This window comes from Cibotium barometz, chromosome 5 (genome assembly GCF_041138505.1).
Source record: "Cibotium barometz isolate CiBa-2024 chromosome 5, ASM4113850v1, whole genome shotgun sequence".
Taxonomy (NCBI): domain Eukaryota; kingdom Viridiplantae; phylum Streptophyta; class Polypodiopsida; order Cyatheales; family Cibotiaceae; genus Cibotium; species Cibotium barometz.
In genome coordinates, this window is record NC_141050.1 from 19,557,695 (window position 1) to 19,701,873 (window position 144,179).

General features: G+C 42.8%; 3 protein-coding genes and 1 long non-coding RNA gene across 6 annotated transcripts; 2 read left to right on the plus strand and 2 right to left on the minus strand.

The window, feature by feature from the left end:
• Positions 1–8,425: 8,425 nt before the first annotated feature.
• Positions 8,426–65,859, minus strand: LOC147638172 (uncharacterized). Its single transcript, XM_086798100.1, has 5 exons — positions 64,871–65,859; positions 33,418–33,621; positions 10,637–10,997; positions 9,051–9,358; positions 8,426–8,977 (listed from the first exon to the last, which is right to left on the minus strand). The coding sequence occupies exons 1-5, from the start codon at positions 65,057–65,059 to the stop codon at positions 8,696–8,698; spliced, it is 1,344 nt and encodes a 447-aa protein (XP_086654226.1). The 5' UTR covers positions 65,060–65,859; the 3' UTR covers positions 8,426–8,695.
• A 30,657-nt stretch (positions 65,860–96,516) lies between these two features.
• LOC147638173 (uncharacterized) lies at positions 96,517–114,885 on the plus strand. 3 transcript variants are annotated; one of them, XM_086798101.1, is made up of 5 exons: positions 96,556–96,722; positions 98,241–99,825; positions 101,752–101,802; positions 102,292–102,441; positions 114,299–114,885. In XM_086798101.1, the coding sequence occupies exons 2-5, from the start codon at positions 98,623–98,625 to the stop codon at positions 114,458–114,460; spliced, it is 1,566 nt and encodes a 521-aa protein (XP_086654227.1). In that variant the 5' UTR covers positions 96,556–96,722; positions 98,241–98,622; the 3' UTR covers positions 114,461–114,885. The 3 variants fall into 3 exon arrangements, with proteins under 3 accessions (XP_086654228.1, XP_086654227.1, XP_086654229.1); XM_086798103.1 differs by having other exon boundaries at positions 114,261–114,391; XM_086798102.1 differs by lacking the exon at positions 101,752–101,802 and having other exon boundaries at positions 96,517–96,722.
• Positions 105,109–109,956, plus strand: LOC147638174 (uncharacterized). The gene is made up of 2 exons (XR_015265818.1): positions 105,109–109,751; positions 109,843–109,956. It is a non-coding gene; the product is annotated as an uncharacterized LOC147638174 (long non-coding RNA).
• Positions 114,886–130,551: 15,666 nt separating the features above from the next.
• LOC147638175 (uncharacterized) lies at positions 130,552–132,286 on the minus strand. The gene is made up of 2 exons (XM_086798104.1): positions 132,161–132,286; positions 130,552–132,066 (listed from the first exon to the last, which is right to left on the minus strand). The coding sequence occupies exon 2, from the start codon at positions 132,030–132,032 to the stop codon at positions 130,695–130,697; it is 1,338 nt and encodes a 445-aa protein (XP_086654230.1). The 5' UTR covers positions 132,033–132,066; positions 132,161–132,286; the 3' UTR covers positions 130,552–130,694.
• Positions 132,287–144,179: the final 11,893 nt, after the last annotated feature.

Here is a 144,179-nt window from a genome sequence, read left to right on the forward strand (position 1 = left end):
AACATTAGAAAAACATAAAATCAATAAAGAAAAATACAAGAATCTCTACTTACATGATTTCTTTGAGCTTTCCTTTGGCTTGATGGTTTAAGGGTTCAACTTTTGTTTGTAACAAGAGTGGCCACCAATCTTTGGAAGAGGGAAATGTCAAAAACTAGTGAATTATTAATAAATGCATAGTTCTTGGCTTGGGAGGAGCAGAGTAACAGTGCATAAAACACTATTAAGTTTCAACAAAGGGGAGGGCTTCTATTTATAGGAAAAAGTGAGCCTCTAACCAAGCCAACTGATTCTAGAATTTTCCAGATCATTTTGGTCAATTTTTGACCATTTTTTGGTCAGTTTTGGTCACTTTTTGGATCTAGTTGAAACAGGAGAGAGGAGAGATGAAAATATCTCATTATTTGGGAATTTAAAACTCATTCAAGCATGTGAAATAGGTGCCCTCTTCATGAGGGGAATTCCCCTATGCAGAGGTCAAAAATGCATCATTTCACCTAAATATCTCTCTTTTTTAACTATTAACCTTGTCCTTAGTCAACTCTTCATCTTATGGGAGTATTTACTCATTTTTGGAGGATTTTCCTTTTGTTCTTCTATTTATCTCCTCACTAAATTTGGATGAATCTTATTGGTCCATAGGAACCTTAATTTAAAATTTTAAAAAAATCTTCACTCCCCTAGGATAATGCCTCTTGAACAGATTATACTTAATTTCTAATGCACCTTCTAAAAATCTTTTTCAACTTTTGTTTCAGGGGAACTTATTTTAATAAGATGAGGTATTTTTCTATCTAAAAATATTTAAAATCTGAATATTATCTCTCTAGAATATTTTCTCTCTCTAGGCCAAAACAGGTAGAAACAAGATCTTTTATATTTTTGAAGAGGGGAATGAATTACAGGGGAAGATACTGGACATCATGAGGGTTGGGTGGAGGAATCTTACATTCTACCCCACTTAAAAAACGCGAGATGTCCTCATCTCGCAAGTGGAGTAAAATCTTTTTCATCTTCTTCTTCTTCTTCAATTACTTCCAGCGTTACTGCTTTGGAAGTGGACGGCCGATTTGGGAACAACTCTCTTTGACTTCCCCTATTCTGAGGTGGAGGTCTTGCATTACTTTGGGTTTAAACTGTAGGTTGGATAGAGGGTCTACCTCTGGGACTTCCCTGATTTTTGGCGGATAGAACCGTGATTACTCTGGACGGAAGGGGCTGGAGTCTGGAATCTTGATCCCTGATATTCTTGCCCTGAAAACCTTGATCCAAAAGGAGTTAGGCAATCCATGCTGCAATGTCCAAATCCTTGACAGTTATAGCATTTCACTCTCTTGCTCAAGGGTGGAACTTCTGAAGTTGAATTCCAAGGGATTGAGTTTCGAAAAAAGGACATTTCTTCTATTTTGGAACTTCCCATATCCTGGGTTTGACCCTGATATCTCTTTAGGTTGAGGAAGGTTGGAATCATCTTCTGGAAATAAAAATCTTTTGAAAGGCGATGGTGCTGGCTTTGGCAAGACTTTGACATCAAAGGCTTTGGCGAAATCCTTCGCCATCTGAACTACTTCGGCCATAGAAATAGGTTTGGCATTCTTGACTAAAGTATCTAATGGCTCGTTCATTCCCCGAATGAACGTGGCCATCAGCTGCACTTCATCCAATTGAGGAGAATATTTAAGGAGAAGGGCAAAAGCCTGATGGTACTCTTCAATTTTTCGGGTTTCCTGTTTTAGTTCCAAGAACTCATTCATCTTGATTTCAAGAAAGCCTGGGGGACAAAACCTCTTTCTGAGGTAAGCCTTGAGATCGATCCAAGTTTGGGTATTTCGGTCGAGATGGGTTGTCTCGCAATGGTTTCTCCACGCCACTCTAGCTGTCTCCACTATCTTTAGCCTTGCAAGACCCATTTTGCTCTTCTCATTGTACCCGATGACATCGAAGTATTCTTCCATTGATTCGATCCACTTCTCCATAGTCTTGCCCAAGTTTTTCCCTTCACCCTCCAAGCTGCGAACTATGAAGAGTTTTATGAACATCCAGGTCGAGCTCTTCTTTATCGAGTTGGGGGTTAACATTTCTACCACGACGACCTCGGTCCATGTTCCTATCAATACGAAAATTCTTGTTAAGTCTCTTTATTTATGATTCAATCCGAATTTTGATTCAACTAATTCTAGGGTTCTCTAAATAGGTCGGCTCCCCACAGAATCAAGGGATAAAGATACTCATATAGAACACATTATCAGATAACAAATCATTTAGAATATCTCATTAATATCTTTATCACAATAATGATCCATTAGACTAAATTTTTCCATCTGAACAGTCCTCCATGGGGATTTCAATTTTTCAGATTTTTAATTTATCATCTCTTAACTTGATCCACTGATCAAAAGTTAACAGTAGCAATCTGCCACACAGCACAATCCACTAATCTCATAGTGATTGGCTGAAGTCATTAACGTCATTCTAGCTATGAACATTATCAGAGGGACTCGTCCCATTCATCCTCATTGCGGTTTTGCTCAGCTTATTACATTTCAACCAATTTTCAGGGATCATCATTTTTCAATCAGAATCCAAATCAACTCATCAGTTCTTAACCACATTTGAATTCATCAACTGGATAGCATTAATGCTTATAATTTCAAGTCTTAGATTTACTCGTATATACAGCCAGTAAAGAGCTGCAGTTATACCCTCGGTATATACAGGTAGTCATGGTTCTTGGAACTTTAAGGTAAATACCATCATGTCTAGGCCTCAAGCAAGTCAGGGATTCCATACAATTGCGGTACTTCCGTCTGAAGACCCAATTACCAATTTACGAATTTCAGTTTGAATATCAAATTGTATGAATTTTATCACACAATTACGACCTTTTAGTACCTCTTGATAAATTTTTGACATAATTGGCTTCTCGGTTGATCCTCATTAGCCAAATAGCTCTGATACCAACTGTGAGATCCCTGTCCCCACCGTGCAACGGATTCGGGGTTGCTAGCAGCGGAAGTAGCACTTCTTGCACGGGGTAGGGTCCCACACTCGGGGCCTCGCCGCCCACGGATATCCGGACTAGAGACTAATCCATCGGTTTTTCCAAAACCGAACCCGAAAAACTTCCTTTGCCCGGAAAGCACAGGCGATTCCACCAGGATAACTTTTTCCTAACGTAGTCAAAAGACTTAACTAACTGAACTGATCTGACCGAACTTGTAAGTTCCATAGTCAAATCAAGGGACAGATTGCACTTAGATCATAGAGACCAACGCTTTTTTCCTCATCGTCGAGAGGCACAACCGTTGATCCTTTTTCCATAGAACAATTTTTGTCCGGGATTTACTTCATCTATCGAACTAAACAGAAAATTGAGTCTCGATTTAAGGATCCATTAGTCCAGCCTAACCCCATCCAGTCCCATGGGTTAGCCAACCGCCCAACCACTGTAGTAATGGGATCCAATTCGAAATTTGGTTATGTTTTGTCCCGGGTACCAAGGAAAAGAGTTCCCGGAAGTTCATGCAAACATAAAACTAGTCACACCACTTACACACCCAATATGAAATTGCCTTTTTCTCAGCATCAGCTAACTTTAAAACAATCCTTTAATGAAACCATTATGTCACTGATGACAATCCTGAAAATCTCTGGTTGAATCCATATTTCCAATCATACATTCATCGGTGCACTTATGGCATCATTGGCAACCAGAACGCTCACCACCTGTTCACTCAGGGGCCTTTTCAATAGTTCCTATTTCATAGTACCCGACAATATTTCACATATAAAAATCAAGATGGAATCCTCCTTGAAGATCAGCAAGATCAATCAACAGATCCATATAAGAGAACCATGGACTCATCCGTTGAGGACCAGCAAGATCAATCAACCAGATCCATGCCCGGTTTCAGAAAACAACTCTTACTCCTTGATCCAATATCTCCCACGACGCACGTGTGGGTATCTTCGGCGACCTAGAGCCCGAGCACCATATGGTCAGCACCCTCTAGGATGCTTCGTAGGTCACCTAGCGCTTCACTCTCATAGGCCGCTTCCTTGGTCTCTCATCCATCGTACTAGAAGCTCTAAATCGAACCGAGGCTGATCAAGACCTCGGCTAACCTTGCTACGCGAGACGTCTGCCATTGACTCTCCGTTCAGCAGTTGCAAATTTATCAGTTAGGTCTCCACGATCTTAATCACAAGATGGTCAAAATGCTTCCCCAGCATTCTTGACATAAAACAGTCATTTACAAACAGGTCACAAATACAGTTTCTATATTGAACTCTTGTCTTTTCACATTATTCCACATTATTCCATATTATTTAATCCAATTTCAATTCATATGAGTATCCATTCTTGACCAGATACATCATTTTCTATTCCATCACATAGGATTCATTCACTTCACGTAACATCCATTCCTATCTTTCTTAATTTACATTACGTCTCCTCACATCCATTTCTCATTATATCTCATTCGTTCAGATCTTATATTATTCATTCACATTCTGATTCACATGACATCTCATCTCATCCATTCGCTCATATCGACTTCATATCCATTCACATTCATATTTGCATTCATTATTCCACACACACATCCACATTCGTACATCCACATTCACATCTACATTTATACATCCATTTTCACATCCACATTCGTACATCCACATCCATTTTCACATCCACATTCATACATCCACATCCAAATCCACATTCATATATCCACATCCATATCTACATTCATACATCCACATTCACATTCACATCCACATTCCACATCCTTATTCACATTTACATACATCCACATCCACATTCCATTCATATGTAGACATCCATATCCACTTTTCCTATCCTTATTCACATTTTTATACATCCACATCCACGTTCCATTCACATCCAGACATCCATATCCACATCCTCATATCTATTTATAGAATACAAGAGAATTCTTATTTTTGATATAAGATTTCTTTATGCATTTATTTATGCATAAATTCCAATTTAAGGAGACTAACACTTTTGAAATAAAAAATCAATCTTTTATGCATCTTCTTATACATAAATTCATTTTAAATGAGAATGGCACTTTTGAATAGAAAATCAAATCTTTAATGCATCTTCCTATGCATAAAATCAAAATTGACAAAAATAACTCTTTTGAACTATAAATAGATTTCTTTATGCATCTTTCCATGCATAAATCCAATTTAGTAAAAATTACACTTTTAGAATAAAAGAATTTTTCTTATGCATCCTATCTATGCATAAAATTATTCATGATGAAAATCACTCTTTTACTATAAAAAAATATCTTTTATGCATATAATTATGCATACAATCATTTATGATGAAAATCACTCTTTTAATATAAAAGAATTTCTTTTATGCATCTAATTTATGCATAAAATCATTTATCATGAAAGTAATACTTTTATAAAAAAATAATCTTTTATGCATACTTCTATGCATGAAAATCAATTATGATAAAAGTAACACTTTTAGAATGAAATACTAATCTTTTATGCATACCTCTATGCATGAAAATCAAATATGATAAAAGTAACACTTTTACAATAAAATAATAATCTTTTATGCATACCTCTATGCATGAAAATCAATTATGATAAAAGTAACACTTTTACAATAAAATAATAATCTTTTATGCATACCTCTATGCATGAAAATCAAATATGATAAAAGTAACACTTTTACAATAAAAGAAAATTATTCCTTTATGCATAATAATAATCAATATGCATCTTCTATGCATGAAAATGACACTTTTAGAGTATAGAATTGATAGGAATTACTCTTTTAGCATAATAAAAGATAATTCTAATTTCTAAAAATTTTGCCATAATCTCCTTTGTATGGCTAACCATTTTTTAATTTTTTCAAATTAATTTTATCTTAAAAATTAACTCTAATTGATTTAAAGTAATCTATACTAATCAAAATTCACTTATATAAAAGAGAAAATATTATAAAAAGTTTAATTCTAATAATTTTTACTTAACTAGGATAAAGAAGGGTTGATTCTAAGAAGAGAGAGGCGAAAAGCCTTTCGATCAAGGCATAACATCCTTTTATCACTTCAAACAATCATAAACATTAGAAAAACATAAAATCAATAAAGAAAAATATAAGAATCTCTACTTACATAATTTCTTGGAGCTTTCCTTTGGCTTGATGGTTTGAGGGTTCAACTCTTGTTTGTAACAAGAGTGGCTACCAATCTTTGGAAGAGGAAAATGTCAAAAACTAGTGTATCATTAATAAATGCACAGTTCTTGGCTTGGGAGGAGTACAGTAACAGTGCATAAAACACTATTAAGTTTCAACAAAGAGGAGGGCTTCTATTTATAGCAAAAAGTGAGCCTCTAACCAAGCCAACTGATTCTAGAATTTTTCAGATCAGTTTGGTCAATTTTTGACCATTTTTTGGTCAGTTTTGGTCACTTTTTGGATCTAGTTGAAACAGGAGAGAGGAGAGATGAAAATATCTCATTATTTGGGAGTTTAAAACTCATTCAAGCATGTGAAATAGGCGCCTTCTTCATGAGGAAAATTTTTCCATGCAGAGGTGTCAAAAATGCATCATTTCACCTAAATATCTCTTTTTTAACTATTAACCTTGTCCTTAGTCAACTCTTCATCTTATGTGAGTATTTACTCATTTTTGAAGGATTTTTCTTTTATTCTTTTATTTATCTCCTCGTTACATTTGGATGAATCTTATTGGTCCATAGAAACCTTAATTTGAAATTTCAAAAAAATCTTCACCTCCAGGCTAATGCCCCTTGAATAGATTATACTAAATTTCTAATGCACCTTCTGAAAATCTTTTTTTTGAACTTCTGTTTTAGGAGAACTTATTTTAATAAGATGAGATATTTTTCTATCCAAAAATATTTCAAATCTGAATATTATCTCTCTAGAATATTTTCTCTCTCTAGACCAAAACAAATAAAAACAAGATCTTTTATATTTCTGAAGTGGAATGAATTACAAGGGAAGATACTGGACATCATGAGGACTGAGGAGAACCCATCCTCATGTCCATCTACTTTGCACTAGTTATCTATCCTCACATGCAATTGTCCCACCATCCTCTCCTGCTGTAAGACTCCGAGAACAGCACAAGCATGCCACCTATGCGATTATATGCCAATGAACTTTTGTGGAGACAAACTCATCACTAGCTTGCACTATGTAGGTTCTATATAGGTAGCCCATTGTAACATTTGGATAGTGTCAACATTGTGTTAGCATTAACCGTGTATGATTTTTTACCTGTATAAGCTCTATTATGTTCTTGCATACAAACTGTAACGGTGGTTGTTGGATTCTTTGATAACTTCCAACCATAACACTCTTGTTTATCAAGAGAGAAATTCCTTATATTACTTCATAATATGTTGACATGTTTGGAATAAATTGTAGTATGGATGGTTTACAATGCCATTACTTATAATAATCTATTCACTAGGTTGCTCAATATGACTTTATGATATACAAAGACTTTATGCTCGTCATACTTAGTTTAAATTGTTTGAGGACAAACATTCATTATATTGACTTACAAAGACTTCCCATCTTAAAATATCTTCACATTATAATGTACATAGGTAAAACTGTGTAATGATAATAAGAGATGAACAATAGAATAGTTGTGCTATCAATGTGTCTTTGTGTGTGTGTGTGTGTGTGTGTGTGTGTGTGTGAGAGAGAGAGAGAGAGAGAGAGAGAGAGAGAGAGAACAAATTAATTTTAGTGAAAAAGAGGCTCTCTTGCCAAAGTGTAGAAAAGCATGGCAAGTGTGCGGACAAAATAATGTTAAATGCCTCTCTCTCTCTCTCTAAGAGAACACAATTTTTTGCTCTTTGACATCACACAATAAAGAGGCCCTTTGGATCTTTTGCAAGACGTTGATTTTTTTTCTGAAACCACATAGACCCTTTGTGTGTGTGTGTGTGTGTGTGTGTGAGAGAGAGAGAGAGAGAGAGAGAGAGAGAGAGAGAGAAGAGAGAAGATGAGAGAATGTGTGTAAAGATTTTGCAGAATCTTCAAAATTTGATGTGTCGTAACATTTTCTATTTTGATACTGCTAAGGTTTTTAGGTTCTTTTTTAACTTTTAAAAAAAAAACATATACTCAACTCTCTCTCGCGCCTTTAGAAAAATTCCTCTGTTCTTTTTTTAGAAGCCCCTTTGGGGGGGATGCAATGCAAGCACTGCACCACTCACAACACCATGGATGTCAGGGTTTGAACGCGGGTCCATTCATTTGGGTACGGTAGAATGGCCCGGGCTAGACCACTCGCGCTAGAGCCCGCTGACAGATTCTCCTCTTTTTTGGTATTCCATCATCCACACTCAGTTTTTGGTCATTTAAACAGAAATATGCATGCAAACAAACATCAAATGATACCAAATCTTGTGCTACTAACTTGGCTTAAAACGTTCTCTTACCAGTGTGCCATTACTAAAAATGCCACTGTAAAGCTGGCTTTTCCCACCCAAGTTTGCAAGATATGTTCTTATCGAGATCGGTTGCATAACAAACTTATCACACAAACTTATATGACAAAACACAATTCTTTATGCTCCTATAACCAAGTCCCTTGTTTTTTTTTTGAATTGGAAACGATTTCGAATAAAATCAGCTGTGGATGCATGAAAGTAGCTACATGTTTTTATATGAGACACGAGTGCGTGGCATTTTTCCACTCAGCTGGTACCTGGGACCTTGGATGCCCCATGTCCATGTCTTGGAACCCGACCGTACAGAGACCTTTTCAGATTCAATAGACAAATCCTCCTCCCCATCTACACGGACACTAGCTTCCCCTGTTTCTCTATACATGTCATGTTCCAGCACCGCTTGTTTAGCAGGAATCATTACACCTGGTACCATGCTCTGCCCACATGCTTCTTCACCTCCCACATCTTTGAAGGATGGAACTACCTGATACATATGCCAAGTCCAGAGTGTCAGTAGGTGTATATGAGAACATTACTCCTAAAACCAATCAAATTACCTGATCCGACTTCTTTGGAGATAACTCTTTGGAAAGTATGGTGGTGGGTGACCCCATCTCAACGCCCATCACCAATGCTTGCTTCTCCTTGACCAAGCTGATTTCTACTGCTGCCACCTTATCACTTGACTTCATCGCCTCATCCGGTTCAGAATGACTGGTCTGATGCATCTTCAGCTCTTCCTCTCCATTCCCAATGTCTATCTCTGCTCCAACTTTGCTCTGTTGCTCTAAATTGTACTGCTCCTCCATCAACATGTCCATGTGAGAAAGTGATCGCTGACATTTGAGTTTCTTGAACCCACCAGCTTAGGTTCCAGAAGAACGGCACCCACCAATCAAGAAAAGAGGAAAGAAGTTAAGCATTGATAAGACAGCCACAATCTACATCAAATGAAAGCCAGAAAACAACACCCGATTGAAACCAAAATCAAGGCATTCATCATGCTCAAGGACACCATGTTGGTTCCACGTGAATATTTAGGTTCCTCCCTTCAGTCCCCTGCCTCAACTCCCACCAGACTGAGCTCGTGTCTTGCCTCCAGCTACCCAAGCCCTATGGAGTCTTGGAGCCTTCTGCCTCCACCCTTAAGGAGGTGACGCTGACAGCAGGATCAATGTCACCAATGTACACGATAAACATGTGAGATGTTCACCACGAAATGCCTCCTCAAAGACTAGAAGGATAGAGAAACTCTGCCCCCACTTACCTTGCCTGGTTAAGCTTAGGTACTTGGATTAATCATGGTCTCAGGTCTAGGGTTGAATCCCTTGAAAGCTAAAGAGCACAACACCCAAGTAGAATCACGATTGACGAAACCAAACCATGCGAGTGTGGCAGCCCTGACATGAGATAAAACTCATATGACAGCACACGCCTGTCACACCTATCCACAAGAAAAGGCCTGTTTTTAATGTGATTGATGCTATTCTCGGACTGTACGCATGCTTGGGAGTAATTCAAAATGCTTGCAAATTAGTTTCTTCATTGTATTAACACCACCATCCAACCACAGCTCGGTCCAGGGAAACCCTGACCGTGCACATCCCCCAAACCCTGACGTCCCAACTACCAAATGTTTGGCTACAGCTTGGTCATGGCCTGATCTGGGTCGTGATCTCCTGGAAATCCTCCCAATCAGAGCAAATATGAGCAGTGCACTCACTTATATAGAGGCTTGAAGTCGGTAATAACAGCTAGTAAACGCAGTCTTAAATCACAGTACACTGGGCCCAATTATTTAGATGCCAGGATTCAAACCCTGGACCTGTGTGTCAGCAGGCCATGGTGTAGTAGGAGATGTGAAAGTCCAGGGAGTTTCCACTCAAGACTCTAGCCTGCTTCCTCGAGCCCAATAATTGTAAGCTTAACCTTATATTATTAAAGCCAGGATATAACTGATGGTAAGTCACATCAGTCACTGCACTTACATGAAAAGCAGCGCATTCTACACCTAGATTTCCAACAGGCACATCCTTTGTACTACCCTAAGCGAAACTATATTGCAAAGAATTTCAAAACACAACCAAATAATAAAAAGACAAGAAAATGCATTACTGCAATTCACAAAAGAGTGAGAACCCACCAACATTGCCATGTGAGGTCATGTGATATCCCCTGGCAATTGTAGTTGATTGTTTGCTATCTGGTAGGTTAAATACGACTCCACGCTTCTTGGGAACCGATTCATGGCTTTGAAGGCTAACTGCATTCAAGGTAGAAGCATGCATGGTTGATGTTGGTTTGAGTGGTTCCTCTACAGATCCAGGCAAAGGTAAAGTTTGGGCCTTGGTTGCCTCCTCTTGGGCTTCTAGTTTCTTCACAGGAACTACTTGCTTTGATTTGAAATGCTGTATCCAAGGACTTGCCAACACCGAAGGTGCAAGTAACCATGGTGTTTTAGGGGCTCTGAAACGGAAATCTCCTGGTATCTCTTGTTCATATGGCTGGAAAATAGTGAAAACAGAACCAAGGATTACTCATGCATTTTCCAAGGAAACTCTCTCTCTCTCTCTCTCTCTCTCAGCATTAGCACTTACATGGATGTTTTTTCATTCAACTCTAGTTGGTTTTTTTTAGTGATTTTCCATGATTCAATCACTTCATGGACATATTGTAACTTTTGGTCTCATAGACCCTTTGGTCTTTTGTAGACATTAATAGAACTTTCTTCCTGCTCTCGAGTCTCTAATGAGTGCTCTCGAGTCTCTACTGGGTGCCTAGGTCAGAAGTGCCAAATTCAGGCCTGAGCAACCTCGTTTAGCAACTTGTGCCAGATTGGGGGTGTCCAGATGCTATTCATGTCAAGTTCTAGGCACCTAGTGTAATTCCATAGGTCAGTGTGGAATGCTTGGTTGAACACGATGCTAATCAATACACTTAAATACACCAAGATTTAATGGACAACAAGCTCGATATAAGATGTAATTTGCTGAATTGACAAGATACGCACAATGAGCCGGGATGGCCAGCCCCTCCCTCAAATAGAGTATATTAATCTTGGGAGAATCAAGTACATAGTGTCATGGGCATTTCTGACTAGATTTCCATACCAATGGATTACAGTATTGCAAACAATATGGCTGTCACTGAAGATCTGCAACTCACACTACCCTCTAAAGCGCCCATGTTCCCTACCATCTTCTCTCTATTGTTCCACCAACACATAGTAGTAACAATCTGCCAGAGAGCACGTAGGACAAGAGAACACTACACAGGGTATGTGAACATGGAGACCTGCTACTTGCTTCCATAATTAAGTATTAAAGATTATCAATTTGCAAGCAAAGCCGATGACAACGGAAGTCTTCGCGATGGAAGCGTCTAAGAGTGTTGAAATCTTCAACCTGTCGCGATTCTTCACCGCAAAAGTATTCAAGAGGATGAAGGGAACCCTGGGAAAGCTTCCCCAATTGTTCAACTTGAGAAGGAAAGGCTGAAATTAGCGTTTTCAGCCAAAAGACCCAAAATTATAGTAAATATAAGAGCTGTTTTGCTGAATTTCAGACATTGGGCATGTATCAAGAAGTAAATACAACCTTGAAACACTCTTGGAAGCTTGGAAAACACAGTAGCAAGCTTGGATATAGAGTTGGGAAGGAGAAAGTGTAGAAATTACACCAAAAATTCCTCATGAAGGAGAGCGCCAACTTCTAGAGAGAGAAGGAAGAGAGGGATGATGAGATGTCCACCCTGGGTGTCAGGCAGAGAGAGCAAGTGACTTGTGGTGCAAGCTGGGATGGACACATGGCTCGTTGCTCTCTTTGAGCAAAGGGAATAAGGTCCGGGCGGTGGGCATTGAGCTTTGTCCAATTCAAGACATCAATGTGTGCAAACACAAGGCTGGTCATAATTTATAAGTGAGTTTTGGTAGCCCAAAACTTAACAAAGTGCGTACACACTCACTTATAAATTAATACCATATTCTAAGGTTGTGTTTTGACCAATACTTACCACCTGTCACATGCCACATAACCATGTCGGCAAACACTTATCACATGCAGGGTTCACAGGCGGACGTCCCCTTAACCTAAACTACACATTTTTCAAGCAAGCATGAAAACAGCATGCAAATTCAATTTGCAAGCAAGCACATAAAGATGATATGCAATGCAGCATTGGTATGAACAATCCCCGTTCATGATACTATACTAAAATAGACACGTTCCAAGTAAGTACACGAGGTACCGTACCCATTGGAATACCAATCTTCCACATGTTTCCGGGCATGTACTCACAGGCACAAGTCCCAACAGAAAGTGAAGTCCACAGTATCACATGAGTGGCATCAATCCTCGGCATTTGCAACAACTGCCATGGACGCCAGTCTAGTGTATATACATAATGAGAAAGCACAGGTGGACCAATTGAGTGGCCAAATGGTGACACCCAGACCATAAACTATCCACATGCTTTAAAATCTAATCCCGGCCGTTAATAAATTCTTAGCCAACTTTATAGTATCACATGAGTGGCATCAATCCTCGACATATGCAACTACCATGGACGCCAGTCCAATGTATATACATAATGAGAAAGCATGGGTGGACCAATTGGGTGGCCAAATGGTGACACCCATACCATAAACTATCCACGTGCTTTAAAATCTAATCCTGGTGTTTCTCACTGATTTCCCTCTCAATGGAATGGCAATGATAGACCAATAGGCAATGCCATGGGAGACGTGCAATCACCCACCAGAGTTTCCGGGTACAAACACCAACTCTCAAATGGTCACGGGGACACACAGAACACCACTCTACCGAGTAAACCTTCACTCTCACTCTCTCACTTCTCACTTTGCACCTATCCACTATCTCACTCACTCTCTCATACATAGGCAGCATGTTCAGTAGAACACAGATACTACAGACTTAATTCACATAATGTAGAGAACAACTCAGAACAACGATGAAATGGCAAGCTTGCTCTTAGTTATATTCCAAAAGCATTTCAAACTAATACAAAGCAATTGCCCAACACAGACTGACATGTCCTGAGTACTATCACTATAACAATTGCCCAACACAGACTGACATGTCCTGAGTACTATCACAGACTGACATGTCCTGAGTACTATCACTATAACAAGCTTCATGACACAAGTGTCAACTATCAGTTGAAAGCATACAACGACTGCACCCTTCATGCATTCCTTCTATCTGAGCATCTATCTCTATTCCTGCCTAACTCTGCATTAGGTACCCTTTTACGGTGAGTCTTCTTGTTCTTGACAATGGCTCTCTAGTGGTTACAGTTCCCCACCTCCACATGTGTGATACCGAGGTGGTGATCACGACATGGGAATCATGTTGCTGGCACCTTCTGCCACCATTGAGCTACTGGGCGCAACACCTGGCACACCCAGTGCTTGAGCTTCTGCTCCTAAACCAGTTTCCTTGACAAATTTCTCTTTGAATCTTATGAGCATTTCCGAGGGAATATGGTCCGAGATGTATATGTCATCCGAGTAGGTGGCGTGCTTCTGTTTCCTCTTTAGTTTTTCTGCCTGTTCTTCTGAGCAACCCAGACCCTTCTTGTCGGTTTGTGGTGTCTTCTGATCAAAGACTTTTGTTACCGTTTTGCCCTAGAATTTTCTTTTCCACCATTGGTATCGGTCTCCACTCAACCTCTACAGCTTCTTCATACTCTGTTGGATCATCTGTAGGTGAGCTTTACACCTTTTCCGCTTCCAAGTCTCTGGTACCTCACTTCCAGACATTGACACTTGTGGGTGGTTGCATTCTAGGTGGGAGCATCCTCCTTCCCTCCGAGCGTCTATGAGAATAAGAATTGTGAGCATGGGTGTGCCAAGAGAAGAGGTTTCCTGGTAAGAATTGACCTTATTCTGTCTGCATTCTGAAAATATGGTGGTAGCTCTTTGTTAGCCCTCATCAGCAGCTCAGAGAACATCACATGTGAAGCTTCAAAGAATGGATTGTCCAGGCTGGCCCACAGAGCTGCTAAGCTATTGACCAATCGATCTCTTTGAGGTGCTCATGCTCTTTGTGCATGGCTTGGTTGGCGTCATTCAATTTCCAGACCTCAACCAATAGCTCTCCTCTTTCATTTCTAGGTACTCCGAGTGACAGCATTGTTGTGCTCTCAATGGCTAACTGGCCTTTACCTTTGTGAGTTCTGCTCGAAGTCTGGCCACTTCTTCCTTTGCTTCCCTTAGCTCTATCTTCCATTGTAGCCTTGTCTTCTAGGTCTATTGCACCCTTTCTGCCATCTGCTTTGCCTCCTCTATTTGCATTTGGAGGGCGGCTCTGTAATTTTCCCAATCTCCGGACCCTTCTTCTCTAAGATGATTCTCATTTTCCATTCAGTGCTGCATTTCTAATTCCAATGCGTTCAGCTCATTAATGGTGTGTCTATTTCAAATTTAGTACTCCTTTCAAGCATTTGTTTGTACTCCTCAGCTTGATCTTTAGTCTTATCTCTATCTTGGAGGGCTTCTCTCAATATATCTGCATATTGTCTAGAGGGTGTGGCATCCTGCAACTCCTGCTACAACACCTTGTTTCTTTCAGCTAACTTCTTCGCCTCCGTTTCCCAGTGCTCCGCTTTCCAAGTGATGGTCTTCAGTGCTTGTGCCAAATTACTTGCTTTCCTTTTCTTGAAGTACTTGTTTTGGGGGACTCTTGGCCTAATGGCTGTTGCTGGTGCTGGCTGTTGTTGCGGCCCCCTGTCTCCATCATCATCTTTATCTAAGTCATGAATGACCTGTTGCAGTTTGCAAGACATCTGTTCCTAAATTTCTATCAGGGCTTGCAGCGCCTAATCCCAGACCTCTTTTATGGGGAATTACTGCATATAAGTAGGATGAGTGGATCTATTATGTATGGTATTGTCTTGAGGACAAGATTGGTCTGTACTTAGACCAAGGGATTGATCCACTCATGGATCTACCCATCCTAGATGCAGAGAGCTTGTCAAGGGCCTTGGCTAGGCAAACCTTGGTGGTATGGGACACAGGGTTGACATGCATGGATCTATGATGGACAGGAGCCTTACCCCTACGCTCGGAGGCAATCCTATTGGTGGGATCTATGGTTGGGTGGTGAGTCTAAGCTTGCAACCTGAATTTGGACTATTAAATTGTGTGTCTCATCTTTAGAAGATCTTGGGAGAATTCTACCGCGAGAAACTCGATTTCTGTCATGTGAATCCTTTACAATGGCCTACAGGCAGGGTTCTCTATGTGCCTAACGAGGGAGGAGAGAAGTTCACTAATGCAAGATTTTTCAACCGAAAAAAAAAATAAGATACAAATATGTAGCATTCCGCCATCACGTTTGCATGTCCAAGAGGTCAGGAGCACTCACAAACACTTGACCACCAGCCACACTGCACGCATGCTCACAGTTATGAAGGCTTCCAGCCTTATTTCTCCCAATGCTTTCAATGTCTTCACAGGCTATCTAACCTTGCTTCATTCAAGTCAGGTGACAAGGATGTGACTACCAATCACACAAGGCTTAGAATAGCAACCTCCACAAGTTCAATGCTCGCAGCGCACAAAATGTCCATGAACCTTGGTCATAAGTTCGTGATAGCATCTGCTATCTACCATTCTATGGCTAAGCCATAAAGTACACACAGCCAATTGCCGTATCTCATGGTAACATATTCATGATACATATCCAATTCCAGTCACAAACGAGTTCCAAGAATTGCTTTACCAAGCCATCATCATGGAAAGTTCTCCAGAACCGATAGAGAACCCACATGATATATATGGTAGCTCCATGCATATCCTATGCCTTTCTGAGATGCTATTCATAGCACTCTGATTTTAAGATGTTCATGGCTGTCCGCCGCATTCATACACACAAAAAAAACATTGTTGCAAGTACTTTGACGTGGACATTCCTGCAAACCTACATGCAGTCCATGCTGTGTTTTGCAGCCTTACATGCTTTAAGCATCGAATGCTTTTGACCATAAAGCATTCCTTGCCCACAATAAGGATAGGCTGCTACAGAACTTTCGACCAAAAATGATGCTCTAAACATCACTTGTTTCATGGCTGCAACAAAATGATAACTTCATGACGGTATTGTCAAATACATATCATCTGACATGTATAATATCATAAAAGTCTTAAGTACCAGATGGAGTCCACCCCATCTGCCTTTCCGAATGTGCCACCTGTGAGCTGCCCTTTGTGTACACACCAGGCCGAGCAGATGCATTTCCATATATCTGATCCCTCTCTGCCAGTTTGGAACTGCCCGCACATAAGAGAAACTTCAAGGAGGCCCTTCTGGGACTTGCATTAGGCAGAAAAGACCTAAGAAGATTAACAAAAAGAAGCTCTGCCCAAGCCTATTCCCGATTGTGCACTACCTGCATCGGCCACGTCCATGGCACGAATGTTATCCAATCCTCCCGCATCTTTGGGAAGGTAGCAAGTCTTCCAGCTAATCTTAGCATAACCATTGTTCCAAAGCTCTGTTCTGAGGAGCTTCTCCAAGTGATCTAGTTGTCTGTTGGACTGCCGCCAACAGCATAAAAAATAAAAAGCGCTGGCCCAAAGGACTTTGTTAATGAGGATGAATTTTCCGGACAAGCTAAGGAAAAACGTTACATATCTTGTATTGACGGGATTTCTCTAGGGACATGTGCGTAATTGGGAATTTGCGAGTCTAGAAGACTTAACCGGCATTTGAGGTGGTCAATGTGAAGATGGGAGGCTTAAAGAATGCTCCAAGGCATCAATTGAACATTTATTTATGAAAGGCCCAAAAAGGGGGTTTTGGTAAGCACCATAACTTTAGGCTGTCTACACAGCATTTTGAGGATTACAAACACAATGAGAAAAGCTTTAAATGTGGCAGTAAAGATCGTGTGCTTGCCAAATGCCTAGAGAACCCCAAGGATGCAGAGGCTAATGTGGCAAAGCCTCATGTTACTGTGGCGCCTTGCAAAAACAAATTAATCATGGCTTTCAAGTGGCACGGTACTCCCTGTAGTATCTACAGCAATAGAGTGCTCACGGCCTTCATGTACAAAGCTGAATTCCTTCTCCTTGTAAGCCTTCTTTGGTTCCAGACGTTGATGCCAACAACACATCACATCCCGTGAAGGGAGCCATAAAAAAGTTTATATTATGATCAAGATAATCTTGTATTTGTATGCTTAGTTTACCGACTATGGGTTTCAAATGCACCCCTTTGCCCTCAAAGGCTACATCTGTCGGAATGCATAGCGGAAATGAGACAAACTGTTGTGAGAGAGTAAACGCAGAAGTGTAGAGAGAGAGAAGTTGTATAAACTCTGCTATATACACTGAAGATCTGGTACATAATGATACAATGAAGTGTGGTGTAATATGCAGCAAAAGTCTTCGTATTGGAGGATCCTGTCACACAAATGCTCACACCGTCTTCTGTATCCTGAGTTTCGCGAGTTTAGCAATCCATGAGAGAAAGAGATGAGAACTGTACACCAGATTGGGTCCCAAATTACCCACTGAAGGGCCCCCTATCCCGTTACCGAGATAGTATTTGCTTTATTACTTTAGAGAGAATGACTGTGGACTATAGATAAGCCAAACGCAAGATCTCAGAGGATCGGAAGCCAGGCTGAACTGAACACAGCTATAGAAACACCACAATGAACTGATCTCCAGCCTATGCACTCTTCCCAAAGGCATGAGGAAGGGCTGCACACCTGAGGCTGAGAAAGGACTGTAGTGGACTGTTCTAAGCTATGAAAGAATACTGAAAATGCTTATGAATGCTGTGTTACCTTCACCAAATGGTTGGGGCAGATGTGGATGATGAACGGAAGGCTGAGAACTACTGTAGGACTGAAACGCAAGACTGTAGGGGGTACTGTGCACAGGCCGGCTGCTGGATATGCAGAAAACGCAGGTGTACTTGCTGGGAACTGGCCTGTGGATGGCTGTATGGCTGCGTTGAAGACTGTGGATGGCTGTACTGCTGTGCTGAAGACTGTGGACTGCTGTAGGCAAAACACAGATGCTCAGAGGTGCTGAAGAGGCAAACGCAAGCCTGATGTGAAGAGGGGACTACTGCTGCAGGCGGGTATGCTCCTAGGGCTGAGGAAGAAGGCGCCAGGATACTAAGCACAAAGCTTGCCTATTTATACTAGTTGGGAGTTGATCAAAGTTGGTTGTCTTGACATAAAGTTATTAAACTTTATGTTATAAAATGGCATTAAATGCTAATAAAATACTATAAAATATTGAAAAAATACCAGATAAATCATAGTTAATTTCCTAAGGCTTCTGTGATGTTCTAAGTGATGCACAGGCATATGAATGCATGTTATGCAAAATGCAAAGTGCTTTTGATGCAAACACTAAGGCTTCTACTCACCCTACATACATGAATGATTCTCTCCAAGTGGGTTAAGGGACTTGACCGACTGACTGACCCGCTAAGGCTGAGAAATGACGTAGCTCGTGTATAACTTATCATGGACTGAGGATATACAATGGGGTCACGGCATACGACAAACATCATCCTATTGGGTTCTAATAATGTAAAGATGTTGCACTGCTAATGATGAGCCATCTTGTCACCATGCACTGAGTGCAAAGTGCATGTGACATTCCCTCCTGCTTAGCTTGGCGGTAGGTTCATGGCTTCCAAGTAGTCCGCCAATAACTAGGGGTACTCTTGAAAGAACTGCTCGTCTAGCCATACGGCTTCGTGGGTACCTCGATCTCGGAATTTCGTATAGAACTGACGTATCCGTCGACCGGAACCATGCTTCCAACGATGAAGAAGGATCTCCTCAAGCTCGATGACTTCTGCTTCGTCTACCACGTCTGGCTGCTGTTCATCTGAAACATCAAACACTTCTTGACCAACACATGGTTTTTGCTAAGAAACATGGAAAACATCATGCATTGTCCAACTAATAGGCAACTTTAACTTCATGGAGTTATCACTTAACTTCTTAACTATTGGGAAAGGTCCAAAACTACAGAATGAAAGCTTGGGACAATGTTTGCCCACTTGTTTCAATCTTTGTTTCATGATACGCAAATAGACCATATCCCCTTCCTTGAAGTGGACATCTCGTCTAGACTTATTTGCCTGTCTGTGAACTGAATAATGGCCAGGCTCAAAATTGAGGGCCAAACTGGGTTGGGTACCAAACTCTGCGGAATCAACATACTGATCTTCTATGCTAATTAAGTCTTTTCCAAAGATGGTGAGAATGGTAGACTCATGACTTGTCTGGATGCTGGTCTTTCTACTAAGAACATCTACTCTACTGGATTATGCTGACCACGGATGTACTTGATCATTCCTCCAACCTGGTGGAAGAGCTGACCCTGTCTAGTGTACTGAGCACTCCACTGGGACTTGGCATCGTCGAGAGCCACTGAAGTGCTTACCGAGATAGTATTTGCTTTATTACTTTAGAGAGAATGACTGTGGGCTGTAGATAAGCCAAACGCAAGATCTCAGAGGATCGGAAGCCTAGCTGAACTGAACACGGCTATAGAAACACCACAATGAACTGATCTCCAGCCTATGCACTCTTCCCAAAGGCATGAGGAAGGGCTGCACACCTGAGGCTGAGAAAGGATTGTAGTGGACTGTTCTAAGCTATGAAAGTATGCTGAAAATGCTTATGAATGCTTTGTTACCTTCGCAAAATGGCTGGGGCAGATGTGGATGATGAACGGAAGGCTGAGAACTGCCGTAGGACTGAAACGCAGGACTGTAGGGGGTACTGTGCACAGGCCGGCTGCTGGATATGCAGAAAACGCAGGTGTACTTGCTGGAACTGGCCTGTGGATGGCTGTACGGCTGCGTTGAAGACTGTGGATGGCTGTACTGCTGTGCTGAAGACTGTGGACTGCTGTAGGCAAAACGCAGATGCTCAGAGGTGCTGAAGAGGCAAACGCAAGCCTGATGTGAAGAGGGGACTACTGGCTGAAGGCGTGTATGCTCCTAGGGCTGAGGAAGAAGGCGCCAGGATACTAAGCACAAGGCTTGCCTATTTATACTAGTTGGGAGTTGATCGAAGTTGGCTGACTTGACATAAAGTTATTAAACTATATGTTATAAAAATGGCATTAAATGCTAATAAAATACTATAAAATATTGGGAAAATACCAAATAAATCCTAGTTAATTTCCTAAGGCTACTGTGATGTTCTAAGTGATGCACAGGCATATGAATGCATGTTATGCAAAATGCAGAGTGCTTTCTGATGCAAACACTAAGGCTTCCACTGACTCTACATGCATGAATGATTCTCTCCAAGTGGGTTAAGGGACTGACTGACTGACTGACTCACCCGCTAAGGCTGAGAAATGACCTACCTAGCTCGTGGCTGACTTATCCTGGACTGAGGATATACAATGGGGTCACGGCATACGACAAACATCATCCTACTGGGTTCTAATAATGTACAGATGTTGCGCTGCTGATCATGAGCCATCTTGTCACCGTGCACTCAGTGCAGAGTGCATGTGACATGTGGGGGGCAAGGGTACCCTAGGCTGCTCGTCGGCCAGCCTAAAACAGGCCGACAGCCCTATGAGAGCCCACAACTGAGAAAACCTCCAGTCGGCCAGCAGATGTCTAGTCGGCCAAGACCAAGCGTACACATCAAGTTGGCCTGGAGAAAAACAGTAGGCCCGCGACTAGCAAAACTAGGAAAAAATGTCGACAATGAGGAAAAATGGAGACTACTCCTAACTGGGAGGACACACCCACAATAGAGGCCCTCACTCCCTATGGAACAATATGGTACAGACAAGAGATGACTGCTAACACCCCCTCTCAACTCCTAGATGTGGAACCAACCACAGTGAGCTGGAGTGCTGACGGAACATTGCGTAAGGTAGAGACTTCGTGAAGAGGTCCGCTGCATTGTCTTCCGTCGAACAAAACTCTAGCAAGATGTCATCAGCCAAAATCTTCTCACGAACAAAGTGACTGTGAGGTTCCGTCTGTAGAAACCCAATCTCGCCAAGTAACCTCAGCAACGCACCACCTCGCAAGCAACACCACAAGCAGCTCAGTAGAAGACAAAGACAATAGTTGGCTGCCTCTTGCTACTCCAAGAAATAGCTCCTGAGCCAAGGGTAAATCCGTAGCTTGATATAGATCTCCACGTATTTGGATCTCCTCCCCAATCTGAGTCACTCCAACCTCGGAGTCTGACTCGGTCCTGCGTTCTCCCTCCAGTAACATAGAAGAGTCCATGATCCTTCATACCCTGCAAATACCGCAAGATCTGCAATAGTGCATCCCAATGACTCTTCAAAGGTGTCTGCATAAATGAGCTCAAGAGCCCCACTGGAAGACTCAAGTCCAATCTGGTGTTTAGCAACCAAATCAATGAACCGACAAGCTTCTGATACAAGGAGGCATCAACCTGCTCACAAGGATCATTAACTGTAAGTTTAGTATTTGGGTCCATTAACTGTAAGTTTAGTATTTGGGTCCATCGGTGAAGAAATAGGCTTGCAGTTCTCCATCCCAAAGGCCTCTAGCAACTCATGAACATATCGTTGCTAAGAAAGAAAGAAGTCCCTCTAGATCTGCCAAATCTCCAATCCCAAAAAGAAATGGAGTAAGCCTAAATCCGTCATCTCAAATTCCTTTGACACGGCAACCTTCGTCACAGCTATGTGCTCCACATGACCTCTAGTGAGAATAAAATCATCCACATAAAGGATAATCAAGGTGACCATACCGCATTCCTGAAATAGATACAAGTTGTGATCTGCAACTGATCTCTAGAAACATTTTCTAAGAAAGAAAGAATCAATCTTCTGATTCCAAGCCTGTTTAGGACCATACAAGGCCTTCTGTAACCTGTAAACCATCCCCTTCGATCTTGGAATCTCAAAGCCTGGAGGTTTCTCAACATACACCTCCTCCTGCAAGTCACCATTAAGGAACGCAGATTTTACATCCATCTAATACATCAGCCACGGCTGAGAAGAGGCAAGGGCAAGAACTATCCAAATCGTGGTCCTCCTCGCTATCGATGCAAAGGTTTCCTCATAGTCGATGCCAGGCCGTTGAGCATAGCCCTTAGCCACAAGTCTGTCTTTGTGCTTGTCCACCGACCCATCAAATGTATACTTGGTCTTATAGACCCACTTGACACCAATGACCGACCGTTTTGACGGCCTCGGAACCAACTCCCAAGTGTTTTTCTTCTCTATGGCTTCAAGTTTCACTTGCATTGCTTTTCTCCAAGTCTCCTGGGAAAGAGCTTCCTTAACGGAAGTGCGCTCTTTGTCCTGAATGATACGAGACATCAAAGCATAGTTCACCTGTAAAAGGTTCTCTGACTGACGAACGCAAGAACTGGAATGTCCCTGCCTACTGCCAACATCTGGTAAGCCATCCACCATCTTGTCCAAGAAAGCCCGCTGCAACGTATCCACATTCAAGTGGCCATGACGAAACTTCCACAAATCACCTAGCTGAGGACATGTAAGAGAGAGTGCTAAGAGTCTATAAATCCCATTCTCCACTCCGCCTTCCCAAACAACCTGGCCTGTTGCTTTGTCTCGGAGAGCAACAAAAAGCTCATCAAACTCTACCCATATGCCAATCTTGCAAAGAACGTGTGAGGAACGCTTCCCCCCTTTGCCATCCGGAACAATCTCCAACCTGCCCTCATTATGAATCGAGATAGTGGATGCATCACCAATAAGGATGTGACTTGTTTGCCTGCAAAGATCCTATAACAACTCTCGGGAAGGTTTCATGTGCCTGGAAGCACTACTGTCTAGAATCCACCCCCAAGTATCCCCAACGTCCAACCGCCTCCTTGCTCGAAGAAGATGAAACTCCGATGTCCATTGTCACGACCCTGTGTTCTTTGGACAGTATGCAGGTGTGAACGGGGACATGGTGGACAGTGTGAATGGCATCAGATTTGAGTTAAAAAGGAAGCCCATGTGTGGACAACCCCAAGTGTGAAGGGGGCAAAGATACTTTAATTTAAAAAGGTTTTATAACCTTCGATGGGCAAAAATTAAAGTTTTAAAGGTTTTAAAACCTTGGGAGGCCCCTAAGCAATTTATAGAGGCTACTCCACTTTTGGAGGCCCACGTTTCTCTCCTCTCTCTCTCTCTCTTGCTTTTGGGGAGGCGTGCAAGGAAGCTGTGTGGAAGAGAAGGAAAACATGCTCGTCAGACTGCATATATGGGCTGGTGGTTTTTGGCTGCGCACAGATGAGCCCGTGTGGATCTGTACGACTATAGTACAGTGTACGGCTGTTGCAGGTACAGTGTACGGCTGTTTTCCGCTCGCTGAAGCTCCCGCTCCCCCCCCTTGCTCGCACTGCCTCCACGCCCTTCCTCCTTCCCACCCACGCGTCCCTTTCCGCCCCCCGCCTACCCTCGCTTATGCGGCCCCCCTCCGCCCGGCTCTCTTGCGCTGAAGCGCCCGCCCCCCACCTTCTCGCCTTTGCGCCCCCCTCCCCTCTTCAGCGCCCAGTCCCCCCCTCCGCCAGCCCTTTCTTTCCCACCACCCCTCCTTTCGCGCTGCTTCCGCCTCCCCCCCTAGGGTTTTTTTCTTCGCCGTCTTAACCCCCCCTCCCCTTCTTTCTGGTTTTTTCCGCCCCCTGGGGGTTCTTTCTTTTTTTTACCTTCCGCCTTTCCCCTCCGCCCCTTTGTGTGCAGCTCGGTTCTTGCATGTCTCTCCGCACTGAGGAAAAATGTCGACAATGAGGAAAAATGGAGACTACTCCTAACTGGGCGGACACACCCACAATAGAGGCCCTCACTCCCTATGGAACAATATGGTACAGACAAGAGATGACTGCTAACACCCCCTCTCAACTCCTGGATGTGGAACCAACCACAGTGAGCTGGAGTGCTGACGGAACATTGCGTAAGGTAGAGACTTCGTGAAGAGGTCCGCTGCATTGTCTTCCGTCGAACAAAACTCTAGCAAGATGTCATCAGCCAAAATCTTCTCACGAACAAAGTGACTGTGAGGTTCCGTCTGTAGAAACCCAATCTCGCCAAGTAACCTCAGCAACGCACCACCTCGCAAGCAACACCACAAGCAGCTCGGTAGAAGACAAAGACAATAGTTGGCTGCCTCTTGCTACTCCAAGAAATAGCTCATGAGCCAAGGGTAAATCCGTAGCTTGATATAGATCTCCTCGTATTTGGATCTCCTCCCCAATCTGAGTCACTCCAACCTCGGAGTTTGACTCGGTCCTGCGTTCTCCCTCCAGTAACATAGAAGAGTCCATGATCCTTCATACCCTGCAAATACCGCAAGATCTGCAATACTGCGTCCCAATGACTCTTCAAAGGTGTCTGCATAAATGAGCTCAAGAGCCCCACTGGAAGACTCAAGTCCAATCTGGTGTTTAGCAACCAAATCAATGAACCAACAAGCTTCTGATACAAGGAGGCATCAACCTGCTCACAAGGATCATTAACTGTAAGTTTAGTATTTGGGTCCATTAACTGTAAGTTTAGTATTTGGGTCCATCGGTGAAGAAATAGGCTTGCAGTTCTCCATCCCAAAGGCCTCTAGCAACTCATGAACATACCGTTGCTAAGAAAGAAAGAAGTCCCTCTAGATCTGCCAAATCTCCAATCCCAAAAAGAAATGGAGTAAGCCTAAATCCGTCATCTCAAATTCCTTTGACACGGCAACCTTCGTCACAGCTATGTGCTCCACATGACCTCTAGTGAGAATAAAATCATCCACATAAAGGATAATCAAGGTGACCATACTGCATTCCTGAAATAGATACAAGTTGTGATCTGCAACTGATCTCTAGAAACATTTTCTAAGAAAGAAAGAATCAATCTTCTGATTCCAAGCCTGTTTAGGACCATACAAGGCCTTCTGTAACCTGTAAACCATCCCCTTCGATCTTGGAATCTCAAAGCCTGGAGGTTTCTCAACATACACCTCCTCCTGCAAGTCACCATTAAGGAACGCAAATTTTACATCCATCTAATACATCGGCCACCGCTGAGAAGAGGCAAGGGCAAGAACTATCCAAATCGTGGTCATCCTCGCTGTCGATGCAAAGGTTTCCTCATAGTCGATGCCAGGCCGTTGAGCATAGCCCTTAGCCACAAGTCTGTCTTTGTGCTTGTCCACCGACCCATCAAACGTATACTTGGTCTTATAGACCCACTTGACACCAATGACTGACCGTTTTGACGGCCTCGGAACCAACTCCCAAGTGTTTTTCTTCTCTATGGCTTCAAGTTTCACTTGCATTGCTTTTCTCCAAGTCTCCTGGGAAAGAGCTTCCTTAACAGAAGTGCGCTCTTTGTCCTGAATGATACGAGACATCAAAGCATAGTTCACCTGTAAAAGCTTCTCTGACTGACGAACGCAAGAACTGGAATGTCCCTGCCTACTGCCAACATCTGGTAAGCCATCCACCATCTTGTCCTGGAAAGCCCGCCGCAACGTATCCACATTCAAGTGGCCATGACGAAACTTCCACAAATCACCTAGCTGGGGACCTATAAGAGAAAGTGCTAAGAGTCTATAAATCCCATTCTCCACTCCGCCTTCCCAAACAACCTAGCCTGTTGCTTTGTCCCGGAGAGCAACAAAAAGCTCATCAAACTCTACCCATATGCCAATCTTGCAAAGAACCTGTGAGGAACGCTTCCCCCCTTTGCCATCGGGAACAATCTCCAACCTGCCCTCATTATGAATCGAGATAGTGGATGCATCACCAATAAGGATGTGACTTGTTTGCCTGCAAAGATCCTATAACAACTCTCGGGAAGATTTCATGTGCCTGGAAGCACTACTGTCTAGAATCCATCCCCAAGTATCCCCAACGTCCAACCGCCTCCTTGCTCGAAGAAGATGAAACTCCGGTGTCCATTGTCACGACCCTGTGTTTTTCTTTGGACAATATGCAGGTGTGCACGGGGACATGGTGGACAATGTGAATGGCATCAGATTTGAGTTAAAAAGGAAGCCCATGTGTGGACAACCAAGTGTGAAGGGGGGAAAGATACTTTAATTTAAAAAGGTTTTATAACCTTTGGTGGGCAAAAATTAAAGTTTTAAAGGTTTTAAAACCTTGGGAGGCCCCTAAGCAATTTATAGAGGCTACTCCACTTTTGGAGGCCCACGTTTCTCTCTTCTCTCTCTCTCTCTCTTGCTTTTGGAGAGGCGTGCAAGGAAGCTGCGTGGAAGAGAAGGAAAACATGCTCGTCAGACTGCATATATGGGCTGCTGGTTTTTGGCTGCGCACAGAAGAGCCCGTGTGGAACTGTATGACTGCAGTACAGTGTACGGCTGCTGCAAGTTTAGGCGATGGTTGTGGTGCAGGTGCAGACCAGAACAAACTGATGCAGGCGCAGATCTGTCCAGCAGGTACACACGTGTGCAGCGTGTAGTACTGCAGTCCTGTCCAACAGGTACAGGTAGGGCTACAACTGCAGAGGTGGCGCCTCATCTGGTACAGTCGGCACATCACCAGGGTACTTTGGTACGGCTGCCGCCGCAGGTGTTGACCTGTACGGACAGGTGCAAGCGCATCGTAGAGGCAGCAGTGTATCTCATAGGCGGCCAGGCGTGTGCTTTTAGGAGGACGGCGTGTTTTTGCAGAAAGGAGGGGCTGTTTTCCCGGATTCTCAGGTGGCCAGGACTACAGAGGTGCACATGGTGCTGATCCTCCTTGCAACAGGGACTGTTTTGAGACTGTTTATGGGCTGTTTTTGTTTGGCTGCAAATTCAGCTATGTACTTGGGTTTCCACCTGCAAGTACAAGGTCATTTGGTTATGTTTCTTGGCATGGGAGTGATGCAAGCTCGCATGGCTGCGTGCTCATGGAGCAGATTATTTTCTTCCTGCTAGAAAGGCATAGAGGGACCTACAGTTATGGGCATCTCTATGTTGCCAGATGTTTCATGAGGGAACAAGTAACTTGATGTGTGCCGTTGTTGGCACTGTTGTTGAATGGTGCCATGAATGGTTCTGTATGGAAACAGGACAGAAGTTTCAAAGGGAAACAGGCCTAAGGGTTTCGTGTGGAAACATGTCGTAGGTTTCCCGAGGAAACATGTATTTGGGTTTCTCCAGGAGATAGGTCACATGCAGGCAGAAGGTACAGGACTGGACACATGTATGGTACAGCCTTGCTACTCATTGGACATGGGACAGGGAATCCATGACAGAGATGGATAGTACCCTTGGAAGGTAGAGAAGGTTGGTACAGGTGTGTCGACTTTATGGTATGCTGTGCTGTGATGCGAGTTCTCTTTTGAGAGACAGTTTGGGAGTCTATGTTGTGATGCAGGAGCACTGGATGTGTCAGGGTGTAATGCTGTTCATAGTGTGAGAGGCTATGGATGGTTGTGGCAGCCTTGATCATGGGAGAAAGCTTCTGTATGCAGACTTAATGTGTGAGAGTCTTTCGATGTGAACAATGGCTGGACTTGTTTGTGGATGCCGAGTGGATATGAAGCCATGATGCAAGGTCTTTGCAGGCTTCAGGAGTTCTACTGTGACGGCTGAGTTCCCAGCCTTATTGTAATCAAAAGCTCTTATAATCAATTAAAGAAATACCGCAAGGGACGCCACTGCGTTTTGGGGCCAATCGGTGTCCGTGTACTGTTTGCAGGAGCACTCTAGCTCCCTCTAGGTCCTCCATAGTGTTGAAGTGTTTTATGTGCGAGTGTTTGTTTCACCGCCCGTCAGGCCGGTTTACATCCATTATCTCCAAGTGCACAAAAGCTAGAGTCTTCACGGTTACAACTGAGGAATCTGCACCTTTCTCAGTGCTCCACTGAGGACATTTCCTCCAATAGTGACCCTTCTCACCACAATGGTGACACGTCTGCTCTACCTTCAAGGCATCACGATCCGAGTCGGATTCCTGCTCAGAAGACTTCGCCTGTGAAGACTATCTTTTTACCTTGTTGTTGTTGTGGTGGCCTTTCGACTGCTGGCCAGTCAGAGCCTCAGATCCTCCGCCATGTGGAGGGTTCGTAAACCGCTCTCCCTAATCCAAAACCATGGGCACAACTCCTCTCATGTGATGGTGCTGAGCCTCCCACTTGTGATCAAAGAACAATAGAAAGCTGAATACTGAGGGGTGAGATAAGACAACAAAGTGATGTCCATATCCTCTGAAGATATCTCCTTCCCAGCCTGAAGAACCTCCTATTGGAGAGCCTGGAGTTTGTTGATGTGCTCCCGCAATGTCGAAGACTTTGCAAGATTCATCACTCGCATCTGCACTTCCAACGAAATCCACTTCATGGGTGATACCCTATTATATAAAGAAGCCAAGTGCTGCCAAATTCCTCCGGCCAGCGTCATGTGTTTGATGTGATTGATCACTTGGGATGTGCAATTAAGGAAGATGAAAGAACGCACACAGGCATTGACACGATCCCACAACTGTGCCTGAGCCTCCCACTCTTTCCTAGTAGAAGGTAAAAGCTCACCCTCCTCCAACTCTGGCCGTGGAACTCCAACCACAATGAAATCAGCCAAGTCATAATCTAGGACAGACTCCATCCTTACCTTCCACATGCCATAATTGGTCCCATTCAACTGCCGGTCCACCGGGACTGTCGGGAGGGTGGGAATCTTCACATGCTTCTCAGCCATCTCAAGAAAATCTACCATCTCAAGGGTTCACAAGGTCTTGTGAAGGGAGGTTGGGTGGGAAAAAAATGAAGAAGAGACTGCAAACACTATGCAAGGTGGCTGTCGAGCAATGATGGCCGCCTTCTACTTGTTTCTCCAAGTCCCGAACAGCCTAGAAACTCTCCAATCAAGCACCAAAAAACAACAAACCCTCAAGCTCTCACTGTCTGCAAGCTTCAAGTGTAACACGCAGAAGCTCTGGGGGTCTTCTTTCAGCCCTAAACACTCCTGGAAACAATCTAATGCAAATCACAGACATGAAGAGAGAGAGAGAGAGAGAGAGAGAGAGAGAGAGAGATGCTGAAAATTGAGTATATTAATATAGTACAAAAAGGTACTCAATCCACAGCCCTAGGCTGCCTTGAAAAAAAGGTGATAAACACCCAAAAGTCTAGTCCCTACTTGGACCCTAATGATCAACCCCATAAAGGAATAAATGACTAAATCAATGAGAAAACTTGCCTTTTATAGGCTGGAGAATATCCCATGAACTGGCCAATTGCTGGTCGGCCAGCTCCAAGACAAATAATTCACATACTGATGCAGTCGACAGGGAATACTCCACAAAAAATGCTCCTAAAATCTGGTTCTATTCTGATCATCCCTTCTTTATCTTGTTGCCTCCGTAGGGTTAGCCCCTGTGTGCACATGACATCCCCCTCTGCTAAACTTGATGACAGGATTCCAATCTGATTCTTGGATGACTGTCATCATCCCATACTATTCCCGGAGTCCCTCTGTCATCCTTCCTACTCTGGCAACCTTTTCACTGAATGCCTGGCCCAGTCTCCAAAACCACTCTCACTCTGAATAAAATCTATACATCTGTTCCATCCAGTCCCCAATCCATTCCTGCCCCGACTCTGAACACCGTCTTGGTCTTCATTCCTGAGAAATGAGTCTGGCACTCTCACATCACCCCTTGGAGGATAATCCTCCCTTGGGACCCTTGCTCGAGAACCTATCTGGCTCATAGGACTGCCATCCCCTCTGGCTTTGTGGAACACCACCAACAAACCTCCTGGGAGCTCTTCCCGATCTTGTGTTCCTTGCCTTGAGCTTCGTATCCGTGCACTTTCCTGTACCTTGGACCTGTACACCATCATATGGGACTGAAACAGCGTTTACCCTTGCTGAGCTTGATGCTCTGATACCAATGTAACACGCCGAAGCTCTGGGGGTCTTCTTTCAGCCCTAAACACTCCTGGAAACAATATGATGCAAATCGCAAACATGAAGAGAGAGTAGAGAGAGAGATATGCTGGAAATTCAGTATATTAATATAGTACAAAAAGGTACTCAGTCCACAGCCCTAGGCTGCCTTGAAAAAAAGGTGATAAACACCCAAAAGTCTAGTCCCTACTTGGACCCTAATGATCCACCCCATAAAGGAATGAATGACTAAATCAATGAGCAAACTTGCCTTTTATAGGCTGGAGAATATTCCATGAACTAGCCGATTGCTGGTCGGCCAGCTCCAAGACAAATAATTCACACACTGATGCAGCCGACAGGGAATACTCCACAGAAAATGCTCCTAAAACCTGGTTCTATTCTGATCATCCCTTCTTTATCTTGTTGCCTCCTTAGGGTTAGCCCCTGTGAGAAGCATGTACGTGTGTGCACATGACATCAAGCCACCTGGGGCTCTAATATATCGGAATGCACATTGGAAATGAGACAAACTGCTGTGAGAGAGTAGACGCAGAAGTGTAGAGAGAGAGAGAGAGAAGCTGTATAAACTCTGCTATATACACTGAAGATCCAGTACAGAATATTACAATGAAGTGTGGGGAGCAAGGGTGGTATGAATACCACCCTGGGTTGCTGGTCAGCCAGCCTAAAACAGGCAGACAGCCGTATGAGAGCCCACAACTGCGAAAACCTCCAGTTGGCCAAGACCAAATCAGGTCGGGCTGCATACAGATCATGTCAGCCTGGAGAAAAACAGTCCGCCAGCTCTGAAGGTCCCCCCCCATGACTAGCAAAACTGGGCAAAAATGTGGACAATGAGGAAAAATGGAGACTACTCCTAACTGGGCGGGCACACCCACAATAGAGGCCCTCACTCCCTATGGTACAACATAGTACAGACAGGAGATGACTGCTAACAACATCTGCATTGATTTGTATGCCCATATCTTCCACATCAAGGCCTATGGCAGCAGCCATCTAGACATATTTATCTATCTATGGACGCATCATCAAACAGAAGCAAAGCAGACTGATCCTTCAAGTTCCCCCACACTTTGCATATCACCTTGCTTTTGGGTGGCTGCCCAAAAGCAATCTGTGATATTACTAGAATTGTATTGCCTTGTACATCTATTTACTAGAATTGCTTCATGGAGGCAATCGGTGATATTATTATCAGAATATATTTCAAAATTACTAACTCTTTTTTTTTCAGTTTCATGCTTATTTTACTCAAAAAGAAGCTCCCAACCGTATACAGCCTCAAGAATTAGTTTCAAAACTACTAACTCTTTGCCATACATTGCTAAGGCTTACCTCTTATTGTACACTACTAAAGCTTAAATTACAAAGAATTTCTTTCCGTAGAGGACACTTCTAACACTCACACTGATCCACATTACGACAAATGGGGGAGAAGCCACAACATAAAAGGCATCCGCTGCTGGAAAGACCTATGGGACAAACAGAAAGGGACTTGGAAGGCCTGGGAGATTCAATTCCGGCTGCAGCAAGTGGAAGAGAAAATCATCTGAGACAAGATGTGGTCTTGGCCATTAGATAGAGCCAGTTGCCTGCAAAACCAAGGCATTATCTGGCCTACCATGTGGAGGTGGAGTGAGGCCTGGTTAAGGAACGGGACAAAGCTTTTGAAAAACAGAATGCCTGAGCAGTGAGTTGACTTGTTGCCCAGTTCAACTCCAAGTGAAGGTCCATTGGAGCCTCTCCTGCTGGAGTCTCATCTTTGAGAGCATCTGGTCTTCGACGCCAGAGTTAAGATCTTGATATGGTTACTACTTCTTAAAGCGCTCTTACGTGCAGGCACGCATCAAGGCTTGGACGAAATCCTCCATCATGTGTCCATTGTGTGGTCTAAAGGGAGAAACCATTTGCCATTTGTTTTGGGACTGCAAGCTTACAATACATTGGCTTTGATGGGTGTGGAAAGTCAGTTGCCAGAGAGGCAGTCCAGAGTGGAAATGGCCTGCTTTCTTTTTTGGAAGAAATGCACGAACAAACAAGGAAGAGGTATGAAATCTGGTCTGCAGTCAAGCCCTCCGAACGATTTGGTTATCGCGTAACCAAACTGTGTTTCAGGAGGACAGACATCTCAACTCAGCGGCTTTTTCTTTGGTCAATGTTTTACAACAGGACAGTTTTGTGTTTCAGGAGCAATCCCGCGCTGGGTTAACACTGCTAATAAGAAACATAAGGACTGTAGCACTACCTAAACTGTGATGTGCAGATTTACTGCATTGCAGTGACCAACCATCTCCATGTCGGGCCCGGAAGCTTTTCATGGGTTACAGACCCTGATTGGGTTATGTCTTGGGGTCAATGGAACAGTATCAGAAGAGATTTGTATGAAGGCATCATACGGAAATTGGGCCAACTTACCGCCACTTGTGAACAGATTTGGGAATCCGCAGGACAAGACCAGAGTGCCAGGCAGATCTATGAAATAATCCAAGGGATGGTGGTGAAAGTTAGGAATGAAACTGGTACCTGGTATCTGGGTCACATCTTTCGAGTTTTTGATGAAATAATATAGTCATGTTTTTAATTTACAAAAAAGGATTGAAAGTACTAAGGTGGATGAAAAAGTATAGTAGCTTTATTGGCACCAACACAAAGACAGGCTCTCCAAGCTACAAAACTTCACTAGAGTAAGCATTTTTTAAAGTGTGTATGTATGTGTGCATTTGGGTGCGAGTGCCAGACATGTGTATGGTCACTGGTGTATTCATAAGTGATCTGAGTCTAAACAAGAAAATACCTAGTGTGTTATTATTGAAAAACACTTCAAAGAGATCTGTAGTCTTAGTTTGCTAACTTGTAAAAAGGAAAGGATTATTCAGACACCCTTGCAGGGGACTGCCCATACAACTTTGAAAATGCTACTTGTGCATGTATTTCCATTTAATAAGGTAAAAAGGTTAAAATTAGTGTTTATAAAGTGATAAGGCACATGTTTTGAAGCTTCAGAGTCCACATAATAACACTCCTCTTGAAGTTCTTCCCAAAAAAAAGGTTAGAATGTGGCAAGAACCTTTCTCATGTTGAGGCAGAAAGGGCGAGACTCGACGCAGTCTAGCTCCAAATTGACAGAAGATTGAGAATGGCCACACACATCCAAAGAACAGTATTCCTTGTCATACATCTTCTGGACAAAGGTTGCCTCAATTGAATCCAAATATGAGGAGTGCTTGTCGTCAGTCCACGTTGTGTCTTCAGACTCATCTGCTTGTGAGATCTGTCAAACGTACACCAACATTGAGAAAGGCAAGGATCAAAGGAAAACTCCTAAGTTAAACAGCTCACCTAATTTTAAATACATAAGCACAAGACATTATCTATCCTACAAGCTTGATACACATGGGTAATGATCAGTTATATTGAGAAACATTCTGAACTTGGTTCATCTTTTCTATTTGGTGTATGCATGTGCACAACCATGTAATTTGAATCGTGGAGGATGGATGGATGTCATGTCCGGAACCCACCATAGCAAGGATTGTTTCTAAACCTACAGCGTTGAAAAGCTGTTGTTTCTAAACCTACAGCCTAGAAGAGCTAAAAATAGCAAATGCTGCAACAAGCATATAACTAGGAGATAAGCCAATTGGCAGTTGCTAAAAATAGCAAGGTGATGATATCGCGTGCCTAAGTTCGCAAGACAATTGGCCGAGTCTCATGAAGTGAAAATGTTCCATCAGAATTGAAGTTAATGATAGAGCAACAAAGCCAGTCCAAAGACCATTAGAAGCCCCTAAACAAAAGCAATTAACATCCATCAAGATGTCCACAGGTTTCTACTGTAGGAGCTGAGAAAGGACTGAATAAGGTTTCTCGCTCTGCTCACAGCACTATACTTTTAGAGCACAAGAGCCAAGTAAGAAATTCAGTTCTTAGGAGATCTAGCAGCATTCTTTGTAAATTTGTAAGCTTTATCCAGTTCAGAAACAACAGTAGATAAGGCTCTTCCGCTGTTTTTTCCTCTTCCTCATGTTTCTCTATTCTCGAACTTGTGCTTGCAGCAGTTTAAAGTTCCACATTTAACATTAGTACTAGCACAAGTTTCTTGCTACCTGACATGTGTACTAGGGCAGGTCTATGTATGAACAATGCAACTTAACATTAGTAGTAGCACAAGTTTCTTGCTACCTGACACATGTACTAGAGCAGGTCTATGTAGACAATGTCAGCCGCAGGTTACTGTTGTGGGAATAATTCAGTTGCAGATTAAATTTGGCGGTTGTTTCAGCCTTCATTGAGAAAATCAGAGGGTTTGATGTATCAACAGTTTGTAAATGTGTGTTCTACCAAAAGTTCTTTCTATTGATGTATAGAGACCCAGTGGTTCCAAATGCCATCAATGCTTATCATGTCTCAAAAGTGCAGGGCATGATGCAGCACATGGAGCTGCAACATCAATGCACAAGCAATTGATGGAGAGGCGCCTAGAAGAACAAAAAGCCCCAGCTAGTAATAAAAGAAACATAGACAAAACTCAGAAAAGAGAGTTTTCTACGTACAGGGAGGATCCATGGATTTCCCAAAAGTTTAGACCAGAAATTGAACAACAGAAAATGCTGCTTTAGATAGGAACCATTCACAGCTTGGAGTTGATTGTAACAGCGTGTTGTGAGTCCTAACGTATTAAGGGACCAACATAGTCAGAAGTAAAAAAAACGTGTTTCAAAAACGTTTCAAGAGAGAAGAGGGAAGGGGGGTAGAGGGGGTATTGTTAACAGTCATCTCCTATCTGTACATTTGCACCAGGGCCTCTGTTGTGGGTGTGCCCGCCCGGATTAGGTGTTTTCTCATTTTTCCCCTCTCCATATTTTTCCCTATTTTTTCTACAATCCTGTGCATGTCGGCTACCTCTGTATGCTTGCCGACTGCAAGACTGTGTATTCAGACACTGGCCGACTGCTCTCTGCTGTGCTGGCCGACTTCACACGTGTGAAGGCCGACTGTTTGATGCTGGCCGACTTGAGATGCAATAGTCGGGTGTCTATATGGGTGCTGTCGGCTGTCCTACTACTGGGCGACTGCACATGTGGGGCCATATAAAATGGCCCCATGGCCCCCCACTTGTTGTATTGGGTATTCCGGGTTTTTTCTTGTGTATATAGAGCAGAGTTACACGCCTCTCTCTCTCCTTCTCCATTGCTGTATTTTTCTGCATTGCACTTGCTCTTGTGTTCTCAGATTTTGTCATCATCTCCGCTGCATATTCTGACATGATATCAGAGCTTTAGGCTCTTGATAAATCTTGGGAACTCTGTGAGCAAGAGGGGGGCTGTTTTGTTGCTGATTGGTGGACTGCTTTGGACTGTTCAGGAAGAGGAGAAGCAAGAGGAAGGCGGGCTGATTTGCTGGACAGCCATTTGCAGGTTTAAGTTCTTTTTTTTCCCACCCACCAACCCTTTTCAGTTACATCCCCGCAATGGCAGATTTACTTGAGATGGCTGAAAAGCATGTGAAGATCCCGACACTCCCCACGTTCCCAGTGGACCGTCAGTTGGACGGGAATAACTACAACATCTGGAAGGTAATGATGGAATTTGTTTTGGAGTCTTATGACCTTGCTGATTTCATTGTTGTTGGGGTTCCACGGCCGGAGGTAGAGGAAGGGGAGTTACCCTCGATTCGGAAATGAATATAGGAGCATGCCCAAATTCACCTTATAAGAAAGTGCAATTTATAACCTCATGATAGTCACCCACAAGACAACAAACCATCAATTCCATCATGCATAGTATGGACTAGATACTACGATATCCCCACTAACGTCATCAGTGCCCAATAGTGGGTGTAGAACTTGGTATCAAAATATGCTCCCCCACACACACCGCCCATGCACGCACACACACTGTCACGAGCCTGGACATTTCCCAGTATGAAAGGGATCTGGTGGACTCCAGGATGTCTGAATATTCGGAAAGTACAAGCTTTGGGAATGGGGGATTATCCTAGAATACAAAGGACCACACTCCTAAAATTTAGCAGAGATGCTATTTTTGGCCCGACTCCGATGGAAATTCTGTTCGCGTCATTACATTTGGAATTGAGCAGATACCAAGAGTTGGCAAAGTGCCTATGACAGAATGTCTACCAGTTGGGATATTTTTAGAGATAAGGTTTATGGAAGGACCCATCTCTTAGATTGGGACATGTGGCAAGAAAGTGGACCAAAGTGAGACAAGTTGCCTGACACTTGTTAGAAAGTGGATCAAAGTGAGACAAGTGGCCGTTCTCCACTTGTCAATGCAGCCTTCTCTTGCCATTTTAGCTCATGGGAGGCCCAAATCTATAAATTGGAGCCCTCTCTCTTCATTAATAGAGGCTCTCTTGCTGCACACTAGCCTCTACCACCGTTACACGCTGCCCTAATGATGGCTACTCTCTTTCTCTCTCTCTTGAAGGCTGCCCATGAAGAATACCGGTTGTTGGGGACTATTTTGGAGGCTTCCATCGCAAAGAAATACTGAAGGCAAGGGTATTTAATCATTTATTATGATTTCTAGCCATTGTACTTGTTGTACCAGCATTTGTACTTGCTGTATCTGCTGTACCAACCACCGTTCCGGCTATACCAACCACTGTACCGACTGTACCAACTTTTGTACTTTGCTGTACCAGCCACTGTACGTGCTGTACTAGTCACTGTACATACTGTATCAACATTTGTACTTGATGTACCTACTGTACCAGCCATCGTACCAACTGTACCAGCCATTGTAGCCACTGTACCGACTGTACCAGCCATTGTACCTGCTATACCAACTGAATGGAGAGTTGTACTTGCTGTACCAGCTCTATTGCATGGGGCCCACACGGAGGTATATGGATTATGTTGTTGGCCTGGCATTTCTACAGCCTATATTCCGGCTTGGTTGCCTCGTGTTGGGCTGTGTTATGGCATTTGTATATGGATAATCCGGCATCTCCGGTGGGGAGAGTAAGGCCCTCAAAGCTTGTATATGATATTATTCTCCTTGGGTAATAAAATACTCCAAGGGGGGGTCGGCCCATTCCGGCCTCTATGTGGTGTCACACGTGCAAGCTCCATTTTCAACATTTGTGGATGTTTTGTCCAGTTTTTATGCAAAGTGATGATGGATATGTGTTAAGGCTGTGGCCATGTTTAAGTGTTTTAATATGCATTGATGGTATCAACAAGTGTGTCAAAGGCCCTAGTCCCCCGGGCACCGCCGCGAGTTACATTGGTATCAAAGCATAGGCTTTCTTGGAAGCGAAGGCTTCCTTCTATCAATAAGGAAGAGAAAAGATCTCAAGTGGGGACCACACTTACCATCATTGCTGTTAAGCAAGGCCAGCCACTTCATAGCTTATGAAGCATGAGCATGAGTAGTAGACAGCTTGTTGATTTAAGGATTTATGAATTCACAAAATTTTATCTTGGAAGTGTGCACACGTTTAGCACTCTTTCCATATGGATATTGTGGATTATATTATCAAGCTTACAAGCAAGCTATATGGAGATATATCGGGATATCTTAAGGATATGGTGACGAGATATTTCTTTTGGCTTCATGACCAACCTGGCAAAGAAAAGCTAAGCATACTTTGAGTTTACAGAGTTGGTGCTTTGGCTATTTACTATGAAGTGTTTTTGATGTTCACTAACCCTTATATAGCCATGCAAGGAGAAAGGTGGTGTTGTTTGCCTTAAGATGGTTTCAGGGAAACATTGTTTATGGCTCCCTTAATTGGGATGGATTATATCTATGGAGATTTCTTTCTTGGACGAGATTTATATAGATATTGGGCTTCACAAGCAATTTCTATGGACGAATCTGTCCGAGTTTATAGAGAAGAAATCTCTGGATATCTCATGGATATGATGCTTTTATGGATAAAGTCCACCTCTACTCCAAGGTGTGTGGTTAGCACAGAGTATATGGTAAGAGTTATGGTATACAAGGATTATGGTATACAGGTCTATGGAATCATGGACTTCTTTTCTTGGATTTGGATCAATCCTCAGGATTATGGATTATGTTTATGACTCCCTATTACTGGGATGGATTATTCTTTTTGGCTCCCTTTATTTGGGATGCATTGGACTTATGAAACTCATGGTTCACATACCCTGTGTAGTGTTCTCTTATCCTACGTGCTCTCTTGAAGATTGTTTCTACCATGTGTGGGTGGAACAATAGAGAGTAGATGGAAGGGAACATGGGCACTTCAGAGGGTAGTGTAGAGCACAACATGCCGTGTGTAGTGTTCTCTTGTCCTACGTGCTCTCTTAAAGATTGTTTCTACCATATCTGGGTGGAACAATAGAGAGCAGATGGAAGGGAACATGGGCACTTCAGAGGGTAGTGTTGAGCACAACATGCCATGTGTAGTGTTCTCTTGTCCTACGTGCTCTCTTGAAGATTGTTTCTACCATATCTGGGTGGAATAATAGAGAGCAGATGGAAGGTATGTGTCGCAGAAATGCTTATGGAACACCAGGTTATCTATGCCTGCAAGTGATTGTTTTATCTTGTTACTTAAGCCGACCTTTCATCCAAAGGTGTGTGGTCAGGGTACCAACACAGAGTGCAAGTGGTAAAGTGGACATGACGCCTGGTTGGCACGGGACTTATGTCTATGCCAAGGGTCATGTGGACCAATGCCTTGTTGGCAGGAGACTTATTTCGTCTCGCCCATTTACTTGGGACATGGATTATGATATCTGGACTTATGGGACTGATTTGTCTCGCCCATTTACTTGGGACATGATTATGATATCTGGACTTATGAGACTGTTTTGTCTCGCCCATTTATTTGAGACATGGATTTATTTATTTATCTTTATGCCATATTAGAATCACTATCTCCCCATACAGAGGCCAAGAGGTTCATTGTTCATCTCACCATGCATGTGGATTCAAGTTGGGATTGTGAGAGGGCAATTCAATGAACACTCCACCATACATGTGGATTCGTGTTGCGATTGTGGAGTGAGTGTTTCATTGTTTCCACACCATGCTTGTTGATGAGAAAGCATTGCCAGAACTATGGAGAACCAGCTTTTCTGTCACCATGGTTTGTGCTCTTGAATGGCACCAGTTTGTGTGCATAGCACATGTTTCTGTGCGAGGCACTAGTTTCTTGTGCATGGGATGAAAGGGGTCTGGTGGACTCCAGGATGTCTGAATATTTGAAAAGTACAAGCTTTGGGAATGGGGGATTATCCTAGAATACAAAGGACCACACTCCTAAAATTTAGGAAAGTTGCTATTTTTGGCCCGACTCCGATGAAAATTCTGTTCGCGTCATTACATCTGGAATTGAACAGATACCAAGAGTTGGCAAAGTGCCTATGACAGAATGTCTACCAGTTGGAATATTTTTAGAGACAAAGTTTATGGAAGGACCCATCTCTTAGATTGGGACAAGTGGACCAAAGTGAGACAAGTGGCCTGACACTTGTTAGAAAGTGGACCAAAGTGAGACAAGTGGCCTCACACTTGTCACTTCAGCTATTGTGTGGCTCTCCACTTGTCATTGCAGCCTTCTCTTGCCATTTTAGCTCATGGGAGGCCCAAATCTATAAATTGGAGCCCCCTCTCTTCATTAATAGAGGCTCTCTTGCTGCACACTAGCCTCTAGCACCGTTACAGGCTGCCCTAATGATGGCTACTCTCTTTCTCTCTCTCTTGAAGGCTGCCCATGAAGAATACCGGCTGTTGGGGACTGTTTTGGAGGCTTCCATCGTGAAGAAATACTGAAGGCAAGGGTATTAATCATTTATTATGATTTCTAGCCATTGTACTTGTTGTACCAACATTTGTACTTGCTGTACCTACTGTACCAACCATCGTACCTGCTGTACCAGCCATTGTACTTGCTGTACCAGCCACCGTACCGACTGTACCAACCACTATACCGGCTGTACCAGCTTTTGTACTTGCTTACCAGCCGCACTGTACCTACTGTACTAGTCACTGTACATGCTGTACCAACATTTGTACTTGCTGTACCTGCTGTACCAACCATCGTACCGGCTGTACCAGCCACTGTACCTGTTGTACCAACCATTGTACTGTCAGAATATGCAGCGGAAATGATAACCAAACTTGGGTAGACAAGAGCAAGTAGACTGCAGAAAATAAACAGCACAAGAAACACAGAGAGATAGGTGTGTAAACTCTTCTCTATACACAAGATCCCGAGAAAACTGAATGAATGAGTGGTGGGGGCAAGGGGCCTATATATATGCCCCTGGGAAAGCAGTCGGCCAGCATAAGAAGTGCCCACGGCTGCTGAAAAGGTGCCCACGACTGCATAAATGCAGTCGGCCAGCAGAGAAGTGCCCACGACTGAGAAAATGCAGTTGGCCAGCAGTGCAGTAGCCCACGACTCAACTGTATGCAGTCGGCCAGCACTGGAGTGCTCCTGCCACCCTCTGACAACCCTCCCCACCACTGGAAAAGATGGGAAAAAATAGGAAAAAATACGAGGAGTGTGGAAAAATGATAAAACACCTTATACAGGGCAGGCACACCCACAACAGAGGCCCTGGTGTATAAATATAGACAGGAAATGACTTCTAACACCCCCTCTCAGCTCCTGGCTATGTAACCAACCCAAGGGAGCTGGAGTGCCACCTAAGCGTAGCCTGAGGTAGAGACTTCCTAAAGAGGTCCGCTGCATTGTCCTCCGTCGAACAATAAAGTAGCAAGATGTCACCAGCCAAGATCTTCTCACGTACAAAGTGATACTGTATCTCTATATGCTTGGTCCGGGCATGGAAAACCGGGTTCCGAGCAATGGCTACACAACTCTGGTTATCGCACTGGATGACTGTGGGCTCCCTCTGTGGAAACCCAATCTCGCCTAGCAGCACCACAAGCAGCCCAATACTCTGCCTCTGTCGAAGAAAGGGCAATAGTTGGCTGCCTCTTGCTGCTCCATAAAATTGCTCCTGAGCCGAGGGTAAAACTGTATCCTGAAGTAGATCTCCTCGTGTCTGGATCTCCTCCCCAATCTGAGTCACTCCAACCTTGGAGCTTGACTCCATTCCCTCCTGTGTAAAAGAGTCCCAGATCCTTCGTACTCTGTAGATACCGCAAGATCCGCAATCCTGCGTCCCAATGAGACTTCAATGGCGTCTTCATAAAAGAGCTCAACAGCCTCACGGAGAAGCTCAAGTCCAATCTAGTGTTCAGCAACCAAATCAATGAACCAACCAACTTTCGGTACTGCGAGGCATCAACTGGCTCACAAGGATCTGTAACGGTTAACTTTGTGTTCGGGTCCATCGGCGAAGTAATAGACTTGCAGTTCTCCATCCCAAAGGCCTCAAGCAACTCATGAACATACCATTGCTGAGAGACGAAAAACCCCCTCTAGGTCTGCCAGATCTCCAATCCCAAGAAGAAGTGGAGTAAGCCTAAGTCGGTCATCTTAAACTCCTTTGACAAGGCAGCCTTCGTCACTCCAATGTGCTCCACATGACCGCCGGTGAGAATGAGATCATCCACATAAAGGATGATAAGCGTGACCATGCCGCGTTCCCGAAAGAGATACAGGTTTGGATCTGCAACCGATCTCTGAAATCCAATCCGAATAGAGAAGGAATCAATCTTCTGATTCCAAGCCCTGGGAGCCTGCTTAAGACCATACAAGGCCTTACGTAACCTGTAAACCATCCCTTCCGATCCTGGAACAATAAAGCCTGGAGGCTGCTCAACGTACACCTCCTCCTGCAGGTCACCATTAAGGAACGCAGATTTTACATCCATTTGATACACGGGCCACCTCTGAGAAGAAGCAAGGGCAAGAACGGTCCGAATCGTGGACATCCGCGCTTTCAGTGCAAAGGTATCCTCGTAGTCGATGCCTGGCCGCCGCTGAGCATAACCTTTAGCCACAAGCTTGGCTTTGTGTTTGTCCACCGACCCATCAGACGCGTATTTGGTCTTAAAGACCCATTTGACACCAATGACAGACCGCTTCGACGTCCTCGGTACCAACTCCCAAGTGTTGTTCTTCTCGATGGCATCAAGTTCCACCTGCATGGCTTTCCTCCAAGTATCCTGTGAAAGGGCTTCCTTTACGGAAGTGGGCTCTTTATCCCGCATGATACGAGACATCAAAGCATAGTTCACCTGAAGAAGCTCCGCCGTGTTGCTTTTATCTCGGACTCGATGTGATCTTCGAGGGCCATCCTCTGTGGCCTACTCGGATGGGAAGCTCCGTGACACCTGACTCCCGAAGGGTGTCTAACAACTACCTAGGTACTCGAACAGATCGTGGAGCCTCCTGTGGGGTCGCGGGGGCTCTACTCCAGCTGCGGGCTCAACCTCCTATGATGACTGAGGTGGATCAACTGGAATGATAGACTGGGAATCATCATCAGACTCCTCTGGATCTCCAAGAAGTGGCGGCTCCTCGACAATGGATGCTGGAACATGCTCGTCAAAGACCACATCCCGGCTGACAACAATCTCATTCCTATCTGGATCATACAACCTGTATCCCTTGGAAAGAGAGTTATACCCCACAAATACCAGCTTGCGGTTTGGAGTCAAGCTTCCCCCTCTGCTTCTTCGGAATATGTACATATGCATCACTCCCAAAGACACGGAAGTGCGAGACATCGGGTTTCCTGCCAAGGTATGCCTCAAATGGAGTCACATGGGGTACTGAAGTCGTTGGAGAGCGGTTAATGGTATGGACAACCGTTGCCACAGCCTCACCCCAAAGTGGACGAGGAAGATCACGATGCTCCAACATGGTCCTCGCCATCTCCACCACAGTCCTGTTCTTGCGTTCAACAACTCCATTCTCCGAAGGCGATCCGGTATTGGTCAATTCCCTTTTGATGCCATGATTTGCACAAAATCTGAAAAATACAGTCGAGGAGAATTTGGTACTAGTCTCACCCCAAAGTGGACGAGGAAGATCATGATGCTCCAACATGGTCCTCACCATCTCCACCTCAGTCGTGTTCTTGCGTTCAACAACTCCATTCTCCGAAGGCGATCCGGTATTGGCCAGTTCCCTTTTGATGCCATGATCTGCACAAAATCTGAAAAATACAGTCGAGGAGAATTCACCTCCTTTATCAGCCCTGAGAGTCTTAACCTGATATCCAGACTCTTTCTCCACCATCACGTGCCAATCCTTGAACCGAACAAAAGCCTGGTCCTTCTGGGAAAGAAAGTAGACCCACGTGAATCTGGTACAATCATCAACAAGCAGCATAAAGTAGAGAGATCCTCCCAAAGATGGTATCTGCTGAGGTCCACACAAGTCAGTGTGAATCAACTCCAATGGTTTCGAAGCCCACCTGGAAGCCTGCTTCGAAAAGGATTCCCTGTGCTGCTTACCACGTATGCAAGAACTGCAACGTCCTTGCCTACTACCAACATCTGGCAAGCCAACCACCATCTGGTCCCGGAAGGCGCGCCTCAAAGCATCCACATTTAAGTGGCCAAAACGAAAGTGCCACAAATCTCCAACCTGAGAACTTGTCAAAGTGGAGAGTGCAGAGAGCTTGTAGATACCATTCTCCACACCGCCTTCCCAAACAACTTGGCCAGTCTCACGGTCCCTAAGAGCAAATGAATGCTCCTCAAATTCCACCCAAAAGCCAGTCTTGCATACCTCATGCACTGACAGAAGATGAAAACCCAGAGCAGGGACATAAAGAACACGGGAAGCATGCTTGCTCCCCTTGCCGTCGGGAATAATCTCCATCCGGCCCTCACTATGTATCGGAATAGTGGAGTTATCGCTAGTAAAGATACGACCTGACTGCCGTTTCAGATCCAGAAAGAAGTCACGGGATGGAGTCATGTGCCTGGAAGCACCACTGTCGAGAATCCATTCTCGGATATCCTTCGCGGTGAAGCCAACTGCCTCCTCGCTCGAAGATGATGAAGCATCGGAGTCCACCATCTCTAAGTGCACAAATGCCGGAGTCTTCGCAACTGAGGCTGAGGAATCAGCACTCTTCCCTGTTCGCTTAGGGCACTTCCTCCAATAGTGGCCTTTCTCGCCACAATCATTACAAGATCTTTCGGCCTTCGGCTTCTCTCGTTCTGAAATCAGGCTTCTTCTCAGAAGACTTCTCCGGTGAAGCCTTCCCTTTGCCCTTGTTGTTATTCCGGCCTTTCGACCGTTGGCCAGTTAAGGCCTCCGAACCTCCGCTGTGAGGAGGGTTCGTGAAACGTTGCTCCTGGTCCAAGACCATTGGCACAAGCTCCTCCCAAGTAATGGTGCTGAGCCTGCCACTCGTAATCAACGAGGAATAGAAAGCAGAATACTGACCAGACAAGTGGGACAGCAAAGTGATGGCCATGTCTTCACATGATATCTCTTTCCCAGCTTGTAGGACTTTCTGCTGAAGGGCCTGCAACTTGTTAATGTGTTCCCGCATCGTCGAGGACTTTGCAGGGTTCATAACCCGCATCTGCACTTCCAAGGAGATCTGTTTCATGGGTGATACCCTGTTATACAAAGAAGCCAAGTGCTCCCATATGCCTCTCGCCAGCGTCATGTGCTTCACATGATTGATCACTTGTGGTGTGCAATTGAGGAAAATAAACGACCAGACCCTGGCGTTGACACGATCCCACATGTGTGCCTGTGCCTCTCGGTCCTTCCTCATCCATAGTAACTCCCCTTCCTCAGCTTCCGGCCGTGGAACCCCGGTGATAATAAAATCAACAAGGTCATATGACTCCAGCACCGACTCCATCATGACCTTCCAGATGCCGTAATTGGACCCGTCCAACTGACGATCCACTAGGAGTGGGGAGAGTCGGAATCTTCACGTGCTTCTCAACCATCTCTAGTAAATCTGCCATCGCGGAGAGTAACCTGAAAGGGTGGCTGGGTGGGGAAAAAAATCTATAAACCTGCAAGTGGCTGTCCAGCCCCTTAGCCCGCCTTCCTCTTGCACCTTCTCTTCCCGTACAGCCCAAAACAGTCCACCAATCAGCCCCCTAACGCTCCCCCTCTTGCTCAGAAAAAACTCCCAAGATCTATCTCGAGCCTAGGGCTCTGATACCATGTCAAAATATGCAACGGAAATGATAACCAAACTTGGGTAGACAAGAGCAAGTAGACTGCAGAAAATAAACAGCACAAGAAACATAGAGAGATAGGTGTGTAAACTCTTCTCTATACACAAGATCCCGAGAAAACTGAATGAATGAGTGGTGGGGGCAAGGGGCCTATATATATGCCCCTGGGAGAGCAGTCGGCCAGCATACGAAGTGCCCACGACTGCATAAATGCAGTCGGCCAGCAGAGAAGTGCCCACGACTGAGAAAATGCAGTCGGCCAGCAGTGCAGTAGCCCACGACTCAACTGTATGCAGTCGGCCAGCACTGGAGTGCTCTTGCCACCCTCTGGCAACCCTCCCCACCACTGGAAAAAATGAAAAAAATAGGGAAAAATACGGGGAGTGTGGAAAAATGATAAAACAACTTATACAGGGCGGGCACACCCACAACAGAGGCCCTGGTGTATAAATATAGACAGGAGATGACTTCTAACATGTACCTACTGTACCGGCTGAATGGAGAGTTGTACTTGCTGTACCAGCTCTATTGCATGAAGACCCGTGGTTTTGGGGGGGGGGGGGGGGGGGGGGGGGGGGGAGGATCAGTACCCACACGGAGGTATATGGATTATGTTGTTGGCTTGGCATTTCTACAGCCTATGTTCCGGCTTGGTTGCCTCGTGTTGGGCTGTGTTATGGCATTTGTATATGGATAATCCGGCATCTCCGTGGGGAGAGTAAGGCCCTCAAAGCTTGTACATGATATTATTCTCCTGGGGTAATAAAATACTCCAAGGGGGGGGGGGGGGGGGGGGTCGGCCCATTCCGGCCTCTATGTGGTGTCAAACGTGCAAGCTCCATTTTCAACATTTGTGGATGTTTTGTCCAGCTTTTTATGCAGAGTGATGATGGATATGTGTTAAGGCCGTGGCCATGTTTAAGTGTGTTAATATGCATTGATGGTATCAACAAGTGTGTCAAAGGCCCTAGTCCCCCAGGCACCGCCGCGAGTTACACACACATAAGAGCATACATCCATACAAAGGTCTGTGTGCTGAGTTTTTGTCAGAGCTCCGGAGACACAGGGCAGACTCAATCATAATGAAGCCTAGTTGTAACATGTGGAAGCTTTGGGGGTCTTCTTTCAGCCCTAAACACCACTGGAAACATGCTGATGCAAAACGCAGATATGAAGAGAGAGAGATATGCTGGAAATTCAGTATATATCATATAGTACAAAAAGGTACTCTTCTACAGCCCTAGGCTGCCTCATACAAAAGGTGCTAAACACCCAAAATCTGGTCCTAAAGCTGGACCCTAAGGACCCATTCCCTAGAGGAATGAATGAGTACAATGATGAGCATCCTTGCCTATTTATAGGCCTTTTGATTCCTTGGAGTGTCTGAATGCACAGCGGAGATGATGACCAGATCTAGGAACACGAGCAAAACGCAATGCAGAAAATCACAGCACAAGAGAGAGAAAGAGAGAGAGAGGCGTGTAACTCTGCTCTATATACACAAGAATATCCCGGGAATGATACAACAATGACAAGGGGGCTGGGGACCATTTTATATGGCCCCCAAACAGCAGTCGGCCTGCTGTAGGGCAGCCGACAAGACACCCAGAACTTGCAAACAGCAGTTGGCCGGCACAGAAGGTCCACGACCTGTCCAGTCCAATCGGCCAGCTCCAAAATGAGAACATAGACATGCTAATGCAGTCGGCCAGCAAAACTGGGTCCTCCTGCCATCTCAGGGCAGCCTCCCAAGCCACAGAAAAAATGGGAGAAAATAGGAAAAAAATACGGAGAGTGGCGAAAAATAAGAAAACACCTAATAAGGGCGGGCACACCCACAACAGAGACCCTGGTGTATAGAAATAGACAAGAGATGACTTCTAACACCCCCTCTCAGCTCCTAGCTGTGAAACCAACCACAAGGAGCTGGGGTGCCGCGACTTCGTGATGAAGAGGTCCACCGTACTGTCCTCCGTCGAACAGAACTCTAGCAAGATGTCATCAGCAACGATATGTTCACGAACAAAGTGCCTCTGGATGACCATGGGTTCATCCAGTGGAAGCCCAAACCTGCAATGCAACCTTTGCATCCTCACCATCTCACAAGCAGCATCACAAGCAGCCCGGTACTCTGCCTCTGTCGTTGACAAGGCAAACGATGACTGCCTCGTATTGCTCCAAAAAAATTGCTCCTGGGCCTGAAGTAGATCGCCTCCCCAAACTGAGTCACTCCCACCGTGGAGTCGGGCTCCATCAATCAATCCCCCTCCTGTGTACAAGAGTCCATGATCCTTCGCATGCCGCATAAACCACGGGTTACGCAATCCTGCCTCCAAAAGAGTCATCTGCAACCATGAGCTCAACAACCTCATCAGGAAGCTCACGTCCAATCTGGTGTCCATCAACCAGATCAATGAACCATTCTGCTTCTGAGTCAAAGAGGCATCACACTGCTCACAAGGATCAACACCTGTTACGGTGCAAAACCAAGTCCTGGAAACCTGCTATAGACCACGCAAGGCCTTCTGAAACCTGTTAACCACCCCCTCTAAATCCGAAACCACAAAGCCTGGAGTATGCACCTCCTTCTGCAAGTAATCAACTGCCACCTGCCTGGCTTTCCGAAAGGTCCCCGTGGAAAGAACATCCTCATCTACAGGAGGTTCTTTGTCCCGAATACTACGAGACATCAGAGCATAAGTTACCTGTTCAGTTTCCTCTAGCTGACGAACACAAGAACTACCAACATCAATACTGGAGAGTTCCTGCCAACTGCTGCCATCTACTGGCAAGCTATCCACCATCTGGTCCCGGAAAGCCTGTACCTGTATCCACACTTAAGTAGCCAATACCAGACTGCCACTCATCACAAACCTGAGGACCTGGCAGAGAGAGTGCTGAAAGCTTGTAAACTCCATTCTCCACTCTGCCTTACCAAACCACTTGGCCTGTTGCTTTGTCCCGGAGAGCAACAAAATGCTCATCAAACTCCACCCGTACGCCAGTCTTGCAAACCTAATGCACTGACAACAGATGAAAACCAAGTGACGGAACATACAACACCTGGGAAGAATGCTTCCCCCCTCTGCCATCGAGAACTATCTCCATCCTGAACTGGGATAGTGGATGTATCCCCAGTAAGAATGTGACCAAAATACTTGCAGAGATCCTGTAAATCAGAATGGGAAGGAGTCATGTGCCTGGAAGCACCACTGTCTAGAATCCACTCCTGAGTATCCGTTGCGGAGAATCCTCCAACCTCCTCCTTGCGTGAAGAAAATGAAACATCGGTGTCCATCACCTCCAGGTGCACAAAAGCCGGAGTTTTCATGATTGCTGCTGAGGAATCTTCACCCTTCTCAGTCTTCCGCTTGGGACACTGCCTCCAATAGTGGCCTTTCTCGCCACAATCATTACAGGTTCTCTCTACCTTTAGTTTCTCGCGATCAGTTCTTCTTAGAAGACTTCTCCGAGGAAGCCTTCCCTTTGCCCGTGTTACGGCCTTTCGACCGTTGGCCAGTTAAGGCCTCCGAACCTCCACCCTGAGGAGGGTTTGTGAATTGTTCCTCCTAGTCCAAGACCATGGGCACAAGCTCCTCCCACGTGATGGTGCCCACTGGTAATCAAAGACGAGTAAAATGCTGAGTACTGAGAGGGCAAGTGTGACAGCAACGTTATGGCCATGTCCTCTGACGATATCTCCTTCCCAGCCTGAAGAACTTCCTGTTGAAGAGCCTGCAGCTTGTTAATATGCTCCCTCATCGTCAACGACTTTGCAAGGCTTATAACCCGCATCTATACTTCCAAGGAAATCCTCTTCATGGGCGATACCCTGTTGGTAAAGAGAGGCCAAATGCTGCCATATACCTCTGGCCAGCGTCATATGCTTTACATGATTGATTACCTGCGGTCTGCAGTTGAGAAAGATAAACGAACGGACCCTGGCGTTGACACGATCCCACATCTGTGTCTGAGCCTCCCGGTCCTTTCAGATTGACGGTAACTCCCCTTCCTCTACTTCCGGCCGTGAAACCCCAACAACGACAAAATCAGCGAGGTAAGACTCCAGAACAGATTCCATCATAACCTTCCATATGCCATAGTTGCTCCCGTCCAACTGACGGTCCACCGGGAATGTGAGGAGTGTCGGGATCTTCACATGCCTCTCAGCCATCTCAAACAGATCTACCATTGCGGGGATGTACTCTAAAAAGGGTGGGTCGGTGGGAACAAAGAAGAACTAACACCTGCAAGTGGCTGTCCAGCAAATCAGCCCGCCGTCCTCTTGCTTCTCCTCTTCCCGAACAGTCCCGAACAGTCCACCAATCAGCAACACAACAGTCCCCCTCTTGCTCACACAAATCCCAAGAACTATCTAGAGCCTAGGCTCTGATACCATGTCAGAATGCGCAGCAGAGATGATGACCAAATCTGGGAACACGAGAGCAAAACGCAATGCAGAAAATCACAGCACAAGAGAGAGAGAGAGAGATAGAGGCGTGTAACTCTGCTCTATATACACAAGAATATCCCGGGAATGATACAACAATGACAAGGGGGCTAGGGGACATTTTATATGGCCCCCCAACGGCAGTCGGCCTGCTATAGGGCAGCCGACAGAACACCCACGACTTGCAAACAGCAGTCGGCCAGCATAGAAGGTCCACGACCTGTCCAGTCCAGTCGGCCTGCTCCAAAATGAGAACATAGACATGCTAATGCAGTCAGCCAACAACTGGGTCCTCCTGCCATCTCAGGGCTGCCTCCCAAGCCACAGAAAAAATGGGAAAAATACGGAGAGTGGGGGAAAATGAGAAAACACCTAAAAAGGGCGGACACACCCACAACACAGGCCCTGGTGCATAAAAATAGACAAGAGATGACTTCTAACATGGAGAACTGGCCGACTAGCAATCGGCTAGTAGTCTTGGCATTTAATCAATAAAACGCAGCGCCCCTCTAATCTGAACCAGCCGCCTTTGATCTGGTCCAGTTGACCACTTCTCTAATCAGCCGTCAGCTCATGTGTTCCTACCTGGTTCAGGAGACAGCGCATCATCCATGCCCTGGCTCCAAGTCCAAGCTACTACCTCATCTGCACCCTGATGCTCCTAAATTCTGGTTCTAACTGTCTTTTTCTGGCCACCTCTTCTGGATGATCTCTGAGAATGTCCATGGCATATTCATGCACATGACATCCCCCTCTGCTAAACTTGATGAGACGGGATTCCAACCTCTTCTTGGATGACTGTCATCATCCCACTTTATTCCCAGAGTCCCTCTGTCATCCATCCAACTCGGGCAACCCTTTTCACCGAAAACCCAGCCCAGCGGTCTCCAAAACCACTCTGACTCTGAATAAGATCTATGCATTTGTTCCATCCAATCCCCACTCCATTCTTGCCCCGACTCTGAACACTGTCTTGGTCTTCATTCCTGAGAAATGAGTCTGGCACTCACATCACCCTTGGAGGATAATCCTCCCTTGGGACCATTGCTCGAGAACCTATCTGGCTCACACGACTGCCATCCCCTCTGGCTTGGTGGAACACCACCAACAAACCTCCTGGGAGCTCTTCCCGATTCTGTGCTCCTTGTCTTGGGCTTCGTATCCGTGTACTTTCCTGTACCTTGGACCTGTACACAATCCTTGCCTTGGGCTTCGTATCCGTGTACTTTCCTGTACCTTGGACCTTTACACCATCATATGGGACTGATTCAGTGTTTAGATTTGTTGAGCCTGATGCTCTGATACCAATGTAACATGCGGAAGCTTTGGGGGTCTTCTTTCAGCCCTAAACACCACTGGAAACATGCTGATGCAAAATGCAGATATGAAGAGAGAGTAGAGAGAGAGAGATATGCTGGAAATTCAGTCTATATTGTGAGGATTATGTTGTTAATCCCTCATATTGTGTACTAATTATTACTTAACTTAGAGAACAAGAGCCTTCAGGAGAACACTTGAGAGAAAATTGAATTGAATTGATTAAACTGAGTACAATAGATCTCTTATATAGGAGATGAAGAGACACATTAGAAGAGGCATGTCCTTTAATGAAAGGACATGACCGTAGACGAAAGGATACAACTTTAGGCTAAGGGATGTGTCTATTCGATGTAGAGGCACAACCGTTCATCAAGGGATATAACCATTCGTCAAAGGGATGTGGCTATTCGATGAAGAGGTACATCCTTTGGCGAAGAGTCGCAACCAGTCGAGGACAGGGGTTCCCTTGGCTCGTTACTCTTTGCATTTGCAACAGGAATCAGCAATGAAGAGAGAATCTGATACATACATACGTCACAATCGTGACATTCCCTCCCATTTAAAATAAAATCCATGTGTCAAATGATGGGCAATGCTGCTAGCAGTCATCTCCTGTCTGTACACTACGCTAGGGCCTCTGTTGTGGGTGTGCTTGCCCGTTTTTAGTGTTTCCCCATTTTTCCTCACTCTCCATGTATTTTCCCATTTTTCGTGAGGTGTGGAGGGCTGTCCGCTGTCCTTTGATGCTGGCCGACTAATGTTTTCGTACCCGACCTAGTCAAGTGTCTTGGCCGACTACAAGCGCCTGGCCGACTGACTCTTTTGCTGGTCGTGAGCTTTTTGCTGCTGTCGGCGGAATGTGATGCAAGTGGGGATTGTATAGGGACATAGTTGTTTCTCGTACCGGTACGAACCCATTCATACCGTACGGTTCGTACGGCACAAGTTTTTTTTCCCCCCCCCACCCTCCAAAAAAAAAACTTTTTTGAAAAAAAAATTCAAATGCTTTAAAAAAATATATAGAACCCCTGCTTAACGAAGATCCCAAATGCTCGCAATACTTCGCAACTTTCGTATCCACTCAGTATTCCATATGGGGTTGTTGAGAGACCTAAAAAATCTGGCAAGGTAGACTGGTAGTGTACACTTGATTGGTAGCATGAGAGAATCTTGCTACATCACTTGGAGATCCCTGGTATAGGTAAGCTAGACAATTAGATTCTCAAGTTATGTACGAGGGAGAAGAATATTTCCACGACATAGGCATGGGTGTCCTAGACACCGCGAGCCCGTGCATCGCCTGGTCAGAACCCTCCAGGATCCTCCTCAGGTGTCTTGGCACTTCACTCACAGACCGCTTCGTCGGCCCTCGTCCATCGTACCAGAAGCGCACCAAGCTTTGCCGCGCGTGAGTTGTCCTTTGATGAACACTCCCCGCCAGCTATTGCAACCGAACTTCCCTTAGAAAAACACATACCAAATGCTCCCTCTAGCATTCTGGCATAAGACAGTCCTTTAAAAGAAAACAGGGTTTCTATGCAAGTTTTCAGTTTGATTTTCTTTTGAATACAATGAGTATTTCTTGAATCAGTATCCCCAAAACTTTATGATCGTACTTCTGAATTCCATAACCGAATTCTGTAACCTTGATCCACATATCAATTTGATTGGTCTCAAACTTAATTTTAGGTTTGCGGGACAACAAGACCAAATCTCCTTCTTGAAAATCTGCATGTCGACGATGCTTGTTGGCCTGTTTTTGATATTTCTGTTGCACATGGACCAATTAATCTCGAACTTGCACAAGCACATCTTGCATCTCCTGAACCAATTGATCTGCCAACGCCACTTTGTGTTGTAAAACAAAGTTTGTAGGCACAAGAGGAGTATGCCCATATGCTACTTGAAATGGAGTCAATCCAATTGCTGAATGACGGGAACTATTATAAAAAATTTCCACGAGTGGCAAATAATCTTCCCATGATGCCAAACGGGGTTGAATGTAATATCGAATCATTTCCTCCAAAATCTGATTGACTCTTTCAGTCTGTCCATCTGTTTGAGGATGATAGGCTGAACTGAACAACAAATTCGTGCCAAGAGATTTGAACAAAGACGTCCAAAAATGTCCAGTGAACTTGGAATCTCTGTCAGAGATGATGGTCTTCGGCAAGCCATGCAATTTGAAAACATGTTGCACGAACAATGACGCCACATCTGGGACTAAAGCAGCTTTCTTGCAAGGAATGAAATGCGCCATTTTGGAAAATCAATCAACCACTACAAGAATCTGAGCATTGCCTTTGGATGAACGAGGCAAAGTGGCATAGTCACAGGGGACGGAGGGGACGGAGGCTTGGAACGTCGGGACGGCGAAACAGGACGGCGTAGGGACGGGGACGGACGGACGTCCCCCTGGAGGCATCCCTCACAAGGGACGGCAGTAGGAACGGGGACAGCAGTAGGAACGGGGATGGCTGTGGGGGACGGCCCTGTGGGGGGATGGCAGGGAGCCATTCTGTGGTTTCTTTTTCCCGTTTCTAGCCGTTTGCGGTGCCGTTTCTAGCCGTTTGGCTTGGCCGTTTGGGGAGGCCTTGAGCCTTTGAGGCTTGGGCCTTGGCCCTTGCCTCTCTCTTGCCTTGAGGTTTGGCCTTTAGGCTTGAGTCTTGGGGCCTTGGGCCTTGGCCCTTGAGGCTTGGCCCTTGCCTCTCTCTCTCTCACTTGCCCTTGCCTCTCTCTTGCCTCTCTCTTGCCTATCTAATATCTATATAAGAACAAGGCTACAAGGCTACAAGCATGGAGTTTAGCGTAAACGGCCCTACGGGCCCGGGGGGAGTCATCTCCCCCCCGGACCCCCTGCAGAGAGGGGCTCACGCCCCCCTCCGCACCTTCCCCCAAGTAGGCTGGTGTGAAACCGCACGCCGCAACGGACCCAAATTTTACAGCCCATATGTAGTAGGTGTGTAATAACTCACCGCATATGCATGTAGCCTGGTTGGCAGTGTGCCAATCTTCTCCAAAATCGTCTCATGTTATTTGGCCACAATTGGCCACCATCCGGTGTTAATACCATTTTATGTAAATTTGTGCTCATTTTGATGTACTTAAGTAGAATAAGTGTAGAGTAGAAAAACTTTTTAAAAAAAAGTATTTTTTGAGTGCCGTTCCCTCCCCCGTCCCCGTTCCCTACTTATGGCCGACCCCGTCCCATCCCCGTCCCCCGTCCCCCGTTACCGTCCCCCGTTCTTTGTGACTATGCAAAGTGGTGATAAAATCCATACTGATACTTTCCCATCTCTCATTGGGAACTGGCAAAGGTTGAAGTAAACGTTGAGGAAGTTGTCGAGAGGCTTTCATTATCTGACACGAATGACAAGCTTTGACACATTTGATAACATCTTGCTAGATCTGCCAGAAGTATGTAACAGACAAAAGCCGATATGTCTTGTTGATACCAGGATGAGCAACATAAGAAACTTCATGATGCTCTTGAATGAGAATCTTCCGCAGTGAAGTATTGTGAAGCACACAAATGCAATCAGAAAAGAACAGCAATTCATCTACGATGGTGTAGGCTGCAACATGTTCATTTCTGCAGGACTGGGATTAGAAGATTTGAGAGCACGGAACACATCTCCAAAATCTCTATCAGTCAAATACTCATTCTTGAAACAAGCAGGGATTTCCATTTGCACATCTGTGATGGCAAAATTAGTGGCTCGCGGCATGAGGCTCAAAGCATCTGCAACCACATTCTGAAGAACAGGAACATACTGGTTGGATAGTCATGTGGAAATTAGCCAAGAATTCAACCCATCGGCCTTGTCGAGAGTTCATTACAGGCTGAGTGAAAATGTACGTCAGAGATTGATGATCTGTACGTACAACTAAATCTCCTCCAAGAAGATAATGTCTCCAAGTCCGATAAGCATGCACGATTGCCAAAAACTCCTTATCATACACAAGATACCTGCTTTGAATGGCTGAAAACTTCCTGCTGTCAAAAGCAATGACACGATCATTCTGCATCAAAACTCCACCAGAAGCACGATCTGAGGCATCTGTCATTACATCAAAGGGCTGGGTGGGATCTGCAACGGCCAAGACCGGGGTTGTCATCAAGGCATGCTTGAGATCATTGAAGGATTGCTCAGCTTCAGAAGACCACTTAAGTTTGTCCAGCTTTGTCAATTCTGTCAAAGGGACAGCAATCTCTAAAAACTTATGCACCTTGTTGTGATAAAAGTTAGCAAGTCCCAAGAAAGATCGAACATCTGAAAAGGTGAGAGGCAAAGGCCAATCCACAATCGCCTGAATCTTCTTAGGATCTACTACAATCCCATTAGCAGAAATGATGTGACCAAGATATTCCACATGGTTCTTGAAAAATTCGCTCTTCTTCTTGTTGATGTACAGCACATTGGTGCGTAGTACTCCAAAGACAATCTGTAAATGCTCTTTGTGATCGACCAAAGATCGGCTAAAAACCTAAATATCATCGAGATAAACGATCACAAACTTGTCCAGGTACGGCCCAAAAATTTCACTCATCAGGGTCATGAAAGTGGTCGGGGAATTGGTTAACCCAAAAGGTATGACCAAGAATTCATAATGGCCATATTTTGTTCGAAAGGCTGTCTTGTATTCATCACCATTACGGATACGAATTTGATGATAGCCGGATTTCAAATCAATCTTGGAAAACACCTTTGCACCAAGCAGCTGGTCGAACAACTCATCAATGCGAGGCAAAGGGAATTTGTTCTCGATTATCAGCTTGTTGAGAGCACGGTAATCAATGCAAAGCCGCATTGATCCATCCTTCTTTTTGACAAGCAAAACCGGGGCTCCGAAGGGACTTTTGTTGGGACGGATGTGACCTTTGTCCAGCAACTCCTGTAATTGCCTTTGTATCTCCTGAGATTCAGAGTAAGAAACACGGTATGGAGCTCGAATTGGAGGAGGTTGACCTGGAACAAGATCAATCGGGTGATCCACACGGCGACGAGGAGGCAATGTCGTCAGAAGATCATTTGAAAACAGGTCCTGAAAAGGCCTGAAAAAGGGTTGCTCCAAGTAAGCAGTTGTTGATGACGAGGCTTGAGATTGCTCACTAGTTTCTCCTTCAATCTCCCGTAACATGACCAAGGCTGTTGTACATTCACGTTTGCAGACGAGCCACTTGACTTGCAGAGCAGAAACAACAATGATGGATGTGGCACTGAAAAGGCCACGATGTTCCAGCTCTCGACCATCATGGTATAACTGGATCGAATGAGAATGAAAGCTGATCACTGGATCATATCGACACAGCCAAGATTGTCCCAATATCATGTCATAATGTGACAACGGCATCACTGAAAAATTAAGGTGACCTTGGTAATCTTGAATCTGGAACTGAAGCTGTTGCACCTTTTTGTTACAATTAAGGAAGGAACCATCAGCAAGCTCTACTTGAAAAGCATCCACAAAATGTCGGGTCTGCAGGCGAAGCTTGTGAAGCAAAGAAGTGCCCACAAAATTAGTGGAACAGCCACTGTCCACCAGCACATTGATGGGATGGTCGCTAATGAAACCCAGAAGACTAAGGAGCTGCTTGGAAAGATTCACTGGAACAGGTTGGTACTTTGGCCATTAAGCATCACGGTATTGACAACTTCAGAAACTCGAATAGAGCAAGCTGTTTGTTTGCCTTTGTCGTTCACAGGAGGCGAGTCATGATCAGCATGGGGACAACTATCCACTTGAGAATTATGCCGAGTGTTGGAGGGTTTAGGGCGCTGAGGACATTCATACCACCGGGGATCGCCAGAACAAATTGTACAGAGGCCTGGACAACTAGGTTGGGATGAAGTGGCAGTCGATGAAGAGGTTTGCTGTCCTGAAGAGGTTTCTCGCTTGAAGTTGCGCCGATCATTGCTGCGACGGTCCTGTCGGGACCGATCTCGATTTCTGCTGTGCCAGAGGATTCGGCCTGAGAGGATCCTGCGTTTGACGCGGGAGCTTGCCTGGAGAAGCGCGTCCGGAAGGACTGTTGTCCAGAATATGGTCGCCTAGAGTTTGGTTGTCCAGCATTGGGATGCTAGGGTTGGCTAGTCCCATTGGGTCGATTCCGCTGGTAAGAACGGGCGCCAGAGGAAAAGTTCCTGGGAGGACGCTGTAATCACTAATGCGCTCGACATACGAGATTGCTTCATCCAGGGTGGCAGGATTGTACTTATGGACTTCGTCTTGGATCGTGGGTTCAAGCCCGACCATCAATGAAGCTATGAAGCTGCTCAGAGGGGCTAAGTGTCTATCTTGAGAGCCAGATTTTGAAACTCTGATATGTACGCGGCCCCTGGTATGAAAATTCGCATTTGCACGCTCAAAAACCTTGCGAAAAGCATCCCGGAATTTATCCCACGTCGGAGTAGACTAGCCATCTGAAATCCTGCGTCGCCACCAAAGGAAGGTGATATCTTTCAAGAGGGTGCTCGCCAATTCCACCTTTTTATTCCCGAGCAACTGAGTATTTGAGAAATAAACCTCCATCTTGTAGAGCCAGTGATCGATTCACCGCTTATCGCGGCGGCCATTGTAGGGCTCACGCAACTTGATATCCATCTTTCTTGTCTCTGCTGTGGTCATTAATTTATACAAAAGTTTGAGTTCAACATTGTCTACCCCGACGGTCGGATCGGGAGTTGAGGGATCGTCCTGCTGGCCCACCGAGGATGGTGACAATGTTGGTGAACGCGATCGACGCGCCCGCTGTGACTTCCTGGATCCCTTGCGCTGGTGTTGGTTCCGTTGTTGCATGTCTTCCATTTGTGATCGCATGGATGTCGTTCCTTCGAAAAGGGCCCTTTGCAAGTCCTCCATCTGTTGTTGAAGAGTGGTCATCTGCAAGGCCTCCATCTGTGGATCCGGATTGGCGGGTGACATGTTGTGCGAAGTCGACATCCGGAGAACTAAGAGAGAGTACTGAGGTGAAGCAGGAAAGGTCCACCCGGGATGTAGGATGGGAGGAACAGCTACTGAAGAGGCAATGACGGGATCCTTGTACTCGAAGTCGGGGTCCTCCACTTCCTCGGGATCGTCCTCGGAGGCTACTTCGTCTGCTTCCACTTCCTTGTTTGGTTCCGCCACAGAGCTGGGCACCAGAGATAATGGAGTATAATCGGGGACGAAGATCTCGCAGTAGAATGTCACAGGAGGGCGCGTGGAGAGGACATTGCGGAGGCCATCCACACTGCACTCTGGAAGAAAATGTGCCAACTAAGGGTACCGTGACAGGAAGTACTCGAAATGAGCAAGATGCAGTGGCTCGCAGGTGAGGAAAATAGTCCAGATCGCCTAAGTTTGGGGTTCGGTTGCATGCGGGCTACTGACATGTCTGGGGTACACCTATGAGGCCGGGGCTACTGGGACAGGGGAGTTCGGGAGACTTGGAATCCACCCAGCATCGGCAGGAAGTGGCACCGGTTTCGGAGTGGGAGCTCGAAGAGGACTGTGTTCGGGAAGGAGGGCCTCGAGGATCTCGTCGATGTAACTCAGGTAGTGGATGTTCATGTAGGGCTCCCCCGGAAAATTGTCCATGAAGCATGCACGTGAATGGCAAGAGCGCGGCGCACAACGTAAAGTGGGCAGAGCCGAAAGAGAGGATGGCAGCAAACGTGCAGTAGGCGGCATCCTGACAGCCGGAAGGTTAAGTGTCGAATCGCCAACAGAAGGGGGGGGGGGACGCTTCACACGCGCACACGTAAGAGCACGCTGCTTTTTTTGTGTGTTTGGTGATGAGGGGCCCAAATGCCACGTAGCTTGCCTTTTTTTTAAAAAAAAATATTTGTGGTTTATGGGTTACGGCTGCCTGGAAACGTCACGTACACGGACGGAAGAGGGGGTGTGACTCTTCGAAGGGGCGCAACCTGCATCTGCACGAAGCGAGAAGGGGGCGCTCGATACTCAACAGAGAGGGGGGGCCCATGGCCTGTAGAGCGAAGGGATACCACCACCGGCAAAAGGGAGGGGGTAATCCAGGAATGCAGAAAGGGCTCCGCTCTCTGAGACACGGAAGGATGCGCGCGTGTGGGTGTGGAAAAAAAATATTTTACATCACCATGGGCAAAGCTTTACGCCAGGTCCACCATCGCTCCGCTGCTTCCATACAACACCGAGAAGAGGGGTGGAAGGGGGGGTGCCGCGGAGAGAGTGAGGGCTTCACAACCCACGGGTAGGAAAAGTTTTTGCTCTGATACCATTGTGAGGATTATGTTGTTAATCCCTCATACTGTGTTCTAGTCTATTATGTCGTCCTTCGGTAGATGGGGAGGGAGATTGTCCCGAAGAAAAATCTTCTCGAACTTGTCATGGAGAACCTCGTACTCCTCTGAAGCCCTAGCCACCGTCTGGGCAGTCTAGACTCTGGATGTAAATCATCGCACACTGTGCACCTTTCCTGATATCTCTTTTAGCCTGTAAATGGCTTATGAGAGGAAAGTTTGGGATATCTGGCTCACACTTAATGGTCACTGAGGCTTTAGACACATTCCGATTAATCACAAAAGTGTGCTTATCCCACTTGATATCTGGCTGGAACTTGTGAAACCACTGAATGCCCAAAATTATGTCTACTCCTTCAAGAGGACCATAAAATCACGCACAAACTCTATGCCCTAAATGACTAACTTAGCACTCTAAGTTTCAAACTTGATGCTCGTCGTCATGCCTATGCTAAATCCCTCAACTTTCTTGTCCATCGAAGTCAAGACGAAACAGGCTCGCCAAGCGGCTTGTTCCGTGACCACATCCTCCATGTTGTTGTGAAACAAGACGACGACTTTCTGGCCACCTACATAGCCAAAGGTCTTGCGGAATTCATTGCGCTCATACTCCTGGTCATGGGCGCTCTTCTGCTCATCTTCCAGCTCCCAGCTAACAATTGCACCAACCGAAGAACTAGGGACACCCGCTGGGGTTTGTGTGGGAGCTGGGCTCACCAATGAAGCCGTGGTGGAGGCTGGGGTGGTTGTCTGTGGAGTGGTAGTCTTTTTAGGGCACTCCCTAGAAATGTGTCTTTTTGTATGACAAAAGGAGCACCTACCCTCCTCCTCGTACTGAGCTACCTCCTCAGCACCACCAGTCTTGCCTGCCTGAGCTCTCGTGCCTGGAGTAAGCTCGGGCACATTGGTCGAGTTCTTGGAGCCAGAATCTCCCGTGCTCTGTCCTGGGGAAGACCCCATTGGTTATGGCCTTTTTTCCCCGAGGCAGTTGCCTTGGGAGTGGCAGGCTGGGATATCACTTTTTCTAATTGCAGCAAAATATGCTTCAAATTGACGCAACCAAGAATAAAGAGTTGTGGGATGGAGTTTACCATTATACTTACTTAAGTTCATTTTTTCAAGAAAATGACTCGAGGAATGCTCACATCTGCAACTCCAGCACCAAACTCAATTGCGGTCGTACCCCCCTTTAAAAGGGTCATGTAGTAGAGGATCTCGAATCTGGGAACTGAAGGAGAGGGAGGAGGAGACGGAAAAAGAGGTGCTGGAGAACGGATGCGCTCTTCCAGGGCTAGGATCTGCACCTTCTGCTCTTGCAATTTGGTACCCTCTTCTACAATTGCTCGCATCATCTGCTAGAACATCTCCTGTACGCTCATGCCTGCTGCCCTAGAAGGATTGCCTGGTGCACTTTGGTCCCAAGGTTTTTGTTCACTCTCGTCGTCGTGGCTCGCCATAGCAGGAAAATGCACTTCCTTTCCGGAGCACAATCTGACCATCCACTATGTGTGTGGGAGACTTCCAGAGGCTTCTGGAGGCTGAAAACCAACTGTCCTTCGAGGGACAAGAATCATACCGAAAGGGGGTAATCCACTGGAGTCTAGAAACCAACCACACAAGCGAGAAAAAAAAAACGTTCTTTTTTTCTGGTTTTTCTGGCTGAATCTTCACACTTGAAGAACACCCTAATACCAATGTAACATGCGGAAGCTTTGTTGTCGAATCAGTAACTTCAATGCTCAGAATTCAGAATTTTTTCACGACGAATATAACACACAAAATTGAAGTAGATGTGCGAGAGAGAGAGAGAGAGAGAGAGAGAGAGAGAGAGAGAGGAGAGGGGGGGAGAAGAAGACACAATATTGGGTCCCAAATACCCTCTGTAGGGCCCCCACCACAAATGGTGTATTTGCTTTATTGGAATGATGTAAATCTGAGAATAAAGACAGAATCTTGACCTGCACTTTTCACCTTTCCCCTTGGTTATCTTGGCCCTTGGAAGGCAGCAATCCTTTGCGAATTATGAGATGACTTCATCATTTTCTTGGCTAGGCTTTTATACCCTTCTCTATCCCTGATCAGCCCCAGCACAGACTGAAGTCGGCCAGCAGCAGCGAAAAGGCTCACAACCAGTAAAATAGCAATAAATGCCAAAAAATCCCATCGTTTCACACTGTGCATGGGCTGGCCAGTTATGCGCTAAAGACTTGGTGCCCTGTCGGTGGCTGCTTAGCCAGAGGGCCTAGGGCTGGCCGACGACCCTTCCAACCCAAGCCATGGCTGGTGGACACAACCAGGGCCCTCCTGGCCCCTTGGGGGTCGTTCTACGCCTCCCCCATGCCCATAATAAGAGTGTTAGTCTTAGCCCTGGGGTAGCCCTATGGGCTGGCCCCATCTCTACATGCAAACCTACATGCCTGCAGAAGTCTGGCATCTAGTTGCAAACCAAATACACAAAACATCTGACATCATTCCAGAGGGAGACTCAGCACGGACTAGCATTGCTTCATGTGCAAGACAATGCACACCTAACCTCGCACGCATAGAGCGGAACCTTGGCTAACTCGTCCCGGACTGCGCTCACATGGTGCTAGTGGTCTCGCTAGTTTAGGTGCATCCAATGAAGCTATGGATGCGGTAAGAGCAACCTTCTTTGCAGTTGGAATGAGAGGGCAAAAGTTGATGCTATGGTCTTTCTCTCCAATGAGATGGGCACGGACTCTATCCGTTCCTCCATTCTTCTTGCTACCACAATAGTGGCACTTTCACTTCCTTAGTTCCCCTTGCTAGAATATTTGCTCCTACTATCAACCTCATTCCACCACTTCGAAGCCATGCAGCTTGGAGACGGATAGTGACAAGAGCTAAAGCATTTATGTGTGAGGCTTGAGCGTCCCAACTGGCTATCAAGAACCAGCTAGCATCACACGTGAGACTTGAGCGAGTAGCAAGCAGTGAGCACAGGTGATGAGCAGCTCGGGTGTGATGAGAATCGAGATGATGTGCCCACGATGAGATGATGTGCACTGTGCAGCAGCAAGCAACAAGTAAACAGACGATAGGCTGTAAGTATACAGATGGCAGGGCCAGGCCGTAGGTATCCGAACGTCAAGATGGTAGACTGTAGTATGTTTAATTGGTATGGCTGGCTACGCAGGTATACGGACAGCAAGCTATAGCAGCAGACGACGACGATAATGATGGCGACAGCGATGATGATAGCTGGGTGATATGTCATGTCGCCAGTGGTTTACAGACTGTGAGACAGCCACTTTCGTTCACTAGAGTTATGGCATAGTTATAGTGCCACCTCATGTAGTCAAGTTCACACTATGGACCGACCTTGTATGTTTTAGTAGTAGAGTACTTTCTCTTATATTATGTACTCTTTATCTTTATGTTATGGTTATAGAGAAAAGAAGAGAATAGAAGAAAATTTAGCCATCCATCTCTCGTGTGTGTGTGTGTGTGTGTGTTTGCTCGCAAGCTCGAGCTCACTCCCCCCTCCCTCCCCGCATTCTTCTCAAATGTGATATTGACTCCATGAGAGTCTACTCACAAAGCTTCAAATCATCATCTCCATCATGCATGGCATATATGACATCACCACTTACGTCATCGATGCCCAAGGGTATACGTAGGTTCATGCATAAAGGTGTGTCACCATATAGACAAGATAAACCATCCAACTAAGTTTTTATGCATAAAGATGTGTGATTGTAGTAGACAAAATCTTCATAGATAAAGCATCCAACTAAGTTTCTATCACTTCTCCGAAGGTGAATGGCAGACTCGGTCATGATGAAGGCTAGCACTAAAGAATGCACACACACACACGTGCAAGCACGCACTACATGTCAAATCCCCAAGGGTCTCCTTGTAGAGCAATCCTGAAATAAGACCCGAAACCTACAAAACAAAGCCATAAACTGTGAAGGGGGTGCAGGCCTGACTCACCACCCAACCATGACAGCCGTGGACAAAACCCACAAGACCTGGTTGTCCCCACTAAGCCACGAGCTGAAAGACGCACCAACCAATCTCAATCCCATGACGTCCCATACCGCTAGGGAGCTACCCTCGCGGGCCTCAAGACTACTGCCGGCTTCGGCTGCAAGAAGCAGGTGCACGTCTGCACTAGATCCAGGCTCCTGACCGCCGCAGAGCTCTCGCATGGACTCGTGAGACTCTGACTAACTCACTGACCTTGGCCACCCTTTTATAGGCTCTTGACCGGTCACCGGGCGTCCACACATGGGTGGTGAGTCAGGCCTACACCCCCTTCACAGTTTATGGCTTTGTCTTGCAAGTTTCGGGTCTCATTTCAAGATTTCTCTATGAGGAGACACTTGGGGATTTGACACCACAGCTGATTGGGCGAATTGCACCTTTCTGGATAGTACATACCAGCAGGCTGCAAGTTGGATGAAGACTTCAAAAGAAATCTGTATGTCCAATAATACAGCAGATTAATATACTAATGGAGAGTTCAGGTTGTTTCCAAAACTTAACAAAAACCAAAGTGTGTCTTGACTCCCCTAATCCAAATGGCTTGCTAGATGTGTTGCTGAAAGCTTTATGTACAGCTATCCAACGACTCAAGAATATATAAGGGTTAAACTTCTTGTATCTGCCTACGGGCTTCTAAGTGGATAGTTTAGAACAGCTTACTGTAAGTAACAATGAGACTTATGGGGGAGCAGAAGAAAAAAATAATTTCAGAAAATCTAGCCATGTGGTAGCTGCTGGACTAGGCCAGATGGGAGAGCATTGGCAACAAACAAACATTTTGAAGACAATACCTGGGAGTGCTTTCATGGAAACAATCTCTCTCATGCATGGCAAGGTCGTTAGTTTTATGAAGAAGACCTGTTGACAACTCAGCTTTTTTTTTCCCGTGGTGGTGTTGGGGTGGGGGGGGGGAGAGAGAGAGAGAGAGTGTGTGTGTGTGGAATGTATAGTACATGCATATTTTTAGAACGTATTAAAGGTTTTTTGTTCACCATAAATCCTATAATTGAGATGAGATTGACTTGAGAATATGGAAAATTGTAGTTCCTTCAAAGAGAGACAATCGCTTCAAAAAATTTGGGACTTCTTATGAGTATGCTCCCCAAAAGCCATGTCTTAGGCACTCAGAACCACAGACTTTAATGTCCTCAAATAGGAGGAGAGCCATTCAAAGAGAGCCCCACACTTCGAAGCTTTTGCCACAGACTACTTGCTTCTTCCATGAAGCTTGATGGAGTAATTAAACCCTCCAACTTTCATTGTAAAAGCTTACATTACATGGGCTTTAGAATGACTCAAACTTGGGTATTAATCTTGTGCTCAAAGCATGATAAACGCTTACATAACTATAGGCTTTGACAGGCAAGATGACAAGAAACTCTGAAATAATCTTACCTTTATACCAGCTGCTGGCAGATCCGGATAGGGCACAATTGCTTCCTGGAGGTGGCCGTCTACACCGGAAGTAACAGAACAGTCAGAATCGCCATAATCAGATTCATACCCATCATGGCTACTCTCTTCTTCCTTGCTTTCTGAGTAATCATAGCCTTTTTCGTCATCATCCACTGTGGTCGGTGCCATGAAACCTGCTCACAGCAACTGTGGAAAGCTTCTTTAGGTCACAAGTTTTAGTTATAAGAACTCTGCAGAAATCATGTCCCCGTGAAGCACCCTATCTTCTTGACATGATGCCATGGGACTGAATCGTTATCTGAGCACTGAAGTGAGGAGGCATACTGTGTGCCAAAACCCATTTTTTCTTCTTGAATGAGGGATACATTGCAGCTGTTCGTTCCAACTGTTCACTACCAGCTGATTGGTCAGTTAAAGCTTCTCAATTCTAACCTTTAAAGAAGAACCCACTTCTTCCGATGCTTTTCGTCCTGTTTTTGAACAGAAAAACATCCTCTGCAGAGTTCTTTGGAGCATTTTCCTTAGCATCAAGCCATGGTCGAGGCATGGGAGGGTCATGTATGCTTTTTTTAACGACCAAAAAGAGACGCCATAGCCACAAGCGCTGTGCAGGAAGAGATCCCACGTACCCAAAGCCACCCAAAAGATAACTTCAGTTTTCCATGGCCTCAGAAATAGGAGCTTTGGGGCATTGCTACTTTTGGCCACAGCAGGCAAATCGGGATTCGGGTGACGGGATTTGCAAGGCTATTTTGGCCAAACAGGTGAATGCGGACTTAGAAAGCTATCTGCTAGTTTGTTTGGCGGCCACATGTGGTAAAGGGCAGCCAATCCAGAGGCTATTTTAGCCTGCACCTGCTAGTAATGTAGGGGCTACTTTTGGCGCAGGGGCCGCTAATTTAACTGCTATTTTGGCGGTGACAGTTTAGATATTCGCCACCCATGATGAAAAAGTGGCGCAGCAGGAGACCACAAAAAGGGCAACCCCGTTCCCTTTTTCCATTTCTTCAAATTGCAGAAGATGAACCCGCTTGTCCCATTCACATGCTGCCCCGTGTCCATCTAGAACTCCACGTGTCAACCTCCTCCCTTCAATAATGTCGTACCTACCCCCTAGCGCCTGGGCCCCTTTACAAAAATTACCAAGGCAAACGCAGTCCACACGTTCACGTTAGCCTCATCTCCTTGAAAATTAAAAAGCTTTGCTTCACACGCGTCCGCCCATACTCCGGGCAGCCAAGGCGCCCACATCACATCTTCACACACCACACTAGCCCCCGGTCATCATCACCAAGCCCTTCAGCCCTTCAAACTGAGAGCTAAAAGGGTTCCACTAGGAATCTTCATGAGCATGTAAAGGCCTTTTCCTCCATAACTTGTCCATTTCGTCCACATGGTACCTATACATATGTCACATGCTCATGTCTAGCCATCCTTAAGGAACCTCCAATTATGTGAAGGCTACATGATTTCAAGATATCACCGCTCATTTCATATAACCCTTGCTAGTGCATGTGCTATTCTAGTTGCTCATGAGTATCATATTCACATGCTCGTGATTCTAGTCGCTCCTCATGAGTCTTATGACATTCACATGCTCGTGATTCTCTCCCCCTTGGTGAATTATCCATCGTAGGTGCTCACGGGTCTCTCATAATCACATGTTTGTGAGTCTCTCTGTAAGCAATCAACGCACTAGGCGCTAATTAAACCCTTAATTTTTTTTTACCTTAGCCCACCTAATTGCCTATATCAATTACAACTCAAGTCCAATGCTCACTCATTTTCCCACCATGCATCCAGTTTAACTTTGAAGGTACCACCCACAACAAACACACCATGTAGGCACAAATTAGACCCTCATAAAAGTCACATCCTTCACAATGTCACTAAAACAAGCCATGTGGTGCATAGAGACCAAGACAAGGAGTATCTATAGAGGGTGACCTCCTTGTTGCACCACTACCACACACACAGAGTCTAAATAAATTGCATAGACATCCCTCTAATCTATACATACATGGGTCATCTCAATATTCATTTTCACTATTATTGCTTAAGGAGCACCAAAAAAAAAGATGGAAATCTAAGAGGTAGTTTGTCCTTGGAAAGGAGGAGAATGCTTCTTGTGCTTAATTTGCCAAGAAGTTAACATGTGGCACACGTCACTTGGTGCTAAGAGTTTGACATCTATCTAGTAAGCTTTGCCTTGGAAAGGAGGATAATTCTTTTGTGCTTAATTGGCCAAGAAGTTAACATGTGCCTTAGCTCGGTGTTAAGCCCACCTGGTGTTAAGCCCACCTGGTGTTAAGAGTTTGACATCTGCTAATAAGCTTTGCCTTACATTTTATAATTTCTTCAATTCTTTTAATGAAGTGTCTTTTTTGCAGTTGGTGTTTCCTTAGAGCTTGAAATGTGCTAAGTTCGCATTGTAATTGTTAATAACTCTAGTGAACATTGGCATTAATGAGTTAAAACTTGATGTGTGCTCGTGCGTATGCTTGTGTCAGTGCTTGTGCTTGTGCTTGCACTTGCTTTGCATTTGTCAATTTCTTTAGTGAAATGTTTATTTTACACTTAGTGTATACTTGATCTTTATGTGTGCTTGAGCATTTTATGCACACAGGATGAAAATGCCTCTCATAAGCGCTCCTTACTCATCCAAGAAAGGCAAAAGCTCCTTTAAGATAAAGGAGATGATGCTGAGTTTTTGTGCTTAACTTTGTTGAGAAGTTAGCATGTGCCTGAGCTCATTGTTTTAGTGAAGTGTTTATTTTACACTTAGAATTTGCTCTGAGTATACATGAGCATAGATTTTCATTAAGTGTGTACATGAGCATTGATTTTTGGGAAGCCTTTCCAATAAGCTTTTTAAAAAATGGCAAGTTTTTGAACTTTAGTTTTTTTTTGTAACTATAGACATTTCTTTTCTCAACCCCATGCACAAAAAAGCTTTTTGATTTATGTTTCAATAAAAAAGTTCAATTCGAAAACAAGTCCATGTAGTTCTTAAGAATCATGTGAACAACCTTTAATGTCAATTTTCAAGGTAGGGGGAGGAAGGATAATTTTTATTTTAGCATGTACTTGCTAGTAATATCCATAATTTTTTTATTTTTGCACATAGTTTCTAAAAGTAATGCATAATCTAGGATAAATGTGTTTTTTTGGGTTTTAACAGGCTAGATGGATAGGTCCATTTTGATCAATTTAACTACAAACAGGACCCTATTTGGGTAAGTTTTCAGGAAATAATGCCCATTTTAGGTTTTAGACTTCTCGGCCCCATTTTATGTTTTAGTCTTTTGGGCCCACTTCCGTATGAAAACTCTTCTATACATATGAATTTTGTACGAAAGAAAAGAATCATATGAAAGAATTTTCATTCAAAAAGGCAGTAATTTGACTACTTTTGGGGGGACCAAATAATGCAACTTAAGTGCTGAGTATTGTTGTTTATGAACCTTAATCTAAGTATACCCTTTTCTCAATAAAGAACATAATCTAGGTAATACTTGTAAATGATTGATGGTGGACAAATGATAGTATTTAATTAATATTCCAAATAATTGAAAAATATTTAAATGAGATTTTAAGGGGAGCCTTTCTCCAAGTAAATCTTGATGGGGCCTCGTATGTTGGAGATTCATGCTTTAAATATGTTGCTACTCATTCCAAGCTACTATAATACCTTGATTAGGTATAATCATCTAAAAATGGGGCCTCATATCTTGGAGATTCATGCTTTAAATATGTAGCTTCTCATCCCAAGCTACTATAACACCTTGACTAAGTATGACCATCAAAATAAATAGCTTTCCCTTAATATCGTTACACTTCCTCCAAATATGTAATGAGTAGTTTCACCTTCCAATGAGATGTAATGTTGCTTTTGAAAGCTAGACTTTTCTATTTCCCTATTTTTGAAAAAATAAATACTAAGTTTTACATGTCACACTTGTTTATTCTAAATCAAATGCACATATAAGTGCTAAATACGACATAAGGAAAAGTTTCATTTTTCAACAACCTATCATAAAAATGCTAGTTTTCACGTGAGACTTGGCATGAATATATATAATACATCTAAGTAATTTTTAACATTTTTTCATGGAGATTTCTCAATTGAGAACTTATGGATGTTAAGATTCATCAAGGTTCAAATTTTGAGCTTTATTTTCAAGCCTTCTCCTTTTCCATTTAAGATTAAGGAGTATGTGCCCTTAAGAGCTCAAAAAGACTTAGAAGATCTTATGTATGATGTCAAGATTCATCAAGATTGAGATTTTGAGCTCTACTTATTTCCAAGACTTAAATAGGGAGTCTTCCCATTATCCATTTCAGATTTCTAGGGAGTATGTGCTCTCAAAAGCTATCAAAAATACTTAGAATGTTTTATTTTCATTTACGCAAGAGTCATTCATGATTAGTAACCCTTTTTTATATCTAATATTCATCAAATGCTTAAATGTTTTATTTTCATTTACGCAAGAGTCATTCATGATTAGTAACCCTTTTTTATATCTAATATTCATCAAATGCTTAAATGTTAACATGTGACTAGTACAACATTAAACCCGTCCTTGAAATAATTGTTATCTTTCTTGCTATATGTTATATTTGACAGCTCAAACTTCTTGTCTCACCAAGACATGGTTGGTGTGTATGGTACAAAAAAAGCATATGTTATAGCGATTCTACATAGACTTCTCAACTTATGGAACTTTTTAGACAATGGTTGCTCAAGTTAGTTGAACTAGCTCGTTTTTCCATCTCGACACATTGAACAATTAACAAGAAATGCTTTTGAAGGTGACTAGCTAAGATGCTCACTATTGAAATGTGAATGCTAAATTCATGGTTCATTTTTTGAAGGTGACTAGCTAAGATGCTCACTATTGAAATGTGAATGCTAAATTCATGGTTCGTTTTTTACCCCTAAAAGGTTGCATAAGGCATCTTTATAAGGATCCATAAGACCTAATTATTCACCCAATGTGTCATATTCTATGATTGGAAACATATGCATGATAGAATGGTGTCCATGTTCTCCTACCCCACTCTTCAATGCATTAAAGAGGATGATGGTGTTATGATCATTGAAATTAAAAAAGTATCCACAAAGCTTATTTTTTTAAAGGAATCAAACAATTCTCATTCAACTACAAAAAATACTAGACATTTTTTCTAACTTAAGAGTCTAGCTACGTTGTAGATGGTTGAAATAATGTAGCTACCTACCAACTCCTTAAAAGAAAAGTACCAAATGTATGATTTAGAAAAAATATATACAAAAGGTGTCCACTCTTTTTGCATGGGTAAAGATCACTGTTGAGGGTCATCCATGCTCTCACATTGTTTTTTTCACTTGCCAATTGACTTGTATTAAATCCATTCTATTTCAAGTTCTTTATGCGCTATAATCTACATGTTCAACAATAACGTATCTAATAAGAAAACCAAAGTAAGGCTGTGAAGAAATATGCTTGTAAAGGTTGTTAAATGTACCTTATGGTAAGGATATATGTGATTTTGCATTAAAGTCAAAGGCTAAGTCAAGGTTGATTTTTATTATAAATTATAATCCATTTGGACCATGGAAGCAAGCAAGATGTCTTATGTACCATTGGGGAACAACTCACCAATTATGGTTTTGTACGTCCTTAATCCAAGCATAATAAAATGGTCATGCACAAATATATGACCATTTTCACACAAAAAAATTTTCTAGAAGCATGACCATCTCAAGTAAAGTAAAGTTATCTTTCTTGAAGGAAGTTTCTTAGAATAAGGTTAACCCCTTAGAAAGAACCCACCATGACATTACCAATATCTTTAAACTTCAAATCTCAAGAGGTGGAGGATGTTAAGGCCCCAATTTTCACAATTTTCAAGCTATTCATAAGCCTTTTAACTTATTATGAAAATAATTCCCACAAGTTACATGAGCTTACATGAGAAAGGAAGTTATAGAAAATAATGCCCACAAGTTACATGAGCTACATGAGCAAGGAAGTTATAGAAAATAATGCCCACAAGTTACATGAGCTACGTGAGCAAGGAAATAATCGAAAATAATGCCCACAAGTTACATGAGCTTACATAAACAAGGAAAAGTGTGGAAGAAGTTGTAATCAATCAAAGCTTTTTTGGGGGAATTTGTTTGAAGAGTGTCATGTTGTTTTTCCCCCAAATTGTGCACTTATTTAGGGACTTTAATAATTCATAACTTTCTTAGGAGGATATACCCTTCTTTGAAGTCTATTGCTACCTCAAAATTTGAATACATAAAAGGTCATAAAGAAGCAAGTTCAAGAAATGTGCTATGTAAAGTCCATAAAGATAGCAATAATGTGGGACATCAAGTCAAAGAGACATTTTAAAAAAAAACATATTCACCCATGGACTTGGGATTAAAAAACATTCAAATGCAAGGCTATAAGTGTCTGACATTTCTAAATGCATTTCATTACCCTTTGTTGTTCCTTGTGCAAGCACACTCCTATATTCATTACCCTTTGTGTTTCCTTGTGCACAGTCCTATATTCATCTAGTGGTGAAGCATTAAAAAGTTTACTTTTACCACTTAAATTAAAGGATAAAACTGTATGAGTGGGATTCTTAGTGCAAATTCAAAACTAAAAATCTTGAAGTCTATTGAAAATATTATGAACTTACAATACTACACATTGGGGGCTTAACAACACTCTTCTTAGCAAATGACTTTTTATATCATGTCACATTACAATATCTATAGCAACGTTAATTTATGAACATTTCTACCAATGTTTCTATTGGAAAATGTCACAAGTAGTGTTGTAAATGATGTAGGTTTCTTGTATGTATATATATATATATATTGGAGATTGAGGTGGCTATTACACGAATTTTAGTGCACCGCGTGCAAGTTTGCACGTCACGTGGTGCTCTTTAGGCTGAGTTATAATCTATTAGAGCTCACACTTCTGATGCAATGGAGATCTAGGGAAGTTGCGCTCAATCGTGGATGAATGCATTGAAAGGACTGTTTACAAAACAACTTATAGCACATAGTTAACAAGCCTCATACTTGAGGTCACCTTTACAATCTCTAGCTTGAACACAAAGCTGAAGCCCAAGCCATAGCTCTTAGTTGCCAACATTGTTGTTTGCTTTGCCACACAGAATTTGTGAAGAGACACCACACGTGCTGCTTTGTTACTTCCCAACTTCACTTATATTAGTTATTTTTAGCAAACTACTTGTTCACTACTCGTGCCTAAAACCACAAAACCACCAGAATAGACTACTATAGGAGGTCATTTGACCAAGCTACTTAAGGATGCAGGAGTTTGCTGATGGAAGTGTTTTCTTCCACTTGCACATAACACTCACATAAAGATGCACATAACACTCACATAACACTCACATAAAGATGCACCTCCCACACAGAAGAGTTACCACATAGGGATCTTATAAGATCTTCATGAGACCTCCATGAGGCCTCCTAGAAGAGAATAGGGCAACTCTCCACCAACCACCGGATATAGACCCTAGCCAACTAAGTATAGCCCTGGCCATCCACACTTGTCCGGATTCCCATGAACCGCCCAAATCCCCCTAGCCTAACCCTTGTCCTGACATTACTCCCCCCTTTTGGAAGAGTTTTCTTCCTTGAAAACAAAGGTAGGGTATCAAGTCTTGAGAGTACTAACGTCCTCCCAAGTTGAACCTTCTTCCGGTCTATCCTTCCACTTAACTAGACAATGTTATCTAATTCTATGATGAGCTCACTTCTCTTGAAAGCCTAAGATGCACGCTGGCTCATGTGGTAAAACTGGAGGCTCAATTAAATATACAAGAACACCTATATCCATCACATTGACATCTTTGCCTAGTCATTTTCGTAGATGACTAACATAAAAAACAGGGTGAACCTTGGAATGTTCTGGCAGAGCTAACTTGTAGGCAACTTCATCTACACGCTTAATTATTGTGAAAGGTCCACAATACCTAGGCGACAACTTTGGCACTTTGCTCGTCCTCAAAGTATCTAAAATCGGGGGAACCTTGAGAAATACTTGGTCACCTTTTTCAAACATGACCACTCTATGGTCTTTGTCCACATAGTGCTTGTAACGATCTTGGGCCTATCTAGCATTTTCCTTAGCAATCTTCAGTATATCCTTATGATATTGTAGAAAATCTTTAACCTTTTGAATTCTTTCAGTAGGCTAGTACACAGCGGTAAGTTGCTTGGAAACACATTACGAAATTCAATCAAAAGACTTTGCAAAGAATTAGAAACTTGTTGAGTGAGCTTAAGAAAAATTTGAGCTTGTTCATTATTAGGCCTAGCACTAACATGTTGTTCACATATGATAGAATTGAGAGATTTAATACTTAAATTGGAATTAAAATCACCACCACTAGCATCATCATCATGAGACAAAACTAAAGAAGACATGTAACACAAAAAGAGATTTTCTATTTCATGAGCATGTACAAGGCGGTGCACTTCAGCAGAACAAATGAGTGGAGATGGGGGCACATCGCGCTTACCTTGTAGACGAACTTGTTTACCATTGACCTCAAAATCAAAAGTATTATCTAGATAATACTTTTGACCTCAAAATCAAAATATTATCTAGATAACTATGAGAGAGATATGGTCCTAAATGAAACAACCATTCACAACCCAAAAATAACATAAGCTCTAGTAATATGCATAACCTAAAAATATAAGTGCATTTCATGTCCTTGAATAATGAGTGATACTTCCTTAACCAATGTGTCCCATACATGCTTATCATGCCCATTAGCAAGAGATACCATGTATTTATGATCACTAGGGCTTTGTGACAATTTTAATTTTTTAACCAAGTGATAATTCATAAAGTTATGTGTAGCCCCATTGTCAATCATGACACGAACTCTTCGTCTGTTGATGTGTCCATGCATCTGAACTAAATCATAAGGCTCGAAAGAGGGTACCCACATCATAGAAGTTACACAACACTCATGTGTGGCATCAGTATGGCATACTTGAACTTCAGAAAACGTTTGAGAAGCCTCAAGTGTGGCAAGACTTGCACCGTGTACACTACCTTATTACTACCCTTATCGACATCCTTACATAGTTCTTTGGATAATTCTGTTTATCGTGATCAAAGCCATGCAAATAAAACATATTTTTTTCTTTTTAGCTTGCTCAAAATCTTGTGGAGACAAGGGACCCCTTTGGCCCCTTAGCCTTCTTAACTACATCACTACCTTGTTTGGCCCCCTTCCGTTTTTGTTCCCCTTAGAACTAAGTCGAATGCTCCAACCCAAGGTGTCTTGGCCGTGTGTTTCTTCTCAATATTATCATCAAAGATGTGTGCACTCTTTATGGCCTCTTCTAAAGTTTTAGGGTATTGAGTTTTAACCTTAGTCTCATTATCTAAACCACCACGTAGAAAACCTCGTACTTTTTGGAAATTATTCAAACCCTCAAGCTTGAGAATTACCTCACGATACTTAGAAATATATTGGTTCAACGTAAGACCTTCCATCTTACAGCTGTCCCAATCATTCCAATTTTGCGATCCTTCTCATTCTCAGGTAAGAATTATTTCCAAAAACACGCCTCAAAAGCAACCCATAATGTAGGTCGATCGCTCTCACCAAGGCTCACCATTTGTAGGCCTTGCCCCCTCAAGCATAAGACTTGCCTCAAGAGCGCAAACACATCATCAGGAGAATGCTTCAAAAGGTGCAAGTTTGTCCACTTTTGTAAAAAAGTGTTCACTACATCTTTATTATGCTCCTTCTCTTCCCTGTGGAACACAGGAGGTTTCATGCTCTTTAGCATAGCTACCACTTCCTGATCCCCGGGTGTTACAATGTCTTGAGTTGACCCCCCAAGGATAGATGCCCCTGGAGTATCAACCGAGACACTCCGAAACCCTGAACTAGCGACCAATCGCTTGCATGGTCTGTAAAATTTGAGAAAGAACAAGTAAACTTTATTCAATACGTTGTGTGCGTGATTATAATAAACTAGCGACCAACTGCTGGAGAGTCGCTTGCATGGTCTGTAAAATTTGAGAAAGAACAAGTAAACTTTGTTCAATACGTTGTGTGCGTGATTATAATAAAGTGTGTGCGTGATTATAATAAAGTGTGTGCATGTAAATCCACAAATCCATGATCACTCACATCTAGATCAGCCATATTGGTATCCAGAGATGGATGACCGCTGTGCTACTGACCCCCCTCAGGATGCTCGAAAACTTTAAAGGTCATGGTAACAAATCAAATTTGTGTGCAAGATGAAGACTAGTACCTGGCCAAAATCGACTCACTCAAAATCAAACTTTTGCTGCTAACTCTGAAGTGACGCGACTTGTCTGCACACGCTCCTTATTGTTGTCTGGCAAAGCCTTACTGTTGATGCCATTGTGTGTTGTGTGGGGCTTGGCCACTCTTGTCCCCTTGGTGTGTACGGGCTGTAGATAAATAGAGAGAAAAAGCCTCCTCTCTGTGCGGTTGTAGAGAAAGCAAGAGAGAAAACCTCCTCTCTTACATGCGACCAACTGTAGAGAAAAAGATGGCAGGCTGCTGTTGATCGCCCCTTCCTGTGTAGATAAGTAACCAGGGGGGGAGAGAGAGAGAGAGAGAGAGAGAGAGAAGTTGGCGACTGTACATTCTCCTTGGCCTTGCTGTTAACGCCGTTTTCAGATCGGCTGTGTTGTGTGGGTCTTGGTGGGCTGTGTGCAGGTGGACCATCCTATTGCCTGTAAAGAGCATCGGTATCGTGTTGTTGCTGGTGGCTCTCTTGTGGACACTCTCACACCCGCGGATGCACGACAAGCTACACTGTTGTTGTCGGGTGCTATCATGGTATCTCTTGGTATCTCTTGGTCTTTGTCTGGGGCTATTGTGGTTGCTCTTATGGCCAACTCTGCAACAGCTGTGAGAACAACCGTATGCTATGGCTATTGTGCACTTCTACAACGACAACTGATGCGAACAAGAAGGCGAGGGGCTGCTACGTTGTTGCGACAGTGGTGCAGTTGGCTAGCGCGTAGATCTCATAGCTCTAATACCAGTATAAGATATCCATGAGACCTCCTAGAAGAGAATAGGGCAACTTTCCACTCAACTGCTGGATATAGACCCTAGTTGGCTAACTATAGCCCTGGCCATCCACACTTGCCCGAACTCCCCTAAATTGCCCAACTCCTCCTAGCCTTACATTTGTCGTCCTAACAGATCTGCTCACATGGCTGAGAGGAATTCATACACATAGTTTGAAGAAGCTCTCTATCCGTCACACTTCCAACTCACATAGAGTATGAGCTCTTTCTCTCAAAGAATAAAATCCACAAGCTCCTTGTCTTGACTTCTCTTTCTTGCTCACTAAGACTCTCACCCACATTTACACACATGACTTTTTGAGGCGACTTTACCAACCTTTGACAAAGAGAAAGATGATAATTTGCACAAATATCCCCATAAAGAACAAGGTCTCTCTCTACTCTCCAATGTACCACTTCATTAAAGAATAATAAGAAACCTCTCATATACCAACCAAGACTCTCTCAAAGAAGAACCCTCTCATAGACCAACCAAGACTCTCTCAAAGAAGAACCCTCTCATATAACAACCAAGACTCTCTCAAAGAAGAACCTTCTCATAACCAACCAAGACTCCCTGAAACAAATGATGAAGAATTTCCCTCTCTTAATCAAGGCTCCTAGTCATTAAGATAAAGAAACCCTGATATAAATGTGTAGCTCTAATACCAATTGTTTGAACTAAGAGGGGTGATTAGTAAAGGGCACATGGATTAAGCACTATTAATTATCACTCAGAAAATGAGTTTAGCCATAATGGAAATGACCAAACACAATGATTAACACAAAGACAATAGAGCATGGTTTCTAGTAAGGATCACACATGATGATTATATTAACCAACAAGGGCTACACCACTAAGCACTTTGTAATCACACACAAGTGAATGAGAGCTTGCTCAATTAATAGGCTACCACAAGTGATTGCCACCTAGACCCATTTTCCTCTCCACATGTTCTTAATTTACTACACCTCTCCTATACAATAGGGAGGTGCCTTGATCAGTGAGACGAATCTAGTGGTGCCACCTAGCCTCTAATGTGTCATAGTTCTAGCCTATTACTATTTAACATTAAATCAAATAATCCTCTATGGATTAAGCTGACACCATAATATAAGGATGTAGATCACAATGTAATCAAAAGAAGACTAAAATGAAATCATCCAGATGCTCTTTGAAGATTTCTTGCAATCAACCAGATACTCTTAAAGATTTCTTGCATTAAGGTAGGAAGCATATTAGTTAACCAAAATGGCATTATTGTGAACTCATAATGTCCATATCTGGTATTAAAATACATCTTAAGAATATCCTACTCATTAAAATCCATCTTAGGAATGTCCTTATTTGTTAATATCCTGACTTTAACTCAATCTTTATAAATATATGGGCTCCATGCAATCAGTCTTAAGAATATCTTGCTCATTAAAAGCCATCTTAGGAATATATTGATTTGATAATATCTAGACTTTAACTCAATCTTTATAAATATATGAGCTCCATGCAATCGGTCTAATAGCTCATTTATTCTGGGAATATGATATTTATTCTTAATAGTGAGCTTATTCAACCCTTTATAATAAATGCACAATCTAAGAGTCCCATCCTTCCTTTTCTATGCACACCACAAGGGGAAACACTCGGTCGAACAAAGCCTTGCTCTGAAAATTACCTCAACTATTCCTTGATTTCAATTACTTCTGGAATGGCCATCTTATAAGCTCTTTTTGTAATTGGCTGAGCTTAACGTATCAACTCTTTCTCATGATCTACCTCAAGAGTTGGGTGCATTTTAGTCAAATCTTCAAGAAATGTGTCAGCATACTTACAATGTCAAAGTACTCATCCATGGAATGATCCAATTCAAAACCACCTCTCTCAAATTGTTACCCTTGCCTTGAAATGGTCATGACTGACATACCTATCCTAAACCAATAGATGAACTAATTGAAACAAGGGCTACAACTTATATACCCATGAATTGAGAAGGACCACAGAATCACAATCTCCTGCCTAATTTGAATCAGAGTAGCCCAGAAGAGTGTCACCTGCACTGTAAGTAATGTCATACTTAAGTGTACCTTTGATGTACTTAAGTACTTGTATCCCTTGCTTCCAATGACTCTCCTGTGGCTTGTTGGAAAACCTACTCAAAACACCAACTATGAAGCTAATATCAAGTCTAGTGTTAGTGAGAAAAATTAAAATCCCCACCGTCTTCTTGTACTTCTAGATGTCTACTAATGGTGAAGAATCTTTTATAGAAAGGTTCACATTCACCTCCATAGGTGTTGACATAGGTTGCAATCATTATCCTAAATGCTATAAGAATCTCCTAAGCATACTACTTCTGCTGTGATATGAAGATCTTAGATCTTACCTGACTCCTACTAGACCTCAATCTCCAAACAAAAATGTATAAGACCCAAGTCTATTATCTCAAACTCACGCCTCAGTATATCCATTATTTGTTGGATCATTTCTTCATTATCACCTATGATGTTCAAGTCATCCATATATATAGAACAACTAAAGCAATCTGGCCATGCTTTTTTAGAATATAAAAATTAGTATCAGAAGAACTTCTAGTAAACCCAATCTTTTTGAAAAATTGTTCTATCATGTGATACCATGCCCTTGGGGCCTATTTTAACCCATACAATGCCTTCTTCAGCTTGTAAACTTTGTTTTCTAATCTGGGCATCTCAAAACCTAATGACTAAGCTACATATACCTCCTCCTTGAGATGTCCATTTAGAAATGTTGATTTAACATCTATGTGAAAAATTGGCCACTGTTTATGATGAGCAGCCAAGCCAAGTATTGCCCTGATAGTTGTCATCCAAGCTGTAGGAGCAAAGGTCTCAGCAAAGTCAAAACCCTCCACTTGTGAAAATCCCTATGCAAGCAACCTAGCTTTGTATTTTTCAAGTGAGCCATTAGCCTTATACTTAGTTATTTAAACCCATTTGGTACTAATTACCTTTCTGTTTAGTGGTCGGTCAACTAGCTCCCAGGTATTATTTTTTATGATGCTATCATACTCAAACTGCATTGCGGTTTTCCACTTTAGATGTGCTAAGGCTTCGTCCAAGGTGGCTAGCTCCTTCACCATTCCCATTATCTCAGCTGCCATGTTGATAATGAGATTATATTCTCTTCTCTGCTCCTCTATTCTCCTTGATCTATGTGGTCCATCTACTGAAGCTTTATGATGGCATCTTAGGTATTGGGTTATGCTCATCAAAGAGCTGTTGTGCCCACTTTAGAAGTGGCTTTCCATGTGGTGTAGCAGCAGGCTGGTGTGATGTGTAAGAGTCTTGGTCCTCTGAAAAATGCCTCCTCCTTAAGAGGAAATCTAGCTGGTGGTTTGGGCGCATGGTGGATTATTTCTTTGGCTGATAGAGTGGATGGACCTGTCTCCTCCACTAAGTGTGGCTTCTCCACAAACACCACATCTCTGACTAGTAATTATCTTCTTCATTTCTAGATAATAAAGTCGATCAGCCTTTGACTCTTGACTATATCTAAGAAATATACACTTCTTGCTTTTGGCACAAGCTTCTTCTTGGATGCATCTGGTACATGTACATAACATTCATAACTAAATGTTCTAAAATGAGACACTGAAGGTTTCTTACCAGAGTAGGCCTCTTGCAGTGTGATACCCTTGAGCGCCTGTGTAGCTCCGATTGAGGATGTAATTTGTTGTGCTTATTGCTTCAGCCTAGAAAATGTCTTGTAACCCTTTGCCTTTTAGCATGCACCGAGAGCCATCTCCACAACACCATTTTGCTGAGGTGTGTGAGATGGTTGGCACCGCTTGATGCCATTCTCATTGTAGTACCTATCAAATTCTGTTGAAAGGAATTTTCCTCCTCGATATGTACGAAAATTTTTCATCTTCTTTCCTACCCATTCTCCACAAGATTATCCTACCATTTAAACTTGCCAAAAGCTTCAGCCTTATCCCGAAGGAAATAAACCCACATCTTCCTATTGTAATCCTTGACTAACAACATAAAATAAGATCTCACCAAAGCAGTAGTAGACATCTTACCATAACAGCGTGTACCAACTCTAGAGGAGTCTTTGTCCTATTGCTACTCCTATGGAAATGCCTTGCATTATTATCTGCCCTCATGCAAGCCTCACACGGTTCCTGCATCTTTGAAAATGCAAGCAAATTAGCTACCATTTTCTTTTTTTTCATCTTCTTCAGCACTGCAAATCTAATGTGACCAAATCGCTCGTGCTAAAGCCTGCATGTGCTCTTATCTATAGTCGTTAAGGGAACTTAGCTTGTACAGATTGGTGCACCTTACTCCTTTGCCACAACATCTATAGTTTTTTCTTTAGATTTCTTGAAGTATACTTCAAGTCCATGATCTATCATTACAACAACAATTAATACTAGATTCCTCTTGATTTGAGGTATATAGAGCACGTCTAATAGTTTTCTCTCTTCACCTAACTGCCATAAAAGAGATGGTTCCAGACCCTTCAGCTAGACATTTAGCATAATGGGTTACTATAGAGACTTCCAAGAACTATACCAACCCTTTTTACTGGTCATGTGTCAGGATGCTCCACTATTCAAAAGCCATGAATCATCAACAAACTGGAGCATGAGCACATGAGCATACCTCTTCAATGTAACGTTTACGCTTGATCTCGACGTTGTTAACTAACTCCTTTTCCTTCCATGAAGACTTCAGGGTTTGCCATTCTTCGCCATCAGCTTTCTTGCACTTCTTTCTATAGTCTTTGACAGCGTGACCCTTCTTGTTCAGAGTAATAATAGCTCCCTTGAAACTTATTTTTCTTTAGCTTCTTCTTCGTATTACATCAAAAGATTTCAAGCCTTTAACATTGGCAAAAAATGTAGCATCACCACCACCATGGGTCTTCAGATGCATCTCTTCCTCAAGCAACATAGTACTAAATTCTTCAAATAATAAAGGTGGAACTCTAACCTAAGTGCTTAATGTTGTAACCAAGTCATTATACTTTTGTGGAAAGAATTCGGATGCACCTCCAAGCTAGTTCACTAGTCTTTGTAATCCCCATAAAAACCATTTGATCTTGCAAATTTTTGATCCGTGTGATAAATTCCTCAATAGCTTCTCCTTCAACAAACCTCTTAGTAGCGGCAAGCTAATTCTCCAAGTTCTGAATCTTGGTCTGATTCCAAGTCTCATACTAATTCCTCAATATGGTCCAAGCCTTTGATACTTTAGTTATGTGTTGAATCAGAGTAAGAATAAAATCACTTACGTTAATGACGATGACACAAAGTACATCAACATTTCACTCTTTCATGCCCAAAGAAGTGTAACATCTGGAGGAAGTGTGTTCATACTTTATTAGGGTCAGGGGTTCCCACTGGTTCTACATTCATAGAGATTATAGTTTGTCCCATCAAGATTGCCTTTTGTGAAGGCTAGTGGATGAATAGGGAGAACTGGTGCAGCATAGCATGCAAAGATAGAAGCCATCACTCCTACTATTCTATGTAAAGAAAGACTAAATTTTATATACTATTTCTGCTAAGAGCATCTAAGCTCTGATGCCATGTAAGAATATAGTACAAGGGAAAGATAGATAGCAAAACAAAGTGCAATAGACAATGTAATAAATAGAGAATTTAAAAAATTTTGAAACATGTACAATGTGATGGTGTTATCCACTCGTGTGCTCTCAAGCAGAGCTTAGATGGCAATCTAGACACTCTCGATGGAGGAAGTACTAAATGTGGAGGGTGTGGATATTCACAAGCATTGGATACCTTAGCTTGTCATAATTATGTCCATATATAGTGCTACAAGTAGTGTGGTAAACACATGGGGCCTTTACAAATGTGCACCAAACATAGATGTGATATACATGCTGAGAGGTGGGCATTGAGTGTATACTAACAACATCAAGCAAACAATGATTCACAATTGACATGCAAGGTAAAACTCTATTTTAGACTCTTTCTCTACATAATAGCTCACTTCTCTTGCACTCTTGCTCTCATGCTCTTGTGAAAGATTTCACCCCCTTCTATAACTACCAAAATGGTGACATGATAACTCATAGAGTTTGAACATTAAAATCCATGCTGGACCCTAACCACACAAACCATCAAACTCCCTGTTGGACCCTAACCACCACACAAGGTTGGTTAGAGGATTATGATAAGGACAATTTGCCAATCCTAATAAACAGTGAAAAGGTGCAAAACTTCAGTCAAATGTACAAAATGTCAAATCCTACAAGGCAAGGTGCAACATCTGCCAAAACCCATCCTAGCCAATCTATGCAATCCGGGTCACATCTTGTGACTAGCACAGGATGCTACCTTGCACTCCTTGTTGGCAATACAACAAGGGGCTACATCTACATCTAAGGGTCAAAGCCCAACCTTACTAGATGAGGATGATGTGTACAGATATATCAAACCCTGGGGATAGAATTTTAAATGGAAGAGAAAAGTTTTATGTCTAGGTATCTACTTATCAGAGTTACATCTATCAACACAAAAAACTTGTTTGGTCATATCAGAGGATCAACAACTTGAGGCGGTCCAGGATATAATGCAAAGCCATTAATGCCTATAAAGTGGAGCAAAAATTTAGAGAAAGGAGAGAGGCATGGAAGCCTGCAAGTGCAAGTGCAACAGTGGCACCACACCTCCACCCATGTCCTATCAATACTTTAACTAGGACAAAAGGCTACTAAAGCAGAATGACCAAGCATGCCAAGTGTTGATCCGTGGGGATTCACACTTCCACCCATGTCCTATCAATACTTTAACTAGGACAAAAGGCTATTAAAGCAGAATGACCAAGCATGCCAAGTGTTGATCCGTGGGGATTCACCCTTACCCCATGAAGGTGGTTAGACCACTGCCCACAACACTTAACAAATTCAAATAGTTCCATTCCAACCACATGGCCGACCATGTACTACTAAGCCACATGAAGGTGGTCGGACAACCATCCACACCACTTAACGAATTCATACAGCGCCACTCCAACCACATGGCTGACCATGTACTGCTAGACCACATGATGGTGGTAAAACCAGTGCCCACAACACTTAACGAATTCAAATGGTGCCACTCCAACCACCACTAGCATCTCCCCATGACTCATTGGTGCGAATGTATAAGCAACCTATGCAAACTTAGACATAGTTAGTGAGTAGTGACTCAAATAGATAGTGAGTTCTAGTTAGTGAGCAGATAGTTAACTAGTGAATCATACAACTAATAGAAAGATGTCAGATTCTCACTCACTCACTCACTCTGTGGTGTATTCTAATACAGTAATGTATAATGGGTTCCAGACTCAACAATCTGTCAGTTGTTGCTGCCAGCCTTGGGGGTGTAAAGTTGAGTCTTGGTGTGATTTGGGTTTTTTCAGAGACTAGAGATGTGAAGGGTTCAGGAGGACTGATTCAGAACTAAGTTGGCTGGGACGGTTGGGGTCAGAATCTAGTCTTTGTGAGGTTTAGGGGAAAGTTTTTGAAGATTGTTGAAGTTGGAGGAACTTTGAGGAAGCTTGGAGGACATTCTTCGGACTGGGGTCAGTAGTTGGAATCTGAATCGATATACAGTCAGAATTGGTCAGGTGATTATCAGTTAGGGGTGTTTTTGGTCAATAGGTTGTTAGGTAAGGTGAGCTAAAGGTTTGGGGGAGAAGGTCAAAGTTGTGGGAGGTTAGAGCTGCCTTAGGAGGACAACTAGAGGATTTAGTTGAGTCAATTTGGGGTGTGAATAGGTGTTCGGAGGCATCAATTGAAGAGCTGAGGATAGGTGTAGAGTTGATTGGTGCCCTAGGTACTGGGATTTTAGTGTCCCATAATTTTGATCCCTTTACATTTTCTTCTTGTGTGTCTGGTGGTGATGTTATAAAGGCCATCACCCAAAATCCTCACATGCTTTGGTGCCCCCACTGAGGATCAAAAGATTCTTATTCAGGGCTTTGATCGAAAGGTTGGAATCCACTTGTTGATCAACTCAGGTTAGAATCCTCACATGCATTGGTGCCCCCACTGAGGATCATAAGGTTCTTATTCAGGGCTTTGATCGACAGGTTGGAATCCACTTGCTGATCAACTCTAGACCAATGGGGCTAATTTTGAATATGATGTTTTCAAAGGTGAGAGGGGAGAAGATGTCACTGAGTTCCTAAGGAGAGTTGAATTGGCAGCTTTGAGGAACAATAGGGATGATGAATAATATAAAGTTTGAATGACAGGATTACTTCTGGAAGGTGCGGCTAGGGAATGTTATGAGGATGTGTTCACAGAAGAGAAGAGGGGAAATTGGGAGCAATTGAGAAATGCATTAAGAAGAAAGTACAGAAGGACTGATAATCCAGAGGACCTTTGGAAGGAACTTAGTAGACTATACCAGGGGAAGAAGAAAAGATCGTTGCTTTTGTAAACAAGTTTGAAGGGGTCTATAGAAGAATTGTGAGGGTATTAGGGGAAAATAAAATACCACCAAATTTCTTGAAAAAGGATAAATTTAAAGGGCTGTTACATGGGGATAGTTATTAAGGAGAAGGTGGAGCTCAAAGACCCTAACACTTATGCTAAAGTAGTTAGGCTAGCATCAGAACAATGGAAGAAAGAGGTGCATAAATAGGAGCTGGCTTGGAAAGAAAGAGAAATAGGTTTGTCAGCTAAATATTACCATGGAACATGTGGACATATGATGGAGCCTTTGCTTGTTGATGTTCATGTGAAAAGGGACCATCACATTGTCGAGATTCCACGGGCTATTGGAGTTGGATAGAGGTCAGGATGATCTACAGCAAGAGACTCGGAAGTTGACTGAGTAGATTGGGAATCTAAATCTTGTTGTGCAGATTATTCAGAACCAGGTCCGAAGACCACAAGGAGAAAGACCACAAAGAAATTGGATGGAGCACTTCCAATGCTACAACTGTGGAGAGAGGGGCCATATAGCTCCACAATCTCCTTAACCAAGGAGAGAGCCAGGAGGTGTGTACCTGATTATTCCAAGACCGGAAGGTAACTAAGGTGTCGAAAATAGGGAAGTAAATAATGGAAACCAGGGGCCAACACAAGGGCAGATATAACCCTAAGGTCCTCTAGGAAATGTGCTTGTGCTTGAAACTGTTGAGTTGACATGGTGTGGCCAATAAAAGAACAAGGATGTAGAGATCAAAGTTAGAAGGTGCTGATAAAGAAACAAGGGATAAGAAGAAAAGAGAAAAAGGAAAGTCAGCCATGGAGAAGCGGGAATCTAGCAAACAAGGAAGAGCTAGAGCTAGAAGAAGGAAAATTGGTATGGAGAACTTTCGGTTAGGTGAAGGGGAATCTCCTTATAGTCTTTTGATAGATGTAAAGCATAAGAAGGCAGACATTACATATGGTCAACTTTTACACCTAAACTCTAGCATAAGATGACAATGCCATAAGTTGGCAAGTGTCAAAAGAGTTAAGTTTAAAATGCCTCAAGCTAATGTGGTTCAACTGAATAGGGTATCTGACATTTTGCCCATTGTTGATGTCTGGATTCAGGGCAGGAATGTAGCTGAAATATTAGATCAGGTGTGGTAGGGCATGAGAGATATTCAGTTTGTGATGGGTTTAGTGGTTATTATCAGATTAGAATAGCTCCAAAGGATCAGAAAAAGATGAGCTTAATTACTCCATGTAGGGAGTGTTTTGCTATAGAGTTATGTCTTTTGGACTGCTCAATGCTTATGCCAGTTTTCAATTTTGGGTGGATAAGATCCTTGCTCATTACCTTGGAACCTTTGTTAGGATATTTCTGGATGACTTCTGTGTTTACAGTGAGACATGTTGATATATGTGGAGAGACTTGACATTGTGTTTAAAAGTCTTGATAATGATGGAGCCCAGCTTAATCCAGCAAAGTGTAAGATAGCAAGAGCTAGAGTGATACTCTTGGAACATGAGGTGAGTGAGAATGGTATAGCCCCAGATCCTGCAAAGATAGAAAGCTGATTATAAATGGAGAGCCCAAGATCAACCAAGGAGTTATTGAACTTTGTTCAAAAGCTTAGGTATTTGTCTAGATATCTTTGTATGCTTGTTGAATATGTTTACCCTTTGCACAAAGCCAGTAAGATCCATTTAAGTGGGGTCAAGTAGAGGAGAGTGCTTTTGAGAGACTCAAAGATATGCTTTTGACTCTTCCAATAATGATGCCCCTAGATTAGAGCTAGCCTTTCTATCTAAGCCTTAGTGTTGGAAAGCATGCAATAGGAGCAGTGCTAATGCAGAAAGGAGCAAAGCAATCTTATATGAGACCTGTTTTTTATATAAGCAAGGCAATGTGTGAGGTAGAAAAAACTTGGCATGAGGTTGAGCTGTTAGTTTGGACATTTGTGTATTCCACAAAAAGATTGAAACCTTATTTGATCTATAGACCTTTTGTTGTTCTCAACTTTTGTAATCTTCTACCTCATGTGATAAAGTATCCCGACGACAACCCAAAGGTACAAAAATGGATTATGACATTACAAGAGTTTGACATGAGTTTCATCAAAGAAGACAGTTTGAGAGATCACATGACACATATGCTCATTGATAAAGGAGGTTCAGGTTAAATCCAAACCCATTCAGCCAAGAAATATAAGTTAAAAGAAAAAATGAGCCTGAGTATTCCACAAAAAGATTGAAACCTTATTTGATCTATAGACCTTATGTTGTTCTCAACTTTTGTAATCTTCTACCTCATGTGATAAAGTATCCCGACGACAACCCAAAGGTACAAAAATGGATTATGACATTACAAGAGTTTGACATGAGTTTCATCAAAGAAGATAGTTTGAGAGATCACATGACACATATGCTCATTGATAAAGGACGTTCAGGTTAAATCCAAACCCATTCAGCCAAGAAATACAAGTTAAAAGAAAAAATGAGCCTGAGTATTATAGCCTTAGTTTGGGTCTTGAGGAATGTAGACAAATAATGTCAAGAGACTGGTTATAAAGGGTGATTCTTTGCTTATCATAAGACAGGTACAAGGTACTTGGAAGGTTGACAAAGATGAGACGAAAAGTTGGTTTTTTAAGGTGAGAAATCTCCTTAATTATTTTCAAGCCTTTCAGATTTGGCATGTATCCAAGGAGGGAAACAAAAGAGCACATGAGTTATCAGAGCAGGTCTTCACCAACAAAGATGTACATGCTATGATAGTTCAAGAACCATTGTACCAAGGTAGAGAATCTCTTTATGAGGAAGAGCACGTCCTACTGACAGGTTTTGCAAAAAGAGAATTGGATGCTTTAACAAGGAAGGCAATTGTTAGGAGGGCCATGAGGTTTGTGTTGATTGGAGATGTACTTTATCATAAAGGAACTAATGGTGTTTTGTATTAGGATGAGATATTATGTGGCCTAGTATGAACAGAGACATCCATAATTGGTGCAAAAACTGTCATGAGTGCCAAGCATTTCAGAAAAGGGTGAGGGTTTACCCCATATCACTTGGTATATGGTGAAGAGTATACATTGCTAGTAAATGTTATGCTCCCCTTCACTTGATTTTCTTAATGGTGACCCAGGAGAAACAAGAGAGAAAGAGATGGTCCAACTTTTACTCTCTGCTTTTGGATAGAGAGCATGCCATCAGATGGTATGCATACACTAGTCAAAAGAGGATGAAGGCATTTGATGATAAGTTGGTAAGTAAGGATCTGAAGAAAGCAAGTTGGTTTTGAGATACAACAATGCTCTTGATACAACCTTTCAGACAGAATTCAAGACCAAATGAGAGGGTACTTTCACTATACATGCAGCTCTTTTCTAATGGAACTTATCAATTGCAAGATCTTGGGGGTCAGATGCATTCCAACAAGGTCAATGGCCTGAGATTGGGGGAAATATGTGAGAGAAATCTCGAGCCCAATCCAAACATGATGTAAAGGCAAATGAAATGTACATAACATGGTGTAAAGGGGATCCTAGGTGGCAAAAGCAACACATGGCAGCCAAGTGGAAATGCACCATCATGAAGAAAAAAAGAAAGGCCAATAGAAGTATCCACCCCAACCACAAGAACTGAATAAACTTGACGAATATGTATGGAACCTTAGGGAAGAAGGGGTTGTTGCATGGCCACCTGCAACTAGAGATGCACAATAGGTGCATGGGAGAAATAGGAGTAGGAGTAGAAGAGTAATTGTGGGAGAGAGAAGAGAGTTAAGGGGTCTTGTTGTGTAACAGCTCTGAGGAAGCTTGTAGGGATTTTTTTTTGTTTGGAAGACAACGCGGGATTGGATTGAGAAAGCTTGGGTTTAGCCAAGTAGAGGGTACAATTTCAATGCTTTATGGAGTGGCGTAAGGGCAAAGGTGTTATGCGAGTCGATGCGCTAGAGAGGGCAACTCCTTAGGTTAAGGATCCTATCCCTAGGTGCTCCTTATAAGGTCTTGAAATTATCATCCAAGGAATCCAATAGACTGGTTTTCTTTGACATGATAAGCTCTTAAGATATCATAGGATTATATAAAAGCTCACGAAAAATCTTATGTAAGAGCTTATATAATTTCAAGTAAGCTTGTTAGAGCCTCATTGTGATTATTTTAATTATGAAGGTTTATGGGACATGTCATGTACTATAGAAGGTTCATAATATTCTATGCAAAGATTTTACTGCCATTTTATAGACTACTTATTGTAGTCTTTTGAATGGACCGAGGAATGATAAGCATACGATGAACTTAAGAAGGCCCTGGCACAAGTGCACTGATATTAAGAAACCCTAATTTGGATATAATCTTCCATGTGCATATTGATGCTTCAAACTTTACCATGAGGTGTGTGCTAGCACAACCAAGGGAGCGTAAATTGGACTACCGTGTCTGTTTTGCCAGTTGGCATCTCAATGATGTAGAAATAAATTACACCACCACAAACTGAGAAGAGTTCGCCATGGTTTTTTGCCACAAACAGGTATAAACACTATCTTTTGGTCAAAAATTTGTATTCTTCAGTTTCTCTCCTCACACTTACACTCTGGGTATGGACACCAGCCTTCCTGAACTCCCCCACCATCTTCCTTCCATGTTTCTATGTGTAGAAATGCTTTCACAGAAAAGACTCGTTTTAACGAGTAAATTATACAACCTGGGCTAATCTTATAGAACAAGTGGGCGCCTATGGTCGAAACTCAAGCATACAAGGGTCAAGCCCGCACACAAAAAGGATTGATGCCTGGGAGTGTGGGCTAGATCCGCAAGAATAAACAGTTATTATAAATAAGCCCATGAAAAGGTATAAACACTATCTTTTCATCAATAGGCCTTGTTTTATCTAATCAATAGGCCCTACACTATGAGAAAGGATTATAAGATGGTTTCTCCTTCTCTTAGAGTTTGACTTCATGATCACTGTAAGAAAAAGAGTGTAACATCATATGTCACAGATTCCTAATGGTGGCGAGCCTATCACAAAAATTAATGACAATCTCTATGATGTGCGCTTATTTAACATCGACATGGTACTTATGATGAAATATCTCACTACCTTGCTTATGGTTTTCCATAAGATCTACTATTGAATAAAGAAAAGATGTAGTGTCTTATCAAGCTAGCAGCACCATATCACACAATTGATAGCGAGACAACTATACAAGTTGAGTAAGGATGATGTTTTATGGAGAAGATAAATTTGTGCAAGTACTGGAGGAAGCACACTCCAGAATTTTGGAGGACACTTTGTTGGAGAAGTAATAGCATGAAAAGTTCTCCAAGCAAGATTATGGTGGTGGCCAATGTTATTTGGTGATGCGATGAATAGCAATGAGTGTCAACAAATTCACTATACCATAGCAGAGGAACAAAATGCACCTCATCCCAATAATAGTCCAACAACCCTTTGAAAAATGGGAAACTGATTTTGTAGGACTCATTAGTCCTACCACATAAAGAACCCAAGCCCACTACATCGTAGCGAGCCTAGGTGTGTGTCGACGATTCATTCTACCATAGTAGAGGGGCAAGATGCCCCTCATCCTAGTAATAGTCCAACAACCCTTTGAAATTTGATTTTTTAGGACTCATTAGTCCTATAAAATTAATAGGGAATTTATTTTGTAGGACTCATTAGTCCTACTGCATAAAGAACCCAAGCCCGCTAACAACATTGTAGCCATAGACTACTTCACAAAGTGGGCAAAAGCTAGGGCTACTAGGGGGTCAATGCTCGTGCCTTTGCTAAATTTCTATACAAGTAGGTCATTTCTAGATTTGGATGCCCTTTGGAGATTATGAGTGACCAAGGGTCACACTTTATTAACAAGGTAATTAAGCACCTCATGAAAGATACAGAAGTCTTTACCCTACTTTCTACTTGCCGATGTGGCTAGGTAGAGAGCACAAAGAAGATCTCACGTGGCATTCTAACAAAAACTATTTAAGAAAATAGAATGGACTATGAGCACAAGCTTACAGCTGCTTTGTGAGTTTATCAAACATTATACAAGGTAGCCACGGGCTACACCCCATTCCGGTCAACCTATGGGGTTGATGCAATGATCGCCTTGGAGTACATAGTTCCCAGCTTGAGAATCACAGTTAGTGAAAGACTGACAAAGAATGGCTAAAAGGCTGATTGATTTAGAAAACTTGGAAGAAACCAGAGTAATAGCCATGCATGGGTTAAAGGTGAAAAGGCTAAATGGTATGACCAAAATGTCAAGGAAAAGGAGCTTAAGGAGGGCAACATATTAGTGTTATTTGGAATAGGGAGTAATAAGAGACAAAAGTAAAAACTTAGGGGATTGGGACCCTTTTGGCTCACTGAGATTACTCCACACAAGGGTCAATCAGAATTGTGACCCTTCATGGAATTGAAACCCATGGGTACATCAATGGGAGAAAATTGAAAAATTATTACGGACTCTAGACACATGATATGCTTGCCCAAATACATAAAAAGAGGGAGTAAAAGAAAGAAGGGTCAACAAAGCAAAACAGAGGATGAGTAAAACATTATCAACCAACATGGATACACTACCATCCATGGAAAATGATGACCTAGATATTGAACTTGCAAGGGTCAATATCCATGTGTCAAGTAGATTTTTCATTGTGTTGGTGTTTCTAGCCACCGTCACAACCTGATGTCATATGAAACATAAGAGTCTCTGGGTAAAGCAAAGTTAATACAAACTAATGCAAATGCTTGAAGTTTCCATGGTAGCACAGTTAATGTTGAGGGATGTTTAAATGTGCAAATTCATGTCAACAATAACCTTGTGGTGGTTGAAAAGGTATATGTCTTGCATGCAAGTGTGATGGAAGAGAGATCATGATGGCAAATTGGATCAACCTTTGAATGATTCCCAAAATCACTAACATAGGCTTCCCCTTCAAAGCCAAGAAGGATGTTGCTTGACTATCGTGATGAATGATCAACCTTTGAATGATTCCCAAAATCACTAACATAGGCTTCCCCTTCAAAGCCAAGAAGGATGTTGCTTGACTATCGTGATGAATGATCTTTATCATGTAATCATGGTGGAGATAAGCAATTCTCTCTGTTATGTTGCCCAGTGGTGCATCTTGAACATGTCCTTCCATGAAATCTTCTTAGCTAGCTACACATGTAGCCTATCCCATAAGATCCCATTTGACAAAAACTCATAAGAATAGGCAATTTGAGTGAGTAAGCAAGATAGTTATCTTAAGGCTTTTATTTAGCAAAACTTGTACATGGAGAGAAAATTCAGAAAATTGATGCAAGAATAATAAATTCAATACTTACTAGCACTTGTTCTCGCAGTGCAACACATATGGTCTAACAGCATGATCCATCAAACCTACAAAGCTAAGCAATTCTTCTCAAAAATCATCAAAGCATGCATTCTAACCATACTTCCTCATTCGTTAAAACCACATGTTCATAAAAATAGCTACCAAAATGACACATAAGCCACGCATCAATAACTTGTCACCACATAAAACATCATGTGCACAGCATCACCATAATAGACATCCTATAGATCAAGCCAAAAGCTAATAGCACACACAACATCCAGTAGCATAGAGAACTATGAAGGTCAAGTGATATCCATCTCTCAGTTTGTAGCCCAAACATAAACATTTGAGCTACATGGGGAACTTGCCCAACCAGTCTATTGTAGCCATAGTGAACCAATAGCCTGGCACTATTGAGCAAAGAGAAATAAACTCAATGGGATCCCCATCTCCATTGCATCTTTGCATTAGTTTGGCTCTAGTGAATATGGCTCTATCCTAGTAATGGTCATGCTCATCCCATCTAAACTATTGTGTGAAAAATTCAATGCCTAAAGAGCAATGCTCTTAGCAAAGCTAGCAGGAATCTCACAAAGAGCTTGTTGAAATAAAATTGATTATTTGGATCATCGAACCCAGCATACCTCTTTGGGTATTAATCCAATGAGGGAGTTACACATCTAGGAGGTTCTTCATGAGTGCAGATACTAGTGGCCCAAACTCTTCCATGGAAATGCTCTTTAGTAGGGCCTTTTTATATGATGGGTATGCCAACCTCCTCTTCTACTACTAGTGCTACAATATGCTGATTATGTTGCATCATTATGCTTTTCATTTTATTCACATGTGCTGGGAATGGCTCATTAGCTTTCATTTCAAGACCAAAGATTTAAATTTTGAGGCTTCTTTCGCTTGGCTTGAAAAAGCTTTTCTAGCTTATCCTAAGCCCCTTTTAATGTACCTTTGTCAACTAATGTGATGAATGAAAAAATCTCCCAAACCTAACACAATAATAGCTAATGCCTTTTCATCTTTACTAAGCCAAAAATTCTTCCCAGCCTCATGTTCACTTCTCTTTTCCACTTACAATCTCCCATAAACTATCCTTCATCAAAACATATTTGATTTTCACTTACCTGTGTGAAAACCATATCCACCGTTAAACTTTCCAATGAGGAATGAAGTAGCCAAGCTAATGAAATGAAATTAATAGCCTAGAGCCATATATTACTAGTAGGGAACGGTGGTAGGCTCTCATACCAACTTAAAAAATAAGCTGGGAGCTCAATATGGTGGGTAGAAGTGGGTTAAGCTAACCATATGTGCATAATGAAAGTAGAGAAAAAGTGATTAATAGCCTAGAGCCATATATTACTAGTAGGGAACGGTGGTAGGCTCTCATACCAACTTAAAAAATAAGCTGGGAGCTCAATATGGTGGGTAGAAGTGGGTTAAGCTAACCATACGTGCATAATGAAAGTAGAGAAAAAGTGATTAAGCTAATGACAAGATAGTAACAAGGCAAGAGATTAGATTCAACACACATATTTTGCATTAGATTATGTGCCTTTAAATAGGCTAGAATACATCATCATTAGCACTTTGCTTTGATTAATCCATTGCCTAATTTAGCCCTATTAGGGCTCTCATGATTGTAGCTCTCTTGAATCTAGGCCCATTTAATGCTCATTGTTGACTTTTATGCACCTACTAGCCCACTTGTTCTAGGTGCCTCCTTTTTTTATATCTAGCTTGGGCTAATTCTTACCCACATACGTCATGGTTTATGGATCATCTGGCCTGTCTACTCATCTACTCATTTAATACACCCTTCACATAATTTCCTAAGGCTACATGCTCTCCCTTAATGCCCAGATGGTTGCACCCTTCATCACTTATTTTTCAAAAAGCTTGAGGATCTGAAACCAAGCCAAGATCCCCAAACCGCTTAGTAAGTTAAAGAGGCCTCCTTGATGTTTATTCCTAACGGAGAGGCACTCGACAACATCGCATCAAACATTCTTTATGGCCAACTAGCCAACCCACTGGAGAGAGCTCATGAGCTCACTTTCGACAAGCTAGTGGAACTTAGGATCATTAGGAAATACCTCATCTGGCTCACCCATGAATCATAACCCTAATGCCAAAGCTAGAGAGCAGAGTTGGGATCGCCTCGATGAGCATCATGTGCCCCCACCACTTGCAAGGAGGAGTTGTGTGGCCAACCATGGGGATCTGCCACACTCCTAATAAGTAGCATGCCACTAGAGATGTGGGAAGATTTTTTCAAAGACAAACATGATACTTAGTGTAAGCTCCTCTACGACTTCCCATACATTCTGCCCACTATCACTAAGAACATCACTAAAAGTTTGTGTGGATGATCCACACGATAAACTGCTTCTACAAGGCATGCCACAAGGTTTCACATCTAGCAATTATGGTCATCATTAGATTCTTTAAGCTTATCAAGGACCTCCTCCTTCGCTTCTTCTGCCTTCTCCCCAATTGGACACAACACACTCACATCCACGTCATGGGATGGCATTTGATATCAATGAGGCCTTGATTTTAGAGGGTGGAGGAGATCTTCTACTACTTCCAAAGGGTGGAGTGGTTCCTAGCCCACCAAATCATCGATTTTAAAGACATGTTTTGTAACTTCCAAAGGATGGAGTGGTGTTCCATGCAGTAGTAGATCCTCTATTTCCAAAGGGTGGGATGGCTCCTCCTTCGCTTCTTCTGCCTTCTCCCCAATTGGACACAACACACTCACATCCACGTCATGGGATGGCATTTGATATCAATGAGGCCTTGATTTTAGAGGGTGGAGGAGATCTTCTACTACTTCCAAAGGGTGGAGTGGTTCCTAGCCCACCAAATCATCGATTTTAAAGACATGTTTTGTAACTTCCAAAGGATGGAGTGGTGTTCCATGCAGTAGTAGATCCTCTATTTCCAAAGGGTGGAGGAGATCTTCTACTACTTCCAAAGGGTGGAGTGGTTCCTAGCCCACCAAATCATCGATTTTAAAGACATGTTTTGTAACTTCCAAAGGATGGAGTGGTGTTCCATGCAGTAGTAGATCCTCTATTTCCAAAGGGTGGGATGGCTCCTAGCCCACCAAATCATCGATTTTGAAGACATGTTCAAGTGTCCCAAAATCTAGAGTAGATCTTCAGTTACTTCCAAAGGGTACAATGATTTCCAACCCACTAAATCATCGATCTTGAATGCATGCTCAAACAATAGATTTCCCCCGCCCCCGCCCCCACCCCCACCCCCACCCCCCTACAAGATGTTCTCTCATGGCCTTCCTCTCACCATTGATGGGGTTGGTTGTTATAAGTTCATGACCTAGTGGCACAACTATGACATCCACATCAAACACCGATATTCCAAGGACACAACTAGGATTATGCTCGACATTGGATTTTGGTCCCCCCTACAAAATGTTCTCCCACGGCCTTCCTCTCACCCTCGATGGTGGCTATAAGTTCGTAACCCAGTGGGACAACTATGGAATCCCAAGCACATCAACATGGATTCCAAGGACAAAACTAGGATTAGGGAGGGGAGTATGTTAACCACATTACCTATATATGTGTGTGTGCCTCACCATGGTTACTTGTACACATAAGAAAGTTAGATTCTCTCACACTCAAAAGCAAATGAAAGCATAGAGGAGGCACAACACACAAGAAGGAACTCCAAGCACGCACACACACACACACACACACACTCACAAGCAAATGTAAGCATAGAGGAGGCACAACACACAAGAAGGAACTCCAAGAACACACACACACACACACTCACAAGCAAATGTAAGCATAAAGGAGGCACAACACACAAGAAGGAGCTCCAAGCACACACACACACACACTCTCTCTCTCTCTCTCTCTCTCTCTCTCTCTCTCTCTCAAAGTTTGCTAAGAGCTGACTTGCATTACACTCAAAAGCAAGATTGGCACAAGTAAATAGGAGGCTGTACTACACGTATAGAGTAGATTATATTAGAATATAAAATTACCACCAATGGAGTGAACTGTTACACAATTATTACATTTGCATTCATCAATCATATTATTACATTTGCATTCATTAATTTGTTTGTCTACCTCTAGATTTATTTGATCCCCCATTAGCTATGGCAACTCAATCCGGAGCACACCAACGATAGTAGCAACAATATGGGATAATGGCATACAATACACCAGCTACTATGCCGCCTCAAGCAAGCGTCTAGGATTCAAGCGTGGAGGCGGAAGTTGCTAGTGACCAAGGCCTTGATGTCCGCCATAATAGCAATCCAGCAACTGCGGCTAGTGCAACCATGACGCTCCTGACCATCTTCAAGCCCATGTTGGACGGATGGGCAATCGCCTGCAAAGAAGGCCAAGAAGTGGAAGGAACGCGAGAGGAACTAGGTGAGAGAAGATAGCGCAAGGAGCAAACATCGCAAGGGAGAGAAGCCTATTGGTGTCGGTTAGAAAATAGATTGCCATGCAACTATCCACCAGCCCCTAACAGAAACTTTGTAGAGAAAAAAACTTTCAAACTTTAGAGAAATAAAAACTTGAAAGTTTGTAATGATTAATTAATGATTTTTTTCCATCCTACATGTAAAAAACAATTAGTTTGTTCCTAATATATAGACAAATAGGGGCCCATAACTATCTCGTACCCTTAAAATAAAATTGTATAAAATAGGGGCACACAATGAGCGATTAATTAAATTCATTAATTATTTGAATCGAGAAACCTAAGGTTATCTCTAATATATATAATATATAATGGTTATTAGTTATCTCTAATAAATATAATATATAATGGTTTTGTGAGGGTGAAGGAAGACAGCTGCCTTCATCATTTTTCATGGTCCCTTCCCTCTTTGTCAATGTTTCTCTACAGCAGCACCAAGAAATTCTTAGCCGGAGTCTCGCGGGGCGTGGCCACGAAGCTGTGCGGAGCAGGTATCATCTAAATCTCTCACTTTTCTTCCTCTTCTTGCATTGCCATCACTTGGAGTTTCGCTCAGAAATCGCACGTTTTTTTTGAAGGTAAGTCATCTGCTAGATCAGTATAATCCTTCACTTTTTAACGGTTGATCGTCTGCTAGATTAGTATAATCCCTCTCAGATTGCGCTCATTTGGAGCTTACGTTTGACCTAGCTTTCGTGCATTTGATCTGCGTTTAAAGCTGGTCCCTGCGTTTTTTAATACAGATTGTGCAAGGGCCAGGACCTGTGTCCAGCGCAATGGCTGTTGTTAAAGTTACGTATAAAAGTATCTTCCGAATTGCAAACCGAGGTTAGGTAGCCTATCCAAGATCGTCAAGGTCGGGGGTCACAAGAATTTAAATCTGAGCCATTGATCATCATCATTTGAATGACGCCTGGCACCATCAACCAATCAAGAAGCCCCTTTCTGCTCAGAATCCGAGGTGTTGGGCCATAATTACCTGTCCCCTGCTTCCCCCAACCTTGATGTACAGGAATGCTCCCCAGTTGCATGTGCCTTTGGCTGGTTGTGGTATTCTAGGAGCATTTCTCCCTGGAAAATGCTCCTGGGGACCATTTCCTTCCTGAAAAGTGTGTCTTGGATATTTCTGTCTTCTCTAAACTTGAAACTGGGGTTTGAAGGGGGGGGGGCATGTGAATGTTTAAATTGGGAGATAGGGACGAAATTCTCCATGGGTTCTTTGATATGAATTTTGGAGAGAATTTGTTCGGGTGTATACATTTTAACGTTTAGATGTAATGAAGCCAACTGAACAGAATTAGAGGAAGTTGGGGACTGGAGAATGAGAAAGAGTGAGAAAACTTTAGCACCATGGGTGGATTTGCAACCCCTAGTGCTTGCAGATAAGGGTTGGTGTATGGAAGACATATTGCACCACTACGCAAGTTTGCAAAAACCTTTACAATCTCCATGCACAAGGAAAAGACATGGAAGGCCTGAAAGGTGGGACAGTGAAACACAAGAGGGTGGAAATCTGTAAGCCCTAAAGCTTCCCTTTAGGGACCCTCTGTTTTTTGTTCTGATAACTTTGACCACTAGAAGCTGGCGAGGTTCCACTCAGCATGGAGAGAAGCATTAGTGCAATAACAGGAGAAAGGGAACCACAAGGAATAGCTATTTCATGCAGGATCCCTTCGACAAAGGAGTAGGAAAATATGCAGTTGGGATTATGTGAATGGAAAACAGGTAAGAAGAACAAATAGGAAGGTCTTAAGGACCTACTTTTTGCAGAAAAACAAAATTTTGTTGTTTTTGCTTATTTTCTCTGTGATTATGGGTCTCAATTGGATTTCTAGTTTTGTGGAAGTTTGATGGTGATCAGTTTCAAACCTTTAATGTTCATCTCATCATATGGACCGTGTATGTTACTGGTTATGTTGTAAGACTGTGGGAACTATTTGATGGATTCGGACGTTGGTGCCGGTCTTTACTGGAATGATAATATTAATTTTTTGTTTTGCCAAATGTAGGTTCTACTGGAGAAATTCAAGTTAGACCAAAACCATCTTCAAAGGCAGCTTGCAAGAACTGCCATAGCTGTTACAGCAAGTTGGGAACATGATGAAGGTGCCCTTGCACAGGGAAAATAACATACACAGCAGATTTTTCAAAAAGCATAGCACAGCACGTCATACTACTTTATATGAAGGAGCTGTTGAGAGGGGTTGTGCATCCGAAAGATTCCTCTGGTGGGTCTTTTACAGGTTGACCCTTGTATGGAGATTTTGAACTTTAGTTGGGAGAAGCATATTTGTATCACGAATGGATTCTGTGGTACCAAGCAGGCAACATGCTCTTGTAAATTTGGTTGACCCTTCCATGAAAGAGTAACTTTGGTGCTTTAAGTCAGAAATGGATGGGAAAACAGAGGTGTTCCATGAGCATAAAACTGACACTGGAGAGGAGGACAAAAACATCAATAGGGAGGAAAAAGTTTTGCCAACTTTGGACATAAATGACAAGACATGCCATGAAACTAGACAAATGATGCCTACAAAGCAAGTACCGGATGTGATCATAATTGACGATGATGATGAAAGTGGTGAGATTGAAAATCATGACACCTCCAATGAGGCTGATTTTTGTGATGATGATTATGATAGTGATGCTGGCTCTAGGAAACTTCAAAGCCGCTCTAACAGGCCATCTGGTTGGCTTAGTGCTGATGGATTCAGTGCAGGTCATTCAGAGTTTTCAGATAATTCTGATGAAGATGATTGCTTTGTTATGAATAAGGAGCCCATGGAGCCTGGGCCAAGTCGGTTGTCTTGGTGTTTGCATCAAAGGGTACCCAAGGGTGAGAAGAGGCCTGCTCAAATTGTGTTCAACTCAAACAAAATGAGGCAATTGTCAAGCAGCTCTTCTGACTGTGAAATTATTGAGGATTTGGATGGAAAGGTTCGGCATGATTGGGAGACAGCTGCTCTTAAAAAGCGGCTGGGAAATGCTTTCAATGGAGGTAGTTACAGAGCAGAAAGTGAAGAGAGCACAAGTGCTTTAAATCCTGCTGGTCATGCAGCAAGGAAAAGCTTAGGTGGGAAACAAAAAGGTCAAGCTCAACAGAATGAAATGAACAAAGAGGGGCAGTCAGAGCCTTGTCAGTCCGGTCCTTCATTTTTTCCCTTTCCAAAGGAGAGGGAATCAGTGCCAGCTACTCTTTTTGACCAGCAGGATTCGAATCATGACTGTCCTGATGCAAGATCAGAAAATGTCTCAGATTTAGCTGGGGAAGAGACTTCTGTTTCAGAAACTGCATGTATCAGTTCAGGCAATGATGCTGAGTTTTTTGATGAGAGGACACACAGTTCTCATCTAAACTCAGTCCCAGTAGGATCTAGTGATGATTTTCTAAGTGGGCTGTTACCACCAGAGGAGGGCTGCCTTGTGTCAGAACGGGGGGATGATGATCTTCAACAGCAAGAAGTTGCAGCCGAAGCAGTTTTGAAATCATCTGATGATTTAGTTGTTGACAGAAAAAACATAAATGAAGCTGAAGAGTTTCGACATACAGAGGAGGAAGAGTGGGCGTGGTGGCAGCAAGAACTGCAAAGACAGGTTGGATTTTTTATAAGAGTGGCTGCCTCACAGTGCCCTCACTTCAAATCTTGTTTTTGGGTTTTGGGGGGGTGGGGGGGGGGGGTTACAATGTCTGGAGTGTAGCATAAGCAAACAATACTTCAAGCATGCATGATATCTTTCGTGCTTGTTGCCTGGTAAAGTGCTGGATTTTAGTCTTTACTATTTCATTCAGAGGGCCTTACTCCATTAGATAAACTCATGTGAAGCTGAGAGATCTTCAGCTGTTGTATTAGGTTTGAATTAACTACCTGTGGGTTACACTCAAGCATTTAATGAGTCCACCGATTATCAAATATCCTTTTTGCTTTGCTGCCATGTGCCATTATCATATGGCACAGGAAGGTCAACGCCAACAGAAGAAAAGGAAGGTTGAAGCTGATTGCAGAATGCAGATGGAGAATAGGCAGAGACAGAGACTGGAGGAACCAATGCAGATTCAACTGATGGAATTTTTGGTGCTTTTTTGTACATTTAGCTTTAATTTTCATAAGAGGTGGTGCATTTTGGTTCTTACTTTGAGTGTATTTTTCTGCACAAATGCATAGAGCTTCTGACGTCAAGCTTGCATAAATTTTTTTGTCATTAACAACCCTCGAGGTTACAAGGTGTTTGATCAAGAAGATCAAGCTTTGTTACTTGCAGATAATCAAGATGAAAGTCGTTTTTAATGTTCCTTCATACAGTTGTTTGGGTTGTAAGTTTTGTGCTTTTATTGGAGTGATGCTGAGGGATGGCAGTAGGTTTTGTTGGTTGATCTGAGCAACCCAGTGTGGTAGCATGCTGTCAATAGAAAGACAAGTTCTCTTGCTTTCAAGCATGCTGTCAATAGAAAGACAAGTTCTCTTGCTTTCAAGAAGATGTTAGCACTGCTTCTTGATTTTCTACCTCTCCAGTCTGTATGGCTGCCATATGATAACTTGCATTGGTGAAGTCATTTGGTAGTTGAGTGTTGCTTTCAAGAAGGTGCTTGAAGTACCAGGTAAGTTTCTTGCATTTTGGTCAGCATCCTCGTTATCTGAGGATTCGAGTTGCCAAATTCATTTGTTGGGTTCTTTAAATACTGCAGAAGGGTGAACCACTCACAGGCCAACATTAAGCAATTTGGTCTTGAAAGACACAGAGATATTGCTCATTCTTACCTGCAAATCTTCATACTGAAGAATTAAAGTTAGATAGAGCAGTGGCTTTGTCACATGTACAGTACCTCAGTTGCATTGTCTGGAAATGTCGGGTGAGTAGTAGAGGCAAGGGTAGACGTGTCATGCGCATGCAAGCCTGCGTGGCATTCATTAGGGAGAATAGCAGGAACTTAGCTAGAAGAGAGCATATTAGACTGGAGCCAAAGAATGATTTGTGCATTTATAAATACTTGGCCTCTCTTTTTGCATGTGTGGTTTTGTTGTTCTGTTTCTGCTCATGGAGTGGTGATACTGCCCAAAGTCTGTTCCACAAATCTTCCCTTCTTTTGCAGCAGTTTTACTATTTGTAACATTAGCCATTTTGTGGTTGAGTATGTGGAGTTCAGACTATTTACAAGAATGTGTCGTCACTTAAAAAAGTGTGCCCCTTACCAAGTTCGTGTCAAATATAGTTTATGGTGTCTTGTAGCTTCTGTTCAAATGAGGGGAAAGTCTTTTTTTGTTCCCCATGAAAAGATCCAGGGAAAGGTTTGAAGTATGGTTCAAAAACTAGAGGTTTCCCTGAACACCATCTCAAAGTCTAGTGCATATGGGCAGCAGGTGGTTTGGAAAAGTGCACACTATACATTTTCTTGTTTGGTTATTTAAGCTTGCAAAAATGATTGAGAAGCATTAAAGGTGAAGAAGATGCATCTACTATGTAAAATTATTCTCACAGGCAACTCAGGATTATCATATATGGAGCTATTTTATGGATTTTCAGGGGAGTAGCATATGTTGGTGGCTTGGAGCACATGCAGTTGTATGCCATAATGTATGACATAGTCTCATAGAGGATCATTTCTTTGTATGGTAACATAACAAAAGTAATGGCTTCGACACTTGATTGTTAACATCTTCCTATGGTTATCCTTGAGACTTGAGTTATTACTCAAGTTGCAATTTTTGTATGAAATGAAGCATTTGAATTTTCAACATGTTTTTGTTATCTAATGCATCATTCAATTCATTTATTGGGATTCACTAATACTTTTCTGAAAGTCTCTTCCTGAATGTTGTATGTAATGTATGTAATTGATGTGGTATGTAACTATTTTCTTGCCATGGGAGCCCATGCTTCCTTAGTTGTGGTACTCTTTCCATGTTTGCATCACATGTTACCTCTGTACTAGCCCTTGATATTCTAAACCATTTTGTAATTAGTAGGCATATAAGTGTCCTCCTTATGCATTGTATGGGGTTTGATCTTCTCCCATGCGAGTTTGTTAGGCTTGACCAAAAAATTTGCTCTGACTTGTTTCAGGAGGTAAAGAATCTCGGTTACAAAGAACAGGCACAGGGTCGTGTACAGTCTGAGCTGGAGGACGTGGCTGCTACTTGTATGGATATGGCCACTTTGCTGCGGCAGTTAGGGGTCGAAGTTGATGGAGGAGTATTTCCGTCCATCCAGCAGGCAATTCTTTCTACAATTGGTTTTAATTTGAAAAGAAGTTTTTTTGACCATTCAAATACTTTTTTATCCTATGGAGAGTGCTTGTTAAAAATTTTATTTTTTTCCTATCCTGCATGTTAACAAATACTTTTTTTCCTATCAAGAGTTCTGGTTAACAATACTATTTTTCTTTCTAGTAGAGGAAGTTTACATGACCTTTTCTTATTGAAGCTAGCTTGGGCTTATCTTTCAAGAGTTCTGGTTAACAATACTATTTTTCTTTCTAGTAGAGGAAGTTTACATGACCTTTTCTTATTGAAGCTAGCTTGGGCTTATCTTTCTCAGGGGTAGAAACCAACTCTGACCCATTGTACATCTTGAAATTACTTGAATCAGATAGTAGAGGTTGAATTATTGGCCAACATCAAATTATTAGCACGAGTCATGAAAAAGGTTGGCATTTTCAATCATGGTGTAGATCATGTCGGGTGATCCGGTTAGCGACCAAATGGTCATGTACTAGCTCAAAAGCAGTCTGGAAGTCTCAAGAGCTTGGGTGATACTGTTAGCAACCAAATGGTTTGTACTAGCTCAAAAGCAGTCTTCTTTGTCAAAGCTTGGTTTGTATCATTGATGGCATGTGCCATAAACGACAAAAACTCGTCCACAAGTGTCTGATGCTCCTTAATAACCCCGAAGCATTCTAACCATGGTCTTAGTTATGCTCTCTGTCTAACCATCTGTTTTGGAAAAGCAATCACCAGCTTAACCCCATGTTTCTTCATTTATTGGAGTACAAGCTTGGAAGATGGGAGTTCATCTAGGTAAGAGTACTTTAGCATTAAGCATGTTTGGCTAGGGACCCATGGGCACGTGTCTCTAAAAGTGTTTAAGGCGGAACACATGATGTGTATGGGTTTTGCAGGTTGTAAGTAAAAAACCCAATCATTTTATTTATTATAAAGGTTTTATGGCTAATGTGTACATGGCAAGTACACGGCAAGTATATGCCACATTAACATGAGAGGGAACAATGTGTAAAGCAGGTGCTCCCTTACTAAGAGAACGTGGACATCCAATAAACTAGACACCCTTTATTAATGTAGTGTGAAGTTTGGGTACTATTAAAATAGTCCATCTTTAAGGTAGTCCTTGTAGTACAACCATCCATCGCGAATGTTGTACTCCAAAGCAATGCCTTGTAAGCACTTACTTCAAGAGTCCATGTGCTTGGGAATACATTCCCTTCATGGGTCCATTGATTGTAGGCGGATGCTGCCTTTTTCAGGGGCATCGACAACCATATTCTTCTTCCTTGGCGAGTTCTCAATCTACAAGTTAAATTTTGAGAGAAAATGCCACCAACAAAGCTGAGGCTAAATTACATGCCTCATCAAGGGCCAATAAAACCCAACACGTGGTAGATCCCAACGTCCCACCAGGATATGCCCTGTATACGTTCTACAAATCCATCACACTAGTTTGTGGACTCCTCTTTTAGTCCATGTTTTTTTTTTTCCTGTACGATATTGGACACGCACACTTTTTCCAAAAATACACACAAGTTCAAGAAAAAAACTGGACATGCATACTTTTTCCAAAAATACACAAGTTCATGAAAAATTCATTTTTTCTAAAACATGGGGTTTTCATGCTTTTCCTATATTTTAGCCCTGCATGTTCCTGCACTTGGATACCACATGGGCATATCTGTATAGCATGTGGGACCTCGAGTGGTAATTGGTTCCTTGTGAGCCACGAGTCAGCAAGGGTTCCACTATAAGCGTCCAAGGTCAGGTGTACAAGTCCCTCACATGGTCTTGGTCATGTGTGCAAGCCCCGCACATGGGGCAGTGCTAGTCCATATTGTGAGTCATCCTCTAGAGGTGTATTGGGTTTTGCTTGGGACACTAGTCGTAGGATTAGAGGTCTTATAGCATATCTATTTTGGGTATGTGTGCAGGTAGGCAAAGGGGCAGCCCTGTGGGCCACCCCAAAAGGGCTCATGGCCCTTGCCTATAAGAAGGGTAGCCTTGTGGGCCACCCTAGGGGCCAAAGAGGCCCCATGGCCAAGCCCAACAGCTCATGAAGGGCTGGACGTGCAGCGGCCAGCCCCAGAGGGGCTATTGCTTCAGTCAGCCAGCCAAAGAAGGGCCAGACCTTGGTCGGCCAACATATGGGCAGCCAGATCATAGGCGGCCAGCAGCCTGTGGGTGGGCACAGGCCTGAATGGCCCGCATATGAAAGACACCTATTTTATGGTGCATAAAACAAGTTGTGGGACTTCAGCAAACAGGCCGACCCCCTTTTAGCAGACCGACCAGCAGCTATATGTGCTTATAAAAGCAAAGGCATCTCATTATTCACAAAGTGCTGAAGTTATCCAAGGGCCAGGACAGCCAAAGGGAGAACCCAAGCAAGGTGAACTTGAAGGTCAAGAGTCATATCATTTACAGGCTGCAGATTTACAGCCGAGGAAGACCTGCAGAAAGTCGGTTGTTTTTCATCATTGAATAAAGCAAATACACCAGTCCTTGGTGGGGGCCCTTCAGAGGGTATTTGGGACCCAATTGGGTGTACTTTGTCTTTGTTCTTCTTCTCTACTCTTATCTCCGCTATTCTTCTCTACTCTTATCTCCGCTACTGTAAGCCCAGCGGGGCACGCAATGACAGACTTAACCACAAGAGATAAAGATACGGAGAGAGAGAAGGGAATAGGGATCTTGCACAATACACCACACTGAGCGGGGAATAGGCCCTGCCCCCGTTCAAGAATTTATTCAAGAACAATCCATGGGCACGCTGGCCAGGATCAATACAATCAATGAATACAAAACAAACAGATATGCCGATGTAGGATATCCAAGTCGATGTCGATGTCGAGGCACGAGATCTCTGATGCCGAGCACACCACAGGGATGACCCACAAGTATCTCTCACCGAGCTAGTACCAAATCCAATGAATCCAAGTCCAAGACCAAGTCTAGATCCAAGTCCAAATACAAGTCGAGATCCAAATCCAATAAATCCAAGTCCAGATCCAAGTCCAAAATCCAACTCCATGTCTAAGCTCTATGTCCAAGTTCCATATTCATGTCTAAGCTCTATGTTCCGTGTCCAGGCTCTATGTCCAAGTTCCATGTTCATGTCCAAGCTCCATGTCTAAGCTCTATGTTCCATGTCCAAGCTCTATGTCCAAGTTCCATGTTCATGTCCAAGCTCCATGACCAAGCTAAATGTTCCATGTCCAAGCTCTATGTCCGAGTTCCACGTTCATGTCCAAGCTCCATGTCTAAGCTCTATGTTCCATGTCCAAGCTCCATGTGCAAGTACCATGTTCATGTCTAAGCTCTAGCTTTCAAAGATGGGCGGAGCTGGGTGGCGGCTAGGTGGCGCCGCGACGGCCAGGCGGAGTTGGGCGGTGGCTCAGGGCTGGGCGGCGGCTGGGCTGAGCTGAGTAGCGGCGGTGGCGGCGGGATGAAGATGATGGTCTCCTTGCTCTCCAGAAGCTTGATGCCCAAAACAAGAGGGCTCTAGCTTCTTTTATACTTGGGGAGAGCCTTGCTTTTTGCCAAAAAGCCATCATGCTTTTGCTTTGTCTTTTTATGGTTTACTTTTTCCTTTTTGCCTTTGCTTTTACTCTTTTTACGTTTATTAATAAAATATTACTCAACTTTTGGTTTTGAGAAAGCGCCTTTTAGCTTTTTGGTCTGGCTTAGTCTTCTCGTCAATCCTGTTTTACTTTTTGCTTTTTCCTACTTTTTGACCAAGAATGGTGCTTTTTCTTAATCAAACCTTATGGACCCTATCTCCATGTCTTCTTCCACTTGTCTAGTGTCCGAGCATGGGTTTGATCATGTGAAATAGAGCTAGGAGGACGAAAACTGTAGACTGCAAGTGTTCCAAGCATGTCCATATCTTCCAAGTACATCCATATGTCCGTGGTACATCAAGTATATCCATATGTTTCAAGGTACAAGCCCCATCTGGTGAGGTTGTGCATCTGGTCTTTCCCCATATCTGTGGTGTCATCTGCACATCTGGCAACATCTCAGTGTCTTTTCTTTGACCAATAGCTTTGTTCTTGATGGTACTTCGTCATGGCGTGTCACATGTGTTCGATAAAATAAATGCATACTCACATTCTGCAAAAACTAGACACAAACTAGTCAACAAACAAGTATGCATCATTCGCGTCTATTGGGTACTCTAGGTATTGGCCAGGTAGTTTGGAGCCCAGGAGACTATCACATGCCATAAATCCAAGCATTGTCCACACATCAAAAACAACACATAAAGTCAAAGAAATTTAAACATACATCATAATGTAGTGCATAAGTAAAGATCCTCTTGGTCATGGATTGTCTTGTTTGGTTTCATCGAAACCTTGCTGAGCCATATGGTTCCCAAGGAAACCGCTCAGACTATCCTCAAGGCCATCTGGACACTAGGACCGCCCGAGAGTTCTTCCATGGTCATCTGGGCCATCTGGTTGCATTGACCGCCCGACTGCGAAATCCAATACAGTCATCTGGGCCATTTGGTCGCAATAACCACCTGACTGCGAAATCCAATACAGTCATCTGGGCCATCTGGTCGCCATGACTGCTCGACTGTGAAATCCAATACAGTCATTTGGGCCATTTGGTCGCAATGACCGCTCGACTGCGAAATCCAAGATATCTGGCATCGTTGCCGTCCAATGGGTCATCTGCCATCGTTGCCTTCCATATACAAATCTCATTCCGGCATTGTTGCCATCCGATGGGTCATCTGGCATCGTTGCCACCCATATACAAATCTTGCTCCTTTGGCTATCCGACATTGTTGCCACCCAAACTAGAGCATGTCCAAGAAACCATTATATAAGCAGAATAATGATCAATTCCGGTCGAATATATATACAGTGAAGAGGGCTAGAGGCACAATCCCTCTATTGAATCTGTCTTGATCGCAAGACGTCCATATCTGTACTTCAAATACATATGGACCAACCACTTTTTTATAAGCTCGAAGTATGTCTGGATAGTCCTAGAAGTACTTATCTGGCATCCATTTCGCATTCAATAGCGAATAATTCTTGAATTCCAAGAGGAACTTTCTGACCATTGTCTTTCCCCTTTTTTTCTCACAGAATGAAACACAATCTGTTCTGGCTCTTCCACCCCTGGTGGATTGTTCAAAACAAGTTTCTCTGGAGATAACCTGTACATGGTTTCAATAAACTGTCATGGAAAACATTATATATCTTCTAATGATCTGAAAGGTCCAACCGATGAGATTCATGGTTGATCTTCTTGGTATCTTGAAAGGTTCATATACCATCATTCTCTGACTTCGGCAATTCCAAAGATAAAATCCATAGCAATATTCTCCCATAGATCATTCAATGGGTGCAATAATCTTGCTGGTGTTTGTCGATCAAACTTGACCTTCTGAGAAACCAAACATTCTCAATGTCCTTCCTCATAGTAGGCCAATAGAAATAGCTCTCCCACCCCACCCCATTGTATCCTGTATAAAATGATGAGAAAGTAGATGATAATATGATCCTTTGCTTATTCCCTAATTAGATGTCAATGTTGAGGCACGAGATTTTTGATGCCGAGCACACCACGAGAATGACACACAAGTATCTCTCACCGGGCTAGTACCAAATCCAATATCCAAATCCAATGAATCCAAGTCCAAGTCCAAGTCTAGATCCAAGTCCAAATCCAAGTCCAGATCCAAGTTCAAATCCAAATCCAATAAATCCAGATCCAAGTCCAAAATCCAAGCTCCATGACTAAGCTCTATGTTCCATGTCCAAGCTCATGCCTAAGGTCCATGTTCCATGTCCAAGCTCTATGTCCAAGTTCCATGTTCATGCCCAAGTTCCATGTCTAAGGTCTATGTTCCATGTCCAAGTTCCATGTTCATGTCCAAGCTCTAGCTCCCAAAGATGGGCGGCTGGGTGGTGGCTGAGCTGAGCAGCGGTGGCGGCGGGATGAAGATGAGGGTCTCCTTGCTCTCCACAAGCTTGATGCCCAAAACAAGAGGGCTCTAGCTTCTTTTATACTTGGTGAGGGCCTTGCTTTTTGCCAAAAAGCCATCATGCTTTTGCTTTGCCTTTTTATGCTTTGCTTTTCCCTTTTTCCCTTTGCTTTTACTCTTTTTACTTTTATTAATAAAATATTACTTAATTTTTGGTGCTTTGCTTTTCCGGCTTTAAGGCCTTGCTTTTTGGCCTTGGAGTTGCTTTTTGAGAAAGCGCCTTTTAGCTTTTTGGTTTGGCTCAGTCTCCTCTTTCCAATGGTACCCTTGACTCGCGGTCAACCTTGTTTGACTTTTTACTTTTTCTTGCTTTTTGACCAAGAATGGTGCTTTTTCTTAATCAAACCTTATGGACCCTATCCCCATGTCTTCTTCCACTTGTCTGGTGTCTAGGCATGGGTTTCATCATGTGAAATAGAGCTAGGAGGACCAATGTCACGTGCATAAAATGCCATGGACATTCTCAGATGCTGGTCTAGAAGAGGCAGCCAGAAAAAGAGTATAAGAACCAGAAGTTGGAGCACACAGTGCTGTTTTGGCAGTAGTGTGGACTTGGAGAAGGACTTGGATCCCTGTTGGTTGTACCAGAGTAGAGCAGGAGCTGGCGGTTGAGACAAAAGGGCTGTCGACTGAACCAGAACCAAGGCGGCTACAGGGCGCATCACTTTTGATGATTATATGTCTAGTCGGCTGGCCGGCAGCAATCGGCCAGTTCTCCATGAAGTTATAAGGCAAGGGTGCTCCTCAATGTATTCATTCAACTCTTTAGGAGTTGGGTCCAAGTTAGGAGTAGTTTTGGTGATGTTCACCTTTTCAAGAAGGCAGCCAAGGGCTGTAGATTGTAGGTATCTTTTTGTACCATCAGAAATATACTAAATTTTCAGCATTTCTCTCTCTCTCTCTCTCTCTCTCTCTCTCTCTCTACTCTCCCTTCTGTTTGCGTTTTTGCATCAGCATGTTCTCAGTGGTGTTTAGGGTTGAAAGAAGACTCCCAGAGCTTCCGCGTGCTACAACCAAATAGTTATAGCTACATTGTGCAATTGCTTTTTAACTTTCTGGTCCGACTCAGTCTCCTCTTTCCAATGGTGCCCTTGGCTTGCGGTCAACCCTATTTGACTTTTTACTTTTTTCTACTTTTTGACCAAGAATGGTGCTTTTTCTTAATCAAACCTTATGGACCCTATTCCCATGTCTTCTTCCACTTGTCTGGTGTCCGGGCATGGGTTTCATCATGTGAAATAGAGCTAGGAGGACCAAATAGTTACAGCTACATTATGCAATCGTCAAGAACCAAGGTGATGAATATTCCTTGTCAAAGTATAATGTGAAATAGAGCTAGGAGGACCAAATAGTTACAGCTACATTATGCAATCGTCAAGAACCAAGGTGATGAATATTCCTTGTCAAAGTATAATCATGTTTGTAAGCTTCCGCATGTTATAGTGGTATCAAAGCTTTGCCTTTTGGTGAAGAGATCAGTCGAGAAAAAAAACAAGATTTTTTTTTTTAAAAATTTGCTTGTGTGGTTGGTTTTCAGACGCTAGTTGTAGTCCCATCCCGATGTAACTCTTGTCTCTCGATGGATGGTTGGTTTCTAGCCTCCGAAAGCGGTCGAAAATTTCCTCTACATACACAGTGGATGGTTTTATCGCGGCCAGGGAAAAACTTGACCCCTCCAACTATGGTAAATTCTGACGATGATAGAGAACACCAAACCCCTGCAGAAACTATTTCTTTGAGAGTGACTGCATCCAGAAGCCAAGTCACCGGTGATGATATAGACACCATGTTCCAAGAATTTATGTGCATCGTAGGGCAACAAGAGAAATTGATGCGGCCGTGCACAGCTTCTATAAAGGCCTTGGAGAAACAGATACCTCTTCAAGATACTCCTCTCCTCCGCTAGTCATCACCAAGATCCTTCTTAAACCCCTTCCTAGATACCTGCTTCGACTATCTCCCTTGAGGAGTTAACACACCAGTCCTGCGTGACATGATTTACAAGTATGAGAGGTAGAGCTTCGAACATAGGCTGGAGCGTGAGGAACGACGGCGACACATGGAGCATGAGCGATACCTTGCAGCTCTCAACACAAGGACGATACTAGCCACTTCTTCGACTCACCTTCACAAAAGGGTGAATCTCAATAAGTATAACACTAAACTCGACCCCACAACTTTGTACTTCTGGATTTATCTGTTTGAAGCCTGTTTTGCAATTGGTAGGAAGCCGGATATAAAGAAGGTTGTGTTAATTGGTTGCTACATAGAAGGAGAAGCCATCTCTTGGTCGACACATTGGGCCGAGGAAAATTCCAATCATGGAGATGTTGCTTGCGAGTGGGACCAATTTGTCACGGACCTCAAGAAGTGGTTCCTACCACCGCAGTATCTTGAGCGAGGATGAGTATCGGGGATTGCGCCAGAATGTGGAGCCAGTCCTCTAGCTTGCAAAAAAGAGCTAAACAAGGCATTGCAAGGTTAAAAGACAAAGGTACAAGATCTAGTTAAGGAAAAAAAGGCTATGATCAAATTCACCAAGCAGCAACACATCTCAACAGGCAAATTGCTAATGCCAAGGCTGACCTCTCCAAACTAGAAGACACAATCGAGGCCCTCACAAAGGAAAGAGAAGAATTGACAACACAAACAGGCAATTAAAATTTAAGAGTCTAGGTAAAAGAGAGAAGAACAAATAACACAAGCTTTGGAAGAAAAGAAATCTCACCTGATCTAAATTTGCCAAAGTATTTAGCGATAGAAAGCACGACTCCTACTGAGAACAATGATCTATTTGAAAGGTTGAGGAAAAGGGTAGCACCATCACTCACTTGGCTTTACAGTTGCAAAAATCAGATGAGGATAAGAGAGGTCAATTCTTGTACGGTTTAGACTTGCAAGTCTAGTGGGATGTATGCCACAAACTTTTGATTGGACACTTTCGCTTGTGCAAAGTGCCGAGATGAAATACAATATAGAAAACCGAAGACTCCTCAACCCGGAGTAGCCAAGGCAGCGACTGCCAATGGCAACAGTGGCAGTACCGGCCGAATTGAGTTGTTCAAGACAATTGGCTACACATGTGGCTAGAGAGTGGTGATCCTCTTCGACAGTGGCAGTACCGGGGACGTGGTCACGGAACAGGCCACTCAGTGAGCCCGTTTCTCATTGACCTTGTTAGATAAGAAAGTGGAGGGATTTAGCACAGGCATGACAACAAGTATCAAGTTTGAAGCTCGTCGTGCTAAATTAGCTATCGAGGGCACAAAGTTTGTGCACGATTTCATGGTTGCCCATCTTGTAGGTGCATACCTTATCTTAGGGATCTAGTGGTTTCACAAGTGATCCATTTGTTAGAGTTTGCAAGGCAGCAAGGACAAAGTGGTGGATTAGCAGAAGCTTCTCTTGTCCGATTGCAAGTAGAGGGCTGCAAGGATCTTTGGTATGCATCATGAAGCTGTGAATCAACAAGATCATTGTACATATAGCATGTTTTGGCAATATATAGTAAATTAGGTCTCTCTCTCCTTCTCTTTTGTGTCTTTGCTAAACATAGGATTAGCGTTAGTCTTCTTTGCTTAGCATTAATCATGAACATGCTTCCGCAATGCTTGTTACATTGTGTCACATGCGGAAGCTCTTGGAGTCTTCTTTCAGCCCTAAACACCAACTTGGAACATGCTGATACAATACGCATACAGAAGAGAGAGAGCTGAGTATTCAGTATATTCTATGGTACAAAAAGGTACATCTTGGCTAGCCCATGGTTGCCCCTCAAAAGGTGGTAAAACACCTAATCTATTGCTAATCTAGGACCCAGTCCTGGCTGGACTGAATGATCTAAAACAATGAGCAACATTGCCTTTTATAAGCTTTGGGAATTATTGATGGACTGGTCGATTGTTGGTCGGCCAGAAAATTCTGCAACTTTGCTGCAGCGGCAGGTGTCCTATTCATTCATGCGCTGGGCGACAGCCTTTCTTGTCCTCCACCAGTCCCTTCCTTGCCAATATCAGCAACATCTGCTCCAAAATCAGGTTCAAGTCTGGTTCTTTATATGTTGCCCCTTTAGGGATTAGCCCTGGGATTAGCTTGCACATGTCTTGCACATGACATTTACCCTGGACGTTGATTGGGAGCAGCACACGTTTCGGATTACCCGAAATGTGTCCAAGGCTCTTGTGATCATTAAGTGTGAGCCATGGATACCTAACTTTCTGGTCATCAGCCATATCCAAGCTTCACGAGAGATTCGGAAAAGTGCACAGTGTGCGGTGATCTATGTTCAAACCCAGTGCTTCAGAGAAGTACAAGGCCCTGCATGATTGGTTCCAGAAGATCTTTATTTGGGATGACCTTCCTTCTAAGCTTCCCCCATCTAGATTTTGCTACGCACATATATATAGCACTATATTGTGCTAGTTGGCTATCAATAATGCTGTCGGTCTCTTTTTAGTGTCCATGATTTCGACTTGTCCAATGGGTGTTTGCCATGTGGCAGTGTCACGTGGCATATGCATTAGCTCCGAGGTAGCCCGTACACCAGCTGGCACCTATTAACTGCCTGCAGATTCTAATCCTGTTGCCCACAACCTGTATGTAGGTGAGTGTGTGTCACATTTAGCATCCCTATTCCTTGGAGCAACTGGTCCTTGGGCATGATGATCTCTTCTTGTACAAGGCTCACTGTTGTTTGCATCATGTGGAAAGGTCAGTCCATCAATGTAGGGCAACAATTTAAGCGATAGTTCAATGCAGGTCTGTGGTTATGGGCTTTATGCACACTTGCCCCAGTGCTCACACATGTCTGGGCGTGCATGGTGCTTATACTTTGTGTCTAGACTCTAATGTTTGGGTTTCTGGAGAGAACCCAAATAGTGACTTCCCAAACCAGGACTTTTGCACTCTTGGAACCTAGGTATGGCGAGTACCAATACACCAGGAAGAACCCAAATAGTGACTTTTCCCAAACCCGTATTGTGAGCTGCTGGAACCTAGGGGCTCTAACCTATCCAAGCACATGTGTGCCTAAAAAGAAAAAAATTTCAGGCTCACTAGTTTGTGATACCAGCCGTAGACAATGTAGTGCTACGTGCTAGGGTTTTCAGAGATAGAAAAGAGTGTGGTGGAATCACACATACAACACACACAAGAGTCCTAAACTACTGTCTGTATTATACAACTGAAATTCAAGTACAAAGGATGGCTGAGAGTGAAGACGTCAACTTGCAGACCAACACTGTTGAAGATCTCCGCGGTTAACCCACGCTGTAAGGGAAACACTCTGTAGAGTGACTGTGCTGAGCAAATGCAGATGATTATAATGGTTTTGCTACACAGGTATATATAACACTATATTGTGCTGGTCGGCCTTTTTTTATTGTCCACAACTTGTTGTCCAATGGGTGCTTGCCATGTGACATATGTGCTGGTTCCAAGGTAGCCCGTACACATGCCCGCCTCTATTAATTGCCTGCGAGTTTGCCCATAGCCTGTTACCTGTATGTAGGTGAGGTGTGTCACATTGAGCATCCATATTCCTTGGGGCACCTGGGTTCCTTGAGCATGATGATCTTTTCCTGTACAAGTCTTAATGCTGTTTGCATCATGTGGAAAGGTCAATCCATCAATGCAGGGCAACACTTTAAGCGATAGTTCAATGCAGGTCTGTAGGTGATGTGTGATGGGCTTTTTCCACACTTGCCACATTGCTCACATTATTTTAGGTGTGCATGGTGCTTATACTTTGTGTCTAATGTTTGGGCCTCTGGAGTTTGTGATCTTGACAAGTGCTTTTGTTTCAGAGAAGACAATAGTGAAAGTAAGACTTCCTGTCTTGCAGGTGAATGCTGCTTACAAAAAGGCTCTTCTTCGTTTTTGCCCTGATCGTGTTACAGCGTTGGCTAGAAGCGATCCTCTGCATCAAGTGGAAGCAGAGGAAACGTTCAAACTCATATCAAAAATGCAAAACACTTTGCAGCTAGCTGCAGCCAGCAATTATTGAGTTATATACCTTCTTAGTCAAAAAAAGGGTTTTGGCAACCCAAATACCTTCTTTTGGGTCCAAAATGTGAAGCTTGCTTACTGACTGCATTAAGAAGTAAGAACTCTTAAGGACAGTATTGAAAGTTTTGAGCAATACATTTATACAGAATTTGTAAATTTAGGGCTTGGTGTTTGTAGACTTCAGGAAATTTTGAGTACATGAGAAGTTAGTATATAATTTCTGTCCTTGAAGAGGTGAGGGTTTTAGTGTTTTTGGCATTGTTTCTCCACCTGATTTTGAGAAGCAACTTCCAGGTTTGTCATGACCTGGTATGGCAAAGCATGTTAGTGTGTTATTTAAATCTCTTTTGACATGTGACACCTGAACAGGACATCTGATTACTTGTCATAGGGGAAATCTATACTTTCTGAATGATTATCTTATCAAGTCTACAGCAGACACATTTATTTATATTTGAGCTGCAAAAATAAATCATTAATTGGACCAGATCTGAACAGACTAGCATTTCATTATCATATAAGCTTGGATTCATTTTTTGGGGGCAGGGAGTCTGTAGTGTGTGTGATTTTATATGCCCCTTAATACGGGTTGGTTAGTCTGTGTATATGCTGTTTGTAAACTGACATGTTTATGTAACCATTTAAACGGCAAAAAATGCTCTGAATTGAACCTTTTTTCTGAGGCGTGCTCGGCTGCCCTTTTGTTTGCAAAGTCAGCCTTGTCTCTTTTTTTTTTTTGGCCCTTTTCGGTTAAGGTTTGAATGTAAAATACCCCTTTAAGCGTTGGATTGGTGCATATCTTAACAGTCTCTCTCTTGTATAAGACGGAGTTTTAACACTCTAAGCGGAATGTGGGACTTTAAAGAAGCAGAAACCCTCAAGTGAACTAGGAGAGGGGTTTATTTTGATTGAAGTATCCTTAGAGAATTTTAATAAACCCTCTTCCCTAATTGTTGTAGATTAACCTCTCTGTGAACCTATCAACTTGCTGGCAGACATCAAGTTTCTTCTGCTCACAAAACAATCAGTGGTGTCACTCACAAATAGCTGTCTGTGGCCATTTACTCGATGTAAAAGAGAAATTGATGATGGGACGTGCTTCAGAGTACTAGACTCTTATTGGAATCTTATTTGTGCATGGTGTTAGGTGGACATAAATTAGTACTCTCTTCTTTACAAGAGAACATTTTTTATTTGCATTGCAGATGAAGTATAGATGCAATTTTGATGCAAAGAAACCTCTGGACTTAAAAATGACTTTGGTAGATACTTTTCAATGATTATCTAGCTTCATGCATAAATGTCATGTGAAAGAGAGAGAGCACACCCCAAAAAAAAACAAAAAAACAAAGTGTGATTCGGTAAAACTTCCAACAAAATAATGCAGCCAGAAATCAACTATCTAGCTGCAATGGTGCACATTTTAAAAAAGGTTCATGAAGCCATGCAGTCAAATTATGTGGTACTATGACTAGTGCAAGTTTTCAAGAACACTTCGATCATGAGGGATAAAAAAAATTGCATTATTGTATAGATCAAGGAAATGTCAAGAACTTTCCCTAACGTACCTTAGATTTTGAATTTATTCTCCTAAGAGAGCCATAACTCCTTAAGGGGACTAATCTCAGAACTATGATTTGTTACCTAAGTGACTAAAGAGTGCAGAGTATTTGTGCATTTTCACAATAGCCTGTTATGAGGATTTTGTCCTCACTGTTATGAGAATGATGGCTTTGATTTTTGGAGTTCACTCCAAGTTTTATACTATCAATGCCAATTCTAACCAAATTATTTTGATTGTTTAGTGATCTATATTCCATTAATCCAAGTACATTCAACTCAAGTATAATGTATACACATGTATATTCCCTTCATGTACGTGTAATGTATACACATGTATATTCCTTTTGTGTATACATATACTCCCTTCATGTACGCATAATGTATACACACATGTATATTCCTTTTGTGTATACTCAATGTTCATTCACCAACTTTAAACTGCTTCGTAGGAACACGCTTTTAACTTGGTACTATTCTTTAAGTCGACCTAAGTACCAAATCACATAAGGGCCTTTACAGACCAAAGCGTGCACCCGCCAAGCTAAACTTTTGTGCTTTTGGTGGGCATGAGAGCTTTACACACCAAATGTGCCCACCATAGCCCATCGGTTAGAATGGATGGCTACGTGTCGTGAGGTATTGGGTTGAAGTCCCACCATCTACCTTTTCATTAAAGGTTGCAAAGGGAAAAGAGCCCGGCCCACGGCCTTGGGCAAGGGGTCTTGGCGGCCCAGCATTGTCCGCGCAATATCTTTTCGCTGCGTGGCACATTGCCCCCTGTAGAAGAAGGCTGGTAGGCGGGGAAGCCTCCAGTCGGTAAAGACCCTAAGTTTATTAAGGTTTTACTTTCTTCCATCCAAATTAATAAGTAAGATCCTTTTCTATAGGCCTTTGTTAGCACACACATGAGCAATATATAAGATTATTGATTCTTTAGCTTGAAGATAATTCTTCAAACCTCTCGTTTTTTAAAACCTACTATGAGTAGTCTTTATATATTTTAAAATATGTCATTGATAACAAGTGTATAGAGGCGGTGACACCTACCATTTCCTTGAACAATTCAAGTTCTAACTTAAAAAAAAAGTTTTTGGAATGATTGGCAAGTATGATATGTCTCCCTATGTTGAAGGTTTTGAAGCAAGCTTCTCGCTCATCAACATATTTATAGTTGTTGTAGCCTTTAATCTAAATCTCACTTCATAAAATCACTTTAAGATTGCATTTAGTGCATAATTCTATACACAGTTTTTCTAAAAGTACTTAGTTTTTTTTAAATCAATGGTTGAAATATGTACCATGAATAATAATCAAAAAGTGGTATTGACATCTATCTACCTACTTCATTATACTATAATGAAGATCCTTAATCTCTATTTTGTGTGGATATGGTGGTAGTAATAGCTACTCCCCTTCAAATTGTATGTCCTTAACCTCTATTTTTGTGTGTGGATGGTGGTAGGTAATAGCTACTACCCTTCAAATTGTAGGTCTCTGGTTTATTAAAAGTTAAGTGCTTGTCACCACTAGGTACCTTTTGTTTAGTGGTCACGATCAGATGGGTGGTGTTAACCAATAGATCCTTTTGATGGTAAATTCTTGCTGTGTCCTATATTGTATATCTTTTTTGTACATTGTTGGTATTTTAATGTCTATCCATATTGTAATTGATTTTTGTATTGGGTTTAGAAAGTTTTATTTATGGGCACGTGTGTGCTCGCATGGATGCCGACAATTAAGGAGACATTTGTGGGAACATACATTGTGTAAAGGCTATCGACTTGAAGATTATAAAAGCCCAATAAGGAGGGTGTGAAGGCCCAAATTTGTAATGGTTATTGCATTGACACACACACACACACACACACACACACACACACACACACACACACACACACACAAGGCAGGCTTGAGAGGTCTCCCAAATAGTTTTTTTCTTAGATTTGCAAGATGCACCTTGAAGAGCCATGCATTTTCCCCTTTTGCAATGAAATCACTGCATGTGAAGAGATTGGAAAAGTGTTGGCATGAGCCGAGAAGCACGGCATGTGGGTGGCTTGAGTAGACGATGCTGTATTATACGCGGTTGTGAGCTCAACTTGGAGGCAGACAACATCACAAGATGAAGGGGCCATGGTGGTGGAAAGGGACCTTCAAAACCACCAAGTAGATTCTTAGGCCATGTCTCACATGGGGCATGGGGAAATGAGGGAAGAAGAGCAATTCAAATTGCTCTTCTTCATCGATCCACTTTGGTCATAAAAATATCCATGATTGCACATCTTCATGGATGTGCTCAAAAGGGAATACAACGTATTACTTTATCCTGAGAACTTTTTGACTTGTGGATTTCTACATGTTTATTCTTGTCTTCAATCCAATTGTCAGGTTTGTTTCTGTAAAGCTGTTTTGAGTCAGTGTACATATGGTGTGGATGGTTTGCAAATAAATTTTGCCCTGAATGCCCTGGCAAGTGTACAGACGAAATGGCTTTGGAGTGAGTCAGTGAATGCATTTTTCTTCGGAACAGATATTGGAGATTTGGAGTTTTTATTTGTATGAGCTTTTTAGTCGTCAAGCAGGTGTCTGGGATGTGTATAAATAAGAGGTGGATGAGCATGAGGATATTAATGATGGGTTTTGATGAGCTTCTGGTGAAAATAATGTAGATATGCTGGTTTAGGTGGAGAGAGAGCTCAATTCAAACTGTAAATGTTGAAATCCCTCAGGCGACGCCAGCAAAATATAATTGCTTTTATGCTTGAGATTGAGAATCTTTCAGGTTTGGAAATGGCCGTCTTGGTGTGATGATGCTGATCATGAGGCTGTGGGCAACTCTCGCATAATTTTGGAAAGGTTATGGGCTGGGTGTGATAATCCGAAGCACAAGGAGAAGGAGAGGCTATTGTAAGTGGTGGCCATTATTTTGAAGTAATAAATAAATAAAAAATATGATACACTTGGCCACTTTATAAATAGCCAAGTGGAAGGTCTTTTGGCCGCCAGCTTGATATCTCGAAGGGTGGCGCGACGGCGTGAAGGAGGTGTGTGGAAGGTGCCAACCGACAGAGAGAGGAGGGGCCAGCGAGGAGCAAGGTGTGGACGGAGGGCTGTGTGGAAGAGAGTCGGAGTGCCCTGCAGTGCTAGAGAAGGTACTGGAGCCGCCTTGTAGTGAAGAGGATGCCTGGCGAGTGATCGTGTGTAGAGCGAGGTGGTGGGGCTCCCTGGTGAAGAGCCAGAGTGAAAGTTGACAGGTGCTGGCGTCGAAGGTCGACGGCTGACAGCGCAAAGCGAGGGCTGTGTGAAAGTCGAGAGGGCCGCGTGTGGGAACCAGTGGGACGAGCTGGTAACTGGCACAAGTTCTGACATCGAGGTGCGTGGGGTTGCTGGCCAATGATAAGGCGGAAACCACTTTCCAGAAAGACTCAAGCTGGCGTTAAGGGTTATGAGCTGGTGTTAACGCTAGAGAAGGCGCCCTGCTCATAGAGGAAACTTAAGAAGAGAAGAGGAAACGTGGCTGCTGCTAGTGTGTGCAAAGGGGAGCCACCCTTGGAGTTAACTGTGAGCTGACGGAAAAGAGAGAGAGAGACCACGATGTAGCCGCCTTGTGCAAGAGCAGAGCTTGGCGAGTGATTGTGCTGAAGAGCCTGGCTGGGGACTTCCCGGGCACTGACAGGTTAGCTAAAGAAGTAGGCAAAGAGCGTAGCTCTGGTGGACAAGCTCGTGTGGGTGAGTTGCAGGTTAAAGGTGTTGGCCGCCTCATTGAAGGAAGGCTGCTGGTCGAGCTGTTCTGTAGGCGTGGAAAGCAGAGGCCAGGATTCATGTTGGTGCAGTTGCTACTGGGAGGGCTGTTTGTTTGAGGCCTCTGGTGTGAGACCAAAAGAAGCTTAGGCAGTGTGTGTGTGTGTTGTTTGCTGTGCGTGTGATATAAATGAGAGTGCGAGGAAGAGTGGGTTGAAGCTTATAAATTAATAAAATTTATGTAACCCCTTGTAAATGGACAACAGGGTTTGTGTTGATGATATGTGAGTGGCTTAGCCTTGTTGACAGATAAAAGGCTTTTATAATGAAACATGTGAGCTGTTGAAACTGCCTTTCTTTGGGTATCTCTGGGTGGTGTAGAGAGAGAGAGATATTTTTTTTCTTTCCAGCTAGAGAAGCTGGTGGTGCCCCTTGTGCTTGTGAGTGTTCTGAAGGTGGTGAGTCGGCGAGCTATAGTGGCCTTCTTGTGTTCTTGAGCTGCCTCACATCTTTCTGGTACCCCCACTAAGGAGTTGCTCTTTCTGGTATGGTGGTTTGACTGAGGATTGCTCTGTTATTTCCTTCAGTTATCAGGGTGTGTGCCTTAGGTGTTGAGAGTTTCAGAGAAAGTGCTTTCTTGGGATCTGAGGTGAAGTTTGGGGGTGAAAATGATGTCTTATCCAGAGTTTTATGGTAGCCCTAATGAGGATGTGGCAGACTTCTTGGAAAGGATGGAGGTTGCATGCATAAGCAACCATATTAATGAGTCGGTACAGGTGTTGCGGCTTCTGAGCATCTGTTTGAAAAGGGATGCAAGGACCTGGTACAGGACTTATGAGGAGTCATTGAGGGTTGCTGTTCCACATCTTGATATGACTGAGAATGGATTAAAGACAGCACTTAGCAACAGGTTCAAGAAGATAGAAGACCCCGACAAGGTTTGGCATGAGGTGCAAGCTCTGACACAAGGTGAGTTTAAATCATTAGATGATTATATGAAGAAATTTTCTTTGCTATGGGAGACTCTATGCAGGGCTTTAGGGAAGACCAGGTGCCGCCTGATATGATGAAGAAAAACAAGTTTGTAGCTGGGCTTAAAAGGAGTATTCGCTGGAAAGTGGAATTGAAGAAGCCCAGGTCTTTTGAGGATGCGGTAGAAATTGCTAAGTCAAAAGATTGGAAGCTGCAACAAATGAATCAGCTGGGGATGATTCCAGTTGTAGCACAGCTGGAGATTCGTAGAGTGGAGGCTACACCCATGAATGCAGTGGAGGCTACACCCATGAATGCAGTGATTGAGAGGATGAAGCCCACTGAAGCCCAAGCTATGCAGATGGTGCCACAAGCTAGTCAAGGAGTACCTATGGTTCCTGCAGGTTCTGATGAGGGATTGCGCAGGATATGAAACAGATGGTTGATCTTATGAAGAATTTGAGCTTAAATTTAATGGGAAGTACAGGTGGTGGACGTGGTAGAGGCCGTGGCAACAATCATGAGGGGGGAGATGGACAAGCAGGGTATGGACGTGGTCGCGATGATAGGGGCCGTCGTTTCATCCCTACATGCTGGAATTGTGGTGAGCTTGGTCATCTGAGTACAGATTGTGATAAACCTTAGCGTATGGGTGGTGATATGTATCCACTACCTTCACAGTTACCTGACAGGTCAAATGATTATGGTATTGATATCAGGGATCAAGCAGGCCCCAGTGGAATCACAGCTGTGAGGAGAAGGGGAAGGCAAAGGTCATGAATGTTGTTACTTTGGAGAATGTTCAGGGGAGAGAGGAAGGGGATGTGATGCCTGTTGGCAAACGCACAACGGATGAAAGAGAAGGAAAAGGGGTGGCTGGACCTAGCCGTAAGAAGGGGAAGCAGCAAGAAGGAGAAGATATGAAAGCCAAAAGGAAACGGAAGCCTCGTAGAAGGTTCCAGGTGTCAGACTTCCCACTGGGGGATGGGCAAACCAGCTATGACTTGAAATCTGATTTGGTGAACAGGAAGGCCAACATCACCTTTGGGCAGTTGGTGGAGATGGTGCCAAAATTGAGAAGACAATGGAAGAGACTGGTGAATCCAATGGAAAGGAAGAGGTCGGTTAAAGTACTATCTTTAGAGGAGTTTCCAGATATTTGCCCTATTGTGGAGGTGTGGAGTAAAGGCAGGAGCCTTGGTCAGGCCTATATAGATGGAGGAGCTCAAATCTGTGTGATTACCCAATCATGTGTGGAGCAGTCAGGCTTGAGGGTGTCTGGGGTTTCTGGGTTTCGAATCAGGATGGCTAATCATCAAAAGGTAAAATGTCTTGGTATGATAAAGGAATTGGAAATTGAAGCTTTTAATGTCAAAGCTACTGTAGATTTTCATGTGATGCCTACGGGTCTGGGTGCTTTTCCAATCATTCTTGGACGACCCTGGTTGCGAGTGGTGGGTGCAGTACAAGACTGGAGGTATGGGACCATTTCTTTGCATAATAAGCAGGGTAATAAAAAATCTTTTGAGATGCATAGTAGGAGATCTTTAAATGATGTGTGGGAGAGGCCACATGATTCAAGTGAAGAGGAAACTACCACCACTACTTCTGAATCAGAGACGGATTCATCGACCACTGCTTCTAGTGGAGAAGGGGCAGATGTGGCTTTTCTTATATCAAAGCAACAAAGTAATGAAGATAAAGAAGTGCATGAAGTGGGTGCTGAGGGAGAAGATACTATGGGGTCATATGACGTGATCGAGGAATTACTGCAGCCAAAGATAGAGGTGATCGAGGAATTACTGCAGGAGCTGATTGAAGGAATGCTGAGTCCGGATCTCTCGAGTGGAGAAAAGGTTAGATATGTTAATATGCTGTCTCATTTTCCAGAATTATTCATCACTTCTTATAGAGAGATTTGAGGATTTAAAGGGCCAGACCTGAGGATTGAATTAAAGGAAGGTGTAAAAACAGTTAGGCAAAAGCTTCGCAGGATGGGACGAGAACAAATGCAGGCCCTGAGAGAGGAAGTTGATAAGCTGTTGAGTGCAGGTTTCATTACACTAGTGGATACAGCTGAGTGGGTAAGTCCTACGGTGGTGAGTCCAAAGAAGGATGGCAGGTGGCGTATATGTGTGGATTTTAAGCCTTTGAATGCTGCTACGAAGAAGGATTCTTACCCCCTACCTTTTTTGGATGAGATTTTGGATACTGTAGCTGGATATGAAAGGTATAGTGTTTGTGATGGGTATTCAGGTTATTTCCAGTTAAAGATTGCAGAAGAAGATCAGCGCAAGACGACTTTCATTACACCGTGGGGGTGTTTCTGCTACAAAGTTCTTCCTTTTGGATTGATGAATGGACCAGCCTACTATCAGAGAAGGGCAAATTGGGTATTATATCCTTTTTTGGACAAGTTTGTGAAGGATTTTATTGATGATTTTTGTATATACAGCTCCAGGCAAGAGCATTGTGATAAGCTGGCTACAGTCTTTCAGCGTTATGATGAGTGTGGTGGTCAATTAAATCCAAAAAAGTGTTTTTTAGCTCAACCGAACCGAGGGTGAAGCTTTTAGGTCATGTTATTTCAGAGAATGGTATTGATCCAGATCCTGATAAAGTCAAGTCTCTTCTTCTTCTTCCTACACCAAAGAATACAAGGCAACTGGCTACTTTTGTGCAAAAGGTGAAGTATATGGCTCGATTCATCTCTCTATCTATATAGTTGTTATATCCTTTGCAGCAAGCAGCAAAGCATGATCCTTTGCATTGGACGGAGGAGTGTGAGGTGGTTTTTAATTGGGAACAGGTATTTTATGTCAATCTTTTAGTAGGTGAAGATGCAATTGGAGCCATGTTGTTACAGAAGGGGAAAGAATCACATTATATGCAACCAATCTACTGTGCTAGCAGGGTAAAACTTGCCAAAGAAAGGTTGCTATCAGAGGTGGAACTTGTTATGGTTAGTGTACTATATGCATGTAGGCGGTTCCGCCATTACTTACTGCCTCGCCCTTTTGTGTTTTTGACAAGCTACACTTTTTTGCCTCAGTTGATAAATGGCACAAATTTATCTAAAGCTATGATGAAGTGGGTGATTGAGTTGCAGGAATTTACTTTCTCATTCTTGGTGGAAGAGAGTACCAGGGCTACCTTAGCGGATCTACTAACATATAAGGAGAGTCCTCTTCTTATAAAGGAGGAGACCATCAAGAAGCCAGTTGAGGATGCGGCTGAATTGGTGAATGCACACTTATTATATTTTGATGGTTCTTACAGGAAAAGCCATGATGCAGCCTCAGGAGGTTTGGTGCTTTATGATCCACAGGGTTGCCTTGTTTTTAAAAAGGGTGTTAAAGTGGATGCACATAGCAACAATGAAGCGGAGTATCTGACTTTGGAAGTTGGATTGCAAATATGCTTGAAGCATGGTGTACACAGGATTCGCATTCGAGGAGATGCATTGCTTGTGGTAAAACAGGTATTGGGAGTTTGGAAGTCAAAGAATATGTTACTCAAAGAAATGTGTTTCAAGACAAAGGGTCTGCTGAAGGAATTTGAAGCTTGGAGTCTAAAGCATGTGGATCGAGGCCATAATGAGGAGGCTCATGAAGCAGCCCAGGGAATGATTGGTGAAGTTTTTGTTCGTAAAGCTCATGCATCATTTTATTGTGGCAGGCAGGGAGAATTTACAGGATGTTGAGGAGTTTTTGTTAACAGGGATGATTCCTAATGGTATTGACAAATCAAAAAAATATGGTTTCATCAGGAAAGCTGCAAGGTATGTGATGATTGGTGATGCTTTGTATTTGAAAGGAATTGATTTGATAATGCGACGGGTACCTTGGAAGGAAGAAATCTACAAAATTCTTAAGGAAAATCATGAGGGAGCATGCGGTGGACATTTTGCCTCAAAGATTACCTTGCATAAGGTATTGCAGGAAGGTTATGTATGGCCGAGTATACATAAGGATATTAACCATTGGTGCAGGTCATGCAAACAATGCCAAGCTCACAGTAAACGGATATTAAAGCCTGAAATGAGGAAGACAATTCTTGCTTATGATGTTTTTGAAAAATGGAGAATTGATGCTGTGGGACCATTACCTATTACCAGCCGAGGAAAGTGTTACATCTTGACTGCAGTTGATTACCTTTCTAGATGGGCGGAAGCAAAGGCAGTGAAACAAATTACTGCAAAGGAGGTGGCAAAGTTTGTATATCAGGATATCTATTGTAAGTTTGGTGTGCCATTGGAATTGCTTTCTGATCAGGGTCCAGGTTTCAGAGCAGAGCTTATGGATTATTTGTGTACAAAGATGAAGATCAGTCACAGTTTTACCACACCTTACTATCCACAGTGTAATGGCTTGAATGAGCGGTTCAATGGTGAATTGATCAAGATTTTATCTAAGGTGACAGAGCAACAAGGCAAGAATTGGGATCTGGAGTTGCCTGTTGCCTTGTGGGCATACAGGACAGCAATTAAAACTGGTACGGGTTTCACTCCATTTTATCTTGTTTATGGGAAGGAAGCCTTATTACCTATTGAGGTGGAGATACCAGCTGTTAAAATGTTGGGAAAGCTTTTGGAAGAACCTGAAGATGTCTTTAAAGAGCGGCTATTATATTTACAAGAAGCACAGCTGAACAGGGATAATGCTTTGAAGCATTATGAGGATATGCAGGCAAGGACGCTGGAGAAGTTCAACAAGACGATTAAAAGCAAAGGAATTATGAAGGATGATCTGGTATTACGTTATAATAGCAGACTGGATAATGCCTTTCATAAAAAGTTTCAAATTAAGTGGGAAGGACCTTTCTTGGTGATGCAAGGATTTGCAAATGGCACCTATCAATTGGCAGATTTAGATGGGACTTTACATGCTTCCAGGGTAAATGGATACAGGCTAAAGAAGTATTATGCACGTTTGATGGTGATTATACAGGATGCGGTGTCTGAAGATGTGATTCCAGATGAAGGGCAGTTTTTAGATATGGATTTAGGTCTTGAAATGCTTTTTGCTGCTGATCATGAATGATTCAGCAGGCTGGGGTGCAAAGTATGTCAGGTTTTTTTCTGTAAAGCTGTTTTGAGTCAGTGTACATATGGTGTGGATGGTTTGCAAATAAATTTTGCCCTGAATGCCCTGGCAAGTGTACAGACAAAATGGCTTTGGAGTGAGTCAGTGAATGCATTTTTCTTCGGAACAGCTACTGGAGATTTGGAGTTTTTATTTGTATGAGCTTTTTAGTCGTCAAGCAGGTGTCTGGGCTGTGTATAAATAAGAGGTGGATGAGCATGAGGATATTAATGATGGGTTTTGATGAGCTTCTGGTGAAAATAATGTAGATATGCTGGTTTAGGTGGAGAGAGAGCTCAATTCAGACTGTAAATGTTGAAATCCCTCAGGCGACGCCATCAAAATATAATTGCTTTTATGCTTGAGATTGAGAATCTTTCAGGTTTGGAAATGGCCGTCTTGGTGTGATGATGCTGATCATGAGGCTGTGGGCAACTCTCGCATAATTTTGGAAAGGTTATGGGCTGGGTGTGATAATCCGAAGCACAAGGAGAAGGAGAGGCTATTGTAAGTGGTGGCCATTATTTTGAAGTAATAAATAAATAAAAAATATGATACACTTGGCCACTTTATAAATAGCCAAGTGGAAGGTCTTTTGGCTGCCAGCTTGATATCTCGAAGGGTGGCGCGACGGCATGAAGAAGGTGTGTGGAAGGTGCCAACCGACAGAGAGAGGAGGGGCCGACGAGGAGCAAGGTGTGGACGGAGGGCTGTGTGGAAGAGAGTCAGAGTGCCCTGCAGTGCTAGAGAAGGTACTGGAGCCGCCTTGTAGTGAAGAGGATGCCTGGCGAGTGATCGTGTGTAGAGAGAGGTGGTGGGGCTCCCTGGTGAAGAGCCAGAGTGAAAGTTGACAGGTGCTGGCGAGCGTCGAAGGTCGGCGGCTGACAGCGCAAAGCGAGGGCTGTGTGAAAGTCGAGAGGGCCGCGTGTGGGAACCAGTGGGACGAGCTGGTGACTGGCACAAGTGCTGACATCGAGGTGCGTGGGGTTGCTGGCCAGTGATAAGGCGGAAACCACTTTCCAGAAAGACTCAAGCTGGCGTTAAGGGTTATGAGCTGGTGTTAACGCTAGAGAAGGCGCCCAGCTCATAGAGGAAACTTAAGAAGAGAAGAGGAAACGTGGCTGCTGCTAGTGTGCGCAAAGGGGAGCCGCCCTTGGAGTTAACTGTGAGCTGACGGAAAAGAGAGAGAGAGACCACGATGTAGCCGCCTTGTGCACGAGCAGAGCTTGGCGAGTGATTGTGCTGAAGAGCCTGGCTGGGGACTTCCCGGGCACTGACAGGTTAGCTAAAGAAGTAGGCAAAGAGCGTAGCTCTGGTGGACAAGCTCGTGTGGGTGAGCTGCAGGTTAAAGGTGTTGGTCGCCTCATTGAAGGAAGGCTGCTGGTCGAGCTGTTCTGCAGGCGTGGAAAGCAGAGGCCAGGATTCATGTTGGTGCAGCTGCTGCTGGTTTTCTACTGGGAGGGCTGTTTGTTTGAGGCCTCTGGGGTGAGACCAAAAGAAGCTTAGGTAGTGTGTGTGTGTGTTGTTTGCTGTGCATGTGATATAAATGAGAGTGCGAGGAAGAGTGGGTTGAAGCTTATAAATTAATAAAATTTATGTAACCCCTTGTAAATGGACAACAGGGTTTGTGTTGATGATATGTGAGTGGCTTAGCCTTGTTGACAGATAAAAGGCTTTTATAATGAAACATGTGAGCTGTTGAAACTGCCTTTCTTTGGGTATCTCTGGGTGGTGTAGAGAGAGAGAGAGATTTTTTTTCTTTCCAGCTAGAGAAGCTGGTGGTGCCCCTTGTGCTTGTGAGTGTTCTGAAGGTGGTGAGTCGGTGAGCTATAGTGGCCTTCTTGTGTTCTTGAGCTGCCTCACACCAATCATCCAGTCAGATAAATCTCTCCAAAGTTGAGAATTTGCTTGTAAAAGGGAACTTATTGGGACTTAAAATTTGGAGCATAATATACATCTAGCAATGCAGAATTTGGTCGAATTGGTTCCAAAGATATGGGCTCTAGAATTGGCTATTTTTGTGGCCTCTTAAGAATGGTCACGAGTTCCGTCAAGGTCTTTGGCTGGCACGGCTCGGGAGGAAAGTCCTTCTTTGCTTGCTTCGTATCTATTTTACTATTTTCCTTCTCCTCTTTCATTTTGTTTTGTACTTTGTTTTGTACTCTATTGTTCCCTTTAACTAATTGTATATTTTTTAAATTATTTTTTTAAGAGGGAGGTTGTTGGGTGTGGCCCAACAAAAGAGGAGTACGATTATGGATCTAGAACTCCCAGTCTGTGGGCTTGGATGCGTACACGAAGTGTACGCTTGAGCGAGTCTATTTGGGGACTCAAGTAGATGAGATAAGTAGTTGTTAAACCCTCCTCTTATCGATATATAATTGTGTTTTATTATTTTATACTTACCTTACTCTTGTTTGCATGTATGTAGGATGCAAAGGAAGAGGAATAGGAAGATCCAAACTACGAGCATGAAGTGGGAGAAGGAAATGAAGGCAACGACGAAGATGATGATGAGCCAAAGGAATCTGATGAGGATTCCGAGTAGCCTCCTTTTCCTTGATTTATTTTTTGTATATGGCCAAAGGCCCAACAATTTGAGAAATATAATACATATTTAGCTCACTCGCATTCTTCTCAGTTTATGTCTTTTTCAAGTTTATGTTTGTATCGAAAAATTATGACTCTATTTTAATTAAAAGAAAAGAGCTAGGAAAGACTGGGGAGTCCTATGCAGACTCCCTAGTTTGCCCTAGCTTTTTTTTCACACACAGTTGTATCGCTGCTCAACAGCGAAAATAGCAGCGAAATTTCGCTGCTCAACAACACTACTATTTTTGCTGCTGAGCAAGGATCCCATAGTGAAAATAGCAGCTTTTTGGTAGCGAAAGGGGCTCAACATCTCTATACCCTTCTAGTTATAAAAGCACTGCTATTTTTGTTGCTACATCCTCATTCTGTTGTAGTGAGATTAAGACGGAATTAAGTGCTGGTTAATAATTAGAAAATGTTTATTCTTTTATCTAATATGTGTGAAAATTTGAGCAATCAATTAATTGATTTTCATATGCTTGCTTTGTTAAAGGAATATTGTCTACTGTATTTGCGTAGGTTGTGTGTATCATTTCACTAGCATGGGGTTATCCTCAGTACTCAAATGATCATGTTAGCATTATAGAGTATCCAGGAAGGCAAAACTGCATTTCAGGACTGCAAAGAAGTGTTATATTAATGCATGAATAAATGGTAATTATTACCTAATTAACCCTCATATTGTAGCGTACCAACCTAATGCATGGTTGGCTAGATACCTCGTAATAAGAAGACAATTTAGGAGCATACATATCAGTATCCTCCCACCTAGCTCACACTACAAGGGATAAGGGTAATGGCTATGAGCATAGTTGTGCTCGTAAAACAAAGAAAAATGGAAATAAAAAATTGCTAACACAGTTTCTTTAATCTCTCTCAAATCTGAGTACCTATTGTGGTACCAATGGTAGAATGGAATAGACTAGGGTTGAGAAAGTTACCAGTCCCAGTCCATCTTATTCTGCCATTTAAAAAAAGGAGAGATTTGGTATAAGCGTCGGTTTTATATCAGAGTCCATAATTATAGCATTTGTATATTCGGATTCCGACGCTTATACTGACACTTATTCATATACTTATTTCGACGCTTATACCGATGCTCGCTTTTCTTGATGCTTACACCGACGATCTTATATCAACACAATACTGATGAGATAGGAGGGAAAAAAGGCAAAAAAATTCCTAAGGCTAGGATGTCAGTATGGGCATCGATATGGGGCAATTCCCTTGTAATGTGATGATCATAGATCTAGAAGGTTAGAGCAAAATAGGGCTCGAGAGAATCTCATAAATTATGTTCGTATGACAAATGTACTCATGATTTAGAACTCCATAATGCTTGGCATAGCGCACACGAGAGAGTAGCTATATATTACTTGAGTTACAGAATATAACTCTATCACCACACTTGGAATCTTGTGGAGTGCCCTTTGAAATGCAAGGTTATCTACACCATTGGGAGGTTTCACTCATGAAGAATATGTGAATGTATCACGTAAGTTCAAAATTATTTTTTAATTCACTTTTTTGGAATAAATTTAGTTGATTAGAATAAGACTATATCCTAAAGAACACACTTGGAATCTTGTGGATTGCCCTTCAAAATGCAAGGTTATCTACACCCTTGGGAGGTCTCGCTCAAGAATATGTGAATGTACTATCACATAAGTTCAAAAGTATTTTTATCCACTTTTTTGGGAATAAATTTACTTATGTAATTTTGAAACGAAGTTGTAAGTTCGTTTAGAAAAAAGAGTCATTTTTAAATATTCAAAATTCACAGGTAATGGATTTTCAAAATATATATAGATTTTCTATTGATTGACTCCCCCTGGCCGAGTCTACACCAAATGGGTTTTCAAAGAAAATTTGTTGGAACTTTGGAGAAGTATTAGGCACAATCCACATATGCTAGGAAGAATTTGCTAGAATCTCTTTCTTTGCTCTTGTATCTACAACTCCTCAAGCTTCTAAATCATGACTCAAACTCCTGAAAGGTGCCATCAACAAGATGATCCATAAGGATAAATCATAAGGCGTGTCATTTCTCAGTGGTGCATCACTTACTTAATTGTGTTTTTTAATAACAATTAAGTAGCAGTTTTTATTACTGACGTTAAGTTACTAATTTTCGTTAATAAACCTTAAAAAGTTTAATAAGAGTACAGAGTTCATAATACAAAAGGCTTATCACCGAAGAGCATCGTCCTGTCCAAAATTCTAAGCGGATCCTACAGATCGATCCTTGTTTAGAGACTCTCGCATGATTCCCATTTGCATTTATCTGGCAGCAGCAAGCGACAGCAGACTAAGACTACTGACGGGAGCACTTTCATCAGTTCCGTTGTCGACTCCTTGTTTCAGATCACCTCTGAGCCGGGCCATGTTAAGACTGTCTAGTTTTTCTTCCAGTGAGTGGAGCTCCTGCTGTGAGATCGTGGGAGGGATAAGCCATGTATTGTACAGCTTGTTGTGGGTTCCCTTCACGTTGATGTGGAGCTGAAGCTGCCGCTTCTCGTTCACGGCGCGGATACAGTTGTAGCAAAGGTAGCAGCAGAGCTTGGATATTCCTATGTAGTACTGCTTAATGCCTTGATATTCACCGTCAGATGCTGCCTTGCCTAGCAGCCTGTGCACTACGTGCATCTCTGCATGGAGGTACAGGCTCTTAGGGGGGTTCATAGTATTAAGAAATGTGTTGAGGCCCTTGAGCTTGCTTAGATTATGCTTGGTAGCAACAAGAGGATAGTATTTTTTGGCTACGGTCTCCCAATCTTTCATCTTCTTTAGTTGATCGGGGGGCATGTTAGTAGGCTTGCTGTAAACCACATCTGCCGGAACAGGATATGTCTCCTTGTGTTTCCTGTACTCGCCTCCCCCTACTGCCCACTCAGATAACACATCAATCGACCTGCTGTATGATGCCACCTTCCGTAGCCGCTTGTCAATGGAAGGGAACTTCTCCATCACTATCTCTAGCACACCCTTGTATCGATCATCACTGTCCCATTTGCGAGCATACTCCCTGCAGCTATCCGATTTCTCAGCAAGACTACTCTTTGTGGACTTGAAGTCTTCCCTTAGCCTGCTCAAATCGGCTACTAGAAGCTCCGCTTTGGCCGCCAATTCTTTCAGCGTGGCCGCATCATCGTGTGGGAATAGTTTCTTTATCGGCTTCCGCAGATGATCTCGCTGCACTGATTCTATTGTCTTAAGCATCTTATCTATTCTGTGCTGCACCTTTTCCCTGCAGTATTTGTATATCCTATCCTGCAATTGCCTTTTCAATGTCTGTTGTGTACGTTCTGAAGTTAACTTGCTCATCTCGCCAAGGACTTTGAGAAGTCCGCCTATGTAACGCTTCCCCCGCCTTACCCAGCCATCGTTTTTGCTCATATGTAGCTTGGACCGGCGATCAGAGCTGGCGGGTGCAGCAGCAATATGACACGCGATAACTTCTCCACTCTTTTTGCTCACACAGATGGTTGCCAAGCATTCATGAAGCCTCAGCATGGGGTCACGGTCACCCGAATCCTCTCTTCTCGACACCACAAAACTGACGGCTCCTGCAAGATTTGACTTCTCATAGAACTTCAACCTCTGCACCTTGTTGCTCATATTGAGAGATCAACTCAACCGCTGCGCCTTGTACCTACATGCATGCATGCGTATTTCGACAGCATCAGTTCTATGGTTAACAGTTATCTTGTAGCTTCAAGAGCAGCATGTAGAACAATTAGGGTGACCTGTGCACGAGAGACCCAGCCCGTCCGTCTCCAGCCAGAAGTGTTTCAAGAATGCCTTTCAGAGAGAAAGAGAGCTTACTAGAGGGAAATGGTGCAAATTAGCCCAATTGCTTGCGATTGAGGAGAGAGAGAGAGAGAGAGAGAAAGAGGATTGAGTGCGCCCAGTCCCATCTCAATCTTATTAATTTTTTTAAGTATTCAATGCCCTCTTTTCCAACCGACCCATGTGATGCTGTACCATTGTAGTGCAAAGAAAGCAAAAGCAAGTGTACTAGAGAGCCACCACCACCCCACTTGTGATAAAAGCTGGAAAAGGAGAGACGAGAAAATGAAGGGAGAGCTGTAAAGCAAAAAGAGGAAATCTAGGCGACGAGGCCAGGTATGGAGCCATTGAGGCCGCCAAAGGTAGGGTTAAAGAGGCGCATTAAAGTGCAGAGGCATAGCTTGCAGCAGGGAACAGGCGGAGAACCACGACGGGAAAATGGAAAGAGGTAGTGCAGACTCCAGAGGCCCGAGGATGTACAAAGGCATAAGGTATGCCAGAGGGTCGATATCGATAGGTTACGTGCAGGTGTAAAAGAAGAAAGAGCAGAGGCCCAAGGTTGGCGAGAAAGCTGAAGGTGCAAAGTCGAGCCTCAGAGAAGGATGCCAACTTCCTAGTTTAAGCTTTGAAGACCTTCTTTTTGTATATTAATCCTTTGGGGTGGGGACAATACCCACCACCCCATAGGACGAGAGTTCGATTTTTTTGGGCCATAAAGGGGTGCTATTAGAGAGTGTGTTTTTCTCCTCCTCACTATATAATCCTTGTGTTCTCTCCAATTTTAGCACCAACTTTCAAGCACTATCTTTTTGAGATTTATGATTGAAATAAACATTTTTTTTCGAGCACAGAATCACAACCACCCACTTTCTTTGGTCACTAAAGAGATCTATGTGATGATGATCCCTCTTTCTTTGTGTACGTAAAGCACTACATGCTCAATGTTCACAAGAAAAACATTCCTTACTTCAAATACAAAAACTCTTTTCATATTGTAAGAAGTTTACAAACCTTCAAAAACCTTTTACATAAAATTTAAGCTATGCATAACCCTAAAAACTATGCCTTCAAACACCTTTAGGCTTATGCATAAGCCTAAAGCATACACGTCCTTTATAAGGCTTGTTACCTCTCTAATACGTACTAATATGAGGCTCATACATAAGGCTCATGTTACCTTTCTGAAAGCATATGGCTCATTCATAAGCTTTATGCCTCATAAGCTCGTATGCCTGAGGCTTGTGCATAAGCTCTTATGCATGAGCCTAAATCATAAACCTTATGCATGAGCCTAAAGCTTTTATGCATAAGGCTCGTACACATAAGCCTTATGTCTCATAATATCTTATGCATAAGCTTTTATGCATAAGGCTTATGCATGCCTTTAGGCTCATGCTTTAAGCTTATGGATAAAGGTTATACATACACATATGCCTCATAGGCTTATGCATATGGCTCACTACATACACTACAACAAAAAGAGGGGTTAGCGACAGTTTTAGCGTAGCTTTTATAAAAGGATTTGGAAAAGCGTCGCTATTTTTTCGAAGCTATAGCCACCGTTATTGAAAGAAATGCGTAACTTGATTAGCCTTAGATTATCCTAATTAACCTTGGATTAGCTTAGATTAGGTTGATTAGCCTAGGTTTAGACTAGAAAAGAGAGAGTAATTGACTTGTATATTGATGATGATCAAAAGGTCCCCAAATATGGCATATGTGACACATATACATGGCCACCCTTTCACACTATCATAAGTGTTGTCCATCGGCATGGTCAATTGGCCTTGGGCCCATTATTCATGTGAGACCATTTCACTTTGTTATAAATCATCCCCACCCAAAAGGTTTCATCCTCGAAACTATTGGTATGTACAATTACAATCCTCATGGATGGAGTATATGTCAATGGACTCATGTCAAACTTGAAGCTCGTGCTCACACCATGTATGGGAAACCAAAATCGCATGTATATGGCTGTAAACTACTCAATAATCCCTCAAAACAAGCCATAACATCTATCCCATAATGGCATGAGAACCTTGAGTAGCATTCAATCATTATGCATCCAATTAGTGTAGGGCTGTCCACAGTGAATTTACAAGAATTTCGAGCAAGTTAATTCACTGTTCATGATCCTCATTCGGCTTCCAAAGTGCGTGCAACAACCCTTCAAATCCTTCCAATGTAGAGGCCGGTTGCCAAGAAGCTTCTTCCTTAGGTAGCCCTCGCCATTTAACCAAGTACTCCACTAATGTACGGCTGTGAAGAGCTCTTTCTCTTGTACCCAAAATTGCTTCCGATACATACTCAATCATCCCCTCCTGATTCACTAGAGGTAATTCATCTTGCACAAATACCTCCGTCCCAAGGTAAGGTTTGAGATGTGACATGGAATACATCATGAATCTTTGAGGTTGATGGAAGTGCCAATTGATAAGCAACTTCACCAACATACCTCACCACCTTGTGTGGCCCATAGTAGAGCGATGAGCTAACTTGGTATTTGTGTTGCCCTTGAGAGGACCATATCTTGTCTTGGGAATCCTCAAGAATACCCAATCACCCTTCATGAACTCCAATGGCCTCCGATGAGCATTAGCATAATGTTTCATCCTCTCTTGAGCTTGCTTCGTATTAGCTTTGCATTGTTGCAAGAGTGCATCTAGCCTTTCCATCTCCTCTTTTGCATTAGGATTCAGGTCATAGCATGTATTGGTGGTACCAAAAAGGGGTGTCTTAGACATTCCTTTTCATGTAGTGAATCTGGGGGGAAACAACAGAAACAAAGAAAAGAAAAGACTATTGTACGTAGTGAATTTGGGGGGAAACAATGGAAATAAAGAAAATAAAAAATTATTGTCTGCAAATAATTGCAACTACGTGCCCACGACCTCCTTGGTAGCAACCATCTTTCACTCTCCCTCCCTCTCTCCCTCTCTCTCTCTCTCTCTCTCTCTCTCACACACACACACACACACACACACACATAGAGGCAAGATAGCTTCCATCGTTATGCGTATCTCTCTCTCTCTCTCTCTCTCTCTCTCTCTCTCTCTCTCTCTCTCTCCCCCCCCCATGCAGAGTCAAGACAAACAATCAGCTTCCTTTCTTATGCATATGTATCCCATGTAGAACAACCCGATGCCTAGATGCCATTCATTATTGTCGGCTTGGCTCTCCTGAATGAGGCATCACCATCTACTCTAGCCGAAGCTCTGAAAATTCAGCTGGTTCCTAGTGTATTGAGAGTCTTTGAGCTATGGTTAGTGACATACATTTGTTACACTGTACCAAGGACTTAAGACCCGTGTCTCCCTTGAGAGCTATGGTTAGTGACATACATTTGTTACACTGTACCAAGGACTTAAGACCCGTGTCTCCCCAAGCAAAAAAGATATATGTCAAAAGAGGATTGGTAGAAAGGCTTTTGCGATGCATCTAGTGCATCTACTTGACTTTCCTCAAGTGTGCAATCTATCCTTGAATGTGCTCTCAGTTACCTCTGAAATCCTCTCAAACACTTTGCTAAGGTGGCATTGTGTTTCACTTTGCACTTTGCAAAGCTCGTACAACTTTCTTATCCAATTTTTTCTCCCATCTAAGTACTTAAGTACTTTTTGGAGTTCTTTTAAGTATGTGTGGGAGGTCTCAAGTAACCTAGTAGTTCTCAAGTACTTTTTGGAGTCTTTACAAGTACTCTCATGCACTTCCAAGAACTTTCTAGAGTGCTCTTAGTCTGAAGGACTTCTATGTACTTCCTCAAGCCCTACCTAGTATCCCTAAGAACCCTCAAACAATGTCTAAAGTCCTTCTAAGTACTCTCAAGCACTCCTCAAGCCCTACCTAGTATCCCTAAGAACCCTCAAACAATGTCTAAAGTCCTTCTAAGTACTCTCAAGCACTCCTAACCACTATCTAGAGTCCTCATATTTTTGGACTACTTTGGAGTGGTCTCAGCCACTCCCAAAAGCACTTTTTGGAGTGCTGTGAAGTCCATCTTGGAATTCTTTCTAGCAGTCTCAGGCACTCCCAAGAACTTTGTGAAGTACTCTTAGGTATTTTCTAAAGTACTCCCAACTACTCTCAGGTACTCACAAGTACTCTTAGATACTTTCTAAAGAACTTCCAAGTACTCTTAGGTACTTTCTAAACTATATCCATGTACTCTCAAGAACTCCCAACAAGCACTTTCTGGAGTACTCTTAGGGACTTTCTAAAGTACTTTCAAGTACTGTTAGGTTCTTTCTAGAGTACTTACAAATACTCTTAGGTACTTTCTAAAGTACTTCCAAATACTCTCAGAAACTCCCAAAGCACTTTTTGGAGTACTCTTAGGTACTTTTTGGAGTACTTTCAAAAGGTCTCAAGCACTTTTTAGAGTGCTTTCAAGTGGGCTCAGGCACTCCCAAGCACTTTTTGGAAGTACTCTTAGGTTCTTTCTAAAGCATTCCAAGTACTCCCAGGTACTCCTCCTAAGCACACTTTGGGGTACTCTCAGTTAATATCCGAAGTGCTCTTAGATGTAAGTTATAATTGCAATTGCAAACAATTCTTGTAGAGTGATCTCTTTGTTTTAACTATACATTTACATGGTGTATTGGCACAGGTGGAATTCTATAGAAGATTTCAAGACAAACATCTTGACGTGAAGATTTCCCTTAGATGCTTTGAGGGTCTCAAGCCTTATTTTGTGCACAAATTGAAGGACCGAAATACTTGCTGCTGTGAGTATCGTGTGCAGGTTGTGTATCTTAAAAGTGCCTTCAATTAAATGCGACAAGGGAGGTTTGGACACAGCATGGATTGGCTCTTGTAACTGCAATTGTAATTCTTGAAATAGGTGGTATTACATGTGCAGCAACAAAATCCACATTTTACAACCTAACAACTCTTTGGGAGTCCCTATTGTGTACAAGACCAGAGAATTCAATGTTCCACTCTAAGAGTTGCTTGTTAGAAATGTGTGGTCAATGTGGTACAAGAAGGATGGCATTGTGTGCTTCAGAGAGGAGCATGATAACAAATACTTGGTAACTATCAAGCTTTTTGCTGATGTGGAGACACAAGAAGTGGATGAAGAGGGCCACAAAAAAAAAAAGGATCTTGTAGTTTGGCAAGTAGGGTGCAAAAGTTCCATTTCTGTGTTCAAGGACAAGCTAACAACTTTTATCAAACATAACTATATTTACAGATGGCAGGCTGACCAATTTAAAGATTGTTTACAAAAGTTCCCAAACGATGTGGTGGTCTCAATGGTGGACTTTGCAAAAAATTTATCTTTCAAAGTGAAGAGTGAGATCCAGTTAATGCATTGGTATTCAAACCAGGTGACCATCTTGGTTCACATCTCTTACGTGCACTCGGCAATGAGCGATATCAAAAAGACCACCCATTTATATATCTCTGATGATGACAAGGTCCATGAAACCTTGTTTGTGCATCATTGTTTTCTTTTGCATATAACAGGTGGTTGAAAGAACAGAGCAGCAATCTAGAACAACATTGGGTGTGATCTGACTCGGTGCGGCATCGCTATTTAAATCAAGGCGTCCGTTCTACTTTGTTGCAAGGTAATTTGAACTCACTGGTATTGAGATGATGCATAACTATTTTGGATCAATACATGGCAAGGGTGAGCATGACGGGGCTAGAGGAGTAATCAAGAGAGCACTGATGACAAGTGAGAAGTTGAAGCCAGATGGATGGACATTAGACAATGCAGCAAGTGTGGTGGAATTTCTCAATGCAATGAGCAATAGTGGAAACCACATGTCATCCACAAAAAAGGAGTGAACAAGGTATTTTGGAAAATCAAGTTTGGTGATTTACAAAGAGATATACATTGGGATTGCATGCATGTGAATGGATCACGGTCTTTGCATTGTGTGAATGGTTACTCAAGTATAGATAGGCATGCATTGAGATGTAGAAACTTGTCTTGTTTTTGTGATGCTTGTGTGCACGGTCAGTGGAGGAGATGCCAAAACAAAGCATATGTGGAAATGTGGCAGTACTTGAGGATACAACCCAAAGAACATTATGAAGATGCAAATGATGTTTCAAGCGATGATGGTGGTGTTGATATGCCTATGTATGCTGGTCACCATGATGATTTGAGCAATGCCCTACGGATAGGGCATAACTTTGCAATCAATGCCGAGGAAGTGGGTGAGGATTTCTACATTCTGAAGTGCTCTGCACCAAAGCGGTTGACAACTACAATCGAGAAGGATGTATGAGACAACCGCATAAAAAAGGACTCCTTTGTGGTTGAAGGAAATTTCTATGATAGAGTGGAGGGTCATAATGATCTATACATCCTACTTGACAATAAACATCCTGCCATCCTTTACTCACACTTGATTAGATGCCTTAAGTTTCCCTTGTATCTTGTGGAGGGTAAGCCAAATGTATATAGATTAACTAGTGAGGTATACGAGGACATATATAATAGCATGCCTTTTCAAGACATGCCATAGATCTAATCTACCTTCTAGTTGTGTAAGGTAGCAGATAATTAATTGCATGTGCCTATTAAGTTTACTTGTCATTGATGTTGTGAAATCATTTGTATCGTGGGTAGTATGCTCAATGTAGTAAGTTTACCTGTTATCATCACATAAAGTTTACTACAAAATCAATTGTAAACAATTTACATATGTTCACTAACAAAGTGCTGTAGAGCTTAATGTAGGCATGCTTCTTGCATTAAGGTCTATGCATGCATGAAGCTCTAAGCATCTAGCTCTATGCATGCTTCTTACATACATGCAGAATGCATCTAGCTCTTGCATGCATTAAGCTCTATGCAATCTCTTGCATCTAGCTCTATGCAGGCTCTTGCATCTAGCTCTATGCATGCTTCTTGCATCTAGCTTTATGCATAGAGATTAATGCATACATAGGGCTATATGCATCTAGCTCTATGCATAGAGCTTAATGCATGCATTGAGCTCTATGCATTAAGATCTTGCATCTAGATCAATACAATAGAGCTTAATGCATGGATGCTTTTTGCAGTAAGTTCTATGCATGCATTAAGCTCTATGCATCTAGCTCTATGCATTCTTCTTACATACATGCTTAATGTATCTAGAGCTTGCATATAGCTCTATGCATGCATTATGCTTTATGTATGCTTCTTGCATACATGCTTAGTGCAGAAAAGTTATGTATATTGGCTCTCTATCATTATAGAGGACACCATGATTGGGCATATACAGGATGCCAAGTCCCCCATGGAGGCATGGGACACCTTGGTAAAACTCTATGAAACGAATACCAAGGCATGAAAGATACAGTTGAAGAATGAACTTCATACTGTGGAGAAAAAGAGTATGTCTATGAATGACTATGCATTGAAGATAAAGGGTATTGTGGAATCCCTTGCATCTATTGGCGTTTCAGTTGTAGATTGATAAGGTGGAAGTCTGTCTACGTGGTCTTAGGCTACAATACAAGGCATTCAAGACGTCTATTCAGACTCGGGAAAACATTCCCAATTTCACAGATTTGGTGTCTATGTTGATTATAGAAGAGAAGAGCTTGGGTGAAGACCAACAGTCTTCACAAAACAAAAAGAGTTTAGAGCAACAGGCCTTCTACACAAGTTCAGGAAGAGGATGAGGTAGAGGAGGCCATGGATGCGACCAAGGAGGTGGCCGAATAGGTAATCAGAATTATGGCCAGCAGCAGCAACAACAATAATAGTCCCAGAATTCACAACAACAACAACACGCAGGTGGTGGAAGAGGCCAATTCAGAGGCAAGGGGAGTCAAAGAGGTCGTGGGAATTGGCAAAGGCAGTATAATGATACACATGGATGCTTTTATTGTTGTAAGCTTGGACATGTGTAGGCAGATTGTTATAAGAAGTAGGCTGACATGCAAAATGGAAAATTACAGCAAAACAACTATGCATCCTTGAGTGTGGAAACAATGAGGATAATGAAAGGTTGTTTGTTATGCAGCATGTCGTTAATGCCATGTCTGAAAATATTGAAGCAGCAGCACATAAAGATGATGTATGGTACGTTGATTCAGGTGCTTTGAACCACATGACAAGTCATGGGGAGGGTTCAAGGAGATGAAAAACCTTAAAAGACTAGGTTTTGTAGAAACAGGGGATGACACTGCTCATCCAATTGCCCATGTTGGAGATGTGCCATTGTCTATGCAGGAGGATGGCAAAGTGAAGTACCTTGTAGATGTACTTCATGTTCCGAACATAACAAAGAATCTGGTTTCAGTTGGCCACATGATTGAGTAGGGTTTGCAGGTTCGGTTTAACCCTGATGGTTGTTATGTTGAAGACTTTAAAGACAAGTGCGTTGCAAAAGGCAATAGAGTGGGCAGAATGTTTACATTGAATGTAAACATGCATGAAGTGAGTGCTGCAATGTTTGCAAATGGTTCAGGAATTGTTGCAGACACAGACATTTGGCATAAAAGAATTGGACATGTGAATGTGCAGAGAATGATGTCTATGCAGACTAAAGGAATTGTGATAGGGCTGCCAAAGTTTAAAGTTAAAGGTATACATAAAATATGTGAAGCATGCCAATTTGGAAAGCAAACAAAGCATGTATTTCCACGTGACAGAAATGTGGGCAGAAATGCACTCGATGTTGTGCATTCAGATGTATGGGGTCCTACAAAGACCATGTCTATGGGAGGCTACAGATATTATGTGACATTTATTGAGATGACCACACAAGGAAAGTGTGGGTATACTTCATGAAGGAGAAGAGTGAGGTGTTCACTCATTTTCAAAATTTCAAAGTTATGGTTGAAAAGCAAACAGGGAAACATGTAAAGTGCCTAAGTTCAGATGGAGGGGGAGAGTACTTCTCCAATGAGTTCTCTGAATTTTTACAGAAGAATGGTATTCAGAGACAGTTTACATGCAGATACACTCCGCAGCAAAATGGAGTTGCTGAGTGGAAAAACAGGCACATTGCTGAGATTGCACGAGCATTGATGGGAGAGAAGAATATGCCGCATAGCTATTGGACTAAGGCTGTTTCTATAGCAGTTTACATCATGAACAGGACTCCAACTACAGTCATACATGATGTAACTCTAGAGGAGAGGTTTACTGGCAGAAAACCTGATTTGTCTCATCTGGAAGTGTTTGGATGCATTGCATATGTGCCAGATAAGCCGAGAACTAAGTTGGATCCAAAAGCTGAAAAATGTGTGTTTATTGGGTATTCCCTTGCATATGTGCATGTGCCAGATAAGCCGAGAACTAAGTTGGATCCAAAAGCTGAAAAATGTGTGTTTATTGGGTATTCCCTTGAGCAAAAGGGATACAGGTGTTATAACCCTGCTTACACGTGAGTTGAGGGTAAGCAAGGATGTTGTTTTTGATGAGATGAACAGTTGGTATGCTACTGAAAAAGAAGCTGTTGTTGGGGCTGATGTGAGTGGAAATGTGGTTGCACAGAATGCAATTCAGCAATTACAGTCTTTGAGTGGACCAGGAGAGTTCTCATCTAGTGGTTCAGTTGATAGACCATGGAGTGGCAGGCTGCGTCATAATACCAGTCCTGCAAATGTGAATAGTACATCACATAAAGGCAAAGAGAAAGTGGTTGAGCCCCTTAGTATGCCTGACATTTCTGCAAGGCATTCTCATGTTGATTGTAAGATTCCTCCCTCCAGCTTTTGAGGTGTGTAGTGTAAGAACCTCCCCTTCTAATCTTATAATTATTCCCCTCTAAAATAAAAGAAAGATCCTGTTTTATCCTGTTTTGACCTAGAGAGAGAAAATGTCTAGTGGAAGGTAATTCAAAATTGAGATATTTTTGGATATAAAAATCCTCCTAGTGTCTAAAAGGGTTTCCCTTGAAATAGAAATTCAAAAAGAACTTTTCTAATGTGCAATTGGAATTAATTGAAAATAGTTAAAAAGGATCTTAGCTTAAGGGTCCAGATTTCCAAAAAATTTTGAATTATGCTCCAATTAAGGTTCCTATGGACCAATAAGATTAATCCAAATGTAGGGAGGAGATAAATTGAAGAATAAAAGAAAATCTCCCAAAAATGAGTAAATGCTCACATAAGATGAAGAGTTGACTAAGGACAAGGTTTATTAGTTAAAAAAGAAGAGATATTTAGAGGAAATGATGCATTTTTGACACCTCAGTGTGGGGAATTCCCCTCATGAAGGAGGCACCTATTTCACATGTGTGGATGAGTTTTTAACTCACAAATAATTAGATATTTTCATCCCTCCTCTCGCCTGTTTCAACTAGATCCAAAAAGTAAGCTAAACTGACCTAAAAATGGTCAAAAAGTGACCAAACTGATCTGAAAAATTCTAGAATCAGTTTGCTTGGTTAGAGACTTAATTTTTCCTATAAATAGAAGCCTCCCCCTTTGTAAAAGCTTAATGGTGTTTATGCACTGTTACTCTGCTTCTATCCTCCTGAGCCATTTAACATTGAATTTCTTGATAATTCATTTGTTTTTTAGCCTAATCCTCTCCAAGTGAATTTGGTGGCCACTCTTGTTGAAATATACAAGTGAATAGGGTGTGTGTGGGAACAAGCTCTTGGATAGAGGCTGTAAAAGAGGAGATGTAATTGTGAAAGAACCTGTGAAAAGGTTAGAAGAATCTACTGGGAGAGAATAATGGGTAGCATGAGGGAATTTAGGAGTGTGGAGATATTCTGGGAGATATTCAGGGAAAAGAGAAGAGGTGGAGAGAATCAGGCAAAAGGTGGAGATATTCAGGGAGTGAATCATGGAGAAATCAATGGGATTTGATGCTTGATGTAAACTCTATAAATTGAGGCATAGACCTAATGAGAATTTGCTGGTTTTTGAGTATCCATGCCTACATTAATCTATGTGCTAATTATTCACTAATTACGTCTTAATCATTTGCTAATCACTTTGTTAATTATGTTGATTCTAGTGTTTGATCCACCATAGCTCATCATTATGCTCAAATTTCAACATGGTATCAGAGCCGTGTCTAGAATCAATTAGGTTTATGAGCCCATTAGTTAATTAATTAGGATTAGTAGGTAATTAGCAAAAAAATCAATTTTTAGTGAGTTTTTCACCTTCCCCTTCACTCCCAGCCAGTGGAGGATCTCTAGCACCTGGCACACTCACAATTAGGGCACAAGCTTCTAGCATATCATAGCACACTCACAATTAGGGCACAAGCTTCTAGCATATCATAGCTAACTCCTTTGGCTACAAGCACATCAAGACGGCGCTGCAAACCGCGAAGGCGTTGAGGAGAAATCGACGATTTGGCCAGCGCTGATTTTTCTGAGTAAATTGCAGATCTCCACTTCATCAGTTCAAATTGATTCAATTCCTCCTAGCCCAAGAGGTAATCAAGCATGCTCTACAAGCTGGTGAAGACATAATTCAATTTCATCAAGTCTACATTGAGATCAAAGCTCTTCATCAAATCTGCAGGTGACTTTGGTAAAACAGAGATTAAGCTTTCATTATTTGGTCAAATCTTGTGTTTCTTGGCTTAATCCTCTACTAGACTCATTGCTATTGATGCCTTTGAAAGCATTTGAGCTCATTTGAAGTGGAAGACACCAGATCTGGACTCCCCGCATACTCTGTTTTTTGCACACAAACCAGAGCATTAATTTGCTAATCAGTGTGCTAATCACTGTACTTTGGTACAATTGAGGGTTCAAATTAACCATTAGGTATCTGATACAGATCCCTAAAGCTTCAGATTGCAAATCGGAGTTGGTTTGGTACTCCAACCATCCCGTACAAATTGGTTACCCTTAATTTAATGTAATTTCTGGTGATTTTATGCTGATAAAATTATTGTAATCATCTATTAAACACCAGATTGAGTTGTAAAAGGGTAGACACTGCCCTTGAATCTTGAATTTGGATCAAGAGGTAAGACCCCCTTCACATCACCATGAATTCAGCACAGGAAATAGCCAAATTTAATGGGGAACAGTTTTATACATGGCA

Coding starts and splice junctions, on each gene's coding strand:
- LOC147638172 (XM_086798100.1), bottom strand. CDS start 65,059: ATGGCACCGACCACAGTGGATGATGACGAAAAAGGCTATGATTACTCA. Junction 33,622..64,870: donor TGCCAGCAGCTGGTATAAAG/GTAAGATTATTT, acceptor TACGTTTGACAG/ATCTCACAAGCAGATGAGTC. Junction 9,359..10,636: donor GACCTCACATGGCAATGTTG/GTGGGTTCTCAC, acceptor CTGGAACCTAAG/CTGGTGGGTTCAAGAAACTC.
- LOC147638173 (XM_086798101.1), top strand. CDS start 98,623: ATGGATGGGAAAACAGAGGTGTTCCATGAGCATAAAACTGACACTGGA. Junction 99,826..101,751: donor AGCAAGAACTGCAAAGACAG/GTTGGATTTTTT, acceptor ATGGATTTTCAG/GGGAGTAGCATATGTTGGTG. Junction 101,803..102,291: donor ATGCAGTTGTATGCCATAAT/GTATGACATAGT, acceptor GACTTGTTTCAG/GAGGTAAAGAATCTCGGTTA.
- LOC147638175 (XM_086798104.1), bottom strand. CDS start 132,032: ATGAGCAACAAGGTGCAGAGGTTGAAGTTCTATGAGAAGTCAAATCTT.